The sequence below is a fragment of the Oncorhynchus mykiss genome, chromosome 5 (assembly GCF_013265735.2).
Source record: "Oncorhynchus mykiss isolate Arlee chromosome 5, USDA_OmykA_1.1, whole genome shotgun sequence".
NCBI classification, from domain to species: Eukaryota; Metazoa; Chordata; class Actinopteri; order Salmoniformes; family Salmonidae; genus Oncorhynchus; species Oncorhynchus mykiss.
This window is the reverse complement of record NC_048569.1, coordinates 35,085,964-35,230,142: the sequence shown is the minus strand read 5'-3', so window position 1 is coordinate 35,230,142 and position 144,179 is coordinate 35,085,964. Positions and strand designations below refer to the sequence as shown.

The window sequence follows — 144,179 nt, the reverse complement described above, 5'->3', positions numbered from 1 at the left end:
AAATGTAGTATAGTGATGAGTGGGCCAAGGTTGATACGCTGTACACCGTAAACATAATGTGTTAACCCTTCAACCACACCAAAGGCAACTGAAGTTCAAAAGGCAATTGAGACAAAAACTTTAGAAGCTTTTCTGGCAATATTTGTTTGGAGAGGTCATGACTTCCACTGACAGACATGTTAAAGGTACAGTGCATACTGAAAGTACTCAGACCTCAGACCTCTTTCTTCCACATTTTGTTACACTACAACCTTATTCTAAAACATATAAAAGTATTTTTTCCCTCATCAATCTACACACAATACCCCATAATGACAAAGTGAAAACAAGTTTTCAGTAATGTTTGCTATTTTATTAAAAATTAAAAACATAAATATTTTATAGCCTTTGCTATGAGACTCGAAATTGAGCTCAGATGCATCCTGTTTCCATTGATCATCATTATGTTGTTTCTACAACTTGATTGGAGTCCAACTGTACTAAATGTATTGATTGGACATGATTTGGAAAGGCAGACTGCTGTCTTTATAAGGTCCCACAGTTGACAGTGCATGTCAGAGCAAAAACCAAGCCATAGAGCTCAAAGGAATTGTCCGTAGAGCTCAGAAACAAGATTGTGTTGACACACAGATCTGGGGAAGGGTACCAAAACATTTCTGCAGCATTGAAGGTCCCTAAGAACACAGAGGCCTCCATCATTCTTAAATGGAAGAAGTTTGGAACATCCAAGACTCTTCCTAGAGCTGGCCAAACTGAGCAATCGGTAGAGAAGGGCATTCGTCAGGGAGGTGACCAAGAACCCGAAGGTCACTCCGACAGAGCTCCAGAGTTCTTCTGTGGAGATGGGAGAACCTTTCAGAAGGACAATCATCTCTACAGCGCTCCACCAATCAGGCGGAAGCCACTCCTCAGTAAAAGGCACATGACAGTCCGCTTGCAGTTTGCCAAAAGACTCTCAGACCATGAGAAACAAGATTCTCTGGTCTGATGAAACCAAGATTGAACTCTTTGGCCTGAATGCTAAGCGTCACATCTGGAGAAAACCTAGCACCATCAGCAAAGAGAGATCCTTGATGAAAACCTGCTCCAGAGCGCTCAGAAGTTTCACCTTCCAACAGGACAATGACCTTAATAACACAGCCAAGACATCACAGTAGTGGCTTTGGGACAAGTTTCTGAATGTCCTTGAGTGGCCCAGACAGAGCCCGGACTTGAACCCAATCCAACATATCTGGTAAGACCCGAAAATTGCTGTCCAGCGATGCCCCCATCCAACCTGACAGAGCTTGAGAGGATCTGCAGAGAAAAATGGGAGAAATTCCCCAAATACAGGTGTGCCAAGCTTGTTACATCATACCCAATAAGACTCGAGGCTGTAACAAAGTACTGAGTAAAGGGTCTGAATACTTATGTAAATGTAATATTTCAGTTTTTATTTGTATTAAATTTGAAAAAATGTCTAAAAACCTGTTTTTGGTTTGTTATTAAAGGGTATTTTGGATATTGTGTGTAGATTGATGAGGGAAAAAAACAATTCAATCCATTTTAGAATAATGCTGTAATGAAACAAAATGTGGAAAAATCAAGGGGTCTGAATACTTTCTGAATGCACTGTATATGCCCTATTGGATATGGCCTATCTGTGTCTGCCCTAAACTATTTCCATGGAGTTCGCTCACAACTATTGCAGTTTTAGGCCTTAAATTGTCTTTATCCCTGCAAAAAATAATTCTTGGCTTGATCTAGATTGGTGTGTGTGTGTGTGTGCGTGTGTGCATTCGTGCTTGTGCATAGGTGTACACGTGTCTTTTTGCCTCGTCAACCCTGGGCTATGTTTTGTTCACACAATTGCTTTCTGGGTGATTCATATTAATATTGACATTGGTGATGAAATAATTTTTTCCCCCAAGCAATTTCCATCTGCCCTTCAGCAGGAGAGACAACAAGCAGCCAGCCGAACAATGGTTAATCCTCCCCCACTGCACTGCTGATGCCTACTTGTTAAAGTGATGGCATTATTTAGGGCAGCTGACATGGCTTAAACTGTCTGGAACCACACAGTACATATGGCCCGGTCATACCAAGGTGAGGGAACGTGTACTGGTTAAGATCTTTGGAGTTCTGTTGTATGGATAGGCTCTGAGAGGGATACATCTAATCTTTCCTTTTTTTCTAGCCTCACACACACACTGTTGGCCCACAGTCCTACATGGCATGGTTGGTATTCGAACAGAGCTGCAGTGAAGACATTTCCTCTCAGCCCAGTCCTCTAGTTTGCAGGTGTATATGTATACTGTATTTAAGCTCAGCGGCTGTGGCATGCCTTCGGTGTCGTTGCTCTGTTTGGAATACTGGAGCGATGCTAATGCCGTCTTGGCAAAACCATTTTTACATCCAATGCGGTTCCCTGGTTCCCTCCCCATCTATTTCCTCCCAGTGTTTTAACATGGCTGTGTGGGCACTGAGACGTTCGACGTGCTCTGCTGACTTCTCAGATTATTGCTATCCGTCATTTGTCTATATTCTCATTTAGAAAAGGGAGCTACTTCGCTTATTGCATCATGATTTGCAACAGAGGTTGCAGAGGGCCAGTGCCAACCTTTCTCTCTCTCTCTTTCTCTCTCTTTCTCTCTCTTTCTCTCTCTGTCTCTCTCTCTCTCTCTCTCTCTCTCTCTCTCTCTCTCTCTCTCTCTCGCGCTCCTACCACCACTCTCACATGCCCTCCAGATGCTCACGACCCATAATAATGGCTGTAGTTGGTCTCCCACCTCAAATAGCTCACTTCACATGTCATTTCTCTCTGCTCGGTCCTCTCACTGTTCCCTGGGTGTCGATACAGCAAAAGCTTTGCCGTTGAAGCACACAACGAGGGAGACGAGAGGAGGGCCTTGGAGACGAAGAGTTGGCTGTGAGCTTTTCACACAATGTTGCAAAAACACGGCTTCTCTGTGCTTTACACCGAGTAAAGCAATGCCCTTTGAGTATCTTCAGTCTTTTAACAACTTGAGGAAACAAGGACATCGGAAAGTGATGTTTCATTTTTTTTCACACCCTGAACTGTGTTCATAGAGTATTAATGTGACTTGAGAATACCATTAGACCCCTGCTAGTCTTTCCAAATTGGTTGATATACTGTCTCTACACTACATACTGTAGCTGTTCCGTGAATATTGAGATGGGCTATTTTTATTCAAATAGATATTGCTCCTCCAACTAACTGGCTTTTGTCACCTATGTACAGTATGTGCTATTATGTGGAAAGTACTGAGAAACTCTGTAAACACAAGACGTGCCTCAGCCAGCTCCAGTCATCCCATGACAGGAACACCTACACAAAGCAACTGTTTCTCACCCCGCCTCAGGCCACAGAGTGAGGGGGATATTTCAGATGCCCAACAGACCATAGCTATGCTGGACTTGTAATGTTCTGCTCGGTTTACTCCTGATGCTACATCATCTAAGAGCAACATACACCGTCCTGGACAATCCTGCCATGTGACACAGGTGTTGTCATTATGACACCGATGACAGGAAGGAGGAAGCTACGATGCATCAGTCTGGGAGAGTTCACCCAGCCAGGCACTCAGAACACATGATAGGGCCCAAGCAGAGAGGGGAGTCATGATCTGTTAAGTCTAGCCCACCTGGGCCGAGGTAAACAGCAGTATAACTGATGTGTTGGCGGCTTACACGGAAGCAGCCTGGGGTCAGGACAAGGGCAACAGAAGCCCTGCGGTCTTGTTTACCAGATACGCTCCAGGCAGGTCAGTCAGTTTCTGTGTGAGGTTCTAAAACCAGGGGTCTCTCTCACATCCTTCATGTCAGGTGGAGTGTGTCTCTGTCGGTCTATAAAAACCACTCCAGGGATTAAATCAGGGAATTTGTTCTCCCGGCCGACAATAATGTTGTTGATCCTTCAGGGCTTAGGCTGGAGCAGGGAGTGCTGCAAAATACACTTCATATACTTAGAAAGATCATCATAAAAATATCTGAAATAGCATTATCCAAGCAAGGGGAAAAAAGGGGATGCAGAAGATTATTAAGCCTATCGGAGAGGCTAACATCTGCTTTGTAGACTATCGTATTAGAATTAATGACCACTGATTTATTCCAACTTTGGAGAGACTGCAAAAAAAGTAAATCTTTACTCATATAAAATTCCTCACATATGCGATTCAGCAACTGGACTGTATTCATACATTTCTAAATCTCCACGTGGATTCTATTATGTCATATAAGATGAGTCATACACAGTGGAGTACACACATTGGGGTTATGTAAAGATAGGCCCACTGTTTGATTCCTCCCTTGGTAAATAGTGTGTGTTTAAATAGAAAGGGGTAGATAACATGAGAAGGTTGCTACAGGAGCACTATTTACAGCTTGGAAAGGGAGAAGAAAACTGCATCTCTGAGTGCTGTGTAACTCTGTCTGGAAAACGTGACTGTTAGGGACAAGTGGAGATTGATGGCATCTTTTTTCCCCTGGCTCAGCACTCTTTGATTTCCGCTGCTTATAGAGAGGAGGGAGGGAGGGAGGGAGGGAGGGAGGGAGGGAGGGAGGGAGGGAGGGAGGGAGGGAGGGAGGGAGGGGGGAGAACGGTATAGCGAAATCCATGTCATTTTCATCCTCAGGTCAGCTGAGAGAGAGAGAGATTCTCTATGCCTATAAACAGGGTTGGGGAGTAGTTTTTTTGTAATCCGTTACATGCAAGGGATTGCAAAAAAAATGTAATTGTAATCCGTTACGTTACCAGCAAAAATATTGTAATCAGATTACAGATACTTTTGAAAACTAGATGATTACCTCGAGGATTACATTTAAATTCAGAAAGGAAGTTTGCAAAATAAAAATATTTGACACCTCTGTTTTCTCAATGGCATTCAAATCAACATTTATTTCACCTGAGTGAGTCTGACCATAAATCAGAGACCACTATGTGTGCTTGATGGATCGCGGGAAAAGAGCAGGAATAGGCTTTTGTAGGCTACAGTCCAAGCTATGTCTTCCAATGGCGCGACTGCTGTCGGCATCCAAAGATCCAACTTGAATAAACGCTTGGAGGTAAGGATGACAGCAGTGGTGTAGTCTATTGCGATACCGATATCACTTATTATTGATCAAAGCATGCCATTCCATGAGCGCAGCATTTTATTTTTCAACTCAGATCAATGAGCCCAATCAGTCCCTTATGATAACAAAATCATAAACAATAGAGTAGGGCTGGCTAATAAGTCCTTAGCTTTGATGCTCAGTTAAAACAATTTGGCTAATCTATACTTCCATATTTCCAAGTCCTATTCTTGAAGATCAGTTATTGGAATGACTGGAATTCTGATAGACTTTGGATTTTAATGTAAATATATAATTTAATCGTATATATGTAGTAGAAAGCGATGGGTTAGAAGAAGCCTACATAACCAGCCCATAAAGTACAATTTTACATCTATATATGGCCAGCTATGTAAACTTTAACATTGATTCAACCTGCAATACATGTCGTTCAATTGGTAACATACATTTTTGTCTTCTTCTAATGTCTCTTATTAAGGGGAAAGTAATCTAAAGGTAACGGATTGTAATCAGATTACGTTACTGAGTTTGGGTAATCCAAAAGTTACGTTACTGATTACAATATTTGACAGGTAACTAGGAACTGTAATGGATTACATTGAAAAAGTAATTGACCCAGCACTTGGAATTAAGCCCATGGGACATTATTTTGGGTTCTGAGGATAGTCTCCATTCATATACACTCATATCATATCATTGAAAGGTTTTTTGTGGAGGTTTTTTGTGGAGGGAAATATTGAGTGTTTTGCATCGAGAACATTCCAGCCGAACTCAATTAGATGATTTGTGTGATGTGAGTGGTAGAAATAAGCTCTTTCCTGGTCCTCTGTTATCAAAACTATTCAACAGTACTTTAGGCGTGACAGCATGCTTTTCGATTTCCTCCATTGAATGGTAGCCTTGCTACTTATTATTTCCAAGAACACGATGCATCGTGATGATTTGGTTTTAGAAGTGGATCTTGGCATAATTGTTTCTGCTAAGAAAAATTATTGAAAAAAGCCTTCCGGTTGCCATGACCACTCCGGAAGACGGGTGTCAGAGCATGCATGCTCTGAGACGGGCGCCATCCTAGGTAGAAAGTGCCAATGATCTGAGATGGTGCTTGAATAGCTGCTTAACTTAACCAAAATGGCTTTTGCATTCACTTAAAAACCTCTTAAGGATCGGACCCTTTTTTTCAATTTCCGCCTAAAATGACATACCCAAATGCCTGTAGCTCAGGCCCTGAAGCACAGATATGCATATTCTTGATACCATTTGAACGGAAACACTTTGAAGTTTGTGGAAATGTGAAATTAATGTAGGAGAATATAACATGTTAAATCTGGTAAAAGATAATAAAATGAAAAAACATGCGTTTTTTTGTATTTTTTTTGTACCATCATCTTTGAAGTGCAGGAGAAAGGCCATAATGCATTATTCCAGCCCAGGCATAATTTAGATTTTGGCCACTAGATGGTAGCAGTGTATGTGCAACGCTTTAGACTGATCCAATGAACCATTGCATATCTGGTCAAAATGTTGTATCAAGACAGCCCAAATGTGCCTAATTGGTTTATTAATACATTTTTAAGTTCATAATTGTGCACTCTCCTCAAACAATATCATGGTATTATTTCACTGTAATAGCTACTGTAAATTGGATCGTGCACTTAGATTAACAAGAATGTAAGCTTTCTGTCCATATCAAATATGTCTACATGTATGTCCTGGGAAATGTTTTTGTTATTTTCAACCTCATGCTAATCACATTAGCCTACGTTAACTCAACCGTCCCTGCGGGGGGACACAGATCCCGTAGCCTCCTCAGACTCACAGGCCTTGTTTGAGAGAGAGGGGTCATGATATGGCAAAGCAGTCACATAATAAGCCATCACATAGCAGGGAGTATAGTATGGTGGGACCATAGGGAGTTGCAAATTACTATTTGTTGTCCTATTTGTTTAAAATGCAATTTTGTACTGATACAGTGGTAAGTATGAAAATGAAAGCTTATTCCAAATGAAACGAACACCCCCACCTTTCTGTCATAGTTTAAACTGGTGGCAGTTGGTTCAGGTTCTTTCATCACATTCATATCTCTACTCTGCCTGTCTGCCTCTCTCTCAATCTGTCTTGATCTTTCCCTAGCAACATTGTTTCAACTGGGCCTTTACAGTTTCCTGCGCCTATGACCTCCGGACAGATACAGCTGTATTTGCGTCCCGGATTTCAGCCCTTTTTCAGGTGTCCCGACTTTTCTTTTTGACAAAAGGTGCATTAGTCAGCAAGACACAGCAATTATTTCAGGCTTCAAGACTGTAGGCCTAATGACAATCGTTGAATGTCATTACACCTTTTGGTCCTTTGTAAGAGATGTCTCTTTCCTTTCATTCATTGGCTGGTGCACTGTTTGGATAATTTAATGATTTTGTAGTAGGCAAATGTGCGAAGGTGTCTAACTTTTTGAAGTGATTCGTTTGACAGAGAAGAAAACTTCATGAGTGGTTGTGTTTGTGCCACATTAAAAGGTAATACAGTGCCATGAAAAAACAATTTTCCCCCTTTCTGATTTTCTCTATTTTTGCATACTGATCCGGACCTCAGTGTCCTGTTCATGATTGAAAGTATTTGCTTCAAATATGTAACCGGGAACTTGAGTTGATTTCAAGCTATTTGTTATTTTTTCTCTTCTCTTGTGTAATTTCTTCTCTTTCAACATTCTGCAGTAGTCTTGGCAACCTCTCTCACTGTCACTCTCTCTCTTTCTTTTCCTCTCTCTCTCTGTCTGTCTGCACCCCACGTTCTTTTCAAACCTTCGTCAATCCCTCTCCCTCTCTCTATCACCAGCCTCTCTTGCTTCCTCTTTCTCCTGTTCATTCTCTCTCTCTGGAAATAAAGCTGTCTGATTTTGTCTCATGAGTGACATGTCTCTATATCCGATGGATTTTCCCTCTCTTATCCAACCATGCTTTCTCTTTCTCTCTCTCCCTTCTTCTCTCATCCTCTCTCGTTTCCTTTGTGTCTCAAACGTTGTGATTATGCAGCTGAATATAGCCACATTCTCCATACAGTACAATACATAGTCATTTATTACCCTAGCAGTGCTAAATAGGACATTTGTGTTTCTAGCCCAGTTATTTTGTTCTTTCCTATGTGAATTGTTAGTATAATTTTGCTGTTGAAATGGTGCAGAATCGCACAGAGACTCGTATTTACATAAGCAAACATTGATCACATTACTCCACAGCAAGGCAACAGCTGCTAAATAACCTGTCAACATTTCAGTAATGCCAAATTCTATAATCACAAAGACTTGTTAATTCTGTTTAAACCCATCAATAGGACCTCAATGAGGGGGAAACCATGAGCTCTTTCTGCACTTCTTCCAACACAAGGCACTGAGCATTCACACATTAGCGTTTCAAGGCAAGCATTTCCCAGCAGTGAATGGCTTGTTCATATGCAAATTCTACTCTTTAATCCTCCATTATTCTCCATTTGCACACGATTCAGAGAAATTGCCCTCTCCCTACCTATCCTTCATCACTTACAAAACAAAGGCACTTACATGATTCACTGTTGCAAATGCTGCAGTGAGGAACATGGCCTGAGTCTCTGTAGGGATCAAAATGAGACACAGGTGAAATGCTGTAGCGTCTAATCCATTTCCAGGCCCCGATTCTCATGACGTCGATTTTTTTCTTAAATCACAGTTTAATTTTTAACGTAATGGGCCCTTTGGGATTTTTACATTACAGCCTTAGACTATAGGAAGAATTATGAGAAAGAAATGCTAGAACCATGATGCAGCAGGGATATGTCAAAGCACTGCAGACGATAAAATGTATGTTTAGAATAATAATCATCTTTAGATCTATTTTCATAATAAGCTCCCAAGATGATGCCAAACTTCTATCTCCATAGAGATATATTGGAAATCTTATCCACATCTCAGTGCTGTTCTTGAGCTAAAGTCTGACTGGAATCTATATTCAGGGAAAGAAGCAATGTGCATGTCAGTTTCAACAAATCCAACTCAGTACAAAGGTATGCTATTGCTATTCCCAAGGTCGGGAGAGGGCTTTGATGATTTTCTTCCTTAAAACTCATTTTAATAGGATGCATTGAATTATCTATCAAGGGCAGATGACAAAGTAGACATGCACAACTTTATTAGGCATGTTCCTTTTAAATGCTGTCATAGGAACGATGACAAAAAAAATGCCTGCTCTCAGATATTCCAACCCAGGTGAAGAATGTTTCCGGGCCTCTTTGTCTTTGCTTCCACTTCTTTACCATGGTGCTCCTGTGTCTCTCCAACCGCGAGCTACAGTTGGACAGCTGAAAGAGAAAATGTGTGCAAACCCCCCCTAGCTCTTTATAGATTTGTGGTCTCCCCTGTTCATCCCACCTGATTGGGAAGAGAAAAAGACAGAAAGATTCAGGATATCTTTGGGAGATCTGTTTAACATCCTAATTGGAAATGACAAGCGCTGTGGCGCGTTCAGCCCTGCAGGTAAGATCAAAGAAGCATAGAGCTCCTAGAGACATATGAGGATGGATCAGAACCCAACCAATCCTTGAATCACCCCCTCGCCAGGGCTAATTAACACCTGTCTGCAACTAATTACCCAAATCCACAAGAACCATGTTTAAGAGGGGAAAATGCACGTTGACCCTTATATCTCTAGGGCCTCTGCATGTTTACCTGACCCTGAAGGTAAAGTTTGTTCAGATATTTTCCTCTCTCCACTGTATGACTTAGAATTGTGAAGTCGTGTGGGAGAGGATGGGGAAATGCTTTGCTCATGGGAGAAAGATGGTTTTGTGCAGCATTTACAATGAGACGTTAATTGCTTTTGGTCTAAAAAATTAATTGAAAAATAAGGTAACATTTTTGTTCATCCACTTGCACTTCCTCCCATGATTTTTCAATTTGTAAAATGTATTTATTATTTGGTGCCTGAACATCTATGTTCACAGTAAATTGAACAGTGCTTGGAGCCTAATATATTCTATGTACTTCACCAAGAGAATCACAAGGACACGTCTTCATGCTTTGTGTGCACACATTACTGCTCCCACAGCAATCAAAGACATCAATTTCATGTTTCCAAACTGTAGATTGCAGGGTTTCTTCTTTTCTCCCACTGACAACTAATAGATCGTCAAAAGGACAGCATACTGCGTGTTTTAGAATTGCTGTAATTCATGTTGTGATGGCAGTCAAATGTTGACAAGAAAAGATAAATGTTTGACTGTTTGATTTCTTGATGGAAGTGAAGGAGGATGAATGTTACAGTGACTGAATACAGTTGGTTGGATATTTAATTTAGGTGCCACGGCAAGAAAGAGAGGGTAATTAACCCTTAAATGTGTATGACGTTGGAAAAGGGTAATATTAGTTTGTAGCCCAAGTGGTCCGGACGCTACAGACAGAAGTTGGCACATTGATGGCGCCGTCTTCAGTCTGGTCCTGTGGGACTTGCGGGGTTGTAGAGCAAAACGGAGAACACCATTGTAGTTGTGAGAGTCATTTTTTCATAGAGTGATCATTGTAGTTTGTAGGCCAAACTAATGGCCGTTCGGATACTACAGACGTTTTCACGAGAAGACCGATTATCTGGACGTCTCCTGGTCTGACGAACAACGCTATAGGTCTGCGACTTTCCGCCGCAGATGCGGAAGGCCGACATAGGCGGATGTGGTGGATTGATGGGGATTATTTTATTATGTTGACGGACGGGTGCGTCAATCGACTCTTAAGGGTTAACTGTGTGGCTTGGCACGGCGGCGGAGGTCGCGGTGGCATCATGTCCTGGATGAGTGTTCTCTGTTGTCTCTGTGCAGCGTGGGCGTGGAGATGTTGCTAAGGTGGATAATAGGACCACAGCAACAGGCTGGTCATGACTACAGCACCTTGTAAATGGCTTCTATAGCCTTTGAGGTTGCCTGTGGACAGCAGCCTGTTCTACATCAAGAAACTAGGCATCAGAGGCCACACGTGTGAGGAACAGAAACATGCCCTTAACTGCACACGCCAACCTGTGTTCAGTTCATTCCCTTCATCGCATCACCTCTGGTGATAAGTGTTTGTAGCCTACACATCCCTTTCCTAGCCTCAGGCCCCATCGAGGGAAATTGACTTAACTTTGGAAAGTCTATTGTGACACTAGCATTTCAGGTAATGAGCGAGAAGATCTGTTTTCCGCTGGCTGATTACAGGCAGTAATTAAGACACTGATCCCGCAATTGGGTGGAGGCAGGTATCTCGTGCCTGGAATGCATCCTCTCTATCTCTCCTTCAGAAGACACCTACACCTACATAAAACAGAGATATGCACAACAATTTGATAAACATTGGTTTGAAATTGGAGCCTGGTTTGATGTCCATTTAGCTTTGTGTGTATTATAATACACTGCTCAAAAAAATAAAGGTAACACTTAAACAACACAATGTAACTCCAAATCAATCACACTTCCGTGAAATCAAACTGTCCACTTAGGAAGCAACATGGATTGACAATAAATTTCACATGCTGTTGTGCAAATGGAATAGACAACAGGTGGAAATTATAGGAAATTAGCAAGACACCCCCAATAAAAGAGTGGTTCTGCAGGTGATAACCACAGACCACTTCTCAGTTCCTATGCTTCCTGGCTGATGTTTTGGTCACTTTTGAATGCTGGCGGTGCTTTCACTCTAGTGGTAGCATGAGACAGAGTCTACAACCCACACAAGTGGCTCAGGTAGTGCAGCTCATCCAGGATGGCACATCAATGCGAGCTGTGGCAAGAAGGTTTGCTGTGTCTGTCAGCGTAGTGTCCAGAGCATGGAGGCGCTACCAGGAGACAGGCCAGTACATCAGGAGACGTGGAGGAGGACGTAGGAGGGCAACAACCCAGCAGCAGGACCGCTACCTCCGCCTTTGTGCAAGGAAGAACAGGAGGAGCACTGCCAGAGCCCTGCAAAATGACCTCCAGCAGGCCACAAATGTGCATGTGTCTGCTCAAATGGTGAGAACCAGACTCCATGAGGGTGGTATGAGGGCCCGACGTCCACAGGTGGGGGTTGTGCTTACAGCCCAACACCGTGCAGGACGTTTGGCATTTGCCAGAGAACACCAAGATTGGCAAATTCGCCACTGGCGCCCTGTGCTCTTCACAGATGAAAGCAGGTTCACACTGAGCACATGTGACAGACGTGACAGTCTGGAGATGCCGTTGAGAACGTTCTGCTGCCTGCAACATCCTCCAGCATGACCGGTTTGGCGGTGGGTCAGTCATGGTGTGGGGGGCCCCACAGCCCTCCATGTGCTCGCCAGAGGTAGCCTGACTGCCATTAGGTACCGAGATGAGATCCTCAGACCCCTTGTGAGACCATATGCTGGTGCGGTTGGCCCTGGGTTCCTCCTAATGCAAGACAATGCTAGACCTCATGTGGCTGGAGTGTGTCAGCAGTTCCTGCAAGAGGAAGGCATTAATGCTATGGACTGGCCCGCCCGTTCCCCAGACCTGAATCCAATTGAGCACATCTGGGACATTATGTCTCGCTCCATCCACCATTGCACCACAGACTGTCCAGGAGTTAGCGGATGCTTTAGTCCAGGTCTGGGAGGAGATCCCTCAGGAGACCATCCGCCACCTCATCAGGAGCATGCCCAGGCATTGTAGGGAGGTCATACAGGCACGTGGAGGCCACACACACTACTGAGCCTCAATTTGACTTGTTTTAAGGACATTACATCAAAGTTGGATCAGCCTGTAGTGTGGTTTTCCACTTTAATTTTGAGTGTGACTCCAAATCCAGACCTCCATGGGTTGATAAATATGATTTCCATTGATAATATTTGTGTGATTTTGTTGTCAGCACATTCAACTATGTAAAGATCATTCAGATATAGGATGTGTTATTTTAGTGTTCCCTTTATTTTTTTGAGCAGTGTATATTCACAGTACACATAAAATAAATAAATGTGTATTTTAGTTTTTGGTATAAAAAAAATACTATTTTTTGAATTACTTAAAAAAATATATATACATTTAGGAAATATTTTCACCAATTATTCCTATGAAGATGTGCAGAAAGAGCTCATGGTTTCCCCCTCATTGAGGTCCTATTGATGGGTTTAAACATAATTAACAAGTCTTTGTGATTATAGCATTTGGCATTACTGAAATGTTGACAGGTTATTTAGCAGCTGTTGCCATGTTGTAGAGCAATGTGATCAATGTTTGCTTATGTAAATACGAGTCTCTGTGCGATTCTGCACCATTTCAACAGCAATCTGTGATCGTGTGGCAACGTAATCAAGGTATGAAATTATTGTTATTTTCTAATACAATCTCTTTTTTGGGCTTAGTTGTGGTCCACTTGCAGTGTACAAGTTATTATAATTAAATTCCAGCCACCTAACCATCCACTCCAATAAAAATCATGCCATGGCTGAATCTAGTTGCCTACCCTTGTTCTAAAGACTGATGTTGGAAATCAACGTAAACTAAATGAGCTGTGTGTCTTAGTCTTTCTCCACTCCCTGTCACACAAACACATTGTCTCACTTCTCAGTTGCAGTGGCCAAGGCAACTTTCTGGCTGACGATGACTCATCACAGCACATATTTAAAAGACAGCTATGTGTTTTTGACAAGACCTAATATTCAAACGGTCAGATATCTAATTTCCTCTGTACTCTGTCTGAGTGTTTCTGCTGCTACCCAGAGACAAAAATAAAATAAAATGTAAAACAATATGGACATGCTAGAATAAATGAAGGTTAAATAAAATAAAATGATGTCTGTCGGTACAGGTTCCTTCTACTAATATATTCTGTTTAACAAATAGTGTTTTCTACTTTTGTATTCCGCTTTGAACCAGTTTGTTTGTCGTATTCTTTGTGAGCAAGGCTGTTACAACTTTAAAAAGCTTTTCATTACATGATGACACTGATGTGGATGTCGCTACTGAAGCATCAAGGTTTGCTTGAGACATTTTTTTTCTTCGCTCTTTGTATAGAAGTAGAGAACCCACGTTTTAACACTCACCTTCACAGGCTGTCTCTGCCGCCGTCTTTTCCTTCTGGGAGTTAGTGTTATAGCACTGTGTAGGTACTAGGCAGGCAGATTTCATTGAACACACTTAGGGACGGACACCTTGGGAAAGCCTTGTAAGTAAAAGCTTGATGCCTGCTTGGCTACATCAAAGTAAATACACGATTATGCAAATGAAATGCTATTCACCAGCTATTGGTTGACATCAAATGTGTGAAGGTGTGGCAGAGGTGTGTCTATAGACACGCCCTATTCTGACCTTGACTTAATTCCCTAATATCTCCAGCACCTTTACACGTTAGGAAACTATGAATAAGGTCTAGCCAACCTACCGGTCCTAAGTGGAACATCATCTACTTTATTTTTTCCAATCGAAATAACACCATTCTCCATGCACTATCATGTACTAATTGAAAAGAGCTATTGGTAAGAGCTAGGTAAATGAACAAGCCATTTGGATAAGGAAATTGTAAATATAAATTACACTTGTTTTACATATATTTGACCTTATAATCGCTGGAGACAAATATAAAACCAGTCATAAATCAGCAAACGGAAGCATATCAACATATCAACTTTCCTACAGTAAAGTTTATGAAATTATTTGTCATTATTTAAATTGTATGGCCTTTTAACTTGGAGGGATGGGCACTCTCCAATGTCTTAATGATAGGCTACCCTGACCTTCTCTGTCTCCTTTTTCTATCATGTTAAATATTAGCCTCTATCAGTATCAACCGTCAGTTGGCTTAATAACCACACATATTCAACTGACAATTTACTGTTAGTTCCCCTCAGTTGGTATAGCCTACATTATCATTCCATTTAGTTACATTGTTTCGTTTACCTTCATTTGCTTCCCCTGTAAACGCCGTCACTGCCGTGTGGTTGTTGCTGTGAAGATCATTAATAACAGTTGACAACGTAAAAAAATGACATGTAGGCTAATTATCATTTTATTGCAGTGGGCTAAATCAGGGTCACACAGAGTGATTCTTGGTTGTCTTAAACAAATCTACTTTGAAATGAAAGTATACACCTCACACACATGGTTATGGACATTAACACAAGAATAAACCTGTACACCACATTTTTTTTTTTTTTTTTTAAATGATGAAATGATGAAAAATATTAACATTACACCCATGAGGCCGAAGAGGGCGTTTTTGGTAATTGACTGCAGGAAAGAGCTACATCGTTATGGAACGAAGTGCAGGCCAAACCGTAACAGTTTGAACAGGATGAATAGTGCAGGCAATAGATGAAGATATAGTCTACTATCGTATACTATTCTCCCTATTATAATTATATGTACACTAATCTTCCAAAATTAACATGAATTTAGGAACTGAATATGGTGCCTTTAAGGATGACAAACCACTGTATTATTGATTCTTCTATATATTTAGTATGTAAAGGCTCTCCAAACCTGTTTTTATGATTCATAAATACTTTCCTAAACCTAAATAATCGACAAGATCAGAGTATTTCTTTTCTACATTATAGAATAATAGTGAAGACATCAAAACTATTAAATAATATTTGAAGAATCTCAAATATAAAATACACTTTGATTTGTTTAATACTTTTTGGGTTACTACATGATTCCATATGTGTTATTTCATAGTTTTGATGTCTTCACTATTATTCTACAATGTAGAAAATAGTAAAAATAATGAAAATACCTGGAATGAGTGTGTCCAAACTTTTGACTGGTACTGTATTTATGTATGTGGCGCATCGGTCTAAAGAACTGCATCTCAGTGCAAGAGGTGTCACTACAGTCCCTGGTTTGAATCCAGGTTGAATCACATCTGGCCGTGATTGGGAGTCCCATAGGGTTGCGTACAATTGGCCCAGTGTCGTCCGGGTTTGGCCGAGGTAAGCCGTCTTTGTAAATAAGAATTTGTTCTTAACTGACTTGCCTAGTTAAATAAAGGTTAAATAAATAAAATAGATGGCTTTTTTTCATTGTTCCCTAATATTCTGAACTCGTTCTAGTGAGTTTGTCAGCTAAATTTGAACGACAAAGCACACCGTATTTAAAGAGATGGCTTAAGATAAATGAACTGAAAACCCTATTGAATGACAACTCCACAAGAATAGATATTGGCCAGTAAGTGGGAGGATTTTTAGCAGTTGAATGAAATGTATTACACAACTGAATAAGGTAACTCTGAATATCAAATACTGAGAAGTGCGTAGGAAAGACGTGTAGGAAAGGTGTACATTTCCTAAGTCTGAATAAGTCCCTTAAGGAACAGTGTGCTACCAGCAGAGCATCACATTCTGTGTTCTTTCATGGAGCTACCAGAAGGAGTGTTATCCAAGCGAGGGCATTATGGATTTGTATCTCAGTTCTCTGTTGAGTTCCTCCGTTGCTCCAGTAAGGGAGTTATTGCCTCAGTAAGAATACTAGTATAAATGATTCACAAAATGTATTCAGAGATGCTACTCAAGCTATTCTGTGTTCCACTACATGATATAGTTTCTCTAGGAATACAATAAACCTAGATACAAGTGTAATACCTATTTTCTATGACCAGGCGTAGGTTGCGTTTATGCTATTAAATATTGTTCTAAAACTACTGTATGCGTTTTTGAACAGGACAAATCGATTGGGAGCTCAGTGTAGCCTATGACAAGCCATGCCTCAAGATGATACTCTATTGGGGTCGTTCACATCATTTTAACATTATTTCATAAAGAGAACATGTTCAACTTCATAAAAAACATGTTTTCCCATCTCAAGAGGTTAAATAACAAAATGACTATAGTAAGTGCCTGTTAAGTGCCAAATAAAGTACCAGCGTTGACGATTTCATTTGAAATCAGCCATAAATATCCTTGTGACAGGAGGAATGGAAGCTTGTTGTGTGCAACAGGAAGGTTCAATTGAATGCAAGATTCCCCAAAACATTTCAGTTGTTTAAACATTTCTAGCCTGTCTATCTATGGGCAACAGGATTGCCGTGTTATTCTCGACCCGTACAGTTTTCCACCACAAAACACTAGAAAATGGCCAAAAAGAGTAGAACCAGCTCACCTGGTTTTTGAACTATTATTTTACTATTAGATGTTCAATGTTTCTTTATGTTTTTTTTAATGAATAATTTCACCATATAAAAATGAGAGTTAAGTTCATGTAACAGAGTTATTCTCTATATTATGGCAAATCATTTAATATAACAGGGTTTTAAAATTACATTTTGGTGCACAATTTCTACTTAAAATATCAAAGGGACACAAAATGGAGTAATTTCATGGAACGACCCATCACTGTTGCAAATCCACAAAGGACAGAGTGACAGGTGCTGGTTTATGCTTGTTGCTCTCATCGCTGTGGTGTGATGCATCTCTTTAGGAGACAGCCGCCTTGATGCAAACAAGTGCTAACTAAAAATAACACACCGCACATTTTCAAAGACGAAAGGCAGAACATCATTTTTTTCCTGTTTAATATCTGTTTCTCAAACGGCTTTTTTCCTGTTTTGCTGTTGTTGTTGCCAAGGAGGAGTAATGTTGAGCTCTCTGGCTCAAACAGATTGTGGACTAAAGGGTTTGGACTCCTGACCTTACAGATAGCCACATATAAAGTTAGAGACGGAAGTTGTGTCTGGGAGGAAGGATATCAAAAAAGCAAACATTATTACTTACCGGATAGTTGTCTTTGAAGGAATTTAATGGTCAAAGTATATCTACAGGTTGGTTGAAAATATGCTTCTCTGTAACTCAGGGCTCTATTTTCGTCTGGTGTTGAGTGTCAAATGCAAACTCGTTGACACTTTCGACTTGTAAAAGCCAGCGCTCTTCTTTTTTCCAAGTTTTGCGCCAGGATTGGTAATTTACCTGTCTAACATCAGCTTGCTTGCGCTGAGGTGGGAGAGGTGGAAATATTTGAGGTGTGTCCTTAAAATACGTGTGCCAATATGGCCAGTTTCAGTTAGCAAACACATTGTCATATGATGCAATAGCGTCATAAGATTGTAAATACCAAAATATAGATTTGGGGTGGAGTTTTCCTGAATGTGTTATCGCTGTGTTTCATCTAATAGCAAAACCAGGTCCTAGATTGCAGTTGAGATTACATTAAAAGTAGCGTTGATGTATCCTCTGTAAGATGGTTCCATTAGGTTTATAAACATTATATTTGGGAGCATTATAACGGTGAGTGGACATTCTCTTAATATTGAATCTATTTCCAGCTCATAGGAAAAGCTTGGATATGCGTAAACCCTCCATAGTCTATGTTGTTTTAGGCCTAATATTATATGCCCACGGGGAGCAATTATGGTATCTGTAACTGTATTTAGCGTTTACTGTATTTAACTGTAAATTGTTGTTTTGTTTTATTCTAATTTGATTAGGATTAATCACTGTCTTTTTAGGTATTGTCAATAGTGAGTATAATCTTGCTTTTTGACAACTTTTGGTATGGCTCAGACATAATTCATTTTACAGTAGGTCTATATCAGTGTGAATGCTATGTTTAACAACATATGTCCATATTAAAGTCATGCAATTAATGTGGACTGCAAATATGGGATTGGCCTACATTTTGTTCATTTGTTTCTGTAGACTATTTAACAAATGAGACTATAAATGACTAACATTCAAAATGGAATTGATAACAACACAATACATAAAAGACTGTAAATACACAACTTGAAGTAACCAGGGTTCAACACACCTATAACTTGTTTATTCATCAAAAACACAGCCCTCTGCACCAGCGCCAGTTACTGCAGCCATAATTCCTGCTGTTAATATAGTTCAAATATTTCTGACACACCCTTAGACCAGTGAAGGCAGCTAAGGGGAGAATGGCTCATAATAATGGCTGGAATGGAGTAAATGGAATGCGATCAAAACATGATTTTCATGTGTTTGATACCATTCCATTCACTCCATTCCACTCCATTTCAGTCAGTATTATGAGCTGTCGTCCAATCAGCAGCCACCACTGCCCTAGAAATGTAATGCTACCGCCAGTGCTAAGATTTACCATTGCTTTAGGTTTGTTAAAATGCAGCCCTCAATGACTTATTACATTTGGAATAATTCTATAGCTACCAGTGGTGTAAAGTACTTAAGTAAAAATACTTGAAGGTACTACTTAAGTACTTTTTTCTTTACTTTACTATTTATATTTCTTACAATTTTTTATTTTACTTCACTACATTCCTAAAGAAAAGGATGTACGTTTTACTCCATACATTTCCCCTGACACCCAAAAGTACTCATTTTGAATGATTAGCAGGACAGGAAAATGGTCTAATTCACACATTCACACAAGATAACATCCATGGTCATCCCTACTGTCTCTGATCTGGAGGACTCACTAAACATATGCTTAGTTTATAAATTATGTCTCTAGCTATGGAATTAGAAATTATTTATACTATATTTACAACCAAATACTTTTAGACTTCTACTCAAGTAGGATTTTACAGGGTGACATTCACAATTAATTGAGTAATTTTCTGTTAAGGTATCTTTACTTTTACTCAAGTATGACAATTGGGTTCCTTTTCCACCACTGATAGCTACTTACCATAATGATTTACAGAAAACCCATGGCCCTATATACACTACAATTTATCCATAGGGTTTCAATCCTTTTCCTCAAAGGCAAAGTTCAAACATATATAAATGAATCTTCTAACTGTGCCATCTGCTCTCCTCCCAGGGACCAAAGCCAAATAATACCCGGGTACAAAAGTCTGCTTCCTTGTATCTCCCATAATCCTTCTCTCTCCCAGCTATGCAGTAGCTGGAGGTTGAAGGTTATGTATCCTTCCTCTTCTGTGGTCATCTCTCGCCGCCTTGATAAATATTTCCCCCCCTTCAGCCATTAGACCCCTGCCAGCTCAAATCCATGCCCTGCAGAGACCAATGTGCCTTGATAAATTTGCCCTATTATGCTGATAAATTAGTGGCTTGTCTAAGCTTTCTGCAGTGCTCTGTTGCTGGTGGCAGGGTGCCTGTCATTACCCCAACTAAATGCTTTTTTACATAAAAAACCCCCACATAAAATAGCAAGGTAAGATTAGAAACAAAATAGAGTCAGTTACATGCTGACATGGCGTTTGGACATGTTGATATAAATTGTGGGAAAAAAATGGAAATACACTTGAAAGACTAACGTTACCAAACAGGGTTTCCTTCTGCCTGCTTTCTGTTCATTTAATGCCCACTGCCACTCATGTGTTTTGATTTCATTAGGGGCTAGATGGAATCAGATCTGCCTTAACCCATGATAACCAGCAACTGCATATCATAAACTAGTTTTTGTTTAGGCTATGTTGGAGGTGTAACTGAGCTGGAGCTGTCAAACCGGTGAGCGGCTGCTCTTGTGGTCATTGTCACGAAGCCACACCCGTCTCACCCACATGAGAAGTTTAGAATGAGAAAGTGGCTATATAGAAATAATGACTCTCAAATGTAATATAATGAAACAAAAGAATAAGGATTTCTATCAGCCTAATCAAGGTGTAGACTGCATCTCACATTCCAGTGTTCGATTTCTACTAATGCAACTCTGTGCATCCAATGGCAATGACCCCAATAGGTATAATGTAGGGAGCCGCTCCAACACAGTTACATCTCTAAACAACGCCTAACAGAAACAATTACATGCTACGCAGTTGTTGGTTATCACGGGTAATGGCAGATCTGATTGAATCTAGGCCTTATAATATGCCATGTTTTGCTGTATGTAAAATGTGAATTCCTTGGTGAGTGACTTGTTCTGAACAAAAATAATTGCTATTGACTTTGTGGTTGTTAGTATTAAATCTATTTATATTATTCAGTTCTACACAGTCCATGACATATTATTGGTTTGCATGAGATGTTTTTCTGCCATCTCACCATATTCTCCCTTAACACCATCATGGATGTTTTTAACTCTTACCTCCTGAGTCTGTAATCCATTATGTACTGCAGTAATATTTCATACTGGTAAGCATACCGTAATCCTGTATTATTTACCACTGAGAATCCTCCAAGGCAGTTACGAATTTTTTTTTGCATATGGTAAACATCCGGAGAGAAGCGAGGGAGGAAAAAGCCAGACAATAAAAAAACACTGAACACTCAGTAATATTAAATGTTGACCTGGACGTAAACGGCGCTGGTGGCCAAACTCCTATGTATTAGTTTGTGCGTGTGTGAACATAGGGTCAATGAGAGGACATGGGACGGTGGAGGAATCTGCCAAAAGGAACAGGGAGATGAGCCCGTCTTCTATTGCTCAAGTAGGGTAATACTATGGGGTTGTTCTAGGGAAGTCAGCTCCTAAAACATGAGGTTCAGACTGTACTGAGATGGTAGCCCTCATCAGGTCCTCTGAGAACAATGACATGTAAAATAGATTCCTCTCTCCCTGCACATAAAATCCATTACTTGACCGGATGTTACCATGCTGCAATAGAATAATTGACTGCATTGCCAGCTTTGTAATACTTGGACAACATAATAAATCACAATGTATTCAAGAGAGCATCCCCATCCACTCAACTCCCCGCCCCAGCACTTTTCTCTTTCTCCTCCTCTTGTTGTTTGCCTCTCAGTGAAACCATGGGCAGCATCACACAGCAGTAAAGGTCAGGAGAAAATCACTGTCGGAATACAGAGGAGGCATCTGACCAATCAGCCCCAAGCTGTGTGCCATTTGCTCCAGATTAAAACTAGGGAGCTGTGTGCAGTCAGGTAAGAGAGGCTGACCTGGCGGACAGCTGCACAATACCCTTTTATGTTTTGGGGTTTACAAAGTATGTGCAGTGCTAGGAATTAACTGACTTCTTTCTTTTGGAGGCCATTTCCAGAGCATGGTTTCATTATGATCAGGCATACATCTCAAAACATAACTGGAAATAAATCAGTTTGTATCAAAAGCATTTTGATTAGTTTGTGTGGATATTTGAAGGCCAAACAGACTGGTGCATCACTTGATTAACATCTATGGTGACTTGCTTTTGCGTGGCAAAAAATAAATCGCCACTTCTATGGATGATGTTATTGCTCCATACTTAACATATCCTCTGAGGGTATATAATAATTGGATTGAAAGGCAAAAGATGTCATGCCTCTTGCCATGAAAGCAACTGCAACCTGGACTGTAAACAATTCTGTCGTTTTCTTCCAACATGCTGATATGTTGACGTGTGGACGTATATGAACTGACAGTACTATATTGCCCGAAGGGATTACAGAAATGAGAGACTGTTATAGGATTTTATGAATAATGACTAAATAATGTATACATTTGATGCGGGATTGTAACTAACGTAATTCTACCCTGTCTAACAAAGAATGTTTCTACACAGGCAAAGAGGAAGTGTTAACAGACTAATTGTGACAGACAACTTGTGACCTCGTGACCAAGGTTCGGGAGAAACTGTTAGGCTTGCAGTAGATTATGCAACTTGTGGTAGCATATGATAAGCAATATGTGTGTGTTGGAATGGACTTTTGAAGCAGCTTTGTCCTTGTCGGAGAGGAGGAGGGACGCTATGCTATCATGCTATGAGTGATATATAAACTAATGTACATGTGATTATGATCCGAGCTCTCGGGAATAAACGTTATTGATTAATTTTGAGACTGATCTTTGTCTATTTCATGCAAATAAGAACCTTACAAATTCTTATAAACGGACAAAGTGTTTTGCTTTGTTATAATTGAATTGGTTAATGAACATATAGGAATTAAATTCCTCTAACAGAGACTAAGCTTAGTATTTATGAAAATGTGCTTATTTTCTTCTCACATAATCCGTTTTAATATTTGTAGTTGATATTTCCTAATTGCTTCTCTGAAATTAGGAGTTTTTCTGCTGCCTCAGAATATGTTTAACTACATATACAATACCTGTTGAGCTACTGTACGGCACAATAATATTCAGAGACCATAATTGGTGGTTTAGGGTAAGGTATCAACAACTAGAACAGAGGAACAACGCGGTGAACGTTTTAATCTTTAAATGTATTTATTTTAGATTTCGTCATCAAAATTTTTACAAAACATTTTCTGACAATAATATACTCAACGAAAGAGCCATATTTTGCGTTTGGACCAGGTCTCCACAAAACCGCTTTAGGTCTGAGTACATAAAAATAAAATATAAAAACCCAAACAACAACAAACCAACTACAGAAGAAAACAATGCAGCGTATATTTACATCCCACAGAAATCAATGCCCTCCTTAGGAGATGGATGAGAGGGAAAAGCAGGAATTCCCATGGAAATATCATGGAAAGAATAAGAGGATATTGGTGGGATGGGAGAGTGTGGAGAAGCTTGGAGCAGGCAAGGAGAAACATAATATGATAATATTGTTTTCTGTCAGTTTTACTATGCGTTCACATCTCTACATTGACTGTGGCAGTAAAATGGAGTCTATATGAAAGTAGTGTTCCTTGTTTTCTGTTAACAGAAATCCAATTAGGGGTGTAAACATGCTTGGTCAGACCAAAATATCGCCTGTTTCTCTGACAGAGCTTAATGGGTATTCTTAGATTTTACTCGGCCCTTTGGCATAAGCGATGGTTACAAACCAGGGTCAAGACAATAGGGATTAAGGTTAAAGACTTACAACTAATATGTAACAGCATGGAACAATAGAAATCAATGGGGAGGTAAAAGACTGGCCTGAACATCCGTAATGGGACATTGATTCAGGAGAATTACAGGGATGTAAGAGCTCCTCCTACTGTCCTGTGTGCCTCAGGTCTCCACATGCTCTGGGCCCTATAGAGGCCCTCTACTGTAACTGTATAACACCCCAGTGTTGGTCTCAGAGATGGATGGGAGGGACTAGAAAAGACGACCCAAAACCACATCTGGCTGGGAATACATTTTTCAAATCTATTGATCACTTAGAAGCCATTGAAGCTCTGTGGTTGGCCTCAGGTGAACTGGATGGGGGATGTGTTGTGTTGATGGCAGCGAGGCTGAGGTGCTGCAGAGCCCGGAGCCATGGTGAGATGGGCCAGGTTTAAGACACCACAAACTTGGTGTGCACCAGCAGTGACAGAGCCTGGGCAACAAAAGCCATGGTACATCAGCAGCAGATGTTAGGCCCTGTGGGGAAGTTGCAGAGTACAATGATGAGACCGCTCACTGCATCCTCAGCCATGTGCACCAGGCGTGATAAGACTGCACACAGCCAAGGTGTGGAAGGATTTAAGAGATAGGCAGGTGTCTGTGTGCCGCCTTCTACATGTTTACTATCAATGTGTAGCAAGGTGTTAGGATAGCATCCCCTGGTGTGCATGGGACACGGAACCTTTGTTTTAACCAAATACAGTACAATCCCCTTGTTCTTACCCCTTTCCTTAATTTCTGTTCTCCCCCCCCTCCCCATTCCCCCTAGCGATTTGCATTTTAACCATTCCTCTGAGCATAAACAAGGAAATATGAAAGGCTTCCCTGCAACACTTCAGACCTTCATTCAGCCCCCCTTCAGCAAAATCTGTTCCCAGCAGGGATTTGAGCCCAGACTCAGAGGGTGGGGGTAGAGGGGAAAACAGAACCAAAAGAAACAAAGCAGAGGAAATCTGGGCTAGCACAGATGTTCCTGAAGTTCAGTCCCGGTGCTGATAGCCCCCATACAGTACGGCATAGGAAAAATGGGACAAAAGACTAGTTAGTGCTGATCATGGATGTAGACAATGGTAAACCGATTACTTATTAGTCACTAATTTAATTGTGATCATAATGTGTTAATTTCACCTTCCAATTACATATTGGGGTGAAATCGCTTTGAACGCTGTTGGACTGCTGTTAAGAGATTACTGCTCAAGGAAACATATTGATGAAGAAAACTAAATAATGAAGACTGGTCTAGAAACGTATTACCAGGATAGAAGAGGAAAGCCTCTCTCTGGGGTATAACCTCATCCAACAAAAGCCTCTCTCTGCAATATGCATACAGACTGCATGGAGAATGGAGGGCCCATTGTGCTAGAGCAATCTACTCTGGAGAGGAATGGCTATGGAGGGCTCAGTGAACAGCTTGCTTGAGAGAAACCAAAGTGACCAGTGTGTGTGTGTGTATGTGTGAAAACATGTCTTTGTGGTTCTAGGGCATGTCAAACAGGAAAGATTCTCCATACTTTCTGTTTCTAGTTCAGTGCACACCCTCATATAAGGATGTGGTTTCCCTAATAGTCAGCATGCGGGAAATAATTTGAATGTTATAAAACAGGTTGACCAAAGTCACCAAAGACAGACATGAGATCCAGGCCAGGGAGATGGCAGGGGGCAGGGGAGGTGTCAGATCCAGGCCAGGTTGATGGCAGGGGGCAGGGGAGGTATCAGATCCAGGCCAGGTTGATGACAGGGGGCAGGGTAGGTATCAGATCCAGGCCAGGTTGATGGCAGGGGGCAGGGGAGGTATCAGATCCAGGCCAGGTTGATGGCAGGGGGCAGGGGAGGTATCAGATCCAGGCCAGGGAGATGGCAGGGGGCAGGGGAGGTATCAGATCCAGGCCAGGGAGATGGCAGGGGAGTTAAGAGATCCAGGCCAGGGAGATGGCAGGGGAGGTATCAGATCCAGGCCAGGGAGATGACAGGGGGCAGGGGAGGTATCAGATCCAGGCCAGGGAGATGGCAGGTGGCAGGGGAGGTATCAGATCCAGGCCAGGGAGATGGCAGGGGGCAGGGGAGGTATCAGATCCAGGCCAGGGAGATGGCAGGGAGCAGGGGAGTTAAGAGATCCAGGCCAGGGAGATGGCAGGGGAGTTAAGAGTTCTAGGCCAGGGAGATGGCAGGGGAGTTAAGGGATCCAGGCCAGGGAGATGGCAGGGGAGTTAAGAGATCCAGGCCAGGGAGATGGCAGGGGAGTTAAGAGATACAGGCCAGGGAGATGGCAGGGGAGTTATGAGATCCAGGCCAGGGAGATGGCAGGGGAGTTATGAGATCCAGGCCACGGAGATGGCAGGGGGTAGGGGAGGTATCAGATTCAGGCCAGGGAGATGGTAGGGGGCAGGGGAGTTACGAGATCCAGGCCAGGGAGATGGCAAGAGAGATATCAGATCCAGGCCAGGTTGAAGGCAGGGGAGTTATGAGATCCAGGCCAGGGAGATGGCAGGGGGCAGGGGAGTTATGAGATCCACCCCAGGTTGATGGCAGGGGGCAGGGGAGTTATGAGATCCAGGCCAGGGAGATGGCAGGGGGCAGGGGAGTTATGAGATCCACCCCAGGTTGATGGCAGGGGAGTTATGAGATCCACCCCAGGTTGATGGCAGGGGAGTTATGAGATCCACCCCAGGTTGATGGCAGGGGAGTTATGAGATCCAGGCCAGGGAGATGGCAGGGGGCAGGGGAGTTATGAGATCCAGGCCAGGGAGATGGCAGGGGGCAGGGGAGTTATGAGATCCACCCCAGGTTGATGGCAGGGGGCAGGGGAGTTATGAGATCCACCCCAGGTTGATGGCAGGGGAGTTATGAGATCCACCCCAGGTTGATGGCAGGGGAGTTATGAGAACCAGGCCAGGGAAATGGCAGGGGGCAGGGGAGTTATGAGATCCACACCAGGTTGATGGCAGGGGGCAGGGGAGTTATGAGATCCAGGCCAGGGAGATGGCAGGGGGCAGGGGAGTTATGAGATCCAGGCCAGGGAGATGGCAGGGGGCAGGGGAGTTATGAGATCCAGGCCAGGGAGATGGCAGGGGGCAAGGGAGTTATGAGATCCAGGCCAGGGAGATGGCAGGGGGCAGGGGATGTGTCAGATCCAGGCCAGGTTGATGGCAGGGGGCAGGGGAGGTATCAGATCCAGGCCAGGTTGATGACAGGGGGCAGGGTAGGTATCAGATCCAGGCAGGGTTGATGGCAGGGGGCAGGGGAGGTGTCAGATCCAGGCCAGGTTGATGGCAGGGGGCAGGGGAGTTATGAGATCCAGGCCAGGGAGATGGCAGGGTGCAGGGGAGTTATGAGATCCAGGCCAGGGAGTTGGCAGGGGGCAGGGGAGTTCTGAGATCCAGGCCAGGGAGATGGCAGGGGGCAAGGGAGTTATGAGATCCAGGCCAGGGAGATGGCAGGGGGAATGGGAGGTGTCAGATCCAGGCCAGGTTGATGGCAGGGGGCAGGGGAGGTATCAGATCCAGGCCAGGTTGATGGCAGGGGGCAGGGGAGGTATCAGATCCAGGCCAGGGAGATGGCAGGGGGCAGGGGAGGTATCAGATCCAGGCCAGGGAGATGGCAGGGGAGATATGAGATCCAGGCCAGGTTGAAGGCAGGGGAGTTATGAGATCCAGGCCAGGGAGATGGCAGGGGGCAGGGGAGTTATGAGATCCACCCCAGGTTGATGGCAGGGGGCAGGGGAGTTATGAGATCCAGGCCAGGGAGATGGCAGGGGGCAGGGGAGTTATGAGATCCACCCCAGGTTGATGGCAGGGGAGTTATGAGATCCACCCCAGGTTGATGGCAGGGGAGTTATGAGATCCAGGCCAGGGAGATGGCAGGGGGCAGGGGAGTTATGAGATCCAGGCCAGGGAGATGGCAGGGGGCAGGGGAGTTATGAGATCCAGGCCAGGGAGATGGCAGGGGGCAGGGGAGTTATGAGATCCAGGCCAGGGAGATGGCAGGGGGCAGGGGAGTTATGAGATCCACCCCAGGTTGATGGCAGGGGGCAGGGGAGTTATGAGATCCACCCCAGGTTGATGGCAGGGGAGTTATGAGATCCACCCCAGGTTGATGGCAGGGGAGTTATGAGAACCAGGCCAGGGAAATGGCAGGGGGCAGGGGAGTTATGAGATCCACCCCAGGTTGATGGCAGGGGGCAGGGGAGTTATGAGATCCAGGCCAGGGAGATGGCAGGGGGCAGGGGAGTTATGAGATCCAGGCCAGGGAGATGGCAGGGGGCAGGGGAGTTACGAGATCCAGGCCAGGGAGATGGCAGGGGAGTTATGAGATCCAGGCCAGGTGGATGGCAGGGGGCAGGGGAGTTATGAGATCCACCCCAGGTTGATGGCAGGGGGCAGGGGAGTTACGAGATCCAGGCCAGGGAGATGACAGGGGAGTTATGAGATCCACCCCAGGTTGATGGCAGGGGAGTTATGAGATCCACCCCAGGTCGATTGCAGGGGGCAGGGGAGTTATGAGATCCAGGCCAGGGAGATGGCAGGGGGCAGGGGAGTTACGAGATCCAGGCCAGGGAGATGGCAGGGGAGTTATGAGATCCACCCCAGGTTGATGGCAGGGGAGTTATGAGATCCAGGCCAGGGAGATGGCAGGGGGCAAGGGAGTTATGAGATCCAGGCCAGGGAGATGGCAGGGGGCAGGGGAGTTACGAGATCCAGGCCAGGGAGATGGCAGGGGAGTTATGAGATCCAGGCCAGGTGGATGGCAGGGGGCAGGGGAGTTATGAGATCCACCCCAGGTTGATGGCAGGGGGCAGGGGAGTTACGAGATCCAGGCCAGGGAGATGACAGGGGAGTTATGAGATCCACCCCAGGTTGATGGCAGGGGAGTTATGAGATCCACCCCAGGTCGATTGCAGGGGCAGGGGAGTTATGAGATCCAGGCCAGGGAGATGGCAGGGGGCAGGGGAGTTATGAGAACCAGGCCAGGGAAATGGCAGGGGGCAGGGGAGTTATGAGATCCAGGCCAGGGAGATGGCAGGGGGCAGGGGAGTTATGAGATCCAGGCCAGGGAGATGGCAGGGGGCAGGGGAGTTACGAGATCCAGGCCAGGGAGATGGCAGGGGAGTTATGAGATCCAGGCCAGGTGGATGGCAGGGGGCAGGGGAGTTATGAGATCCACCCCAGGTTGATGGCAGGGGGCAGGGGAGTTACGAGATCCAGGCCAGGGAGATGACAGGGGAGTTATGAGATCCACCCCAGGTTGATGGCAGGGGAGTTATGAGATCCACCCCAGGTCGATTGCAGGGGCAGGGGAGTTATGAGATCCAGGCCAGGGAGATGGCAGGGGGCAGGGGAGTTATGAGAACCAGGCCAGGGAAATGGCAGGGGGCAGGGGAGTTATGAGATCCAGGCCAGGGAGATGGCAGGGGGCAGGGGAGTTATGAGATCCAGGCCAGGTTGATGGCAGGGGGCAGGGGAGTTATGAGATCCAGGCCAGGGAGATGGCAGGGGGCAGGGGAGTTATGAGAACCAGGCCAGGGAAATGGCAGGGGGCAGGGGAGTTTTGAGATCCAGGCCAGGGAGATGGCAGGGGGCAGGGGAGTTATGAGATCCAGGCCAGGGAGATGGCAGGGGGCAGGGGAGTTATAAAGAGTAAGGCAAGATGTTGATAGAACTGAGAGTGAGACATTTGCTCAACATTTATTACAATTTAAACTCAAACCAGTACTGCAGTCAGAAACCATTTTGAGTAAACCGACAGTTTTTATGTAATATGTGGGGCATATCTGAAAAAACTTCTAGATCATGATATCATTATAAGAGCATTATTTCTGTGTTTGCTTAGGGGTTGGTAAATTATTAAATGAAAAAAAAAGTTATCATGGCACAACAATAAATAACTTGTGTCGAAAGAATGATTTGTACAAAGAACATTTGGGTGAGAATGAAGTAATAATAATAGTAACCGCGGCTTATTTGAAGCTTGCTGTGAAAAATACTCTACTACAGGCCAGACACTTCAAATTATTGACACTTCAAATCATTATGTTAGGGCTTCCAATGTCCCTGTCATGTGTGGTTCTGGTAGGGGGTGTGACCATGAGAAATGAGTAATAACCTCAGTGATAGACTATCTCTGCAAGAATGGTGACTTGGTGGAGGGACGTGGTGGAGGGACATGATGGAGGGAGGTGATGGAGGGATGTGATGGAGGGATGTGGTGGAGGGACATGATGGAGGGACGTGATGGAGGGACATGATGGAGGGACGTGATGGAGAGACATGATGGAGGGACATGATGGAGGGACGTGGTGGAGGGACGTGATGGAGGGATGTGATGGAGGGACATGATGGAGGGACGGGATGGAGGGATGTGATGGAGGGATGTGATGGAGGGATGTGATGGAGGGACGTGATGGAGGGACGTGGTGGAGGGACGTGATGGAGGGATGTGATGGAGGGACGTGATGGAGGGACGTGGTGGAGGGACGTGATGGAGGGATGTGATGGAGGGACATGATGGAGGGACGGGATGGAGGGATGTGATGGAGGGACGTGGTGGAGGGACGTGATGGAGGGATGTGATGGAGGGACATGATGGAGGGACGGGATGGAGGGATGTGATGGAGGGATGTGGTGGAGGGACATGATGGAGGGACGTGATGGAGGGACATGATGGAGGGACGTGATGGAGAGACATGATGGAGGGACATGATGGAGGGACGTGGTGGAGGGACGTGATGGAGGGATGTGATGGAGGGACATGATGGAGGGACGGGATGGAGGGACGGGATGGAGGGATGTGATGGAGGGACGTGATGGAGGGACATGATGGAGGGACGGGATGGAGGGATGTGATGGAGGGACGTGGTGGAGGGACGTGATGGAGGGATGTGATGGAGGGACATGATGGAGGGACGGGATGGAGGGATGTGATGGAGGGACATGATGGAGGGACGGGATGGAGGGATGTGATGGAGGGACGTGGTGGAGAGACATGATGGAGGGACATGATGGAGGGACGTGGTGGAGGGACGTGATGGAGGGATGTGATGGAGGGACATGATGGAGGGACGGGATGGAGGGATGTGATGGAGGGATGTGGGAGCAGTTAGAAACATATTCATCATTAAAACAAGGAGAGCAGAGCAAATGGTGGGAATCATCACCTCCCTCCCAAAGCCATCTTCAGGACAGACTCCCTTCCTCACACTGGTTCGTGGATAAGGCTCCTCTTCTGGCCACAAAAGCAGTTTGTGTTTCAGAAGAAGTGAAATATGTAACTTTTTTCTATATTTACAAGACACATAAGTCCAGATGGATGTTGTCCTTTTGATTGAGTATTTTATAGAATTTCTTGACATCTTTGATCATCTCAAAAAGTGTCACTTTTGCTCCCAGGTCAAGAAACATCACAAAAGCATATCCCCCCCCCCCCCCCCCCCCCCCCTTTCCAATCCATATCACGGCCCTTACCTTCTCCTGTGGCAGGCCAGTGATGACCACAGACAATTATCCAGACAGATACAAAAATGACCATAGCATGTTGTTATTTGGACATGGGGAGTATTGGAGGGTGGGGGATGCCGATTGAAAGCAACCACAACAAATGTTCAAGTCCATCATCAACTCCATCAATCAATGGTTAAGGATGTCCAATAGTGGCCATGGGTGACAGAGAGAGTGTCCACATTCATCTGGTTAGAGTCCGAACACTGTCAGGCACACTGGCTGGCAAATGGCTGTGTTGTTAACAGGCAATATCCATCCCCAGTGGCAGTTCACCACAGTCAGTGAGTTCATCTGGAGGTCGAAGGAACATCAACGTGTCAGCCAGTCCAACAAGCCCCCACGAGGCACTGGGCTCTGTGTCTGCACTGTCTCTGAGGGAGTAGTGGGCAGCACAGGAGCAGTACATCACCAACCTATCGGTCACCTCACAAACAGTTACACGAAAATTAAACATTGCTTTGAGAAATCAAATATGTAAAATGGCTTGCTAGGCCTTTACAGGTGGTAAGAGATTCAACCTTCAGTTGACGTCCCTCGAAGGACCTGCAGACATCCTTGTTAACTGCTTTGCCCAATTTGATCAAACTGAGCATCGCAAAGCATTGGCATTTTAAAGAGCTTCATTCTGCCCCAATACTTCACTTCCAGCTATTCCATTTAAAGGATTTAATGAGATAGATATCAACCCACGAATTCCCCGGATCATAGAGAGTATAATACATGGTGGGCCAATTCCAGCCAGCTGCCAAATCTCGACAAGCCATTACACATGCTTGCTATATTTTACCTATAGATCGGACTACATCAAATGATCTTTTTGTAATGACAACTTGGCAAACTGAGTAGGCTCCGCAACCATTTACAGACACAGGCCTCGGCAGCCTGCGTAGACGATATCATGTGGTTTGGTTGTACATGTCTGTATACAGGTGGCGGACGTACATTTATAAAAAGCAAACCATCCAAAGCGTGTATTTAATGTGTACCAGTTTGGATGTTTTCAGAAACAAAAAGTATAAAGAAAACAAATGCTAGTATGTACATCTAAAATAACACATCTTTGGTATGACATGAGCACATGAAAAGAACTTAGCATGAGACTGTGACCTCCATGGAAATCATACACTGCTCAACTTCTTCTCCCTCGCCACGTCATTCTCCTGTTCAGAAAAATTAGCTCATTTTAATGAAATAATGATTCCCATTAGATAGCATTATGGCCGCTGACTGGCAATTTTAATGGGAATAACAGCAAGCCTTTGAGCTCTGGTAAACATGATTTTGTATCATGATGTTTCTCTTTCTTTATATCTCCCTCATTTCATTTTCCTCCAGAAACCTTGTTTATTGCACATTCCTTTTTCACTCCAAACACAGCGTGAAAGAACTGTCATTATCCATTCCCTGGTGCAGGCACCCTACAATGTTGTCGCTGTATGGGCCAGAGCTGTAACCAAAGCGATGTTAACGTGTCATGCATGTTGCATCACGTTTCAAGTTTCCCAAGAGCCAGGAGGAGGGGAGCAGGAGGGCCACTTTGAAGTGTTTGGAAAAATAAAGAGAGATGATAGCAGAACTCCCAGGATGCATCAGCCTTCATAATGGTCACATTCCGGGTGCCAGATGCCGAAGGCATCTAGCCATGTAAATTTATATTTTTTTGTTTTCTTCTCCTCACCTCCGCCCCCTTGTGGCTTCCCATGCCAATGTGCTAAAAAAGGCCCCAAAGAACCACTCCGCTCCATTGCCCTCTATTCAAGAGTCATGGTGGACCTGTGGCATCCCCACCCTGCCTCAACTGACAGCCTGTCGCTCCAGCTGTTAGCGTCCAAAGGTGAGCGTGGTGGTGCGCTCTGGGGGAGGGAAGGGACCACCGGTGCCCTCGGACGGGACTCTGAGGATAGAGGGCGGTGAGCGGGGCCTGGCCCTCACCCCCATGGTGGCAGAGGGCACAGTGGGCAGCGCTACAGTCTGTATGGTGGCCCTCTCGCGTGGCCCCAGCTCCTCCAGGCCCTGTGGGGGGCCCTCGTAGCCCATGTTGAGCCGCAGGGGCTGATGGGCTTGGCAGTAGTCCACGATAGGCTGCTCATACCGGTAGTACGTTAGGGCGCCCATCTGGTGCGGGGCCTGTTTAGAAGAGGGAGGGAGGGAGGGAGGGAGGGAGGGAGGGAGGATGACGCAGGGATTGAGAATGGCAGAGGGAGAGAGAGAGAATGTTGGAGAAATTAGGTGGGAGAGGGAGAGGAGGGGCAGAGAGAAAAAAACATCAGAGATGTCAATCTCAAATGCTTCTATTTTTTGTTGAGAGCTCTGAGCACTCTAGATATCAACAAGCATTTGGGAACAAATATTCATCAATAATTATAGTAATATCTACAATTCAAACAAATATTTTTGTCAAACAGTGAGTCGTTTGTCAGAAAACAATAACAATGTGTATCAATTCCCTAAATGAGTCATTCATTTACATTTGAGTCATTTAGCAGACTCTCTTATCCAGAGTGATTTACAGTTAGTGCATTCATCTTAAGAAAGCCAGCTGGAACAACCACATATCACAGTCACTTATCGTTCTATGTCATTTCAGCAAGCCATGACACCATCTCAGATTATTCTGAAATCTTTTCTGTAGTTAAAAACAGAATAGATGAGCTTTCCCGCAAAATTATTTTGCTGACATTTAATTTGATCTCTGAGAAATTAAGCTAATTGATTGTACCCAAATTGGCCCTTTTAATTAAAAGGATTTACATTAAATTATATTTATTATATATTTACATTACATATCAGTATAGTACCCAACATCTGATTTGGACTATTGAGAAAGACATGAAGAAGATCCGTTTCGGATCAAAACATTGTCAATAAAGAGGTGAATTGGGAAGTTCAACAATATGGACGAACACCCCACACACCATGCCACCCACGAACACCCCACACACCATGCCATCCACGAACACCCCACACACCATGCCACCCACGAACACCCCACACACCATGCCATCCACGAACACCCCACACACCATGCCATCCACGAACACCCTACACACCATGCCACCCACGAACACCCCACACACCATGCCACCCACGAACACCCCACACACCATGCCATCCACGAACACCCCACACAACATGCCACCCACGAACACCCCACACACCGTGCCATCCACGAACACCCTACACACCATGCCACCCACGAACACCCCACACACCATGCCATCCACGAACACCCCACACAACATGCCACCCACGAACACCCCACACACCATGCCACCCACGAACACCCCACACACCATGCCACCCATGAACACCCCACGCCATCCACAAACACCCCACACACCATGCCACCCACGAACACCTCACACACCATGCCACCCACGAACACCCCACACACCATGCCACCCACGAACACCCCACACACCATGCCACTCACAAACACCCCACACACCATGCCACCCATGAACACACTACACACCATGCCACCCACGAACACCCCACACACCATGCCACCCATGAACACCCCACGCCTTCCACAAACACCCCACACACCATGCCACCCACAAACACCTCACACACCATGCCACCCACGAACACCCCAAGCCATCCACGAACACCCCACACCCCATGCCACTCACAAACACCCCACACACCATGCCACCCACGAACACCCCACACACTATGGAGCTGCACTTCGAGTATTGGTTCTTCACCCTATGTAATTTATTTCCGTGCAAATCCGGTGATGTTTTTTTTCCCTGTTCAGAGACATTAGCAATTGAAGTTGCTTGTATTATTTACCATATATTTGTGTGAAAGTACCGGATGCCACTGTTCCTGCTACTGCCACACCCTTATCCATTATCCATTTTGCTGGTCTCTTGTGTTTATTAAATGGATCACAACATTTTCTTTGCAAATGTGGGTAGAAACACAATAGCTTTTGCTCAATGTCTTTTTACCCAATGTGAGGGTAGCATCTGTCTTTTTATACGGTGTACACCATGCTGATTTCTATTTTCAAATAGGCATGCAGCCGTCCACATACATAAATATGTCCTACATAAAAGAGAGGATCAGTGTAAACTGAAGCAGAGATCCATAGAGTCTAGACAACCACAAATGATACAAAATCAGCCACAGACACAGGATGTTCACTGCTGTTACAGCATTCTCCCCTCATTCAAGTACAATGAAATAACTCAAAATTACTATGCTCGCTCCATCACCATGTCACTTGTGTCAGTGCCAGAAGCACTCGTCACATTTGGTGCTGTGTCAAGTCTCCCATTCCCTCCGCAACCAGAGCACAGTGCCAAACAAACAGATGAGGGACTTCCAGCGTTTTCCCCAACTCACTGCCTGAGTTCACTGCCTTAACAAAGACCAATTAGTGGAGGTTGAAAGGTGCCCAGAAACAATAGTGAGAGATGGCAGTCGTCTGGAATTAAACACATGTGCCTGACAGCGATGATCAGATCTTACAATGGCGGCTGTGACAGAAACAAACAAAACAAACAACAACAACAAATAGGAAGCTAAGAAAGAAAGCAGAGAGAGATAAATAATTCCAAGGGTGCTGTCTTGTCTGGGAGGATACTGCATCAATTCAGCCCTATAAGTTCTCTAGTCTGTTGGCTGACAGAGCAAAAACAAAATGAGCCTCCTCTTTGGGTAACATGGATTCAAGGTTTATACAAGAGTAGAAGTCATGGACCCAGTCAGTTGAGCAAGATCAGTCATTCAGATAGTTGAGTTACCACAGGCAGAAGTGTGGAATAACAATCAAAGTAGCCGTGCGCAAAGTTAAAGAGATCAGACAGATACCAAACATATAGTCCCACTGAGCTATATTGACTTGATTTGGTGTCTAATGAGCAGGGTTGGGGGCAATTCCATTTTAATTCCAGTCAATTCAGAAAGTAAACAAAATGCCAATTTCCTCATTGAAAAGCATTGAAGAGAATTGGAATTTCAGACTACTTCCTGAATTGATTGGAATTGAAATGGAATTGACCCCAACCCTGTTAAGGCATAGGTTCCAATTCCTGGCTAATCTGACTGGGAACAGACTGGCCTATGTCAATAAATACAGAAAACAAACAAACTGTACAGACTACAGAGAAAGTATGACCTCTTTTCACAAATCTGTCCCTCCCCCCTCTCTCAAATGGACTCCATTAAGCTAGACCTATACTCATTACATTATGTGCACTCAGCGGATTACTCCCCCCTCTCTCTGAGTCTCTCCCCCTCCTCCCTCCTCCCCCCATACACCCCTCCCCCTTATGATTAATTAATGGATATTAACTCCTAACTGTTTCAGTGGATTCTGTCGAAGTGCCAGGGCATAAATCTTCCCAGAATGCTAGGAATGTGTGTGTGTGTGTGTGTCAGAGAGAGAGACAGAAAGAGAGAGAGAGAGAGAGAGAGAGAGAGAGAGAGAGAGAGAGAGAGAGAGAGAACCTGTTAACACACACCTGGCAGTCTAGCAGCAACTCCACAGCACTCTCTGGCCTCAGCGTTTTGTGATTGAATTGTCTCCTCAGAGAGGAGTGGAATGGAATTAGGTGTAAATCTCAGACTGATGCGCTTGGTGTGATGAACCAGCTTAATTGGCTTACATTGTTCTTTTTGTTTGTCTCCAAAGAGAGAAAAATGTCCCCATTGGTTAATATTTATAACAGTGACAGTGCCTCGGGCAAAGACAATGCAAATGGTTCCCTTGGACCGCTTCGCCAAAACACTTTCACTTTGATCCTCTCAGCTCCGCCTCGTCTGTCTGTCTGGACACTAGGATACTATAGCAAAGGGGAAAGATGGAGAGCGGACCCATACTCATGCATTTGCAATATGACCTTACAGTATGTTTCCAGGTAGTCTCTTAGGAACCAGGATGTGAGAGTGAATCAGAGCCATTGATTCTCTGTGCTGTGGAAGGTCACATTCAGAGAAGTGTATCCATCCCACATGCCTGCTACTCATTACGGATAGCAGTGTGCACAGTGACCGGAAACGTCATTTGCAGCTGCTAAAAACTAGTACAGTGTGGAAAGACATTACCATAATTTATTGCAATGTGATATCTATATTTAATTAAATGTAATTCACTTGTCATGAAAATACTTCACTTACTCTGATTATATGGAATAGAAATAATTGTGTTCCAGAGTGCTGATTTGGTAAGGTACTTATAATGCTATCAGGGGTAAAGCTCTGTTTTCATAATGTGTTTGCAACGTGAGTGATCTCCCTCTCTTTGTGTGTGTGTGTGTGTGTGTGTGTGTGTGTGTGTGTGTGTGTGTGTGTGTGTGTGTGTGTGTCTGCTGAACTGTAGGCCTAAATATATCCAATAAAATAAATAAAAAATTGTCACATGCTTCGTAAACTACAGGTGAAGAGCAACAGTGAAATGCTTACTTACGGGTCCTTTTGCAGAGTTAAAGATTTAAAAAAAAGTGTTATTAAAATATAAATAATGACACAAGGAATAAATACACAGTGAATCACGAATAACAATAACGAGAAAAATAACATGGCTATATGTGTGGCCTATACACTGAGTGTACACAACATTAAGAACACCTTCCTAATATTGAGTTGCACCACCCCCTTTTGCCTTCAAAACAGCCTTAAAGCTTTCACCTGGATTCACCTGGTCTGTCATGGAATGAGAAGGTGTCCTTAATGTTTCGTACACCCAGTGTATGTGTGTGTGTCACTGCGTAGGTGCGTGAGTCTGCAACATTAATGTTGTCCTTTCCTTGCGTGCAGGTTTAGACGGCACAGATATTGCACTGGGGGCATCCATGACATGGAGCCCACCAGACAGGTTTTCAGCCCCAGAAAAACAGACGGTGTCTGAGGGGAAGTTTAGCCAAACATCATTACATTTACAAAAACAAAGCATGACCCCAGAGGAAAGCAGCTGCAATCCATGTACGTACAGTCCATTACTGTGTGGCCATTTGCATCTGTGTGTTTGTGTGTGCATGTGTGTGCGTGTGTGTGTGTGTGTGTGTGTGTGTGTGTGTGTGTGTGTGTGTGTGTGTGTGTGTGTGTGTGTGTGTTTGTGTGTATGTTTGTGTGTATCAAATCATAGCAAATTTTATTAGTCACATGCACCGAATACAACAGGTGTAGGTAGTAGACCTTACAGTGAATTGCTTACTTACGAGCCCCTAACCGACAGTGCAGTTTCAAAAAATACGGATAAGTATAAGCGATAAAAGTAACAAGTAAAAAATAAAAATAACAATACATACAGGGGGGTGCCGGTACAGAGTCAGTGTGTGGGGGCACCGGTTAGTATGTGTGTGTGCCCGTGTATGTGTGTGTGTCCGTGCTAGCTAAGTGAGTGAAGTGAACATTCTGGCATTCCTATTCCATTCCGTAAGCAATCATCATCTGCTGTAAAACAAACCCAACAGTCTAACAAGTCACTAAGCTTGTCGTAAGGACCGGATGTTGGGACAACCTTAAGGGCAGTAATTAGCAGGAGACAGCTGGATCAGGTGCAAAATAGTGTCCAGTGAAGGTAGTTCCAGGTGAATGACAAAATACAATGAATATTTACAAAATGAACAGACTCAAGTCTGAATCGAAAACCTAAGCCTCAATCAGGCCTACCTTGCCAAACCAACTATAGCAGATTGGGGTATACCAGGCTATGGACAGCCTCCCCACACAGCTCACATACCAGAGCTGAACATAACTCCTGCTGACATACCAGAGCTGAACATAACTCCTGCTGACATACCAGAGCTGAACATAACTCCAGCTCACATACCAGAGTTGAACATAACTCCTGCTCACATACCAGAGCTGAACATAACTCCTGCTGACATACCAGAGCTGAACATAACTCCTGCTCACATAGCAGAGCTGAACATAACTCCTGCTCACATACCAGAGCTGAACATAACTCCAGCTCACATACCAGAGCTGAACATAACTCCAGCTCACATACCAGAGCTGAACATAACTCCAGCTCACATACCAGAGCTGAACATAACTCCAGCTCATATACCAGAGCTGAACATAACTCCAGTTCACATACCAGAGCTGAACATAACTCCAGTTCACATACCAGAGCTGAACATAACTCCTGCTCACATACCAGAGCTGAACATAACTCCTGCTCACATACCAGAGCTGAACATAACTCCAGCTCACATACCAGAGCTGAACATACCTCCTGCTGACATACCAGAGCTGAACATAACTCCTGCTCACATACCAGAGCTAGAACATAACTCCTGCTCACATACCAGAGCTGAACATAACTCCAGCTCACATACCAGAGCTAGAACATAACTCCAGCTCACATACCAGAGCTGAACATAACTCCTGCTCACATACCAGAGCTGAACATAACTCCAGCTCACATACCAGAGCTGAACATAACTCCAGCTCACATACCAGAGCTAGAACATAACTCCAGCTCACATACCAGAGCTGAACATAACTCCTGCTGACATACCAGAGCTGAACATAACTCCTGCTCACATACCAGAGCTGAACATAACTCCTGCTCACATACCAGATCTGAACATAACTCCTGCTCACATACCAGAGCTGAACATAACTCCTGCTCACATACCAGAGCTGAACATAACTCCTGCTCACATACCAGAGCTGAACATAACTCCTGCTGACATACCAGAGCTGAACATAACTCCTGCTGACATACCAGAGCTGAACATAACTCCTGCTCACATACCAGAGCTGAACATAACTCCTGCTCACATACCAGAGTTGAACATAACTCCTGCTCACATACCAGCGCTGAACATAACTCCTGCTCACATACCAGAGCTGAACATAACTCCTGCTGACATACCAGAGCTGAACATAACTCCTGCTGACATACCAGAGCTGAACATAACTCCTGCTCACATACCAGAGCTGAACATAACTCCTGCTCACATACCAGAGCTAGAACATAACTCCAGCTCACATACCAGAGCTAGAACATAACTCCAGCTCACATACCAGAGCTGAACATAACTCCTGCTCACATACCAGAGCTAGAACATAACTCCAGCTCACATACCAGAGCTAGAACATAACTCCAGCTCACATACCAGAGCTGAACATAACTCCAGCTCACATACCGGAGCTGAACATAACTCCTGCTCACATACCAGAGCTGAACATAACTCCTGCTCACATACCAGAGCTGAACATAACTCCTGCTCACATACCAGAGCTGAACATAACTCCAGCTCACATACCAGAGCTGAACATACCTCCTGCTGACATACCAGAGCTGAACATAACTCCTGCTCACATACCAGAGCTAGAACATAACTCCTGCTCACATACCAGAGCTGAACATAACTCCAGCTCACATACCAGAGCTAGAACATAACTCCAGCTCACATACCAGAGCTGAACATAACTCCTGCTCACATACCAGAGCTGAACATAACTCCAGCTCACATACCAGAGCTGAACATAACTCCAGCTCACATACCAGAGCTAGAACATAACTCCAGCTCACATACCAGAGCTGAACATAACTCCTGCTGACATACCAGAGCTGAACATAACTCCTGCTCACATACCAGAGCTGAACATAACTCCTGCTCACATACCAGATCTGAACATAACTCCTGCTCACATACCAGAGCTGAACATAACTCCTGCTCACATACCAGAGCTGAACATAACTCCTGCTCACATACCAGAGCTGAACATAACTCCTGCTGACATACCAGAGCTGAACATAACTCCTGCTGACATACCAGAGCTGAACATAACTCCTGCTCACATACCAGAGCTGAACATAACTCCTGCTCACATACCAGAGTTGAACATAACTCCTGCTCACATACCAGCGCTGAACATAACTCCTGCTCACATACCAGAGCTGAACATAACTCCTGCTGACATACCAGAGCTGAACATAACTCCTGCTGACATACCAGAGCTGAACATAACTCCTGCTCACATACCAGAGCTGAACATAACTCCTGCCACATACCAGAGCTAGAACATAACTCCAGCTCACATACCAGAGCTAGAACATAACTCCAGCTCACATACCAGAGCTGAACATAACTCCAGCTCACATACCAGAGCTGAACATAACTCCTGCTCACATACCAGAGCTGAACATAACTCCTGCTCACATACCAGAGCTGAACATAACTCCTGCTCACATACCAGAGCTGAACATAACTCCAGCTCACATACCAGAGCTGAACATAACTCCAGCTCACATACCAGAGCTGAACATAACTCCAGCTCACATACCAGAGCTGAACATAACTCCAGCTCACATACCAGATCTGAACATAACTCCTGCTCACATACCAGAGCTGAACATAACTCCAGCTCACATACCAGAGCTGAACATAACTCCAGCTCACATACCAGAGCTGAACATAACTCCAGCTCACATACCAGAGCTGAACATAACTCCAGCTCACATACCAGAGCTGAACATAACTCCAGCTCACATACCAGAGCTGAACATAACTCCTGCTCACATACCAGAGCTGAACATAACTCCAGCTCACAGGTGAAACAGGTACCTTTATATCTATGGCCCTTCCCTATGGACCAAACCTTTAACCATGGAGCTCTTTACCCAAATATGGCATATCAAATCATGTAACAGACATCATCATTATACCCACATTTACATATTCCATCTAAATAAACATCTTAAACATTCCTAGCTTATCCTCAAAGCGAGAATACTTTCCATGAATGAATACACATTTCATAATAATAGTTCTGCAGGCCAACAGGAGAGAAAACGTACTCCTTATGGAGCCATGCACCCATTTTGCCCGGACATGACAGACAAGACATGAAGCTTCGAGACACGCAAACTTCAAACACAGGACGCATTACAATATTTAAATAAACACACTTTTCTCGTCAGTGTGCCAAAGTGCTCATGTGCACCTAAACATCACATCCACTGGGAGGATTGCAAAGTGGTAAATTACTGCATTTAAATGTGAAACTGAAATACGTCACAATGCAACTTGACCAAACATTTCCACTACACATAAATAGCCTTGCGCACAGTAAATACCCAAAAGTATATATATTTAGGATAAATTAATTACTACATAAAGTATGTGGGGAAACATGAACTCCCTAAACAGTTTATAAGGGGAGTTAATGCGCGTTTGTGACCAGAGCTACCGAGTCAGCTTTGTCACAAAACTCTTCACCCAGGCTTTTGGCCCTGTCTACAGAGCTCTGACACCCTCTGTCCTCAGTCATTTGGCAGATAGCCCTGGAAGTGGGGCAGAGTTTTCCTTTATGGGTGTGTTATCCAGGTGTGTTATCCACATGTGTGTATTTAAATCCAAGTGTTTCTCTAAACAAGCTGTTACCCTCCTGCTAATTCCTTAATGCACGCCACTCCCTTTATGTGCACTGCAGTATTGATTACAGGTCTCTGACACCACACAAATGAACCGGCTTCACTCCACACATAAGCACACACACACGCATTGACATACACACGCACATACAGAGCTAAATAAAATGTTCTCTGCCCCCTTCACGCACCAGCATCTGACCACCGTTGATGCACTGTGTCCTCAGCTGTACAGACACTAGAGGAGGTTCTAAGGACAGATCACAGCAAATGGGCCTTGAAATGTTAGTCAATGCTCAACACGGGTCCCCCTGTACTACATTCCCAAGTTTTTCTCTTGTACTCCATGCCCTAGTCTTTCACATTCAACACAGAGCATTATTACCGCTGCTATTGATTTCTCTGCTGCGTTTCTGCGGCTGCATGGAAAAGTAGTACGGCTAAAATGGCCAACAACTCGAACCTCTCAGAGTTTGACAGGCTCTGTAGCTGCTACTGGGAATATAAAACACTTGCTTCTCCACTCAGAGTGGGAACAAGAGATTCTGTCGTGACATTTCATGTACTGCTCTTTTAGTCCACAGTTCCTTGCATCGCTCAAGGATAAATCTGTGTCTGCACTGTCCTGACACAGGGGTCAACGACCTTAGATTCATTCATTAGGGAATCTGTCCGTAGACTCTTATATGTTGTTGTTGTTTTTTATTCAATAGAAGGGCTTCGTGTGTTTGCTCATTCAAATCATCACAAGTGTCCCCCATGAATAAGGATGGGGCTTATTCAGTTAACTCAAACAAAAGGGATGAGAATTAATGCAAAAAAGACAACAGGGTGTCCTTGTAGGTACTTCACATGGCTTTCATTTAGTCTAAGTCAGCATGGGGCTATAAGTTCTAGAGTGAGTCATCTATAGTTCATCATGGTAATGCCGGGTTGACCGAAAAGACATACTGTAATAATGAGTAAAAAGCTATCCTCTACACAGTCTGACTGATGCAAACACTCAAACAACAACTGATAGAACATTCGCTCTTATTAAGCAAGTGCATTTTTTTCTGTGGAAATGATGTCTGGCAAGATAAACAGAAAAACGGGTATAAAGGAAGTTATGGCGAGGTGTTATTTGTGTCAAAGGGATACCATTAGTTTAATATTTTTCTGTTTTTCTTTGTGAATTTAAACTTTCCAGATTACTTGGCCTGAACCCTGGGTGCTCTGTCCAAGTGATGACCACAGGGCAAAATAAGGACTGTGTGGCCAGTCTTGGCTCCACGCTAGGCTGTGTGTCTGAATTTAATCAGAGATATTGGGAAGGAGTGAGCCTGACGTTGTACAGGCTATTAAAGACCTGACTAATAAGACATGTCAGGACGACCTAGGTGACCACCATCCCAATATACAGAACTTTAACTTACCTAGCTATCTCCGTCCCTGTCTCTTCCTGTCTCTCCCACTCTCTAATATACAGACCTTTAACTTACCTAGCTATCTCCGTCCCTGTCTCTTCCTGTCTCTCCCACTCTCTAATATACAGAACTTTAACTTACCTAGCTATCTCCGTCCCTGTCTCTTCCTGTCTCTCCCACTCTCTAATATACAGAACTTTAACTTACCTAGCTATCTCCGTCCCTGCTTCTCTTCCTGTCTCTCCCACTCTCTAAATATAAACAAGTCTCTCACAGTTGCCGTCTGCTATAGACCACCCTCTGCCCCCAGCTGTGCTCTGGACACCATATGTGAACTGATTGCCCCCCATATATCTTCAAAGCTCGTGCTGCTAGGCAACCTAAACTGGAACATGCTTAACACCCCAGTCATCCTACAATCTAAGCTTGATGCCCTCAATCTCACACAAATTATCAATGAACCTACCAGGTACCACCCCAAAGCCGTAAACACGGGCACCCTCATAGATATAATCCTAACCAACTTGCCCTCTAAATACACCTCTGCTACCAAGATCTCAGCGATCACTGCCTCATTGCCTGCATCCGTAATGGGTCAGCAGTCAAACGACCTCCACTCATCACTGTCAAACGCTCCCTGAAACACTTCAGTGAGCAGGCCTTTCTAATCGACCTGGCCGGGGTATCCTGGAAGGATATTGATCTCATCCTGTCAGTAGAGGATGCCTGGTTATTTAAAAAAAATGCCTTCCTCACCATCTTAAATAAGCATGCCCCATTCAAGAAATTTAGAACCCAGAACAGATATAGCCCTTGGTTCTCTCCAGACCTGACTGCCCATAACTAACACAAAAACAACCTATGGCGTTCTGCATTAGCATCGAACAGCCGCCGTGATATGCAACTTTTCAGGGAAGCTAGAAACCAATATACACAGGCAGTTAGAAAAGCCAAGGCTAGCTTTTTAAAACAGAAATTTGCTTCCTGCAACACAAACTCAAAAAAGTTCTGGGACACTGTAAAGTCCATGGAGAATAAGAACCTCCTCCCAGCTGCCCACTGCACTGAAGATAGGAAACACTGTCACCACCGATTAATCAACTATAATTGAGAATTTCAATAAGCATTTTTCTACGGCTGGCCATGCTTTCCACCTGGCTACCCCTACCCCGGTCAACAGCACTGCACCCCCCACAGCAACTCGCCCAAGCCTTCCCCATTTCTCCTTCTCCCAAATACAGTCAGCTGATGTTCTGAAAGAGCTGCAAAATCTGGAACCCTACAAATCAGCCGGGCTAGACAATCGGGACCCTTTCTTTCAAAAATTATCTGCCGAAATTGTTGCCACCCTTATTACTAGCCTGTTCAACCTCTCTTTCGTGTCGTCTGAGATTCCCAAAGATTGGAAAGCAGCTGCGGTCATCCCCCTCTTCAAAGGGGGGGACACTCTTGACCAAAACTGCTACATACCTATATCTATCCTACCCTGCCTTTCTAAGGTCTTCGAAAGCCAAGTCAACAAACAAATTACCGATCATTTCGAATCCCACCATACCTTCTCCGCTATGCAATCTGGTTTCAGAGCTGGTCATGGGTGCACCTCAGCCACGCTCAAGGTCCTAAACAACATCTTAACCGCCATCGATAAGAAACAATACTGTGCAGCCGTATTCATTGACCTGGCCAAGGCTTTCGACAATCACCACATCCTCATCAGCAGACTCGACAGCCTTGGTTTCTCAAATGATTGCCTCACCTGGTTCACCAACTACTTTTCTGATAGAGTTCAGTGTGTCAAATCGGAGGGTCTGTTGTCTGGGCCTCTGGCAGTCTCTGTCGGGGTGCAACAGGGTTCTCTGTATACATCAATGATGTCGCTCTTGCTGCTGGTGAGTCTTTGATACACCTCTACGCAGATGACACCATTCTGTATACTTCTGGCCCTTCTTTGGACACTGTGTAAACAACCCTCCAGGCGAGCTTCAATGTCATACAACTCTCCTTTTGTGGCCTCCAATTGCTCTTAAATACAAGTAAAACTAAATGCATGCTCTTCAACCGATCGCTGCCTGCACCTGCCCGCCTGTCCAACATCACTACTCTGGACGGCTCTGAATATGTGGACAACTACAAATACCTAGGTGTCTGGTTAGACTGTAAACTCTCCTTCCAGACTCACATCAAACATCTCCAATCCAAAGTTAAATCTAGAATTGGCTTCCTATTTCGCAACAAAGCATCCTTCACTCATGCTGCCAAACATACCCTTGTAAAACTGACCATCCTACCAATCCTCAACTTCGGCGATGTCATTTACAAAATAGCCTCTAATACCCTACTCAATAAATTGGATGCAGTCTATCACAGTGCCATCCGTTTTGTCACCAAAGCCCCATATACTACCCACCACAGCGACCTGTGCGCTCTCGTTGGCTGGCCCTCACTTCATACTCGTCGCCAAACCCACTGGCTCCATGTCATCTACAAGACCCTGCTAGGTAAAGTCCCCCCTTATCTCAGCTCGCTGGTCACCATAGCAGCACCCACCAGTAGCACGCCCTCCAGAAGGTATATCTCTCTGGTCACCTCCAAAACTAATTCTTCCTTTGGCCGCCTCTCCTTCCAGTTCTCTGCTGCCAATGACTGGAACGAACTACAAAAATCTCTGAAACTGGAAACACTTATCTCCCTCACTAGCTTTAAGCACCAGCTGTCAGAGCAGCTCACAGATTACTGCACCTGTACATAGCCCATCTATAATTTAGCCCAAACAACTACCTCTTTCCCTACTGTATTTATTTATTTATTTTGCTCCTTTGCACCCCATTCGATCTTTACTTTGCACATTCTTCTACTGCAAATCAACCATTCCAGTGTTTTACTTGCTATATTGTATTTACTTCGCCACCATGGCCTTTTTTGCCTTTACCTCCCTTATCTCACCTCACTTGCTCACATTGTATATAGACTTATTTTTCTACTGTATTATTGACTGTATGTTTGTTTACTCCACGTGTAACTCTGTCGCCAGGTTGCAATTGTAAATGAGAACTTGTTATCAACTTGCCTACCTGGTTAAATAAAGGTGAAATAAATACAATTATAAAAAATATACAGAGCTATCTCCGTCCCTGTCTCTTCCTGTCTCTCCCACTCTCTAATATACCGAACTTTAACTTACCTAGCTATCTCCGTCCCTGTCTCTTCCTGTCTCTCCCACTCTCTAATATACAGAACTTTAACTTACCTAGCTATCTCCGTCCCTGTCTCTTCCTGTCTCTCCCACTCTCTAATGTACATAACATTTTAACTTATCTAGCTATCTCCGTCACTATCTCTGCCTTTCTCGCCCACTCTCTGACTCACTTGTATTGTCCTTTCTCCAAAGGTATTTGCTTCTAATAGAAATAAACATGATACAGGTAAGAGATGCATCTCTAAATGGTAGGCAGCACTATGAGGTCACTCAATTTCCTCATGATCTCATCCTCCTCGGCCGTATCGCTCTAAGACAGTAAAAGCACTGGAAGTTATTTTTTTGTACTGTAAAGTTGATTTCCCGTTTCAACAGAATTTCATTTAGGGCTTACACAGCTGAAAAGGGGAGTTTGCTGTGAAATGTCAGGCTGTAATTATAGTGTGGTGTAATGCCGCTCCTCTCTCCTCGCCCACCACTCTTTGTGTGATTGCATTAGCGAGAAGGTACGGCAGTGTGAGAAGCAGCCTTGGTGCAATGCTGGGTAGCTTATTTGAGTGTGGCATCGCTTAGTTTGACTGTTTTCTTTATGTGATTAAGTGTGTGTTTATGTGTGTGTTTGAGTGAGTGTGTGTGTGATACTGGGTATTCTAATGAGTGAGCATCACAGCCACTAATTTTAATTAAAGCAACAACCACTTATTTGGTAGTAATTATGATAGATTGTGGACTGCTGAATTAATGAGGGGGTGTACGTTTTAAACTGTAAAAAATAATTAACCATGTGGGCTAAAGTGATGAGGGAAGAAGAATCCAGGTTGTTGGAAACAGCCCCTAAAGAGATATGTTGTTTTCATACACGCAGCGTACATCGTGATCACTCTTCACAATCAAAGAGAACATTTCACTGAGAAACCTTGACCAGGCTGCACCTCTGAGGCTGGTGCATCACAGAGCTGAATATCAATCAGAGGTAATGGATACAGGTTAGGACTGCTAGGCAGGAAGCTAGGCACGATTCAGACAGTGTAGGGCCAGGTAATTAGTGTAACGACTTGGCACATTCCTAGACCTTGATGCAGCACTGCAAGAGACGGAAATGGCACAGCTGCTTCCCCTATAAACTTTTCCTAACAATTTCTCTTTCTCTCTGTCTCTCTGTTTCGCTTGCTCTCAATCACTTGCTTGCTCTTTGAAACGTGCACACAGATAACAACAACACAACATGCACCCAGCAGCACAGGTGCACACAGAGACACATGCAAATACTGAGTGACAAGACCAGTGTTTCTCTACTAAACGTGGTTAGATGCCTGCTTTGCAAATGGTAATTAAAACAGCTTGGATCCTCAAATCCCTGATAAATATTTCATTAGGTGGCTCTTGGTGGATGCTATTGTTGACAGCACAACAATATTTACAATGGCCTTTAGAAATTATCGCACCCACAGGGACATCACCTACTCACACACAAATAACACAAATCCTAGACAAATTAATATACGTAATACTTGCTCATAACAGTAAATTCACATAACATATCAGTAGTTTTGAGTTCTGCAAAGTTGGTGTAAAAGGGGTGAATACATTTTGCTATCTATGAATAAGGACAAGTCATCTGGCACAGACAACCGGAATGGTAAAATGCTGAGGTTAGTAGTGGAATACATTGCGACTCCTGTTTGCCACATCTTCAGTTTAAGCCTAGAAGATGGTGTGTGCCCTCAGGTCTGGGGGGAGGCAAAGGTCATTCCGCTGCCCAAGAATAGTAAAGCACCCCGTTAATGGTTCAAACAGACGACCAATCAGCCTGTTACCGATGCTTAGCAAAAAAATAAAATAAATGGTGTTTGATCAAATACAATGTTATTTTATAGAAAACAAATTGGCAACAGACTTTCAGCATGCTTATAGGGAAGGGCACACAACATGCTTGACACTGACACAAATTACTAATGATTTGCTGAAAGAAATTGATAATAAGAAGATTGTGTGAGCTGTTTTGTTAGACTTCCGTGCTGCTTTTGATATCATTGATCATAACCTATTGCTGAAAAAACTTAGGTGTTATGGATTTACACCCTCTGCCTTATCATGGTTGAGAGTTACCTATCTAATAGAACACAGAGGGTTTTCTTTAATTGAAGCCTATCTAATGCAAATTTGGTTGAGTGTGGTGTACTGCAGGGTAGCCGGCTTGGGTCATTATTGTTTCTGTTTTTACTAGTGACCTTCCACTGACCTTGAAAAAAGCCTGTGTGTCTATACATGCTGACGCCTCAACAGTATACATGCCGGCTACGACAGTAAAATAAATAACTGACCACCTTAACATAGAGCTTCAGTCAGTTTTAGAATGGGTAACTAGCATTAGGCTGGAAATATATATATTTTGGGATAAATCACACACTCAACCCTAAACCTCATCTAGATATATTATTGAATAATGTGGTGATTGAGCAAGTTTAGAAGACTAAACTGCTGGGTGTAACCCAAAATAGCAAGCTGTCATGGTCAAAACATATAGACTGCTAAAATGGGAAGAGGTCTGTCCATGATAAGGCGTTGCTCTGCTTTCTTGACGTCTCAATCAACCAGACAGGTCCTACAGGCCCTAGGTTTGTCACACCTGGACGACTGCCCAGTTGTGCAGTCATGTGTGGCAAAGAAGGACCAAGGCAAATTTCCATTGGTCCAGAACAGAGCTGCACATATTGCACTTAGATGTACACGGAGGGCAAATGTCAATGACATGCATGTCAATTTCTCCTCACTATTGGTCTTTGTGCGAGGTGTTCATGTGTTGAAGGTACCGAACTGTCTGTTCAAGCAGTTCGGACACTAATCGGTACCACACAAGACATGCAACCAGAGGTCTCTTCACAGGTCCCAGGTCCAGAACAGAGGCTGGGAAATGCACAGTATTAAATAGAGCTGTGATTACATGGAACTCTCTGCCACCCCAGGTAACTCAAGCTAGCAATAAAACCAGATTGAAAAAACTGAAAAAAGAACACCTTACTGCACAACAGGGACTGTGAAGAGACACACAGACATTTGTATATATTTGGTATTGTAATTTGCATTGTATTATACACTGCTCAAAAAAATAAAGGGAACACTAAAATAACACATCCTAGATCTGAATGAATGAAATATTCTTATTAAATACTTTTTTCTTTACATTGTTGAATGTGCTGACAACAAAATCACACAAAAATTATCAATGGAAATCAAATGTATCAACCCATGGAGGTCTGGATTTGGAGTCACACTCGAAATTAAAGTGGAAAACCACACTACAGGCTGATCCAACTTTGATGTAATGTTGTTAAAACAAGTCAAAATGAGGCTCAGTAGTGTGTGTGGCCTCCACATGCCTGTATGACCTCCCTACAATGCCTGGGCATGCTCCTGATGAGGTGGCGGATGGTCTCCTGAGGGATCTCCTCACAGACCTGGACTAAAGCATCCGCCAACTCCTGGACAGTCTGTGGTGCTACGTGGCAATGGTGGATTGAGCGAGACATGATGTCCCAGATGTGCTCAATTGGATTCAGGTCTGGGGAACGGGCGGGCCAGTCCATAGCATCAATGCCTTCCTCTTGCAGGAACTGCTGACACACTCCAGCCACATGAGGTCTAGCATTGTCTTGCATTAGGAGGAACTCAGGGCCAACCGCACAAGCATATGGTCTCACAAAGGGACTGACGATCTCATCTCGGTACCTAATGGCAGTCAGGCTACCTCTGGCGAGCACATGGAGGGCTGTGCGTTCCCCCAAAGAAATGTCACCCCACACCATGACTGACCCACCGCCAACATCTGAGAAGTGGTCTGTGGTTATCACCTTCAGAACCACTCCTTTATTGGGGGTGTCTTGCTAATTTCCTATAATTTCCACCTGTTGTCTATTCCATTTGCACAACAGCATGTGAAGTTTATTGTCAATCCGTGTTGGTTCCTAACTGGACAGTTTGATTTCACAGAAGTGTGATTGACTTGGAGTTACATTGTGTTGTTTAAGTGTTCCCTTTATTTTTTTGAGCAGTGTATTATAATACACACAAAGCTAAATGGACATCAAACCAGGCTCCAATTTCAAACCAATGTTTTTATCAAATTGTTGTGCATATCTCTGTTTTATGTAGGTGTAGGTGTCTTCTGAAGGAGAGATAGAGAGGATGCATTCCAGGCACGAGATACCTGCCTCCACCCAATTGCGGGATCAGTGTCTTAATTACTGCCTGTAATCAGCCAGCGGAAAACAGATCTTCTCGCTCATTACCTGAAATGCTAGTGTCACAATAGACTTTCCAAAGTTAAGTCAATTTCCCTCGATGGGGAAAATTCCACTGTAACTTGAAACAGCCCAGCATTGGGGGGAAGAGAGGGAGAGGAGAGGTAGCTAGAGCAAAATAAAACCAATTGCCAAATTGCTTTAAGATGAAGCAGACACAAAAAAATGTAGAAACACTTTGGGTGGATGTGTCCTGTCTGTTTACTTACGTTTCAGGAGTGACAGTTTTGTTTCTCCATCAGTAGAGGCCTGAGGCTAGGAAAGGGATGTGTAGGCTACAAACACTTATCACCAGAGGTGATGCGATGAAGGGAATGAACCGAACACAGGTTGGCGTGTGCGGTTAAGGGCATGTTTCTGTTCCTCACACGTGTGGCCTCTGATGCCTAGTTTCTTGATGTAGAACAGGCTGCTGTCCACAGGCAACCTCAAAGGCTATAGAAGCCATTTACAAGGTGCTGTAGTCATGACCAGCCTGTTGCCGTGGTCCCAAGTGGACAGTTTGATTTCACAGAAGTGTGATTGACTTGGAGTTACATTGTGTTGTTTAAGTGTTCCCTTTATTTTTTTGAGCAGTGTATATTGTATTATGTAGGTTTATGTATATTAAGTATTCTATTTGGTGTGTTTTGTTTCCTGTTTGGACCCCAGGAAGAGTAGCCACTGCCTTGGCAGCAGCTAATTGGGGATCCTAGTAAAATACTACATACTAAACACACACGTGCACACGCAGGCACATACTCAGAAAGATGTTTTCACAAATTGGTAATCAATGGCCTTGTTTCCAACAACAACCTTGCTGGCTGTATAGCAACATGCACACACACAACCCACCCAATCCCTGTGAATACTTGGAATACGATATCAGATGAAGTGAATATTGGAATATGAGGACAAGAACTGGGAATTCTTCAAATGTAAAATATCTGAAGATCTGAATTCTTCTGAAAATTGAGAGTTTGGAATGGAGATTGGATTCCTCTTCTACACATACAGTGCCTTCAGAAAGTATTCATACCCCTTGACTTATTCCACATTAATTGTGTTACAACCTGAATTCGAAATGGATTATATACATTTCTATCTCACCCATTTACACACAATACACCATAATGACAAAGTGAGAACGTGTTTTTTTGAAAATGCTTTGAATATGAAATATGAATATGAAATACAAAAATATGAAATACAGAAATACAGAAATATGTGTTCACACCCCTGAGTCAATACATGCTGTATTTGTATATTGACTCAATAATACTTATTATTATAATACTTATTGACTTCGATGTTTCATTTGTAATTAATTTGCAAAAATGTCAAAAACATTATTCGACTTTGACATTGTGGATATTGTGTATAGGCCAGTGACACAACATCTCAATTCAATCCATTTTAAATTCAGGCTGTAACACAACACAATGTGGAAAAAGTCAAGGGGTGTGAAAACTTTCTGAAGGCACTGTACACATCTGACTGACAGCGTCTCTCACCACGTCCACAGCCTCTACGGTACAGCCCTGTCTGTGTCAGATCACTACCAAGGCAGTTATTGAGGCTAAGGTACATCTGTTTTTCGACCAAGTCCTTACCACAGCCAACAGTACAGCCCTGTTTGATATTCTCTGATGTGATGATCACATGCTTCGTAAATAACAGGTGTAGCCTAACAGTGAAATGCTTAGAGAAAAATAATATAACGATAACTATACATCTTTCTATTAAGATGTATAGTTAAGTAAGACTTCACAACGGGCTGATGTTGATTCAGTCTTACCGGCTATGGATTCTCTCTTCTGGATAAATCACACAAAACTCTTGACATGTCTGAATGCCTCACTGCACAGAGCATTCTCTGGGGAGGAGGAGAAGGAGAGATATACAGGGGTGCTACTCTTATCCTTACTCCTCCCTTTCAATCATGTAGGATTCATTCACTTTCAGTTTAGACTTAAAAGTGGGCCGGTGGTTCTCCCCTGTTGCTGTAATTGCTGTTTCCCGGTGTCTGTGATAGCTCAGATAGACTGTCTGACGTGCTAAATGACTTCCTTGAGGTAACCCGAAGCAGCACTGTCTATATAATAAGAAAAGGCTGATATTAAAGGAAGCCTGGAATCACAGTAATCCGGTGTGCTCCCTGGTATAAGTGATTTGAATATATTATTACACTGTGAACATCACACTACCTGTTACTGGAGAAGTGCTACTGTCAAATCGAAACAGGCCTCAACTGACAATGACTGGTTCAAAACCATCTCACAGAGGGGATGCTTAGTTATGAAACACTTCACTTAAATTATACATCATAACAGTGCCATAATATATTGTTGTAAACAGTACAATAAATGTCATAAGACGTCATGATATTTTAAGTGGCAGGACAGTGAGGCTATAATCAGCAGGCTGCACATGCCTTGTGAAGTTCAGCTGGAGGTAGAATAGAAAATTATTCTATGCGTGTTTTCTCATTATAGCCCTTACAAATTGTCTCGTTGTCCTGCTCCTATCGTGGAGCTAAAGTTGCCTTTTACTTCCATTATGCTAAGTTGATGCACCTCCTTTGTGGCTGTTGTGTCCTATTTGGAGTCAATGAGGAAGGCTCACAGGGGAAGGAGTCATTATCACTGTTTATTCACAGCAAGTCAGATGTCTGAAAGGACACAACTGTTTCTGTGTGTCACACTAGGCCTATTTTAGAACGTCATTTTTTCCTTTAACAAGCACTGTTTGGTAGCAGCCACTGCTGGTACATGTATCAAGGTGAATGCTATGATATTTCCTAGCAGATTAGCTATGGTCAGTCTTATACTGGATAAACACCTATGAGACAGGTTTGATCAAATATAATATCGCCATTAAGATCCTACATCTTATCAAATCAAAAATGTAATCAAATCAAATTTGTATTAGTCACAAGCGCCGAATACAACTGTCACGATCGTCGTAAGAAGCGGACCAAAGTGCAGCGTGGTGTGAATGCATCATTTAATAGATGACGAAAAACACAAAGTAAACTGTACAAAAACAATAAACAAATAACGACCGTGAAGCTATCATAAGAACCGTGCTGACACAAGCAACTAACATAGACAATCAACCACAAACAAACAGTGAAACCCAGGCAACCTAAGTAAGATTCTCAATCAGAGACAACTAATGACACCTGCCTCTGATTGAGAACCATACTACGCCGAAGCATAGAAATCCCAAAATCATAGAAAAACAAACATAGACTGCACACCCCAACTCACGCCCTGACCATACTAAATAACGACAAAACAAAGGAAATAAAGGTCAGAACATGACAACAACAGGTGTAGACCTTACATGGAAATGCTTACTGACGAGCCCCTAACCAACAATTCCAACAATCAACATAAAAATATGAATAATAAATAAATGTAACAAGTAATTAAAGAGCAGTAGTAAAATAACAATAGCGAGACTTTATACAGGGGGATACCGGCACACCGAGTCAATGTGAGTCAATGTGCGGGGGCACCGGTTAGTTGAGGTAATATGTACATGTAGGTAGAGTTATTAAAGTGACTATGCATAGATGATAACAACAGAGAGTAGCAGTGGTGTAAAAAGTGGTGGTGGTGGTGGGGGGGCAATGCAAATAGTCTGGGTAGCCATTTGATTAGTTGTTCAGGAGTCTTATGGCTTGGGGGTAGAAGCTGTTTAGAAGCCTCTTGGACCTTGACTTGGTGCTTTGGTACCGCTTGCCGAGCAGTGTCAGAGAGAACAGTCTATGATTAGGGTGATTGGAGTTTTTGACAATTTTTAGGGCCTTCCTCTGACACCGCCTGGTATAGAAGTCCTGGATGGCAGGAAGCTTGGCCCTAGTGATGTACTGGGCCGTACGCACTACCCTCTGTAGTGCCTTGCGGTTGGAGGCCGAGCGGATGCCATACCAGGCGGTAATACAACCAGTCATGCTCTCGATAGTGCAGCTCTAGAACCTTTTGAGGAAATATTTTCAGTCTCCTGAGGGGGAATAGGTTTTGTCGTGCCCTCTTCATGACTGTATTGGTGTGCTTAGTTTGTTGGTGATGTGGACACCAAGGAACTTGAAGCTCTCAACCTGCTCCACTACATCCCCGTCGATGAGAATGCTCGCTCCTCTTTTTCCTGTAGTCCGCAATCACAATCTTGATCATGTTGTGGGAGTGGTTATTGTCTTGGCACCACATGGCCAGGTCTCTGACCACCTCCCTATAGGCTGTCTTGATGCTGTCGGTGATCAACAACCAACATACAAATGTTGCCGATGACATTGTTGTGTCATCGGCAAACTTAATGATGGTGTTGGAGTCGTGCGTGGCCATGTTGCCATGAGTGAACAGGGAGTACATAAAGGGACTGAGCACGCACCCTGAGGGGCCCCAGTGTTGAGGTTCAGCGAGGCAGATGTGTTTTTACCTACCCTTACCACCATGGGGGTGGCCCGTCAGGAAGTCCAGGATCCAGTTGCAGAGGGAGGGGTTTATTCCCCTCCCTCTTTAGTTGTGGGCACTATGGTGATGAACACAGTTATAGTCAATGAATAGCATTCTCACATAGGTGTTCCTTTTGTCCAGGTGGGAAAGGGCAGTGTGGAGTACAATAGAGAGGGCGTCATCTGTGGATCTGTTAGGGCAGTATGCAAATTGAGTGAGTCTAGGGTTTCTAGGATAATGGTGTTGATGTGAGTCATGACCAGCCTTTCAAAGCACTTCATGGTGTGCTACGGGTCGGTAGTCATTTAGGCAGGTACCTTAGTGTTCTTGGGCAAAGGGACTATGGTGGTCTGCTTAAAACATGTTGGTATTACAGACTCGGACAGGGAGAGGTTGAAAATGTCAGTGAAGACACTTGCCAGTTGGTCAGTGCATGCTCGCCGTACACATCCTGGTAATCCGTCTGGCCCTGCAGAGAGCATGATCACACAGTCTTCCGGAACAGCTGATGCTCTCATGCATGTTTCAGTGTTAATTGCCTCGAAGGGAGCATAGAAGTAGTTTAGCTCATCTGGTAGGCTTGTGTCACTGGGAAACTCTTGACTGTGCTTCCCTTTGTAGTCTGTAATGGTTTGCAAGCCCTGCCACATACAACGAGCGTGAGAGATGGTGTAGTATGATTCAATCTTAGTCCTGTATTGACGCTTTGCCTGTTTGATGGTTCGTCTGAGAGCATAGCAGGATTTCTTATCAGCTTCTGGGTTAGAGTCCCGCTCCTTGAAAGCGGCAGCGCTACTAGCCTTTAGCTCAGTGCGGATGTTGCCTGTAATTCATAGCATCTTAGCATCTGCTTCATCTGACCACTTTTTTATTGATTGAGTCACTGGTGCTTCCTGCTTGAATTTTTGCTTGTAAGCAAGAATCAGGAGGATAGAATTATGATCAGATTTGCCAAATGGAGGTCGAGGGAGAGCTTTGTATGTGCCTCTGTGTGTGGAGTAAAGGTGGTCCTTTGGTTGCACATTTAACATGCTGATAGAAATTTGGTAAGGTGGATTTAAGTTTCCCTGCATTAAAGTCCCTGGCTACTAGGACCACCAACTCTGAGTGAGCATTTTCCTGTTTGCTTATGGCAGAATACAGCTCATTCACTGCAGTCTTAGTGCCAGCATCAGTCTGTGGTGGTATGTTGACAGCTATGAAAAATACAGATGAAAACTCTCTAGGTAGATAGTGTTGTCTACAGCTTATAATGAGATACTCTACCTCAAGCGAGCAAAACCTTGAGACTTCCTTAGATATCATGCACCAGCTGTTATTTACAAAAATACATAACCAGCCAGCTGTATGTTGATAATGTCGTCGTTCAGCCACAACTCCGTGAAACATAAGATATTACAGTTTTGAATGTCCAATTTTCGGTCATAAGAGACGGTAGCAGCAACATTAAGTACAAAATATGTTAAAAAAAAAGTTACAAACAACGCAAAGAAATTATAAGAAAACCACAATTGGTTAGGAATACGTAAAACGTCAGCCTTGTTCTCCAGCGCCATCTTGTCAATCTTCAGAGTAGTTTGCTGTGTTTTTCTGTCCAACCACAATTCAAAATGGCCTTGTACGGTTGTATTGTAAAATGCCCTAAACCCCTCAAACTCAACTCTGGACCTCAGAGCCAGTTCCACTGTGTTTCTTTATTATTCCCCTCTAACCAGGGACTGATTTAGACCTGGGACATCAGGTGGGTGAAATTAAGTATCAGGTAGAACAGAAACCCAGCAGGCTCCGGACCTTGTAGGGTAAGAGTTGAATGCCCTAAACCATCCACACTAACAATAGCAGTGCCAGAGAAGCAGGGAAACTCTTTGTTGGATGAAGGGGGTATGTGTCTACTGGCTTCTATACTTCCTGCTAGTGGGGTAAGGCCCAAATCAGCTTGGCTATAAGCAGGGCTGATTGGTGCATAATTGAATGGCTTCTCCAGACGGTTTTCAAGGCTGACTCTATAATCATTTTAATTGAACTGTGACTCAGGGTGCAGGCCTAATCAGAGAATCTGTGCCCAAGACTGTGTGGTGCCAAGAGTTCCGCGGTTGCAGAACAGAAGTCACTCAGCAGTAAGAGGTGAGCTGAAACTAGTGTTCTGTTACAGGCTAGGGGGAGAACAATAGCAGAACAATATCATTATGCTGCAAGCCGAATGTGCGAACGGTTTCCTTTTTGTATATTGCTTTGATACTGATATCTGTATCGTAAACAAACTACATGAAAAAATACTGAATCAAATAAAATATATATTTTTTTTATTTGTCACATGCTTCGTAAACAACAGGTGTGGAATAACAGTGAAATGCTTACTTACGGGCCCGTCCCAACAATGCAAAGAGAAAGAAAATTGAGAAGTAATAGAAAAGTAAAACACGTAATAATAAAAGTAGTAATAGATACATAATGAGTAATGATAACTTATATATATATATACAAGTGGTACCAGTACCAAGTCAATGTGCAGGGGTACGAGGTAATTGAGGTAGGCATGTACATATAACTAGGAATAAAGTGACAGACAGTAGACCAGTAGCAGCAGTGTATGTGATGAGTCAAACAGTTAGTGCAAAAAGGGGTCTATGCAGATAGTAAATGTAAATAGTTAACCAAATAGCTACGTAGACTAACTATTTAGCAGTCATGTGGCTTGAGGGTAGAAGCTGTTCAGGGTCCTGTTGGTTCCTGACTTGGTGCATTGGTACCGCTTGCAATGCGGTAGCAGAGAGAACATTCCATGACTTGGGTGGCTGGAGTCTTTAACAATTTTTAGGGCATTCCTCTGACACCGCCTGGAATAGAGGTCCTGGATGGCAGGGAGCTTGGCTCTACTTATGTACTGGGCTGACCGCACCACTCTCTGTAACGCAGTGAGGTCGGATGCCAAGCAGTTTCTTATTCTTTATAATACATTTTTTTAACCTTTATTTAACTAGGCAAGTCAGATAAGAACAAATTCTTATTTAAAATGACGGCCTACCCCGGCCCAATTGTGTGCCACCCTATGGCACTCCCAATCACGGCCGGATGTGATACAGCCTGGATTCAAACCAGGGTGTCTGTAGTGACGCCTCTTGCACTGAGATGCAGTGCCTTAGACCACTGCGCCACTCAGGAGTCCAGTTGCCATACAAGCAGTGATGCAGCCAGTCAAGATGCTCTCAATCATGCAGTTGTAGAACTGTTTAAGGATCTGAGGGCCCATGCCAAATCTTTTTAACTTCCTGAGGGGGAAGAGGCATTTTCGTGCCCTTGTCACGACACAACAGTAGTGGGCTTGATTACCAACAACAATGTGGCAGCCTACAGGGAGGAGGTGAAGGCACTCGGAGTGTGGTGTCTGGAAAACAACCTCTCACTCAACATCAACAAAACAAAGGAGATGATCGTGGACTTCAGGAAACAGCAGAGGGAGCAGCCCCCTATCCACATCGACGGGACATCAGTGGAGAAGGTGTAAAGTTTTAAGTTCCTCGGCGTACACATCACGGACAAACTGAACTGTTCCACCCACACAGACAGTATGGTGAAGAAGGTGCAACAGCGCCTCTTCAACCTCAGGAGGCTGAAGAAATGTGGCTTCTCACCTAAAACCCTCACAAACTTTTACAGATGCACAATTGAGAGCATCCTGTGTGGCTGTATCACTGCCTGGTAAGGCACTCCAGAGGGTGGTGCAGTCTGCACAACGCATCAACGGAGGAAAACTACCTGCCCTCCAGGACACATTTGCTCGAACCTTGAGTGGGGGGGTCCGTGAAACTGTACTACGCCACTGTGTAGTACTAAACTGTAGTATCTTTTCATGTAGGAACGCATGCTTTGCCAGCTTGCATGTTGAGCCTATAGAGTAATCGACATACCATAAATTAACTGTCGTTAGGACCAGTGACGTGGGTTGTCAAGTGAGCGTTGATGGGGTTTTTCATCGTGATTTCAATTGGGAGGAACTGAAGTGACTGAATTACTAACCAGCCTTTCCACTCTCTGTGAGGCTAACATACGGTGAGGCTCAGCAGTCTCTCTCTCTCTCTCTCTCGCTCTCTTGCTCTCTGTGTCTGGCAGCCCACAGGCAGTGTCAATCCCAGTCTTTGAAAGCCAGTTACGGTGACGTGCCACTGAGCTTTTGCTGCGACTTCATGAAATCCCCAGCTGCATCTGAGTGTCACGCCGTCACCCCATCCATCGGTCCCCTGGGCCAACCCCCCCACCCCTCCGCGCCTGCCCGACATCACCAATTTCCTTTATTTCCTTAGCAATGTCTACCTGTGCTCATGTTTGTCTCAATCTAAAGCCCGTACAACGAAACACCACAATGCTCAACACTTCACTGCAAACAGGTTCATCAATGGGGAACTAAAGGGGATGTGCAGATATGTGCTTCACTCCTTACTGATATGACACAGTCCCTCAAATGTCTTTGTCACGTCAAACTAAAAGGAAAATAAGGAACAGTGTCTTCTCAATGAACGTTCTGATCATTTTATGCTTCATTTAGCATATACAAAGGATTTTTTAAAATAAGACAGAGGAATGCAGACAAAAGTAAGGAAAGAGGATATTCACCCCCCAAAAAACATTCAGACAGCGAGAGAAAGGGATTGGCAGAAAGAAATAGAGCGAGAGATGAAGAGCGATAGAGGAAATAACATAAAGAGAAAGATAGAGAAAGAACAGACAAAGAAAGAGAGAGTGAGAGTATGGAGCCACGTGAGCAGTGAGCCGTGGCCATCATGGCTGGGCTGAGGTGCTCATTATTGATGTGGCAGAAAATGTGCGCCGACAGGAAACGAAGCTGCCAGCTGTCCCCCCCGTTATGACATTATCTCAGAACAATGGGCGACAGCATCACTGCATCCTCACACCCAGGCAGTCAGCCCATGGCAAGATCAGGAGAGCCTGGGCCCACCGTTGCTACATAGGCTACATGCATGCACGCATGCAAGGACGCACACAAGGACGCGCACACACACAATGCTAAGCTCGGGGCCCTGGGTCTGAACCCCATCATGTGCAACTGGGTCCTGACAGGCCGATACCAGGTGGTGAAGGTAGGCATTAACACCTCCGCCACACTGATCCTCAACATGGGGGCCCCACAAGGGTGGTCACTCTGACAGAGCTCCAGAGTTCCTCTGTGGAGATGGGATAACCTTCCAGAAGTACAACCATCTCTGCAGCACTCAAGCATTCAGGCCTTTATGGTAGAGTGGCCAGAGGGAAGCCACTCTTCAGTAAAAGGCACATGACAGCCCACTTGGAGTTTACCAAAAGGCAGCTAAAGGACTCAGACCATGAGAAACAAGATTCTCTGGTCTGATAAAACCAATATTGAACTCTTTGAGCTGAATACATGACCAGTGTGGAAAATATTTGTGATAAACTTGCGGAGGAGACAAAGACGAACAAGCGGAAAAAGTTTGAGCGTGATACTTTCGGACTACAAGGAGCAGAAGGTATATTTCTGAAGGGATGGTAGGAGACAGCCAATTGGCACTCCCCACACGAGAACGCTGGAAGGGCAAACGCCAGCCCAGCTGTAATCCTAGAGGGCCACTAATGTGGCGCTTAACCAAATCCCTCACATCTGACTCCAGTGACCAATCTAGAGCCGGAGCGTCTATTTTTGGGGGGAATCCCGACGGACGACGTCATTGACTAGGCCATCATCACAACCACCGCCCACCCTGCTTCCCCACAAGAAATGCAGGAGAGGACTATGTAGGAAGACGGCAACACCCAAAGTTCCCGCTACATACACGGACGGATATGGTAATTAACTTGTCTGATACATAATCTGATACATGTTCATCTGGCCTAGGTAAGGGACTATCATTTGTCCCAACATCACAGGCCAATGACTTTGATGCAGTTATAGACTTTCAAAAGTTTTTTTGCAGTTTGAGATTGACTGGGTTTTTTGGTAATGGGCTTGCTGCCTATGCACCTGCACATGTTAATATATTGAACGATATTAGTAACCAGACAGGAAATAGTGCTAATGATTTCCCCATTGATAACCTGAATGACAATGCCCTGAGGACATAACAAGGGAAAATACATATTTTAAGAGGAAAAGCACATTTTTACAACCCAAAGGAAATCCCTTTCTTGAAACATATTGCTGCCTAGTTGAGAAAGATGTGCATAATCTCCTGGCTAAGAAAAAAAGAATACAAGTTATTCCACAAAATGTCCAAAGCAGAGAAAGAATCTCTTATGGAACTGAAAAATGACTCCGGTATCATTATAAAACCTGCCGACAAAGGAGGTGCAATAGTGATACCAAATGCAGCAGACAATGAAAAGGAGATTCTGAGACAAATTAGTGGTGATGAATTTTACAAAAGACTCCCAAAGGACCATACTAATCAATTCAAGTCTCAGATCCATGATAAATTGTAAAAAAAAAAGAAAAAAAAAGTTGAATGAAAGGGAAATTACAAAGACAGAATATGAGTATATGAAAGTTGACTGCCCAACCACACCTGCCATATATGCTCTACATAAAATTCACAAGAGCATGACACCACCGATACCAGGCAGGCCCATTGTGAGTAGTAATGGATCTCTGACAGAATATCTCTACCTTTGTAGACTATTTTGTGAAACCCTGGGCGATCTCCCTCCCCACGTATACTAGAGACTGTATTGATTTTCTTACCTTTGAAATCTGTGGACCATATACCTGAAAATTATATTCTGTGTGCTTTTGATGTTACCAGTCTATATACTAACATCCCCCATCAGGGCGGCCTAGAGTCCTTCAAGTTCTACTTCAATGAACGTCCCCCTAATGCTCTACCCAGCACCAATTGTATTGTGGACTTGATTGAACTGGTACTAACCTAAACTATTTTCTCTTCAGAGAATACTTTTTCCTCCAGACCAAAGGGGCAGCGATGGGGAGCACTGTGGCTCCTAATTATGCTAACCTATATCTAGGAATGTTTGAAAACAGGTGGTGCTGAATCCAGACCTTAACCTTTTCTCTCCAATATCCTCCAAATTCTGAGATATTTGGATTACATTTTCGTGATCTATACAGGGACCCAAGAAGAACTTTTGGAATTCCATGTTTACCAAAACTCTATGAATGAACACCATTTCACCATTAACTATGACCTATCACAAATCAGTTTTCTTGATGTGATGGTTATAAGGACAAAACCTCCCTCTCTACATATCTCTATAGGAAACCTATAGACAGGAATACCCTCCTTAGAGGTGACAGCTTTCATCCACGTCCACTTATTAAAAGTCTTCCTATAAGTCAATTCAGTCACATCAGAAGAATATGCAGCTCTGATGCTTCTTATCAGGAACAGACCACGGACCTCACACAAAGGTTTAAGGAAAGGGGGTACAAAGAAAATTGGGTAAAACATGCCGATGATCGTTTTGAAGGACTAACACAGCGTAATGAACATGATGGGAGACAGAGCTGGTTTCAAGAGCAGGGCGCAGCAGGTGTTTATTGTAAAGGATGACAGGAGGAGGCAGGTAGCGGGGTCCAGGGGCAGGCAGAAGGTCATACACAGGGGGTCCAAAAAGGCAACAGTACAGGCAGGGAAAAGGCTAGTAACGTTGTCCGGGAGATCAGGAAATAGGTTGATAACAGGAAATCCGATAGGCTAAAGTACAGACAGGGAATAGACAAAAGGCGTCGTTAGTGAGGCAGGCAAAAACTATCATACACGGGAGGAGTAAATTATGGGCAAAACAGAGCTCCGAATAGAAGTGTCCCAAAACAAACAATACCTCTCAATGATGGGGTGCAAAGAACTGAACTAAATAGTGCGTGATAATGACATACAGGTGTGTGATCAGAATTCAGGTGATTGTGATCTGGAGAGTGAGCTGCGTTCAGGGGATCTACATGTTTGAGAGTGTGAGTTGGAAGCAGATGTTACACACAGTGTAAAGAAAGCCTTCAACCAAAAGTTAAAGAAAAAGCAGAACATGTCCCTTCATGCTTCACCCAATACTCACCATTGGGGAAGGCATTTAAGGACATTATCAGGAAGCACTGGTACATTGTTGATACTGACCCACAATTGAAACCCATTTTTAAATATCCCCCATGTATGGTCTTTAAAAGACCCCCAAACGTGAGAGACATTGTAGTTAAATCTGATTACCCACCAGAGAAAAGGGAAACTTTCTTGGAAAAGGTTCTGGAGGGTAATTACACATATGGCCAAAGTGCTCAATGCACCTTCACATACAAATGCAATTCATTTACCCACCCCAGGACAGGACAAATATTTAAGATCAAGGGCCTGATTACCTGCATGTCCACCAATGCTATTTACATGTTGAAATTTCCTTGTGGTCTGTCTCACATAGGGAAAACGTTTAGAAGCCTTAAGATACGGATCAGTGAGCACTGCAGCAATATACGGACAGGTGAGACAAAATAATCTGGTTGCTGTTCATTTTGTACAAGCTGGACATCCTATTAGTTCTTTGAGATAAATTGGAATTGAAATGGTCAAGATGTCATGTAGGGGAGGAGACATTAAGAGGAAACGTCTTGAAAGGGAATCTTTCTGGACCTAGCTAGCCAACAAGCTTGTGTGTGCAGAGCGGCACCAGAATTAAAATAAAAACAAATCTTACCTTTTCCTACTTAATAAATCCAATGTAATACGTGATAACTATAGTATCCTTAACTGGCATTGTAAAGGTTAATCCATTCTTTTCTAAGTAGAAATCTCTCTCCATAATTTCTGAATCATGCTTGTAACGTCAGTAAACTCCTATACTATGCTTCAGAGTGGAAGGGGCAGGTAGCCTACGCACACACTGGCAAAGATTTGCAGCTGGCAGGCAGGCAGGCACTGGAATAGGTTTCTGAGTGACAGAGTGAGGGCTTTGCATAGCAGCTTTGTTGAGTCCTTTTGTGTGACTGGAAAAAAATGCCCGGAACGTAAAAGAACATTAATAATCGGTTCCATTCTGGAACAGTACTTTCGCTCTTGGTTCTGATTCTGTTCCTCGGTTTTCTGTTCTGTTCCCTGAACCGGTTCAAACCCCTGGTATAAAAAAAGTTTACAATATTACAGGGTGAGAGATGAAGAGAATACATCAGTATCACTTCTTAGTGAATGATATGCACATAATAATGTTGTCTTAGTTGTAGGGACAGCATAACATTTGTACTTAGTGATGCCACCTTATGTTTTATTGGCATAGGGATGAAGCTCGGCGTGCTGAGTTGGTGCAGGTAGGTGATGTGGCTTTCATTAGACTGAAGAGAATAGGCTGCCTGCTATAAGCCCTGGCAGCTGCCGCCATAGCTGCTCTCCAACACAAGCCAGCCATGGCTGTAATCATGCTGAGGACAGAGCCCAAAACGCAGTGCAACAACACAGACAGAAATAGACTTGAACTCTGTCCGGCAACCAGCCGTATAGCCTACAAGCCACTGATGCAGTCCTTTGGAACATCTACATTTTAAAAAGTCTAATAAATCAATTTAATATAGTCTACACTGTCACAATAAATCCATTATTTATTTTAGACAGGTCTAAAGAAACACGATATGAAGAAAATGTAGCCTATTTCAGAATAACAGAATAGCTCACTCTGAGTTGTCCTTATGTTAGGTCCTGATCTGGCTACGTCATATGGCTGTGGGCTACACTTGTTCATTTAGCAGACAAGATTAGCTTAGAATTCCGTGGAATTATATATATATTTTTTATAGTATGAAGAATACAATTGAACATAGCTTAATAAAATATAAATAACTTTCAAAAGAAGTGCGTTCATGTGGATATTTTGTGTTGAGCGGTTAACAAAGAAACTGGTCCTCCTATATGTTTAATTTAAAGTTATTTATTCAACTTCAGTTATGATACAAACGTTGGGCTATATATTCCATTTTTAATACATTCTAAGGCTGCATGAAGGGACTCATGAAGGGATTTGAAAAAAGTCACAAGCTGCACACACTTCATGTCTCTCATTCATAATTTGACAATCACTTGATAATATTCACACCAGGCCTCAAATCCACCTTGTGTGGCCGTAATGACCCCTAAAAAATTCCATGCCTTTTGCAGCCAAAGTGGCCGTTGTGCCCTTGGGCTGAATATAATAATTATAATTCCCTTCTCCAAGCTGCCCTGTTCCGAAGCACTTCTCACTCACATGTCTCTCTCAGCCACTTCCCATCACGTGATCAGGTCCATCTCACAGTCATTTCAGATAAGAAGTAAGATACCTCTTGCGCACTATGTGCGTCCCTCTTATGGAATTCCAAGGCACATATTGAAGAGGTTAGAAATGTCCACATTTAGCCTACATTTCGTCTGCCAACAAGATCAGTAGGCCTAGCGAACAGCATAAGCATTAGCCTATGCCAATCTACTATCCCCCATAGTACAAAAGTTGACCTATGCTATTGGTCAACTTGTCTTTCCGTGCAATAAATACATATTCCAAACCTACTCTGGGACTGTTGTAGGATGTGATAGATCCAAATTAATACAACCACTCACATCAAATAACCTTTTAAAAGCAATGAGGCTGATGCAACAGATCAGAACGTTTAGCTTAAAATGTTCATCAACTATTAGGCTATTTCTTAACATTATAAGCGCAGCAATGCGGACACGGCAGTATAAGCCGAATGTTCCAAAATGCAATCAATTAGTGGAAAAACAATGTTCTCGAAAGTGAAGGCAAATGCGATTATGCATGTAATGCTTTATTAAAAATGTGCGTTTTTATGGTGAAAATGATCTTTCCCAAACTTGAAACTCACTCGCTGCTTATGTATAGGCTCTACACCCCTTGTAAAGCGGATGAATATGCTTAATTTTAAGGAAGTATTTGGCCACTTTAGTTGTGATACAGACCTTATCATAACATATAGGCCTATTGCTAGGCTACATGAGGTGTGTGACTATGATTTGAAAAAGTCACAACAGAAAGGCATGTGCTGTTCCTTGCCTTACTGCACAAGCTGAGCATCATTCACAAGTGATAATACATAATCCACAAGTGATAGGATAATATTGTCACCATCAGCTACTCTTAATTGAATGTTGTCTTTACACATATTAAATAATATGTGTGAAATTTGTTTTGATGTAGAATGGACCATTATCATGCACCTGTCTCTGAACAGGAGCAAGGGGAAAAGATATGTGTCATCTATGCACTTAAAAAGCGAATGGAGGACGCTTTTCCCATAGTTCATTTTCATGCCAGCCAGGTGGCCTATACTCCTGTGGTAAAGTGAAGCAATGTGCTTAATATTAGGAAAGTTAATAAATAGTAGGCCTAGCCTTTAGAAATCTCCTCTTTTTAATAGAGGCCATCAAAACTATTTTCTCACGCAACTGCATAGCCTGAGCTCATGGGCTCTTATGAAGTGTTTGATTAGATTTCTGATAACATTTGCATTGATGTCAGAGTGATTAAAGGGAACATAGAGTGCTGAGTACCAGGCAGTTAGCAAGTTTGGTAAGCTACTAATGACCATCAGCAGCATCAAAGCTTGGAGAAGCCTAATTACCCTGACAAAACGGTCAAGTGGAATTTAACTGCCGTCATGACTCGTGACCGCCCGTGTGGCGGTAATACGGTCACCATAACAGACCTATCTACAACACATGGACCTCTGAACTTTGAACCTCTGTCATAAAGCTGCGTCTTAAGTCCCATGCATACTTTTAAAATGAAACAAAATGTCATACAGTATATACAGTATGTATACTGATTTAACATTTCATTTAACTTATACAAAGACTGTTTGCACGCTAAGTATCACAGCTTCCATCCACTGCCTACAAGTAATCAGAATAGGGGTCAGCTAGCAATGAAACAAGTAGTTAATCCCTCCTTCCAGTGAGAACCCCTCAGGTATAAATACAAGCAAAGAAATGACAAGGCTTTAAATGCTGTCTAACAGCACTGCACCTCCCAATTACACACACAAATGCACGCACACAAGCACGCACTCATGCAAGAACGCACGCACGCACGCACACACTCACGCACGCACGCACGCACGCACACACACACACACACACACACACACACACACACACACACACACACACACACACACACACACACACACACACACACACACACACACACACACAGGGAGAGAGACAGCAGACATGGATAAGTGTGTGAGGCAGTCTAGATGTGGAGGCTCTCTGAGGTCTTCCTCTCCTGCTCAGCAGTAATTGCTTGTGTTGGATTTCAGGTCCTGTGAAGGGCGTTAATGGCTTAATTTGGCATTAAGAGAAACATCAATAGGTGACACATGCGCTGGATCCCATATGCTCTGTGCCTGGCTACATTACCTGCCTACATCACCATGCCTTTTAGGGGTATATAAAAGGAGAGGTGCTTAATGTAAGCATCTGATATGAACAGGCGCTTGATTGCCTGAATGATTATGTTTTTAAAAAGATGTGTTTTTTACATCCTTGGGTCATTTTAGTACTCGTCAACAATAGCTTCCTAGTGCCTACGGAGCTGGTATTACAGCGTAAGAACATGACGTACTGGGTGACTTGATGGCTTGTACAGCAACTGGTGCATTGATTTCAGTGACTAACAGTAAAGCAGCAACCTTGACCATCACTACTAATTTGCTAGCCTCTGTGCCGTTGGCCCTCAGTGTCTCCATACCTCCTGATTGGTTATGGTAAATGTCACTCTGTATGCTGCAGATGTGTGTAATGGAAGAGGGGTGTGCCGGGTCGAGTGTTTGTTTAGCAAACAGGTAATGCAGCTTTCTGTTGCAGCCGCTCACAGGAGTATTTACAGCTGCCCTTTAATAGAATCCTGCCTCAAAACGCAGCGAGCTGATGAGCAGACCTCTGAGCTGGGTTGTAAAATGTTACATTTGACTCTTTTCCAAAGGATTTTCTCACGGGCTGGTTTGTTTCCTGTCTTTTCCCCCTGATTCGGTGCATCCTCCAAGGCCAGTGAATAAAAATGTCATGTCAAGGAGGTATGAAAGAAAATCTCCACGTAGACCTGCCAGTGATTTTCCATTCCCCTTTGCTATCGAGAGCAAGTGTATTGTTCACCTTCCTCACAAAAGAGAGGGACAAATTATTTTCCCCCTGACATTTCCTCTTGAGATGTCACCAGGCCCCTAGGCTGTCTGCTCTTTTCAGGGAGGTGACAGGACTATTGTTGGGTGCCCATCGACAGTGCCTCTCTGGCCCCTTTGTACCTTTTTGCTCTTTGTTATTTGCATGAAGACAGCCAGCTAAAGACAGGTGTCACTTTCTCTCAAGTGCCGAGTCAAAGCGACCCCTTGCTATTCCTGCTATCCAGGCCATGGATAAAGCTGCAAGGAACACACTGTTTCTCTTTTCACCTTTCCTAATAGTATAATTGCAATAGCCAAACTTCCCCCACATCTCACAAGCTAATATGAGACAAGCATGGTGGTGCGGATGGCAGGTGTGAATGTGAATTTTGTCAGATATTAAGGATGACAAATCTGTTAGGCTCTAAAGTATGCGTCCCTGGAATACAGAATTCTTAATTCCCCCCACATATACACAACTCTTCTCTTTCCACCCGCATATCCTCATTCCGCTGCTTATAATGAGCCCGGCAACATTTTGGTACCTCATTGCACCCCCACACACCTCCCACACTGTAAAATAAACTCATTATCTGGGGAAATAGATAGCATGATCCTCTACAAATGAAGAGTATAAGTGAAAAATCCAGGTGCATATTTCTGGGGCCTTATAAAAACGCACTGTCTTTAACACCGGTGCTCATTTACATATGAAAGAGTAGGCATTTCCCAGGAGATTGACATCAAGTGTAAATACATCAATTCAAACCTCAGAGGCCTTATTGTGTATAGCAAGGCTCAAACCATGCCCACCTGCGAATACATCTCTCTTTAGCTTTCATTTGGAGTGTTGAAGTGAATAATCCCTTTCTCAGCTAATTGTCACTTCACTGATTTCTTTCAAAATAGAAATGTACAATATTCATACTGTTACCTGTGAAAACCACCTTTACTCATGGATTTTTACTATTGGGTAAAAGTGTGAAACAATGTCTCACGAGGATGAGGGTATCGTCAAAAATCGTAGACATGGGACTAAAAGGATTTGACCTAGGTGTTTATAAAAGTTGATATATCGATGGGGATTAAACGCACTGACATGGCAACTACATGGCAAGAGAGAAGAGAAAACGGTATATTGAGTACTGAGAGTAAGTGTTCAATATCGTGGGATATACCGTTTTTGATGTTTGATTAGATGATAAAGTAAACATAGTTGCCACTCAGAAAAGAAACCCGACACGAAGAATCCACATATCTAATTCAATTGTGCAACTTTTTTTTTTTGCTTCCCCTACTGCCAGATAAATAGTGTCTTCAGGAAGTATTCATACCCCTTAACTTATTCAAATGTTGTTGTGTTACAGCCTGAAATCAAAATGAATTTTTTAAAATCCAGAACAATACTCCATAATGACAAAGTGAAAACATATTTTCAGAAATATTTTTAAATGTATTGAACATGAAATACAGAAATAGCTCATTTACATACGAATTCACACCTCTGAGTCAATGCATGTTAGAATCACCTTTGGCAGCGATTACAGAGTCTTTCTGGGTAAATCTCTAAGAGCTTTGCACACCTGGATTGTACAATTATTCTTTAGTCCCAGTATTCTTTTCAAAATTCTTCAAGCTTTGTCAAATTGGTTGTTGATCATTGCTAGACAACCATTTTCATGTCTTGCCATAGATTTTCAAGCAGATTTAAGTAAAAACTGTAACTCGGCCACTCGTGATCATTCACTGTCTTCTTGGTAAGCAACTCCAGTGTAGATTTGGCCTTGGGTTTTAGGTTATTGTCCTGCTGAAAAGTGAATTATTCCAGTGTCTGGTGGAAAGAAGACTGAACCAGGTTATCATCTAGTATTTAACTTGTGCTTAGCTCCATTCTGTACATTTTTTTTATCCTGAAAAACTCCCCAGTCCTTAACGATTACAAGCATAGCCATAACATGATGCAGCCACCACTATGCTTCAAAATATGAAAAGTGGTACTCAGTTATGTGTTGTATTGGATTTGCCCCAAAACATAACAGTTTGTATTCAGGACAAAAAGTGTGTTGCTTTCCCACATTATTTGCAGTATTACTTTATTTAGTGCCTTGATGCAAACATGTTTTGGAATATTTGGATTCTGTACAGGCATCCTTCTTTTCACTTAATCAATTACAGTAGGTTAGTTTTGTGGAGTAACTACAATGTTCTTGATCCATCCTCAGTTTTCTCCTATCACAGCCATTAAACTGTAACTGTTTTAAAGCCATCATTGGCCTCATGGTGAAATCCCTGAGCGGTATCCTTCCTCTCCGGCAACTGAGTTAGCCTCTATCTTTGTAGTGACTGGATGTACTGATACACCATCCAAAGTGTAATGAATAACTCCACCATGCTCAAATGGATATTCATTGTCTGTTTTTTGTTTTTGTTTCTTTTATCTACCAATACTGTAGGTCTCCTTCTTTGCGAGGCATTGGAAAACCTCCCTGGTCTTTGTGGTTGAATATGTGTTTGAATTTCCCTGCTCGAATGAGGTTTCTTACAGATAATTGTATGTGTGGGGTACAGAGATGAGGTGGCTATTAAAAAAAGCATATTATTAAAAAACTATTATTGCACTCAGAGTAACTCCGTGCAACTTATCATGTGACTTGTTAAGCAAATTTGCACTCCTGAACTTATTTAGGCTTGCCAAAACAATGGGGTTGAATACTTACTGACTTTCCCCTTTTTATTTTTCATTAATAAAAAATATATACTGTATATATTTCACTTTGACATAGTGGGGTATTGTGTGTAGGCCAGTGACACAATCTCAATTCAATCCATCTTAAATTCAGGCTATAACACAACAACATGTAGAAAAAGTCAAGGTGTGTGAAAACTTTCTGAAGGCACTGTATGTAATAAAACATTACCTTTGGGGTGGTACCTTAGAAAGAGCTGTTTGGATAGGGAGTAATTTCATGCTATTTTCCTTCATTATGCCCATGTGTACAGCATATGCAAATTAGTTGTTATATGATAGAAAAACATAGATATTTTCAGCTTAATCTCAAGTTGTAAAATGTATCAAAACAAATCAGCCCTACTGCCTCTCCAGACCCTGATGGACTACTTTTTACTTGCTAGCCTCTGTGCCGTTGGCCCTCGGTATCTCCATACCTCCTGATTGGTTGTGATAAATGTCACTCTGTATGCTGCAGATGTGTGTAATGGAAGAGGGGTGTGCTGGGTCGGGTGTTTGTTCAGCAAATAGGTAATGCAGCATTCCATTCCAGCCAACCGTTTCCCATTTTAAATACCTGTATTTGGGAGTAGATACAGTATATTTCCTTCCTTCCTTAAAACCATTGCCAGAAACTTTAACAGAATTCTCAAATCAATTCAATCTGACCTCAGTAAATTGAATAATATCCCAGTTGCTTTAACCGTCAGAATAACTATTGTCAAAATGAATAAATCTGAAGATCAATGCTTCCCATGGCTCCCCCTTCTGGCTACTAGGATACAAATCATAGTGTGGTTTCAAAATGTATATGGCAAGGTAAACGATCCCGGATAAAATGAAAACATTTACAAAGAGGGAAAGACATAGGAGGACTATCCGCACCAACTTAAAATTGTATTTCCAGGCACTAGCACTTCGCCCGATCCTAAAATTGGTATAGACTTTTTTATTCTGCCCCCTTGCTAAGTATAGAGATACATATGGTGTCTCCTATTTCCCTGGAAGAGGTGGTCTTCACTGATATATCCCTTAAACAATATAAACTACACTCTGGTCCTATTATTGCTCACACAATTTCTATTTGAAGCAATATTGTCAAACAATGTAATTGGGAATCAAAACGGCATGCCCATACTCCAATATCTCACAATAATGACTTGCAATCTGGAGGGCGGCCTTTTGCATCCCCCAATGGTCCAAATGTGGAAACCGTACCCCTACCGATATCATGGACACTAACAGTTTGAAAACATTCCAAGATTTGAAAGATACATACACATTACTAGACAGAGATAGGAGGCATGGTTTCAGAGCGGGAAGGGAGGATGCGGGTGGGTGGATGGGTTGGGGTTCTCTTTGAACAATTGTTTTTTGTACCTGTAACCTGTACCCCCCCCCCCCAAAAAAAAAGACTAAACTAAATAAAAAGTTGGTCCCCAAAACTGTTTATATAATAACAAAACACATACTAATCAAGTCAAATCACACCAGATTAAATCAAAGTTTATTTGTCACGTGCGCCGAATACAACAGCTGTAGACATTACAGTGAAATGCTTACTTACAGGCTCTAACCAATGGTGCGGGGAAAAAAGGTATGTGTGTGTGTGTGTGTGTGTAGGTAAGTAAAGAAATAAAACGGTAAAAATACATTTGAAAAAAGAGTAGCAAGGCTATATACAGACACCTGTTAGTCAGGCTTATTGAGGTAGTATGTACATGTAGGTATCATTAAAGTGACTATGTTGAGGGATAGGTTGTTATTCTGGCACCACCCGGCCAGGTCTCTAGGCTGTCTCGTCGTTGTCGGTGATCAGGCCTACCACTGTTGTGTCATCAGCAAACGTAATGATGGCGTTGGAGTCGTGCCATGCAGTCGTGGGTGAACAGGGAGTACAGGAGGGGACTGAGCACGAACCCCTGGGGAGCTCCAGTGTTGAGGATCCGCGTGGCAGATGTGTTGCTACTTACCTTCACCACCTGGGTCAGGAAGTCGGCAGCCTGTCAGGAAGAGTGCCATATATGGTTTAAAAACGCTGGCGCGTATCATTTTGAAGAAGAAAAATGTAATATTTGACATTCAATCAAATACCTGAAGTCCCACCAAAATGTCGGGATTCCATAGATTTTCTGTCTCTCATTATACAATTGTTTATGTGCTATAATAGTCAATATTTGATGGCTTTATTAAAATACAGAAATGGTTGAGTATCTTACTCCATTATGCAGCTGTTTTATCTAAACTGTATTTTTGACCTTTTATCAGTTTTGACGAACATTGCTATTATATTAACATCGGCACATGGCTGGCTGAGATAAATGCTCTAGACTGAGATGCTCTGTGACAGTTGGTAGCTTGTGGCCCTCCACTGTAGTGGGACATGGTTGACTGGGTCAAACTGCCACTGATTCTCGTCAGGGGGCAGCAGGCCTGCTGGGAGGGCGGCGTGGGCGGCTATACCGGGTTGGGGCAGGGGCTCCTCATGTAGACATCATCCCATCCCGGCAGATTAAGGGAGTATGACATGGCAAACCTCTAATCCTTTATCTGACTGAGAGATTAGAGGAACATGACACAGCGCACCAAATCCCTTTAATCATCCAAATGTTTCCTCTTCTGCCAATGGCTCTGCTGCGCTGGGAATGGGAGTCCGCTCCCTGGAACAATAAAGACTCGGGGGAGGAATTGTCTGGGAACATTGTTACATCCCGAGGTCTCACGGGCGCACTCATGACACTGACAAGCAGCTTTGGTCGCAGAAACACAGAAGAGTTATTCCGGTTGGGGCCAAGTCAATTAAGCAGCAACACTGATCTAATAGGGTGTTTGAGGGATTGGAGACCGAACAGGGTCGTACTAACTATGTGTCTCTTATCACTGATGCTCTGTGAGGCTGACGTCTCTTTCGCGATTCATTTAAGACTGGGAGCAATTGGTCTGACTCTGATGATGACAGCGGGTTGTTGATAGTTCGATGCTTATTAATGTCTATGGGACAGATGTCTTATTAATTTCAACCTCAATCATTAAATAAAGCATATTTTTTAAAAAGCATACTAATCTTATTAAATTGTTAGGGGTCAAAAATGGTCATTGTGATGTTTCTATTCTACTTCCTGAACTGAAGGTGCAGTTCTGAGATCTATGCAGCATGACTTTGTTGTACTGTATGTGACAAAGGGGAAAGGTGCCCTCTTCAGGTTGCTGACCACCCAACAGCTCCTTGTATACCCATGTACAATTGCAGTGTGGTGAGTCAGGAGGGAGGTTAATGAAATGCAGGGGATGGAGACCTGTGACCCTGTGCCTGAGCGCTGTGCCATGCGGCAGCAGGAGAAGCATCAGCTGGACGTCTGCTGTGTTCTGGACAGCTGGGGTGACATCAGACCAGACTGATGCCAAGGCATATCCCAATCACTGGCCCTCACTACTATCCACTCCACTCTCAAGTGATGGCTCTGAGAGTGTGTGGTTTACAGAATCTGTGTGTGTGTGTTTACAAGTCTTTGACTGATGGTAGCCAATTGCGACAAGTCTCAGTGCCTGGGAGGCAGCGTGTCGCACCATGCCCTATATGCCGAAGAGCTGAACATGACTCACATAAGGACAGTGAACACACATATGTATCTATGCATGTGTGAGTGTCCATGTGAATCTGTTTGTATGGCCTGACTGTCAATGAGCTCATGATGACTGGCGTGTGTGTGGGCCTTGCAGCTTGACTCGACAGGGGACACACTCCACACCTGTGCTGTCATCTGCCAGGCCATGGGAGGACTGATATTAAGTAATTACTGCAGGAGCTGCCGATGCTGTAGGATTCCTCACGCCTGCCAGGGCGACTACTATACTGTCAGCTTTCTCTGCCTCAGTCTTCCTATTCCCCACCATACACTGATACATAGTTGACACAGTGCACAGACAAATGCTCTCACGCGGTCTTTCCTACTCTCACTTTCACTATCCCTTTTACAGACAAACACGGTGTTATGTCTAACATGTTTGGGCATGCTGCCAGCAGGATAAGACACATCCTCCACTGCCACTTCACACTTTCTTTGGAGAGGTGTGCTGTACCTTGAGTTTACGGTAATTGTGTTTCCTGTTCAGAAGATTCAACCTCCAGCCATTCTGTTGGTTGAATCATAAAGAAAGGGACGATGGGGGGAGGAGGAGTAGAATGAAAGAGAGGACAAGAGAAAAACCTGCAAAGAATGCGAGACAGGATGAAAGAGCATATCCAACATGACTATCAATCACTTCAGCATGTCTTTGGAAGAGAGGCCCTAATTACAGTCCAAATGAACATCGACCATTTTCTAATGGAATAATTCAGACGGCCTGTGTTTGTATATGCCAGTCCCTCGTTCTCTATTCCCATTCATTAGGCTGCATTACATTTTTGTGATTTTTTGGCAGCTGATATTTGCTCAGCGAGTTCAGAAGCTAGTTCACTCTCAAAGAGAATTACTTTCTCTTGTCGTCCTTTTTTCCCCCCTCCTCTTTTTCCCCCCCTTCTGGGCTGTTTGGCAGGAGTGTCAGCACTCGCAGTGCCCTGGTGAGGAAGGCATGGGATTATGTCTCAGCGGCTCGGCAGAAACCATGTGGAAAAGGATACACTGTGGATGAGCGCACCATGGGTTTTCACGCCCACCGCCGGACATGGAGCGGGGTAACCGTGGGTAACGTGGCACAGTGTGAGACATCACCCTGAACACAGAGGGTGGGAGTGTTGGAGATTGGCATTTAGCCAGAGTGAACCAGACACTGGTGGGTATGTGTGAGATACTAGAGGGCTTTGCTGTTTTGAAGGAGACTGAGTTTGAATATCAATGAGCTGATTTAAAAGACGAAAAATTAAACATGTTAGGTTTAGTCACCCTATGCCTGTATCAGATATAAGACCTAAATATCTATGACGGAGCACTACAGACACAACCTACCACAGTGGAATAACAACTAGCTGGACGAAGATGAGAGAGAGAGAGAAGGAGAAGTTGGGGTAGCAAGGTTTATTGTAAGATCTAACATCACTAGCTTCATTTATTATAAGCCAGGTCCTCAGGCTCTTAGAGCAGACAACATACATCTTCTCTGCTTAACTTCCCCCTGTGAGATGACCTCCATTTGAATCTTATTTGAGGAGCACTGCCATGCCTTTCTGTTCCCAGGTGGCTCCGGGGTCTGCTCTAATAGCTCTTCCGGATGGGATGTTCCTTTAGTTCCAGACCTGCATCTTTTGCTCAGCATGGAAGGGATGTTGTATCTGTTTTGGAGAGACATTGTGGTAGAGCGAGCGACATTGGGTTTCATGAAGCCTGACGGAAACATCATTAAAGATGCATAACATCTCACAACTGCCGACAATGATGACTTATGACATCTGTCACAACGCGTCATGTTGCCTGTCACTGGCAGTGAAAACACTGTGGTGGTTAGAGCAATCACTGAGAGGATTTATTACTGTACCTACTGTTGATTTCACCATCTAGCTCCTCCTTCTAATATGTCACATGGCATTTTTGTGAAGAGGTCACAGGGAGGAGGATATAAACAAACACACTTGGCTTGCTAGGGAGGGACACAAGATGTTATGTACTGTAGACCCGGCAAGATGGGTTGTTTTAGCTTGTAGATGGCCTGTAGCACGGGACAAAACAGATATTCTCTAGAGCAGCTAGTTGTAATATTCTGCCCAAGGACACATTTAACATTGATTTATGTACTGTCTTTTCTATAAGATGAAGACCGAGCAATTGACTAGGGACAAAGAAAACAATATGCCTTATGCAGGCTGATTTGGGAAGAATAAAAGAATGAAGCTAGCTTATTGGCGACACCATGGAAATGGCAGTGGGGGATTATTAACATTACACCTTGAATCAATCCGTCCCATCAGCAGAGTTGACATTGGGGTGTGAAGAGAGAGAGCTAAAGTCCCGGATGAAAGGGTGGATTGTGGAGGGGGAAAAGACGCAGGAAGGACTTTGCAACTGGGAAAGGTAAAGCTATTTACAGCCGCAATGTCTGGGGAAATAGGAGGTGAGAAAAAAAGAGAAAGCTCCAGGAAACATCTCACCAAAGACGCTGACAAAAACAAGGCAAACAAACAAACAAAGCACACGAAATGGAGGGAGGAGAGTGTCAAAGCCTGCAGGTTGATTTGCAAAATGAACTTCATTAGCATATGGTCGACTGAAGGACATCTTTTGAAAAAGCAGAGCCACGGGTCCAGAAGAGAATGACATTAACAACACTAATAACACAGGTATAACAACGAGCCACTTTTTATAACAACGATAATGTCAAGTGAATTTAAGAGAAGAGTTTAATCACACTGTGATTAGTGAGTACAGTACTGCGTGTAGGAGAACATAGTTGAATCATTTACACGCAAGTCATGCACGCGAGAGGTACTTAGTTGAATCATTAACACTTGATGAAGAAGAGAAGCCCGTAGCTCATTGACTCATGCCCAAATCATGCAACACTCATGCACACTTTTTTTGTAAATGGCCTTTAGCTCCAACACTAGACACTATTATTAATGTTTGTTTTTCCTGAATAAAGGAATATTTCATTAACCTCTAGCCTTTGTGACTTTATAACCTGAACAACAGAGTTTGAGTCCTTTACTTATGACTTCATCCTATGTATATAGAACCAAACCTGCCAGAGTGCTTTTCCCCTAGCCCCTTAACCCCAGTTGCCTCTGTGAATGACTTAATCGTACAACTGTAACCCATTTCACTACAATGCTCTGATAAGAGCATGACAACAGTAACTTCCTAACCGTACCAATCTAGGCATCAAATAGCTTCCAATCTCCTGTGAAGTACCAGAGAGAGAAGTGACTCTCTAAGCAGTTTGGCAGACGTCTTATTCTGTCTGAATCTATGAGAGGGTAATACTCCAATGCGTTCAACTACATCTGATAACCGCTCTCATCCTGCTCCATAGGAGAGGACGCATTCAGAATGGCAACCTGGTCTCAGAGCATTTTGTATTATTCTGTATGTAAATCCATAACACTCCATTTAGTATGATATGTTACATTTTGTATGGTATTAATATGTGATGTCCATCACCCATTTCATATGATATGTTACAAATTACAATTCGTGTTACAAATGTTACAAATGTTATGACATGTTACAAATTTAGCAAAATGGATGATATATTACAAATTCCAATTTGTTGTGGCTAACATTAGCTAGGTTAGGGATATGGTTAGGGGAAGGGTTAGCTAACATGCTAAGTAGTTTCAAAGTAGCTAAAAAGTAGTAAGTAGTTTCAAAGTTGCTAATTAGCTAAAATGCCAAAGTTGTCTGTGATGAGATTCAAACACGGAATCTTTGGTTTGCTCGATGTTCACGTTATACCCAACCACCCCAACCTACTACCCTCCTTTTGCTTTTGTAACCTTCTGTCTTATATAACCATATCAAACGTAACATATCATACTAATTTGGATGTCCCGGATCAACGTTTACTATGTTATGTCTAGTCTATGAGACCAGGCTGAGAACAGGCTCTACGTGTTGTGCTGTCCATAGCAACAGCAGACAGAGTCGGCAGACAACAGAGTCGGAGCATGGACATATACCACAGCCACTCTCGACAGTATCTTCTTATAACAGACACATAAAATGATACAATTAAAATCCAAATGTTTACTAACAGTTTAAAATATTGCTTAAGCAAAGTGACATTGTATATGAGACAACTTACTTATTTTCATAATGACAAATGTCCTTCCACACCTAAGAATAGAGTGGGATCCATTTATGAGGCACACAGAGAATAATAGGCCAATATGCTACCCTGCTGTTGCGGCAATTTCACAGGCAGACACACCTGGTCAAGTCACCGAAGAGTAAAACATACAAAGACAGTTAAATGTGTCGATGGAAATGGATGACAAGTGATGTGAATAAATGATGTGTCATGTATGTAGTGCATGCATGTACTGTGTGTGGCCATGGGTGTGTCTCAGAGGCTCTGCTCATATAGGCTTAAAATGCTAGAATATGTACACACCTGAGTGGACAATGCAGGTGTCTGCTAATAACTACCCCCTGAGAGAACAGAGAAAGGTCATAGTGCTGTCAATGTCAATCATCCAGCATTCTACAAAAAAACAACGCTATTCCAGTTGAAAACCCAAAGAGGCCGAGGAGTTTCCTTATTTTCCATTCGCTACATTTCCTTTTGACATCTTAAAAGCTCTTAGTTCAGCAAGGCACACCAATGCTTTACTCAATATAACTGGTGAGAGTTCCTTTTTGGACTAGATGTGAGGACGAACGACAACAAAAATATAGACTAGAAATAAGTAAGTGAAAGGAATGGGGAGCCAGAAAGATGACAGATGGTAAAGGGAAGAAGGAACAACTAAAATGTCTAGAGTAGAAAAGAGAAAATGATTTGAAACAGAAACCTTAGAGATTCATCTGGCCAAGCCAAACCCATTAAGTTTAAATTAAGGACCATTGTAAGGCTAGTAAACTTGGCATGGACTCCATATATATTGACAAAATGGTCTCTAGTTTTATTATCAAACAAAGGGCATAAAGCTAGCTTCCAGGCACTCTGTAGAGGCAAAGTTATCTGAACGGATAATCATATGTATCAAATATTGATTTTGTTTCTCAATGCAACTTTGGCTCTCTCTGGAAGCTGAGGCAACTCAGAGGCCATTGAACTAATGCTCCCCTATGCACAGAGACCATTACTCAACATACAACCTCACAGCTACTGTCCATATGGAAAGATTCTTCAGATCATTTTGTCTATGTATTCAACATGTTCACAAGAGGCATTCCTGTGTCACAAGTGTATGATTACATTCGAAGTCGAAAGGGGCAGTAATGCTGTCCAGAAAAGCACTGTGTAGCCCTACTGTCTAGCCTAGCGTTGTGGCCACAGCATTGACTGGTGTCGTCCATCATGTCGTATAACTCTGGTGAGGTTGCTGGCGTGGGCAATTTGTCAACTTTGAGTCCTGTGACTCCACATCCCCTCCCCCTACTTCCTTTGATTCCTATCGTTACGGGGCTCCTGAGCCGACTATCAAGAGTGCTCTGTAAAGTTCGAAGTGTTCTCTATGAGGCTAACGAATGCTCTTTTAAGGTAAGTCCGATCTCTATGTTTGCTCTCTCTGACCTAGTTAAGGAACATGCTATCAGTCTTCTTAACTATCCTGCGCCACGCTTTCAATTCACCTCCCTCTCAAGGCTCTTTTATGTCCTTTTTCTGACTTTAAAAATAATCATTTAAATTTTTCTCTCTCTCTTTCCTCTCCCTCCATTTTGTCTGTAGGTAAATGGATGCCCTAGTTAACAAGGAGAAAAGCCACTAGAGCTAATGCTGCTGCATCTGCAGATACGGACTTACAAAGCTAACGCAACTTTATAACAAGTTTTCCATTTAAGGAGTAATTCAGATAAACAGATATAATGTGTTATGTAGAACCTGACATGTTATATGTCCAAATCATGCACAAAGTGTTTAATACAACATTAATCCTCTTCATCGGCTTACATTGTGCAATAAAATAAATTATTAAACAACAAATGGATCCCGCTTTAAATTCTGTGCAGCTTAAAAAGGCTTCATAAAGCCTTCATAAACACTACATAAATGTGTTACAAATCATATATAACCGTATGTCATGCTTTATAAAGGGATCATAAATGTGACATAACCACCGATGTCAAATGTGACATAACCCACTAAGTCAAATATGATATAAACCTGTTCTTTATAAAGGGTGACATAAGCACTGCTTAATTAAAGGCCTTATAAATCATATTAAATGGAGTCTTCACAAAGCATTTACAACCATGTCATGCATCTTGGTAGCGCATTGCATACGTGGAAATGTATTCATGCATGACTGAAAGTTGCTTTGGCTAAAAGCCTCTGCTAAATTTTATATACTGTATTATATTATATTTTACTAAAACATTTCCAGGATGGCCCAACCGCTTTCCCTCTTGGGTGCATAGTCAATATTGGACTTGACCTCAACCTTCCCCAAAATACTGTGCTGCAGGATGACACAAACTCTAAAGTGTAGTCATGCACAACTAACACATGGTAGGGCCTTTTAAAATCAGTTTACATTTTTGCTTACTTCTGTTTTGTTTTAGATTTTTAATTCCATTTTCTTGGTTTTGTTTTTCCACTTTTCAGCTGTCCCAATCATTTATTCACACTTTTTTTATAAGAAAAATAAATACATTGGAATTTCTGTGTTAATAGCAATGCTTAAACCACATCAGGAGATGACTTTTGAGGTCTGGAAAAAATCTAAGAAACATTGATTTTGAGTGTAGTTGCCCTTTTATTCGGTGAGCATGCCCTGTTGTTTGGTTAGCGTGTTTTCTGTAATGCAGTAAGCGCACATGGGATGTGATTCGGCCGGCAATGTAATGGGTGGAGTAAAATGCCAGCAGCACTTCGTATTATTCAGAGCCCCATGAAATGACACCATATATACATTCTACAGATCATACTGAGTATTCCATACAATACCTGGGACCCACTGGGGAGTCAGGCCTAGCCATTCAGAATGAGTTTTTCAACCACAAAATGGCTTTATTACAGACAGAAATACTCCTCAGTTGATCAGCTGCCCAGGGGGCTGGTCTCAGACGATCCCGCATGTGAAGAAGCCGGATGTGGAGGCCCTGGGCTGGTGTGGTTACATGGTCTGCGGTTGTGTGGACGGTTGGATATACTGCTAAATTCTCTAAAACAACATCCCATGTGCGCTTACTGCACTACAGAAAACAGGCGGCTTATGGTAAATTCTCTGGCAACAGACCTGTTGGACATTCCTAAAGTCAGCATGCCAATTGCACACTGTGGCATTGTGTCATGTGACAAAACTGCACATTTTAGTGGCCTTTCATTGTCCCCAGCAAAAGGTGCACCTGTGTAATGAACATGCTGTTTAATCAGCTTCTTGATTTGCCACACCCATCAGGTGGATCTTGACAAAAGAGAAATGCTCACTAACAGGGATGTAAACAAATTTGTGCACACAATGAGATAAATTTGCTTTTTGTGCACATGGAAGATTTCTGGGATCTTTTATTTCAGATCATGAAACATGGGACCAATACTTTACACGTTGTGTTTATATTTTTGTTCAGTACAGTATGGTAGAAAAATTACAAGATTATGTTATAATACTGTTTATGCATCGAATAGCTTTGATGAGTACTCTGTCATCTGTGTCTGTGGGACTGAGTTGGGCCTCTGGGGCTTGGGGCTGACAATTGATTTATGATGGCTTGGTGATAGAACCTACAACCTACATTCCATTGAATGACTAGCATCTGTGTGTTAAGGGGTGCGAAACTGAGAAGCTAACCCTGTATAAACAAGCAGTAAATGACCTAGAGACAGAAACCTTGCACAATGTACACCTTGCTGTCTGTTGCTTGATATCACAATGTACTTTTGTATAATTCTACATATCTTTTCTTTGTCACAGAAACGCAGGAGGACTATAAAGAGTGGTAACCTAACCCTGCTTATTTGAGCTCTTGGCATCACACTTCAGTGTGGGATTGACCAGCTTCATTATTGCAATAATTAATCGATATTAAAGAATGATTGTTTGAAGAAATAAAAAAAGTCTCTCTCCTTTGAATCAGAAATATTCCATGACAACAGTTTGTAGTAGTTACAGTAAGTGTTGAGTTAGATGACATACTGTTGCTACCTCAATTGTTATTTCAAATAATTTCAGTGACTTCACAGCAATTTCTAGCTATCCAAAGTTTAGCAAGGTAGCAGGCTCAGCTAAAATGTACAAAATCCCTCTAGACACAGCCATGTCTCATAGTCAAATCATGTACATTTGTAAATTAATTAAAGAGGAACATAATAATACGAATTGAATGGAGTCTTCTTCCCATTTAGAGTTTCTGGCGCAGGACAGAAATGCCTTTATCCAGATGGTGTGACAAAGGCATTTTCTAACAGGGCCTCCTGAGAACCAACAGGGCCTCCTGAGTGGCGCAGTGGTCTAAGGTACAGTTGCTAGTGTCATCTGGGTTAGGGGAGTGTTTGGCCGGCAGGGATGTTCTTGTCCCATCGTGCTCTAGTGACTCCTGTGGTGGGCTGGGCGCATGCACGTTGACACAGTCGCCAGGTGTACAGTGTTTCCTCCGACGAATTGGTGTGGCTGGCTTCTGGGTTAAGTGGGCATTGTGTCAAGAAGCAGTGGAGCTTGGTTGGGTCGGGCTTTGGAGGGCGCATGGCTCTTGACCTTCGCCTCTCCTGAGTCCGTACGGGAGTTGCAGCGATGAGACAAGACTGTAACTACCAATTTGATACCATGAAAAAGGGGGTAAAAAAAAGCAAAAAAAGGTTGGAACCAACATGCAGTACCTCCAGCAACAAGAGAGGCAAGAACCACTAGTCCACCAGGTCAGGGACAAGCTACTCTATTCAATGTAACTGCATTGCCATTACATTTGTGTTTACATCATTAAGTCTTTATGTATGTGTTATGAATGACCAAAGGCTACAGCGTCATGGGATATAAGAGTCTTTATGGATGTGTTATGAATGTCCGAAGGTCTCTCACTTCAAACGACGTAGTACAGGACACTACACAAAGAGTCAATAAATAAGTTATTAACGTTCTGCTGATTTATGAAGGTTCTCTCGTGAGAACCACAGGTTTCTGTAGGGTGTGAAAGGTATTTAAATGCGTTTGTGTGTGTGTGTGACAGAACCAAGATGACTTGGAGTCCAACCTGAGACTACTGCACCAGGTATTCCTCTTCTGTTCCCATGCTTGAGACCAGGGCTTGATTACAGCCTGTTACAATGATGACAACCATTCTGTATACATATGGCCCTTCTTTGGACACTGTGTTAACAAAGCTACAGACGAGCTTCAATGCCATACAACACTCCTTCCGTGGCCTCCAACTGCTCTTAAATGCAAGTAAAACTAAATGCATGCTCTTCAACCGATCGCTGCCCATACTCACTACTCTGGACTGTTCTGACTATGTGAATATGTGGACAACTACAATTACCTAGGTAGTCTATCACAGTGCCATCCGTTTTGTCACCAAAGCCCCATATACCACCAACCACTGCGACCTGTATGCTCTCGTTGGCTGGGCCTCGCTTCATAGTCGTCACCAAACCCACTGGCTCCAGATCATCTATAAGTCTTTGCTAGGTAAAGCCCCACCTTATCTCAACTCACTAGTCACCACAGCAGCACCCACCCGTAGCACGCGCTCCAGCAGGTATATTTCACTGGTCATCCCCAAAGCCAACTCCTCCTTTGGCCGCCTTTCCTTCCAGTTCTCTGCTGCCAATGACTGGAACGAATTGCAAAAATCACTTAAGCTTATAGCTCCCTCACTAACTTTAAGCATCAGCTATCAGAGCAGCTTACCGATCATTGCACCTGTAAACAGCCCATCTGTAAATAGCTCACCCAACTACCTCATCCCCATTTATTATTTTTTCTCTCCTTTGCACTCCAGTATCTCTACTTGCACATTCATCTTCTGCACATCTATCACTCCAGTGTTAATGCTAAATTGTAATTATTTCGCCACTATGGCCTATTTATTGCCTTACCTCCCTAATCTTTCTACATTTGCACACACTGTATATAGAATTTTATATTGTGTTATTGACTGTACGTTTGTTTATCCCATGTGTAACTCTGTGTTGTTTGTGTCGCTCTGCTCTGCTTTATGGCCAGGGTGCAGTTGTAAATGAGAACTTGTTCTCAACTGGCCTACCTGGTTAAATAAAGGTGGAGAAAATAAATACAAATAATAATAAATATAAAACACATGTTTATTTCATATTCGACATAGTGGGTTATGTCACATTTGACATTGGTGATTATGACACATAGTTATGCCACATTTATGAACCCTTTACAAAGCATGAAATAGTTATAGATGTTTTGTAATACATTTACGTAGTGCTTATGAAGGCATTATAAGCTGAACATAATTTAAAGCGGGACCGATAAGTGCAACAGCCAGTTGGATTTGATAGTGGAAGACAGAAGTCGAAAAAAGAAAAAGGTCAAAAAGACAGGCGGTCGTTGGATTCTGCTGGTGGATGATGGGTAATGGGATGGTGTGTGTGTTGTTTGTGGATGTATTACCATTCAGGGCACACACTCCTAGAGCAGTCAGTGGCGTTTACCGCCATTGACCAGCCAGCATCGTTTGATCAGTACTTAATGTCACTTAACGCAATCGCTTCAAGCCAACCCTGCCTGTTTAGAGTGGAACAGATGTTTTGCCAAAGCGATCTCGCAGTTCTAATTAGCCACTGATAGTAAATGCATTAGCACTGGGAAGCAACACAGTTTAAAATATAGCTGCCTGCGATAGGAGGTGAAAGTGAGTGGGATATGGAATTAGGGGGTGGAGAGAGAGGGGAAGGGGAATAATCAATGTGGCTTGTTAAGATAGCGAAATCGTGGGGTACCATTACAAAGTGCTATTTGACTGTGCTCTCATGCTAGCCTCCTCTGTTGTTGTTGCTTTTAAGAAGATGTGTCTCTGTTTTTTACGATGATGAAACGTCAGGAGCTTTACCTGAAAAACAGACTGCGTGCTGGGAGTGTGTAGGAGTACATCTCTAGGTGAAACCATCACTTTTTCCTTTTACTCATATATTATACTCCGAAACAGCATGAAAAATAGACTCACACTCCTTATTCATCGAGTTGGACAGCTAAACCAGTATCTATTCTCTCCAGTTGGTTTTGCTGAAGGCAATGAAAGAGAAGTATACTGTGGTCTTGGATTGGAAACCATTTTCTACAAACTCATTTCCCCTCAACCATGGGCGTATGATATTGCAAAGATTACCTGGATTTCAAAGTCGTCAATTCTCAGGACGGAATTATTTAAAAAAAGGCTCTCAACTCAAAACTAAAGCCCTATTCTAACACAGTGGGGGCTTTTCAAATCATTTCTGCAAAGCCCATTGTACAATACCATCCAATCCAAACCAGCAGGACTCCAACCCTCTAGAAAGCGTCACTCCAAATTCCATCCTCCAACTGATTCCCTTCCACCAACTATAAATACACACGTTCACACAAAGCCACAGAGCTGATTGCCTTTGAGCCACTTGTGAATGGCCAGCCACCAGCCACCTGCCTCCCTTCCTGCACACCTTCAATAGAATTTATCAGAGTGGCAGTGCCCCAGCTGCTTCCCTCTTCAAACTTAAAGACATGGAGCTGGATGTCTCCTTTGCCCTCAGTGCCATGTCCCCTGCTATCCTACAGGCCTAACCACCTGGCCTCTTTTTGTGTTCTGCTGATACTACTACAACCTGGGCTACTGCTAACATTAACCACTGCCATGTATTCTGCCTACATTTCTAAGCAGCCTCAGTCTGGTTGCCTCTGTGCCTCTGACTCTTCCCCCTTCAGGCCACAGCCTCCACAAACACCACTACAATGGATCCAAGGGCTCTGAAAACTATATAGGGCTGATGTAAACCTTTTGCCTTTAATGGCACAGGAAATGAATCTCCTGTTAGGGATTACTGTGGCGTGTAACAGCCCTTGAACGGCCCGCTTTAAAGGGTTTAACAAGGTTAAATGGGTGTGAAGCGGCGGTGGTGGGATGGGGTCGTGGGCGTAGGGGGGGTTTCATACCTGGATTTCTAAAAGTGTGATGATGCGTTATGAGTCTTTATAAACTCGTAAACACCCCCACTAGCACATTGAGCAGTAAAAAGAAGGCTGGAATGAGGTGAATGGTGGCAATAAACGCAGAACAAACGCAAGCTGGAACACTGGCTGTCTGCATGTAAAACACACGTAATAGAAGTGTTTTAATGGAAAATGTCCCCTCTTAGACCTTAATCTATCCTAGCATCCTATTACCCAGGCCTGGTAATGATCGCGAGGACAGAAGACATGTGGTATAGAGGAAGAAGGTGGTGTGGTGTTGAGCTTGGCCAATGGCAGTGCTGTTGGTGGCTACTGGTTCATTTGGGATAAGATTCATTGTGTGGATGCTGTCCCCTTTCTCCAGGCCAGGGTTAGACTAATCTCCTGAGGAAACAAAGAGTGCTTCCACCTCAACACATACACTCACGTGTGCGGACATGCCCACCCACCCAGACACATATGCATGCACCTGTATGTTCTGTGCTATAATTAAGCAATAAGGCCTGAGGGGGTGTGGTATATGGCCAATGAACCACGGCTAAGGGCCGTTCTTATGCACAACGCATATAGCCATTCGGTGTGGTAATTTGGCTCAAGGTGCCTTATTGCTATTATAAACGGGTTACCAACATAATTAGAACAGCAAAAGGTAATCTTTGGTCATTCCAGTGGTATATGGTCTGATATACCAAGGCTTTCAGCCAATCAGCATTCAGGGCTCGAACCACCTGGTTTATAATTGCACCTATACACTCTGGCCGGTTATGCAGCCTCTCACTGTGCTTCGCACAATAAATCTGAATTCACATGGACTCTAAGTGTACGGAAGCTTTCTTCCGCAAAGTGAATAAAACCAGTCTTGACTCACGAGCTTGAGGTTCACTGCCAAAAAAGCAGCATTCAGTTATTTCCTACGCTGAGGCATTCAATTGCACATGCCCTTTGTTGAATTTCCATAATAGGTGCTTTGGACATCATGTAACACGGCAGATTAAAGCCAGATGGAGGCAGCGGTAAAATAGCAGGTACAAATGCTGCGGCAGAGTGTGTACGTGTGTGTGCATGTTTTTCTTTCTTCACTGATGTGAGGTGCAAAATGGAGAGCCTGAATGTGTGTCTGTGTGCATGAGCGCATGTGTGTGTGCATGTGTGTGTGTGTGTGTGTGTGGATGAGAGAGAGAGTGTGTTTGATGGAGAGTGATTGTATTTTCCTTTTCTCCTGTCCCCTGAGGAGGTGACGGGGTTGGTATTGTAATTCCACTCTCATTTCCCAAGTCGCTGCGGCGACTGTGGACTTGTCACTCAGAGGAGGCAGAGAACGAGCCTGTCAATCAATCAATGGCCCATTACGGAAACTTTTCCAAAAATGACTGCTTTTTCCTTCCTCTTCCTTTTTAGCATAACACAATTTCAACACTTTGTCATTGGCACAGAGTGTGATTAGTCTGCTAAGTGAAAGGGGGCTGCAGGGAGAAAGAGAATGAGGAGGAGGGAGAGTAGTAGCATCATTACATTACAACGCCCTTGTCTAAATGCAAAGATGCAGTAAGGTATGGAAGGAAGTGAATGGCATGTTAAAAGCAAAGGCCCCCACTACTATATCATTTCAGAAATTCTACAAAGTACACTTTATATAGAAAGCCTAAATCATGTCATTCATGCTTTATTTTCTCACATGCAGTGAACACAACATTTCAAGTTGTTATTGGTTGCATGACTTAAACGGAGGGGTGAGAGAAGTACGAAAAGAGGACAATATAAAGGAGAGTACAGAGAGATAGAGGGAAATAAAGTGAAAAGAAAGAGGGCAAGGAAGCAAAACATGGGGAGGTGGACGAGGAGGACGAGATAAAAAGAGGGAGGAATAGACTTGGTAATGCAGGCAGACGTAAACACGGTGATCGTGAGACGCGTGACAGGCAGGGGGGGGCGACGACGAGACAGAGCCATGCCGTGCGCCTTAAACAAAAGCGAATGTAAACCTGCATATAGTAACATCCATCACACACGCAGACACTAGTGTGACACGACAGCTAAAACAGATCTCCTCGCCTCGGCAAAAAGACGGAGACGAGGTAGTGGGTTGGGTGGGCTAGAAGGGGTAAAGAGAGAGAGAGAGAGAGAGAGAGTCGGATAGAGGGATAAACCAGAGAGAACAGCATTACATGACAACCATCGCCACGATGAACCCTCGCTCCACTGCAGACTTGCGTCAAATGGAGCAGGGAGTTGTAACCTTGACCAGGCTCACCAGCCCCCACTGGATGGAAGCTTCGGCCTCAGCATATCTCAGCAATAAACTGACCTCATGTTTCTACACCATGGCTCGCTCTGTGGTCAACGTTTAGTAAAGCTAAAAATCATGAGGAAAATGTGGCTCATAGGATTGACTTTCTGTTGACCATCGTTTGATATACATCTAGACAATTTGATTCAAACCGCCAAGGGATGTATATCGCATCAGTGGAAGGATCCCTGTTTCCCACAACAACACTGCATTTAGAGAAAGGGAATGCATTTAGGGCATGGAGCCTTGAGATGCTGATCTTCCTCAGTATTTTCCATAAACTCTAGCCCCGGTTCTCTTCAAACCATTTACTGTGTTTCTGGGGGAATAAGAAACAAATAATGCTCTTCAGAGTACTGTGAGAATGCATGTTTGGATTCAAGCAATCAATTAAAACAGGGTTTATGGTTTAAGACAACATTATAACTCACAAATGACCCCTTGGAGTATTATTTATAACCGGGTTAGATTGAATAGGGCCATGTGTCTTGAAAGCCTTATTGTTTATGGCACTAAGTTGAAATAAGATCTTATTTTCCAGGCAAATAGGATCCTGTGTTATCTGTGAGGATCCCCCGGGATCTATAGAACATCCCCAGAGTATAACCGCCATCAGTCATAGGGGTGGTTAACTACTACTCCTCTCCTCGTCTCTCCTCGTCACCCTTTTATTTCCTTGGTCTCATTTCCCCACTTGTTTTCTTCTTCAAACCCCTCTTTTCATTCATCTCCTCTCAGCTGCCTCTCCCTTTACCCCTCTCTCTTCTCATCTCTCTCTCCTGCTCCTGCAGGCACGGTGAGTAGAGGGCTCCGCGGGGGGACCAAGTATCGATCTCACTGAGTCAGCTATGAATTCATTAAATTAATTCATTAAATCCCCTCTGTCAATGCCCGTTTGTTTTATTTTCAATTTTTTATTGAACCTTTATTTAACTAGGCAAGTTAGTTAAGAACAAATTCTGATTTACAATGACGGCCTACCCCGGCCAAACCCGGATGACGCTGGGGCAATTGTGCTCCACCCTATGGGACTCCCAATCACGATACGGTTGCGAACCAGGGTCTGTAGTGACGCCTCTAGCACTGAGAGCAGTGGTTTAGAACACCGAGCCACCTGGGAGCCCAATAATGTAAGGGGACGAGTCAGAGTTTATACATAAAGTGGTTTAATGTATAGGTGTGTCCTGAGACATGAATATAGTATACTGTATTGTATCAGTGGTTAAATGTACAGTGAATAGGGATAGCTAGGTACTCCTCAGAGATCTTTCTGGAACAAATTAATCCATTAATTCTGTTTTGAACAAGGTCAATAATTATTTGGGACTCAGAACAGTTACAGTTTGGTGTAAGCATATAATGCCTTTTTGATAATGACTATGAATAATGATATAACTGTACTAGGGCCTTTTGATAATGACTATGTATAATGATATAACTGTACTAGGGCTTTTCTAAACCTTATGTTTTTTGATAATGACTATGTTTAATGATATAACTGTACTAGGGCTTTTCTAAACCTTATGTTTTTTGATAATGACTATGTTTAATGATATAACTGTACTAGGGCTTTTTGATAATGACTATGTTTAATGATATAACTGTACTAGGGCTTTTCTAAACCTTATGCTTTTTGATAATGACTATGTATAATGATATAACTGTACTAGGGCTTTTTGATAATGACTATGTATAATGATATAACTGTACTAGGGCTTTTTGATAATGACTATGTATAATGATATAACTGTACTAGGGCTTTTTGATAATGACTATGTATAATGATATAACTGTACTAGGGCTTTTCTAAACCTTATGCTTGTCAAATGCCAATGGTGACGACGGACTAGGCGATGATAAATAAATGGTGTGTTTCTGTGTGTGTGTGTGTGGTTGAATGTTTATGTGTGTGTGTGTGTGTGTGTGTGTGTGTGTGTGTGTGTGTGTGTGTGTGTGCATCCGTAAGCTCTTGTGGAGGTGTATGATGAGATGACGCACTAAATTAATACATAGAGGCTAATCACATTTCCTTTGGTGAGACGAGGGTAGAAGCTTTTAAATCAAAGGTGCAGTTGAAGCACATACAACCATGGCAGTGGTGGGAAAAGTACCCAATTGTCATACTTGAGGAAAAGAATAGATACCTTAATAGAAAGTTACTCACATAAAAGTGAAAGTCAGCCAGTAACATACTACTAAGTATCAAAAGTAAAAGTATGAATCATTTAAAATGTATTATATTAAGCAAAGCAGACAGCACCAGTTGCTTGTTTTTTAAATATATGGATAGCCAGGGGCACACTCCAACACTCACACAGTATTTACAAAAGATGCATGTGTTTAGTGAATCCGCCAGGCCAGAGGCAGTAGGGATGACCACGTGTTCTCTTGAGTGCTTGAATTTGCCCATTTTCCTGTCCTGCTAAACATTCAAAATTAAACTTTTGTTTAATACTTTTGTACTTTTGGTGGTCAAGGAAAATTAATAGAGTAAAAAGCACAATATTTTTCCCGAAAATGAATTAAGTAGTACTTTAAAGTATTTTTACTTAAGTACTTTACACCACTGAACCACGGTAAATCATAAGTAAATCAATTCCACACACCGTCTCAACCAAACAACCGGCAAACTATTATTACATACACTGCAGAGAGGATGGCAACAGAGATCCTAAAACAGAAACAGGAAATACGTGAAAATCTGCCACAGACAGCAAAGCTAATCAGAACAGATGTATCTGCAATCTGACATTGGACTGTTCAATCTCCGGCCTGCTTAAAGGGCGAGAGATATCCAAATCGTCATGATCCCCCTCTCAAGGCTCAAGACCTTATCCTGCAGTGTGAAGAAAGAATCTCTAGAAAACGACGGGCCTCTGTGTATGCAATCACATTACACACTTGTCAGCTTAAAAGGTCAACATATTAGGTTAGTCCCCTCTCCAACTGCTGTTTCTATACTTGCCTCATCTGCAAACACATTATTTATTTTGTTATTACAGAATGGAGAAAAAATAACTTAACATTTCTCTGAAGAGGAAAGAGGACCAATGGAGAGGAGAAAAGTTTCAGTGTATTCTATAATCTAGTGGATGACATTTTACTTCCTCTCTTTATCCCCTGTGGTCTCAGTGAAAATGAGTAGAGGATGATATTATAATAGGGATATATGCATCCGAGCGGAGAGCCGCAGACCAATGTGACAAACCAAAACACAGAGAGTGGGTGAGAATGAGGAATTGGGACTTCAACCAGCCAACACAGCGAGGAAGGAGGACACTTGACTGCAACCACACTGATCTACTCCACTGCATCCACCCAGAGAGATTGGGTTAATAACTTAAGCCTGCACTGTGTGTGCCTGTGTGCATTGTAAGTCCACCTCCATCTGCATTGGTCAAAATTAGTTGCTAGCAGTCCCATCTATCTAAATCAGTTCACTCCTCAGATTCTCTCCAGTCTCTGCGGCACTAGCTAGCTCTGCATGACACATCACTATGCATCACTATGGCTTATAGGCAGAGAATAATTCATATTCGAATGCAGTGTTTTGCAATCACTGCAATCCCACGATTCCCTCCTACTTGTCATTGTCACCCGCCTGTGTGGCTGCTTGGCTTGATGGGATGTGACGCCTCTCCTCTTTAGTAGTCTCCCCTCCTCTCCCCTGCTGTACGCTCCTCTCCCCTGCTGTACGCTCCTCTCCTCTCTACTCTCCTCTCCTGTACGCTCCTCTCTACTCTCCTCTCCTCTCCTGTACGCTCCTCTCTACTCTCCTCTCCTCTCTACTCCTGTATGCTACTCTCCCCTGCTGTACGCTCCTCTCCCCTGCTGTACGCTCCTCTCCTCTCTCCTCTCCTGTACGCTCCTCTCTACTCTCCTCTCCTCTCCTGTACGCTCCTCTCTACTCTCCTCTCCTCTCTACTCCTGTATGCTACTCTCCCCTGCTGTTTGCTCCTCTCCTCTCTACTCCTGTACGCTCCTCTTTGCCCTCTGGTGCTGCTCCTGCTTGGGCCTGGACAGGAATGGCATTAGGATGCTGGAGAGGGCCTTCCTTTGTGGCAGCCTCTGCCAGCCACTTAATTTGCCGTTTATAGTTTCACCGCAGCAGTAATTTAATCTTCAGCCCACAGAAACATCTCTGTCAGGCCTCTACATATGTGTGTCCCTGCCTATGTGACTATACAGTATGTGTATAAAACAGAGATATGGGTGGGTACATCTCCTGCCATTTTGTGTGCGTGCATGTGAGTGTGTGAGTGTGTTTGTTTGTCTGTATGTGTGTGTGTTTGAGTGTCTGCGTGTGTGTGCGTGTGTGTGCGTGGTTGTATGGCCTTTCCCTGTGGGATGAAGCAGTGGTATTCACAAGGCCTTATTAAAATGCCAGTCCTGACCTGGTTGCACAGAGTCATGGAGAGAAGGCGGAGATAGCTGTCCTTGATTCTCGTCTACCCCCTTGAGCTGCTGCCCAAGGCCTGCTGAACTCTCCCTCTCTCTCCCTGCATCTCTCTTTCTTGCTCTTTCACACCCCTGATTCTCTCGCCGTCCATGTCTCTCTGTCTCTCATCTCTCCCCCCGTACCCATCCTTTGTGTAGGCTGTTTAAAGACAGGATGGGTAGACTAGAAGGATGGACTTTATATAATTACACAGCCACCACGGTCAGATGCAGCAGTCCACTGTGTCATTTTAAATGCACTGACTGTACAAAACATTAGGAACACCTCCTAATATTGAGTTGCACCGGCCTTTTGCCCTCAGAACAGCCTCAATTCGTCAGGGCATGGACTCTACAAGGTGTCAAAAGCATTCCACAGGGATGCTGGCCCATGTGGACTCCATATGAGGGGGTGCAACTCAACAGTGTACACAGTGTTCTTAATGTTTTGTACACTCAGTGTACACAATCCATGTCTCAATTGTCTCAAGGCTTAACAATCCTTATTTAACCTGTCTCCTCCCCTTCATCTACACTGATCGAAGTGGATTTAACAGGTGACGTCAATAAAATATCATAGTTTTCACTTTGCTTCACCTGGTTCGTCTGTTATTGTGAAGTGGAAACGTCTAGGAGAAACAACAGCTCAGCCACGAAGTGGTAGGCCACACAAGCTCACAGAACTTGACCACAGAGTGCTGAAATGCGTAGCGAGTAACAATCGTCTGTCCTCAGTTGCAACACTCACTACTGAGTTCCTAACTGCCTCTGGAAGCAACGTCAGCACAAGAACTGTTCGTTGGGAGCTTCATGAAATGGGTTTCCATGGCCGAGCAGCCGCACACAAGCCTAAGATCACCATGCGCAATGCCAAGCGTTGGCTGGAGTGGTGTAAAGCTCGACACCATTGGACTCTGGGGCAGTGGAAACGCTTTCTCTGGAGTGATGAATTACGATTCACCATCTGGCAGTCCGACTGATGAATCTGGGTTTGGCGGATGCCAGGAGAATGCTAACTGCCCGAATGCATAGTGCCAACTGTAAAGTTTGGTGGGGGAGGAAAAATGGTTTGGGGCTGTTTTTCATGGTTTGGGCTAGGCCCCTTAGATCCAGTGAAGGGAAATCTTAACGCTACAGCATACAATGACATTCTAGACGATTCTGTACATCCAACTTTGGGGCAACAGTTTGGGAAAGGCCCTTTGCTGTTTCAGCATGACATTGCTCCCGTGCACAAAGCGAGGTCCATACAGAAATGGTTTGTAAAGATCAGTGTGGAAGAACTTGACTGGCCTGCACAGATCCCAGACCTCAACCCCATCGAACACCTTTGGGATGAATTGGAATGTGGACTGCAAACCAGGCCTAATTACCCAACATCACTGCCCAATCTCACTAATGCTCGTGGCTGATTGGAAGCAAGTCCCTGCAGCAATGTCCCAACATCTAGTGGAAAGCCTTCCATGAAGAGTGGAGGCTGTTATAGCAGCAAAGGGGAATCAACTCCATATTAATGCCCATGATGTTGGAATGAGATGTTCGACAAGCAGGTATCCACATACTTTGCTCATATAGTACAGTTTATCAGGCTTTAAAGTGTCAATTTAACAGTAGGCACACAGGCTATTCCACCACACAACACAGTGACAGGCTAATTGGAGGGCTTAAAGTGTTGACTGACGTGTCCATGACACTGCATGACGGTTTCCTGACTAGTGTTTTCCGACAGAGCCCTCCACACCGAGGAGACTGCTATTTACTCATCCCTCTGAGCCTCTGCTATTTATTTGTTGGCTCCGGGATGCGGTCTGGGTTGTGCCCCCTTGTTTGTACTCTATGTCTCTGGGTAGAGACGATTCCCTCTCCTGCTGACAAATCCATTTGTACCATGAAGTTCACCACTGCAATTCCTTCTTCCCCGAGCACCACTGAATTGTCTCTTCCCATTCTTTAAATCCCCTCCCTTGAGTGTGTATGTGCGTCTGTGGTTATTTGTGTACTGTTGTCGGCCTTTGTGATATATCATACAGATATCTTGAAATTTGCTGAGTTCCTCCATTTCTAAGTAGAAAAACAAAGCCTCACATCTCTTCCCCACATAGAACAAAGACATTATGGCTCATATCGAACTTTTTATCTCTTACTCTGTATCTAATAAACACTCTGAAGATCACACTGTCTTTTGTATGTTACGCTCTATTCATTCACATGAAACAGAAACATTCTAAATATATTTCACAAGGCACAGAGCACAGCTGAAATTTCTTAAAATGAAAATCTTCAACCTAGGGGATATTCACCTAACTATCCAGATATGCCTTTTATCTTTCTCACTCTCTTCCTCTGTTCTCTCTCTCTCTCGTTCTCTCTCTCATTCTCTCTCTCCCATTCTCTCTCTCTCTCTCTTACTCTCTCGCTCTCTTACTCTCTCGCTCTCTCTCCTGCTCTCTCTCTATTTCTGTCTCGCGCTTTCTCTCTCTCTGTCTATTTCATTCCACTTCTCTCTCTCCTCATCTTTTTTTTCTGTCTCTCTCCCTTTCTTCTAATTTTCCATTATATTGGAATGAGGAGAAAAAAGGAAAATTGAACTGCCCTGCTTGATTTCCTGCACATGCTCCATGAAAAAAAAAAAGCAATTAGCTTTGTAGCTTTAATGGTAGTAGAGAAAGGTGTTAAAGACTTGTATGTTCTGGGGCCCCAGTGTTCTCTGCTCCCTGAGGAGAAAGGCATTAAGCTAAAAACTCATATCATTCTATTGTTCTATTCTATATGCCCATATGTTCTCTGTGTGTGAGCTTATGCTATGAGTCAGAGTGTGGGTGTGAATAATATCAGAGTGCAGAATGTATATGGTTTGACCGAAGGTATGAGGTGCAGCACAGTAGTACTCCACTTCAGATAAAGCTGGTGGATTAGAGTGCAGCTCTGACTAGGAATGATTCTGAGAGGCTCATACAGACTCACACAGACGCCCTGACGTTCTCCATGCACTTCATTAACAGCTGGCCCAGCAGCAGCAACACATCTCTTCTGTCTTCTCACACCCTGCCAGGAGCTCCCCTCCACCAACCAAGAATGAAATGGAATGAACCCATGGGCCAACCCACATAGGGAAGAGGCATTTCAGATTCTTCCCACTCATCAAGCAGTTATACTTTTGAGTTGTGTGGTGACAGTGGTGGTGGGAAAGTGGTAGTGTGACGTAGATGGCTGAGTACAGCAGCATCTCTAGTGGAGGACTTGAGGTTGACGGCTCTGTGTAGGAAACAGGACTGTGTCACTGGAGCTGTCATTGTGAATTCAAATAAAAATGCGCCGAATACAACAGGTGTAGACTTTGCTGTGAAATGCTTGCTTATGAGCCATTACCAACGCTGCAGAGTTAAAAAAAAGTATAATAAAAGTTAAAATAGCAACACAATAGGAATAAATACACAAGAATGAAGCTATATGCAGGGAGTACCAGGACCAAATCAATGTGCAGGTAGGTGTACAAGGTACTTGAGCTAGATACTGTATGTAAATAAAGGCAGGATAAAGTGACAAGGCATCAGAATAGATAATAATAAGAGTAAGAATAAAGAACAGAGTAGCAGCAGCATATGATGGGAAAGACAAAATATTTCAGTGCCTTTGAACGGGGTATGGTAGTAGGTGCCAGGCGCACCGGTTTGAGTTCGTGAAGAACTGCAATGCTACTGGGTTTTTCGCCCTCAAAAGTGTTCCATGTGTATCAAGAATGGTCCGCCACCCAAAAGACATCCAGCCAACAATTGTGGGAAGCATTGGAGGCAACATGGGCCAGCATCCCTGTGGAACGCTTTCGAAACCTTGTAGAGTCCATGTCCTGACGTGGAACTATCAACCGTTTCCAGTATCTCAACTCTCCAGCTATATTCATGTTCATTGGTTCATCCAAGGGGTATCTACAGCCTCAGTTCATCATAACCAGATAGGTGAAGCTGAGGGACTACATAGCCAATAGGGTTACCCAGCAATACTGAACTTTCACTCTCCTGACTCAGTTTGTTGCCTGGGTTTGCATGTCTTCTGACATAATGTTAGGTGTGTCATGACAACTCATGGCAAGTCATGACAGTGTTTACTCTTCCGTCAAATCCATTGTGTGGAAATATGTGTCCACCACCTGGAAATTGAAGTTGTGATTGCTTACTGGGATGCTTTTGTGATGCTCACTTATAACAACCTATACATGAGTCACGCTATCTAAACTATATCCTAGCTTTATGTTGCTTCCCCGTGTGTCCCAGTCTAATTTCACTGGAACAGATTGACGGGATGAAATACAGTGGTACTGTTTCAGTTGGATTTGCACGTACAGTACTAGGCCGACCCTGATAACCGCTCTGAACTACACCCCCGTTGGATCACATCAACTAAAACTAAGTCAAGACAGACCACAGTTGACTACAACTAATTTTGCAATCCCCAAATGGTGCCTCTCCATCAAAGCAGAACTTTGAACCTTTTAAAGGCACATCTGTACTGTAGTAGCAGGCTAAAATGGCTTTAAACATTTTTTTTATTCCTGAAAGCAGATTATAGCACAAGAAAAAAATGGATGATGTGGGCTGAGGGTTGAGATTAAGCCTCAATTTGTTTAAAATTTGAAACCCCCACCTAAAAGAAGGCCATTAAACGCTAGTGCTGAAAAATATGTTCTTTAACCTTTATTTTACTTTCTGAGATCAGCCTCAGCTCATAAGATTCCATAAACTCCTCCTCCGGAAGCATAGATTAAGGCGTTTGTGAAAATCCAATCTTTTTTAGAAGCCAGAAGCCAGAGCGATAACGCTTTAATGTGTTATGAAGTCTTCATTGATCTTTGGAGTTCAGAAAAGACTGCTTCTTAAGAGTATTAATTAAGACAAATGTTGATATGGCCCTCAATAAAAAATGCAAAGCTATAAATCATCAGTTGAATTGAAAATGATTTAAATGCATACATGACTTCAAGAGTAATTATCCTCACCCTTTCCATTCCACTTTGAGAAGGCAAATTGCTAATGTATGGCTATTAGGTATTAAAAGGGTTATCTATTATATATTCTGAACTTCTAATTGCTCTACTGAATGAAGAATTAGTGGGTTGTAAAGTTTCCTCGTCACTATTTGTTAGAGAAATGGCACTCTGCCTTTAACTGAGGCAAGCCTGCGTGCTGCAAGCCTGCGTGCTGCAAGCTGTTACTGTAGAGACAGAGGTTGTGTAACTGTAATGCTATGAAACGAGTGGACTGGTGACATTTACCTTTAGAAGTGATTGACAGGGTTTGTACTATAGTAGATACAGAACATGATGCAAACATGCAATCCAATTACACACAATAAATCTCTCTCTCTCTCTCTCTCTCTCTCTCTCTCTCTCTCACACACACATACACACACATACACACACACACACAAACCTCACTCTAACAAACCTCACTCCCTTCTTTAATTTATATAAAAGGGGTGGTGACTAGCTGACACTGAACTAAACCTCAATATATCTTCCCCCTCTGCGGTCTCCATCCCTCCATCCCTGCTCTTGGGGGAGTGAGGCAGCCTGCTTACCTGTCCTCCACCAGTGACAAGCTCTCCATCACTCTTCAAGGAGACACATAAAACACAGGCAGGCCAAAGGTGATGATGCTCAGGGCCCTTCATCACAGAGGTTGATCAAAGCAAAATATATGTATTGAAAAACATCTTCACAACTAATTCTCAGTTGAATGTATTTAAGGGTGGGATGGTGGGAGAGAGGGGGGGGGGGGGGGGGGGGGTGAGAGAGAGAGAGGGATAGCTGTTGGAATGTGGATTTTCCTGTTGCCTAGAAACCATGCAGGGACGGTCAGTCAGCTAAACAGACCTTATTGTTTGAATTCAAATGGATGATTTCAGATGCAGTGAAAAGATGGACTTGGTGCTGTAGATGAAGTCAAGGTCATAAAAGAGCATGATTGCTATTGAGAAGCTTTTTCATTGCAGTTGTCATGGATTCTTATCAAATCCTAGATGCCATTGCCTGCCGCTGTGTCCTTGAACAAGGCAGTTAAGTTAACCACGGGCACCCAGTGTGGCAGCCCCCTGCTCCAACCTCTCCAACCTGTATGTACAGTATGTGTGTCTTTTGGAGGGGTTGGGGTAGAGCAAAAATCAAATTTTGGTTGGACTTGTGTGTACAATTGACTAATACATGTATCTTAATCTTCTGCATCCCTCTGACATGGCTTTTCGTGACTGACTGTGGCAGAATAAAAATTATCGAAACGATTTCATGGGACTGAAAAAAACATTATCAACTCCAATTTCAAAGGAAATAATATATAGAATCTATTCCTTAATTTGCGCATGAAACAAGGGGACTATGATGCACACATGGATTAACAAAACTCTACCAAACAAACCCTCCAATTCTCTCCATGGCACCTCATTTGAGTCAGCGACTGCGTGGATCCAGCGCTCTCTCGTGCTTTAAACGCACTGATTTTTGCTTCCCAAGCCCAGAGGAGAAAGTAGCTAATTACGAGCTTTGAAAGCTTTACATGCTATTACATAATGACTCCAACCATTCATTTACTTAGATGTGTTTTATTTGTTTACTTTTATATTAGAGGGGGAATTAAGTAATTAAAACCCAACTTAATGAAGGCTGTTGTGTCTATCAGAGTGGGTAGAGAGTTCTTCTTTGATTTAAGTGGAGGCAGGAAGTGAACTCAAAGTGACAGGTTTATGGGAAGAGGACGGCTCCAGTCGAAAAGGGAAATCATGAGCCAAGCCGTTAAATTAGCATCTAAAGCAGGCAGTCTTAATTTCCCCAAATTGGAGGGAAATAACTACATTGATGAGGTAAAAGACCCTCCTCTAGAGATATCGCCTTGCCTTTGGTACGGTGAGCACTCTTCGGCTATTTTTGAGATTTTAGCCTCTTTCTAAAGCCCAATCACTAGCATCTGTTGTGCGAGGGGGCCAGGATCACGGTGTAATTTGGCTCTGCAAAATTGGATGGGCGATAAACTACTTTTTGAATGTCCACAGGGATGGCCTATTTCATTGGCTGTAATTGTTTCTCACTCATGTATAGAGGAACAAACTGGTAACCACTCTACTGGGACATCAGATCAAGTACTGGCTCTGATTGGATACACCCTCTTTGTTATAAACAGACTAAGCCACTCTTATTTGAGGATATGGTGGGTTGCAATCAAATCATATACAAGTCACAACAAAAACAAATAATACAGTACAGTACATCTGTTGAACATAATAATATAGACTCCCTCTAATAAATACACAGCTACACTACATGACAAAGTATGTGGACACCTGCTCGTTCAACATCTCATTCCAAAATCATGGAGTTGGACCCTTTTTGCTGCTATAACAACCTCCCACTCTTCTGGGAAGGCTTTCCACTTGATGTTGGAACATTGCTGCGGGGACTTTCTTCCATTCAGCCACAAGAGCTTTAGTTTGGTCGGGCACTAATTTTGGGCGATTAGGCCTGGCTCGCAGTCGGTGTTCCAAATCATCCCAAAGATGTTTGATGGGGTTGAGGTCAGGGCTCTGTGCAGGCCAATCAAGTTCTATAGCGTATATGGCTCCATACTGTACAGATCAGAGCAGGTTCTCTGAGGCTATATCCTGTGTGCCTTAGTGCTGTGACAGGCTAGGCCTCCGTGCTCTGTGTGTCTGTGGCCGGCCTCCCTAAAGGCCCCACTGTAGGCTGCTCCTAGCTAGGGAGCCATGGGCCATATAGAGGGGTAATATAGGCAAGGGGTGAGTCATGATCAGTCTGAATGAGAGGGAGAGAGAGGGAGATTGGGAGTGGGGAGGGAGGGCAGGAGACGGGAAATAGCTGGAGAGATGGCAAAAAAATTGAATGGGTGAGAGAATGAGAGAGAGAAGGGAACATACTGTAAGGGATGAGGGGGAATGGGTAAGCAGAAAATCTGAGAGCGGCAGAGGAAGAAAAGGTAGAGGGTGTGATGGAGTGAGTGGGTGGGTGGGGGAGGAAAGAGGGAGGTTGGTGAGAGTAAGGGATGGGAGAGTGAAGGAAGGAGGGAAAGAAATGTTATAACTCCTGCTCTGTGGGGGGAGGTCTCTAAATTACAGTGCAATGCGGACAGCTTGTCAATGCCGAGGCCGGGGGCCCTTGCTCTGGAGAAACACCACACTCCTTTCATTAGGTTCCCCACGTCAGTGCCTGACTCTAAATCTCAGGACCACTATTTATTTATTTATTTCTGTATTTACCCTACTCGCTCAGAGCTCTGGGTTTCTCCAGTCCAGTGTAACCACTCAACCCCCCCCCCCCATCAACCTTACCTCCTAAACAGACATGAACACCCACACATCTACTAAAATGGAATAGCCCATCTACATTTCACACTGGCCACTTTCCCGTATGCAAAGCCTACAGTAAAGTTCCTGCCACTCTTGACTTGATAATTACAATGACAAGTGACACTCATAAGAGCTGATGAGGACCATTCTATTGTTGGTCAGCTGTTCACCTCATCCCATAACCTTTCATAGCAACAGTTAATTCATGTGTAGGGACATTTCAAGTGTAGGGACGTTTTTACTGATAAAAACAATAGATGTGTATTGCCAGTTTTATTGCTTCTTTAAACAGGACAACAGTTTTCAGCTGTGCTAATGTAACAGTATAACTTTAGACCGTCCCCTCGCCCATACCCGGGCGCAAACCAGGGACCCTCTGCACACATCAACAACAGTCACCCACGAAGCATCGTTACCCATCGCTCCACAAAAGCCGCGGCCCTTGCAGAGCAAGGGGAACCACTACTTCAAGGTCTCAGAGCGAGTGACGTCACCGATTGAAACGCTATTTAGCGCGCACCGCTAACTAAGCTAGCCGTTTCACATCCGTTACACTAACATAATTGCAAAAGGGTTTTCTAATAATCAATTAGCCTTTTAAAATGTTAAACTTGGATTAGCTAACACAACATGCCATTGGAACACAGGAGTGATGGTTGCTGATAATGGACTTCTGTACGCCTATGTAGATATTCCATTAAAAAAACATAAAAAAAACAGCCGTTTCCAGCTACAATAGTCATTTACAACATTAACAATGTCTACACAATATTTCTGATCATTTTGATGTTATTTTCTTTCAAAAACAAGAACATTTCTAAGTGACCCCAAACTTTTGAACGTTAGTGTATGGAAAAACAGTATATGGAAAAGAAAAAAATATAATCTACAGAGTAAATAACCTCAATGTCCATGGCGATAAATTAGGCTGTATATGTGCATTATAGATAAACGTAAATATGTGGATTTTAGCTTGCACCCACACCCAAAATATTATTGTTAAAAACAACCCAATTTGGGTTTATTTGGTAACCCATCACTAGGTAAATATTGCACAGAACACACGCTGGGTTATTTTGACACAGCCAGTTGGGTTGTATGAATAACCCAACATGTTGGTTTATTTGGATTACGCAAACATGGTTTCATTTAACCATCAGTTGGGTTTTTATTCACTTTCATGTGGGTTGACCCAGCAGCTGGGTCTTTTTTAATGCAATCCATAGGTTATTTCCAGGAGACGTGGCTAATTAGGTGTATGGTTTTTCAGGTAGTTGTTTTTGGCCACCCATGAGAGTAAATGTCATTTCTGTGAACTTTGCTCGAATATTTTTTGAGCATTACATATAAAAAAGAATAACATTATTATTTACATGTGGTAACAAAGTGGTGACTATCCCAACATTTGGATATGCATACACTTGATTAACTCATACACTTGTGTAAGCTAGCGGAGGCTGCTGAGGGGAGGACGGCTCATAATAATGGCCGCAACGGCAAATGGAAAAATTGAAAGACATCAAACACATGGTTTCCATATTTGATACCATTCCACTTTTTCCGCTCCATCCATTACCACGAGCCGATCCTCCCCAATTAAGGTGCCAACAACTTGCTGTGGTATAAGCATAATTTAAGATCCAAAAGCGGTCAACATGAACATACGATAATAATACAACAGAATAAATTAACTGAAATAACATTTACTCTCAAGGGTGGACAAAAGTAACTGTCGGAAAGCTAACCCCCTTCTAAACCATAACTCCAGTCTTCTGATCTGACCCGCTGGGTCATATCTCAATAACCCAGCATCAATAACCCAGCATCAACAACCAAACCTTGCTCTTTTTTAAAGACAACAACCCAACTAAGTGACCCAATGCATGCAACCCAGCAGTTGGATCATCCAAACAACCCACCATTTTTTAGAGTGCATAGTTAAATAACTGAGCGTGTGTGTGCATGTTTATTTATGAGTATTAAATCATACATTACAGTAGATGTTGTTGCCCCTCCATGAGTTCATGTGGAACTGGCCTACTTTCACCATCACAGCGGACTCTCCAGTCAACTCTCCAGTCTATCGGTTGGGGCTTTAAGGCAGCTTCTGTTTTAGGTAGCTAGATAAGTCATATCCATTATTTACAAATCACAGCTTTGTTCAGAAAAATCTAACACGTCAGTGCAGTGGGGAAGGTTGGAGCACAGCATTGGAACACACAATTTAATACATGGCTGCCTCTGCTGCTGTGCCCAGAAAGACCATAAGGCAATGCTGTTTTGCTGCAGGTATACATCTCTGTTTGTTCAATAATTCAACTGCCCAAAATGCCTTATTTAGTAGACCCCCTGGCCCTGTCTAATTCAAATTTCTGCCTATGGAGCGTCACAATGACAGTATTTATAACGGCTAACAAAAATCCCTAAACCTTGGGACCGATGAGTCACTACTACATATTCACACGTATGATATTGAAACAGACAAAGTGAGAATAGACTGCCACAGTTCATGGGTGTGTAGTGCAACAATCAACATTCATTTTACATTGCGTCGTCGGTCGCTCCCTGGTCTGCAGTTTCATATGAATGCAGCCATCCATCGTCCAGCCAGAGGACAGTCAATTAGCCCCTATACCTTACCCTCTCTCCACACTGTCAACAGGGTCTGAGGCAAAACATCAATCAATGCAGATACCTGTCAATCATAGAGGGAATCAATGAAACAGGAAGAGAAGTACGCTGGGTTCAACCAGCGTGACCGATCTGAAATGGAGTGGCGGCATGTCTGGACCCGGGGTGTGATGCCTGGTTGCCCCCCTGGCTCAACACACAGCTCACAATAGCCCACAGCTCAGCTGATTTACAGTTAGCTCCCGTATATTATATTTGGTTACCCTGTCATCCATTATCTCCGACCGCGCTGCAGGCGTCCCTGCCTTAGGCTGCCTCAGCCTGCCCACTGTCCAGCCTTCGCAGAGAGAGGGTTGGGAGATGACCCCCAGCTGAGCCCACTCAAGCTGCCCCATCATTCGCCTGATCCACCGTGCAGGACCGTGAAGAACCACAGAGAACACACAGGAACTGGCACACAGAGACTTGCTCGGGCTAAGATTACTGATCAATAAAATAATTCAAAGAATGTGAGTTTATAGTGATTTTGAAATTATGTGAGTATGACATTATGAAAACCTATTTGAAAGTTGACTTTAAACGTTTCACAAACATGGATTGTATTTAACAAAAAAGGATAAACAAACAAATGTCTGCTTTGGGTAAATAAAATGGCAAAACTAAGGGTTTTAAATGAAAATTATTGTAGACAGTACACACACACACACACACACACACACACACACACACACACACACACACACACACACACACACACACACACACACACACACACACACTCTCTCTGTCTCTCAACAGCTCCCCTGCTGAGCCAACAGGACCGCAAGTCCTACAGATCTGGGCTGTGTGAGAAACACTCCATGTAGATAAAGGTAAACAAACACATTAATACACCATTTTAACTTCCCATTCCTCTATAGTGGTCTCCTCCTCTGCAACAACGTCCTTTTTAAATAAGAAGCTGATTCGCCACCCCTACTTCCACTAGGCAATTTCCAGGGAAATATTGGGGGATTTGTTTAGCTTAGTCGTGATGGAACATGGCGGTGAATCTAAACCAGCTTAGAGTGGGAGAGAAAAGAAGAGAAACAGAGGGGGTGGGGGGTGGGGGGCTCAAATCCCCAGACTCTGGTCTCCCCTTTCCCCAGGAGAGGGGCTTAGTGGCTTTTCCTCCAGTCAAACAGAGACAGAGCTAGCGCTGAAGGAATTAGAGCTCTGCCGAAGGAGGTCCCGTCGTGCCGGAGTGGCGCAGTGAACCTCTCCAAGCATAACGGCAGGTAGTGTGGAGGAGGAGGGAGAGGAGGGTGGAGAGGGGAATGACAGGGAGAGGGAAATGCTGCTTGATATACAAATGGATTACAGATGATGATGAGAGAGAGAGAGAGAGAGAGAGAGAGAGAGAGAGAGAGAGAGAGAGAGAGTAGACAGAGAAATGAATAGGAAGAGAGGCCGGGGGTATAACTGATGGATTGAAACCACAGGTAGACCCAAGACTGTCTCGTCTGCAATTACAGTGCAGTATGTGTTTGAAATAAATAAACTGCCAGAAACTGCAGCGTCTTCCTACAAGTGTTACCTTACATGTCTTTATGGTAAAATACAGCGTAAACTCTATTCCAAAGTGAGTTTGCAGCCCTTCACATCACAGAGTATTGCTATACCATGCCCGTGTACTGGGGAAGGAGCTGAGTACCTGAGAAGAGGAAGCTGATTGGGGATATCTGAAATCTGGATTTGTGAGACCACCTATGAAGGTTATTGTCATGTGTATATGCTGGGGGGTTTTCTACAGCAGCCATTTTCCTCCTACCTCCTACAGACATGGAGGTGAGGATACAGCAGCAACATTTACCAGGGGGCTCATTAGATGAACATCAGGTTTGAACCTGTCAAAACTGGGCAGTGGACACCTCCACAATGCTGGGAGCCCAGGGCCCTCACAGCTTACCAAAGCTCACCTCACACCTTGCTAATGGGCGTCAGTGGTTATTATGTTCTTCCAATGACTCACTCACATGCTCTTGAACGCAGTCTCCTCATCTCTACTGGGACCACTGCTGGGGTTTTATGTACAAGCAGAAGGCTGTTGTTATTGTTACTACTACTGATGTTATTGATATTTGTTCACACTTTCTCTTAACACAACAAGCTAGATACCTGCCAGGCAAACCACACATACAGCACAACACAACACCACACACACAGCACACTCCAGTGCCCCACCACGCCACATAAGCCTTCCTGTGGTCAGTGTCTATACCTGCAAGCTGGGGGATCTAGATATACTCACACACCCATGCAAACACACACAGCACACATCCCTCTAATGGAGATCCCTTTCTCTCTGTCACTCCTATCGCTCTCTCTCTGTCACTCTGTCTCTCCTATATCTCTCTCACTGTCACTCTGTCTCTCCTATATCTCTCTCTGTCACTCTGTCACCCCTATATATATATATCTGTCACTCTGTCACCCCTATATATCTCTCTCTCTCTCCTATCTCTGTCTCTTCTATCTCTGTCTGTCTCTCCTATATCTCTCTCACTGTCACTCTGTCTCTCCTATATCTCTCTCAGTGTCACTCTGTCTCTCCTATATCTCTCTCTTTGTCACTCTGTCACCCCTATATATATCTCTCTGTCACTCTGTCACCCCTATATATATATATCTCTCTCTCCTATCTCTGTCTCTTCTATCTCTCTGTCTGTCTCTCCTATATCTCTCTCTGTCTCTCCTATATATGTCTATGTCTCTCCTATGTCTCTGTCTGTCTCTGTCTCTCCTATATCTCTCTCTGTCTCTCCTATATATCTCTCTGTCTCTCCTATATCTCTGTCTGTCTCTGTCTCTCCTATATCTCTGTCTGTATCTCCTATGTCTCTCCTAATTGTGTCAGTGTGTCTAAATACCCTGCAGTGTGAGGATGAATATATGTGTTTCCTAGTATCTGTATTGTGTGTGTCTGCGTTGATGCATTGAAGCATGTGTCCATGCACATGCATGCCTTGTCTTTACATGGAGGTGTCAGATATCTGATGTGCTCTCTGTACTATGGGTAGCAAGGGTGTTAGGTTAGTGTACTTGCCTGCCTCACCACTAGTGGGCATTGGCCAACGGGCCCTCAAGCCCATGCCAACCATCCTGGCCTGTCCGTGGATTAGTACAGTAATTACACCACCCATCAGGACAAAGCCTGACAGAGGAATACCAATGAGAAAGGCAGGGAGGGAGGACAACAAAGCAGCCATTACAGCATAGAATCTCATTCATCCATGCATGGACTCAGCCTCCTCAGGAGCACGGGCCCACTACTACGGATGGATGACGCCACTCATTCGGGATGGCATATAACAGTTATCCCTTACAAATTAAATTACAAAGGAAAGAATGGAAAAATGAGTGGATGCGAACCTCAGAAGGAGAAAACTGGATGTCAAATGAAATGTGACATCTACTGACTATGGATTTCTCACTCTGTTTTTCTCAGTTGACATTACTGGCTTTTCTGGGCTATTTGAGTTATGTATAAGGGCTATATTCATACAGGGTTAGAGTAGAAAGGATAAGCTGTGATTGAGAGGGGCCTATCTCATCTAGCCAAAAACATAGGCCAAGTACATCATAGCTCATATAGAGGGGGAATAGGGGGAGAAGGGACTGGGAAGAAAACACAGCGATCATACACACAGTCCATCTGGCTCTGGCTGGTCGAGACGACAAGGCCTTCTGGGATTCTGGAGGACTAGGATGGATCCCTTCAGTGAAGAGCCTTATCTGGCCTGGGATCTCTCACCTCCAGGGCACTGTGGTGATATCACAGCCCAAAGGAGAGACACGCACAAATACAAACTCATAGAGAGAGGCTAAAATCTGCACCCCAAATACAAACTCAGAGAGAGAGAGAGAGAGAGAGAGAGAGAGGTAAAAAAAAAAAAAAAAAAAAAAAAAAAATCTGCATACCCATTGGCAGAGTGGGTATGGAAACAAAGCACTGTGTTTTCATTGATAAACGGTTACAGGGAGGCCATCCACTTCCACCCCCCCCCCCCCCCCCCCCTCTACTGGCCCTTCTCTGCCAAGTCTGTCAGCCATAGAGCCAAACAGAGACTTATCCCTCACTCCCTCTTTCTATCTCTTCCATCGGTCCCCTTCTTTTAGTGAAGTGAAGACCACTGATAGGCAGATGAGCAGATGGGGATGGACAGAGCACCCCGGGCCAAAAGCTAATAGGGGGAGACTGGGGAGGACTTTGGCGGTGCTGAAACTTCTCACATGATGGGAAAATCAATGTACACTTCTAATGCGCTTCCATCACGCTGAACCGAGGGACTCACTGCGCTAATGTTCCCTCATTTAGAGTAATGTTTCACCCCAACCCCAATTCTGAAGGCCTATGTCGGATCCCATGTCTTCTATGTGGTTCACCTATACTCAGAGGTAAAGCCATGTGTCTCCACAATTGTAACTTGACACATGAAACGTACATGGACATGTTGCCATTTAATAGGCCCATTGAGGGGTTCAATTCATGATGATGACAAACTCCCATGGTAGTGCATCTAAGACACTAGGGTCCATTACTACAGAGATAAACTCAACACACTAAATTATGTTCACTCAGGGTACTTTGAAAATAGTAACTCATATGTTGTGACCACTCTGAGGATGTCTCCGTTGTCTGGAGCATTTTGGACAGTCAGTCAGTCAGCCAAGAATGCCGCCCACCTGCTCCTATCATAATGAAGAGACGGTCACATCAAACATCACCCCAATGTCCTGCCTACAGATCAGTCAGCATTAGACACTCTCAACAGTCATGGGAGAGAGTGGCTCATTATGTCACTGCTTAGAAGTGCTCGACACTCTTATTCAGTATAATATGCAACTTTTCTAAATACCAATCTGCTTTAGTGGATATTGTCAATGTGTTGATTGTCAAGTGACCTATAGCGACATGGCAACATTTAGGTGTTTATTACACAACACATATAATGCCTTCCACTAGACAATAACGTACACATTCTCTGTAGGATGATGCAATACACATAGGTCATTTCAATGTTCACACAGTATCCAATAATGCCTGTGGATAAAGAGTATCACTAAGGAGATCCAGCATAAGCACCTTGCCAAAGGGTACAGCCGCCTTGGGATCTAAATCTGTGAACTCTTTGTTATTTTTTATCTGCCATCCGTCTCCTGGCACAGTGGGCAGCTCGCAAAGCCTGGCCATTCAGAGGTGATGTCTTGATTGTTTTGACTTTGGTAAGGATGAAAACCATTACATTAGATGGGCGGAGCTCGCCTGATTATAAATTGACACCCTCCGGCATTATGTGATGTTGGATAAAATTGGAAGGCAATCAAGGGGCGCGGCTTCATTAGACAAAGATATAACGCAAACCAAAAAAAGAAAGAGCTGAAGGGGGGACAAGAAGAATGAAAAAATAAAAAAAATAATCATCCTCAAAGCATGGGGTGAACGAGGAGGCCATATTCCACTTTTCAGTCGAGTTGGCTCAGCGAGGGCCAGCAAGGACCTCAAGACCCTATAGGAACAGCAGAACGTGACAAGGGAAAGGACTCCATGTTGTCATGGCAACACCCGGGTCGTGGTGAAATTGCCCTCTTTGTAACAGGCACTCCGGCACCATTGACAGGTGAAACAAGAACTGTCTCTTGGCTTGCTTTTTCAGTCTGCCGTTAAGTCGCAAGCACCATCTCTCTACTCTTTATTTTCTTTTGGGGGTTTCACTATGTGTATTTCCTCCCCTATCTAGACCAAGTTCAGTGTCTCCTCTGACCTCTAAAACAAAGTCAGACACAAAACTTGGAGAAGGTGTTTATAGCGCAGTCGTTTCATAGCGCAGCTCCCATCCCCGAATGTCTTGCAACATGCGAGAGGGATATTAACTTTCCAACATTCTTTGATCGTGATGAGCACACAAGCATACACACAATTCCTCCCTAAATAATGTAGTGTGTAGAGAAAGATAATGGAAGACTGACATAAAACGAACTTTTCAGAAATGGGAGAGTGCACTGTAACTGTTTGTGATTAGAATTATATCAAAGCAATGGGTGGAAAAAGTGTTGAGAGTTGTGTGTGAGAGGGAGAGAGAGAGAGAGAGCGAGAGAGACAGAGAGAGACCCTATAGCCAGGGTTGGGGTCAATTCCAATTCAATTCTTGAATATACTCATGAAGAGGAGAATTTACATTGAATTCAATTATGGAATTGGAATTGAATTAGAATCATACTGCTTGGACTGTCTGAATGGCAATTGAATTGGACTTTTAGAAACATATCATCTTTGGAATTGAATTGAATTGCAATTCAATATTTGTACATGTCCCAGTTAATGGAATTAATCCACTTAGTATCAAACATTGACTGTAGGATTTAAAAATATATATATTTGAACTTGTATCTCGGAATTCAAAGACTGACTTAGAATTTGAATTTAATTTCATTTCATTTACAGGGAGAGGGAATTGAATAAGAAATGAATTTGTGGAATTAATATGCTATAATGTATATCGAGGACCTAGGTACTATACAGGATTGGCTCTAAACAACACTGGTGAATTCATTATAGTCTCACACTGATGATTGACTTGCTCACATCGTTAGAGCCAAGCGTTATCTGGACACACAGGGGTGTGTGATTTGCCCAGAGAGATACGGGTGAGAGTATTTTGGCCCCTGAGGATGCGGAGGGCACAGGCAAAATGGGCCTTAAGTTGATCATTTCATTGGGGAGGGCCCGCTGGCACTCACGACAAGTGAAGGCTTTACTACTCAGAAGCCCCTCGAAGGGGGTATTAATCGAATCCCACACAGAACAGACGGTAGGCCATGCAAATCATGCCGAGCACAGACTGAGAAGGAGTGGAGAGGATTGGGGAGAGGGAGAGCAGACAGAACCACATGGAGGAAATTGTTCACCAGAGCAGAGGAAGGGAGGCTGAGAGCTTAATCCAACCTAACAACACAATACAAGGAACATGCAAGAACAGGAACTAACACATTGAGTTCATGAGTTTCAGAGAAGGGAGCAAGAGGAGCGAGAGGAAATTGCACAATACAGTGATACAAAGTAAAATGCAAGTCATCAAAAAGTAAATAGGTGAGAGAACCGAGAGAGAGAGAGAGAGAGAGAAAGAGAGAGAGAGAGAGAGAGAGAGAGAGAGAGAGAGAGAGAGAGAGAGAGAGAGAGAGAGAGAGAGAGAGAGAGATAGCGAGAGAGAGATGGAAGGAGAGAGAGCGAGAGAGAGAGAGAGAGAGAGATAACGAGAGTGAAATACAGAAGAAATAGAGAAAGAAAGAGAAAAGGAACGAGACAGTTCTCCAACTAGAGACTTACGGTGGTGCCTGAGGGTTACGGTCGTTAAGTCTACAGCCGCTTCACGGTGAGTCACCACCGTTGACACCAGCTTGACCGCAGAGCCAAAGAGCCTCACATAGAGCCTCCATAGGGGCAGAGCTCAGCCCCACACAGCCTGGGAACAGGCCTGGATTACAGGCTGGCGTAGGAGAGGGAGATGCAAACTCACAAGGCTTTTACAGACCACCCAGAGCGAACCAACTCAACTAAGTAACACTGGAACACCTCTGAAAGCAAAAGCTCTATTTCTGCCATGACATGTTGTTCTCTAGCGTACAGGTGCAGTGTTTCAATATGTTCCATCCTGACCTGTCTTAGCTCCAGGTGAGCCCGGAGGAGGATATTTGAAGGACCATGCTTCACCACAGGACATCTCTGCTTGACGAGGCAACACTTCACAAAGCCTGAATAGTAGCGGGGATGACATTACACTGTTCAATCCAATATTAAGGGTGGTCCAAGGTTGTACCTGAAACGTATTCACAACAGAAATATCCCCAGTATGAACATAGACATAACTACTACGGTATACATGTTGAATTACTAGCTAATAAGCATTTCAGTGGTACCTGTACTTAGATTAGATTCTGACTTGACATGCGAGAGACCAAACACATAGGAGACCTGGATCTCATTAGCCAAGGGCAGTCAGAAAGTAGATGTTCACATTTCAGGACTCAAAGAGAGAGCTTCACTTCTAACCCTCCCTTGACCCTTACCTCCACTCCTCCATCACCCATAACCCAACCCAATGTGGCCGTCCCCAGGGAGAAGACAGGTCACAGATGAGAAAAGAGAAAGAGAGTGTCCTGTTGGAATGCAGCGGGAGTGGACGATGATGACCTTGATACGCAAATAGACCATCTTCATTAAAAAGAGGATACATCTTCCCTGAAGATATTTATCATATCAGGGTCCATTGCCAGTGAGGTAGATCGCCTCTGCTTCATTTAATTATCATCATCTATTCAGCACTATTTTTCATCTAGGCTTTTTTATATATCAAATGGGGCAGAGGTGGGCTGTGAGCTGTCTTTTAGATGCATGTAGGCAATTAAACACCAAGAAATAGCCAAGATTTACATTCGTAACCTTTTCCTAATGCCTGATCTTTCAATGAGAACCATGAAGAACTGGCTATTGATTTAGCACGTGTAATAATACATTGACATGCAAGTTAATATCATAATGCTGTGTTACCATGAATATTATCAAGTGCTATGCTGATACATTAGTTCATATTGATATCGTTCAAGTTAAAATGGGCATAAAGTGGGCACTATACCTGTATATCGTGTTTTTATTTTAGCTTTAAATATCCAAGTCTTATATCAACACCTGTATCATTTCCACCTACCCCATCCTTAATAGGGCATCAAACTCCACTGAAGACATTTAACAAGGAGAAAACCAGCTCATGATCAGAATTAATCATGAAGTTCATAAAAAATGCAGAATGTCGCTAGACAATGTCAACAGTTAGTCATGATCAGCAGTCAACGTACACTCAGGCTGATTGGTCCGGGAGGGCTGCTGTGGAATAACAGACTAAAGCCATCATTATGCTCGGCACAGACAGAACGCCTGGGCCTGGGAGAGGGAAATGTCATTCATGCCGACATCTTCCCTCCCAGCATAGCTGGCGTGGTCCAGCAGCAGCAGCTAGAGCCACAGCCACAGCCTGCTGTTCCAGCCTAGCTGGAGGCCACTCTCTGTGTTCACCAATGGAATGGGCTGTGGACCACCGAAGTGACGCGTTAGTAATCGTCACGAACATGCGGGGAGGTGCAGTGTTCGGGCCTCGGTGCCATCACGCCACACAATGACCACAATGACACGCCGAAGATCTCCCCCAAAACAATGCAAGGCCAAAACACCCATAGCTCTACAGCTGGGCTTTTGTCTCATTCTCTCGTGGCAACACAGGCGACAGCTCATACACCTACACCCTCTGCTTAAGCTGCCCTCCACAGCGAAAAGAGCTTGTTTATCACCTCGTAGCATATTGTCACCATCCTCACAGGGAAAAAGTTGGCAAAACAGACAGACAGAGAGAGAGAGAGAGAGAGAGAGAGAGAGAGAGAGAGAGAGAGAGAGAGAGAGAGAGAGAGAGAGGGGGGGGAGAGAGAGAGAGAGAGAGAGAGAGAGAGGGGTAATGGGAGAGAAAGAACATAATAGAGGGGACATAGGCTAATTAAGGGAGGCTAGATTAATTAGGCTTAGAGTCTGCCTGCCTCTCATACTCCCACTGTGCTCAGCACCAGACCCCCCCATCAGGTCCCCTTGGCCCAAACACAGCTGTGTTCATATAGATGATTCCGCCATAGTCTGGGACTGATAGGAACTTCAACTAAATAATCTGCTTTCTACTATTTAGAGAGAGGCAGGACCAATTGGAATGTGCATGTTTGTCGCAATGCCTTGGCCTGCACCAGGGGCCATGGGAGCTTTACACCAGGTAGACACATACATTGTAGGCCAATAATCGGAGGAGAAAAACAAGCTAACACTAAATGCACGGCTGTCTGAGCCTACGGGAGACTCAGAGGAGAATTGAGGAGAAAAACGTCTAGTGCAATACTCTCTCCTCACCAGTTGCACTGCCAGAACCCATCATAGGGGCAGGAAATAGATGAAGTCATGACCTCACACACTAAGCACTGAGGGGGTATCACAGGAGGCTGCTGAGGGGAGGACAGCTCATAGTAATTGCTGGAATGGCGTGAATGGAATGGCATCAACCACATGGAAACCATAAAGCAACCAACTTCAAGTGTTCCAAGGACACTTCAGGTCTCTTGGGAAGTTCTTCTTGGGTCACAAAGCTTCTTCAACAATCCTGCCCCCTCTGTTCCCCCTCTAATGCCAACCCTTAGTAAATTCATTTATTATCAATTCATCAAAACACAGTTTATGCAAGTGGGAAAAGGGGATACCTAGTCAGCTGCGCAGCTGAATGCATTCAACCGAAATGTGTCTTCTGTATTTAACCCAACACCTCTGAATCAGAGAGGTGCGGGGGGGCTGCCTTAATCCATGTCATCAGCGCCTGGGGAGCAGTTGTTGTTGGGGGTTAACTGCCTTGCTCAAGGGCAGAACAGCACATTTTTCCACCTTTCTGGCTCAGGGATTCGAATCAGCGACCTTTCGGTTACTGTCCCAAAGCTCTTAACCGCTAGTCTACCTGCAGCTAAGTGCCAGGGAGAGGAAAATGGCCTACTTGGAAAGACTGAATAAAGCCTCCCACTGCATTCAAGATGACACTTTCAATGGCTCTTGGATCACCCTGCATGTTCAAAACAGAGGGAGAAGGCTTTTGAGATGCTGAGTGTTCCATAGGTTAATTTTACTGGCCACAAAGACACAGAGAACAGCCAAGCCCCCTCAGCCCTTCCCCATCTAACATTCTTGGTCCACTCCATACTCTCCATGGTGGAGTATGATGGAATGAATATTTATCACATTCCTGGCCAAGATGCTGGGAAAGGTTTAGGAAAAACAAAGTGGAAAAAAGCTGGAGTCTGCTATTTCTGGCCTGATTGACGGCCGGGCTGGTAGCGAGTAATTCCTTTTGAGGGGGAGGCACAAGTGCCCTTGCACCAGATCCCAGCACAAGTTTATGATAATCCCAATAAATGATGATGCACCGCGCAGTCATTAAAAACTGTGATTGGCACTAAATCAAACAGGCTGCGCCTTTCAGGTCAGTGAGAACTATGTACAGCCTGTCCCTCTCCTCTCTCTCCCTCCGACTATCCATCCATCTCTCTCTCTCTCTGTCTCCCTTTCTACCTCTGCATCTCTCTGCTCCTCTCTCTGCTCCTCTCCCCTCTCCTGTCTCCTTTCCAACTTTTGTTTCAATTGTTGAGTCTTTCAGCTCATGTATTTCCACCCAACGCCACTTCTCCTATATCGCCTCTTTGAAGTAGAATGAATGAGCAGGTAAACATAATCACTTTGAAACTGTTCTTACTTTTTTATTTTTTGCGTACGTGCAGATATAACAGCCTGAACATTTCTATAAGTGTCTGCTGGTGTTTTTGTGAAACTGGTGATCTAATTCACGCTTCAACTGACAAACAGGTTCAAGCCAACAGTTATAATCTCTACCGTCTACCGCATGGATTAATCCACTTTCATCATCTAGAGCGGTCAAAGGTACAAAACATCAATTTGTTAACCTAAATCTGGATAGTCCACTGACGGTTGATTACTGCCCTTAGCATGCCCATTATTATGTGCAAATGGAAATAGTGAGCCTTGATTTTTAAACATCAGAAGAAGGAAAAAAATGGTATTATCAGGCGAATCCTTTAACGTGAAGGTGGATGGTTTATCTCTCTGCTCCGACATGGAAATGCCAGCGTAGCTTCCACTAGGCCACGTCCGTGGGTCAAAACCACAAAGACACCCACACTAGTCACAGTTTCCATTAGCAAATAGACCTTGTTACCCTCTTGAGTGTGCAAAGACACAACTCAAGGTATTATGACCATAGAGACCTCACTACCCTGTCAAGTGGGAGCCCATCCAGCTCAATTGTGTCAGTGTTGAGAAGGTACGGTAGCAAATCAGAAATGCATTAGATGCATGGGACTGCAAGAGAGAGAGAGAGCGAGAGAGACAGAGAGAGAGAGAGACAGAGAGAGAGAGAGACAGAGAGAGACAGAGAGAGACAGAGAGAGAGAGAGAGAGAGAGAGAGAGACAGAGAGAGAGAGAGACAGAGAGAGAGACAGAGAGACACAGAGAGAGAGAGAGACAGAGAGAGAGAGAGAGAGAGACAGATAGAGAGAGAGAGAGAGAGAGAGAGAGAGAGACACACAGAGAGAGAGAGAGAGAGAGAGAGAGAGAGAGAGAAAAAAAGAGAGAGATGAAGGTGTGTGTGGTGTGGAGTGATTAAAAACGCAGCTCCCTTTGCACTGATTGCGCTGAATTTTGGAAAGCATCCCAATTTAGATAGGAACGTCCCAGAGCAAAAAGGAACATGTCCACTCATCTTAATAAGACATATAGTAAAGTGAATGGCCTGATGAATGGTCTGAAAAGAGAAAGCAGAAGCCTCATCCTTTCAGAGTCAGACTCTACAAACTCAATACCCTCTACAGACGCTGCCATCAAAGGCTAAACAGCTGCTGGTATTATATCTCAATCACTGGAAATGAAGCAAGATTGAGAGGCCATTGCTGCAAAAACAATCAGAATGTACCAAATGACACTGTGAGAGGGGCATTGTGGGATAGTTTCCCCCCCTATTGAGGTTGGTGGGTATGGAGCCTTATTGTGAAAATATCCACATACACCCACACAAGTTGGTTACAGATAGCTGCTTCTAACCAGTTGTTGATGTACCATTATTGTAATTTCCGGCCCCTAATGATATACAGTACATGATTAAATACAAGTAAAAAAGGCCTGAGTGGAATTCTGCATTATGTATCCCTTCTTTAATTATCAGCATTATCTATGATCTTCCTCACATTTCAAGAGACGATCAATGAGTTGGATGGTGGGGCTCTGATCCCTAAGTGTACTTGCTGGCTTCATGGCACAATCAATCCCAAATGAATCCATTGTCGGTTTTGCAAAAAAAAAAAAAACTTTTATTACCTTGCTAATCCAATTGATAAAAGGCACCATTATTTTTCATGGTGAAAGACAGCCTTTGAATATATGACATGTATGCAAGGAGCACCCTCAGGGTCGCTTCATAGGAGACATACTGTATCTCTAGAGAATGTGTGTGTGTGAGCGTGTCTCTCTCTCTCTCTCTCCCCCCTCTCTTTCTCCCCCTCTCCCTTTATCTCTCTCGCCACCCTTCTGTTGCTCTCTCTCCCTTCTCTTCCGCTCTCTCTCTTCCTCCTTCTCCCACCCCATCTCTCTCTCTTGCACACATCCATGCTAGTCAATGCCTGGGGATGCATGACATTGATGAAAACACCGTTTTTTGCGATGGTAAGAGACTTCAAACGTGTGTCTGAATCTATCCCGTTCCTATGATGTGAAAAAGCTACACACTGGACATGTGAGGATAGAATACTATATATACCCTTGCAGGGAGAATAGAACTCATCAATTGTGAGTGGCATGCATTTTCCTGCAGTGGAAGGCAGCCAAATGGCATTAGAGTCTATGCAGCAGCAGCAGCAGCAGTACTTGCCATAGAGCAGGAGCCTGACTGGGGCGAAGGATAGATAGGTAATTCACTAAAAATAATGTGTGCTTGAAGAAGCATAGGAAAAGGGTGGAAAAAACAAAGATATGAGACCTCTAAGAATAGCCTAGCAGGAGAGCGAAAGGTTTCTTGTATGTGCCCACGTGTGCATATCCTGCACAGGCACTCAAGCAGAGACACACACCTACACACAGGAGGAAGGTATTTGAACTCTGAAACTGGCTGTATTTACACAGGCAGCCTAATTCTGATGTTTTTTTCACAAATTGGTCTTTTGACCAATCAGATCAGCTCTGAAAAATATCTAATGTGAAAAGATCTGATGTGATTGGTCAAAAGACCAATTAGTAGTGGAAAAAATATCAGAATTTGGCTGCCTGTGCAAACGCAGCCACTGTGTGTCTTTCGCCATAAGCAGGAAACCATGGATTTATCTACTGTTTATATTCATCAAAAGTGAATCTATGAATAGTAACGTTAGCCTGCGCTAACACAGGCAGCCCATTTCAAAGACCAATTAGTGGAAAAATTGGGCTGTCTGTGTAAATGCCTATGTAAACGCAGCCCAATTGTGTAAAAGCGGCCAAAGTGTGTCAGATCATGATAAATTCAGCACAGCTGGCCTCAATAAGTTACAGACATACTTACTGATCTGAATTGGGCAAAAGGATTTGACATTGGTTTGATAGGATCTGTCCTTTAATTCTGTCTGTTGTTTCCTCTTTTGCCTTGCAGTTTGATCCAGCCACAGAGGAAAACATGCCAATCTGCTGGACTTTGCTTAAAGACCTCTGATCTGGCAAAAAAAGAGGCTTTGCACTGGCGGTGATCACAGGATGGACAGCTGTCTGTGGAGAGCTGTCTTTGTGTATGTGTGGACCCAGCACTGCCAATCTATCTGTCTAGTCTGGATGGCTGCTGATTTTTCGGCCTGCCTAACTGCCTTTCCTGTCTGTGAGTCAAGTTTCCTACCTTCTATGTATCCTGCCCTTCCAGCTTACCTGGTTTCACCTGTCTCTCTGCCTGTCTTGCTGCCAGTCTACTGTTCTACCTGTCTCTCAGCCTGTCTCGCTGCCAGTCTACTGTTCTACCTGTCTCTCAGCCAGTCTACTGTTCTACCTGTCTCTCTGCCTGTCTCGCTGCCAGTCCACTGTTCTACCCGTCTCTCAGCCTGTCTACTGTTCTACCTGTCTTTCTGCCTGTCTCGCTGCCAGTCTACTGTTCTACCTGTCTCTCTGCCTGTCTCGCTGCCAGTCTACTGTTCTACCTGTCTCGCTGCCAGTCTACTGTTCTACCTGTTTCTCTGCCTGTCTACTGTTCTACCTGTCTCTCTGCCAGTCTACTGTTCTACCTGTCTCTCAGCCTGTCTCGCTGCCAGTCTACTGTTCTACCTGTCTCTCTGCCTGTCTACTGTTCTACCTGTCTCTCTGCCAGTCTACTGTTCTACCTGTCTCTCTGCCTGTCTCACTGCCAGTCTACTGTTCTACCTGTCTCTCTGCCTCTCTACTGTTCTACCTGTCTCTCTGCCTGTCTCGCTGCCAGCCAACTGCCTGTCTGCCTGTCTCACAACTCTTCAGGCTGCCGTGCCTCCAGCCCAGGATGACTCTAATGGCACTGTCAGCCACAATAACCTGACAAGGTTATTTTTGTCCGGAGGAGAAAAAGTCCTGCACTACTAGTGTAAGCAAACAGCTACATAACTGCATAAACAATTAAAACACATGCAATGAATGCAAAATCCCAGTGGCTCATCATGTTGTAAAATAAGTCTAGAAGCTTCAATAAAATAAGTTTAAGGCTTTGAAAAGTGGATTTTAAAAGGAAATAAGGGAGAAAATGGCGACCACCAAGCCAGACGGGGAGAAGAGAACAAGAATGGATGTTGTAGAGATAATAAAATGAGGAAGAGGGACAAGGAGAGAAAGCAAATTAGGTAGGGAATATATAAGTGGAGAGTACCAATAAAGATGCACTTGGGTTGCCTTGGGGAAATTTTTAAGGAAGAGAGCAGTCTTTGCTTCTTTTCCAGGTAATCCGATTGCTATATTGGTGATCTAACACCCTCATTAAGCAAGGATCAAAAGGCATTGTGAAAAGCGACGGCACAGAACCGCAGTGTGTAAGAGACAGGATTAGGAGGATGAGAGAGATATTCTCTCACTAACGGTGAGTGTTTGAAATCCCCCGCATGCCTAATTGTCAACTAAAGACACTACCATCTAAGTTCAGCTTGCTTGCTGAATTGCAGACCAATTCTTTTGGTGTTTGTGGTGTGATGCTGTTCAAGCAATTAACAATCTGACTTAATGATCTTGCTTTTTATGGGAAATAAACATACATTTATCTCAGGAACACTGTGATGTCATAAGACAAATTTACGTTTTTTTTGTATCCTGTTAGCAAACACGGTTTTGCTTGTCACATTTTCAGGCCTGAATAAATATGAGAGTTGTCCAAAAGAAGAAAGGAAAAATTACCTGAAATTGCAGATGAATATTAGTGTATCCTTTTCCTTTGAACTTGTTGAAGACCCATTTGAGCAATTCCCTACCTTGTAAGAGTAATACATATTGCGTAACACAGCATATAAAAAAGCATATGAGTGGGCCAAATCACCAAAGTCATAAAATCCACAGCTAGACAGACAAACAAACACACTGTCTTCAAAGGCAAACGTCAGAATACATAAAGACACTTTAACAGCATCAGAGCTAAACGGTCACAGTGAACACATAGAATAAGCCTTGAAACACTGATCCAAGACCAGTTTAACCAGACCTGATTGAAGACCACTTACAAGTAATCTGAAGAAAACAACACTTTATAAAATACAGTTCTGAAAATAAACAAACCTTTTTTTGGGGGTGACGCAACATAGAGGACAAAACAAACAGTAGGAGCAAATGTAAACGTTTAAATGATGTGAAATGTATGCTTAGCTTCTATCCGTTGAGATTCTACTATGTTGTCAAAAACAAGGTGATTCCAAAAGAAAGAGAAGCACTGGACTTTGTCCCACAGTGACACACGCTCCACAAAATGTGTTTTATCTTTTTGTTTGTCTAATTATTCATTTGTCCAGTGAATTCAAACATTCCCAGTGGCACTCCTTATGGAAGTTTTAGACAATGAATATTTGTAGAAGTACATGTATTGTGATGTATGTGTGTTGTGTGTGTTTGTTTGTATATGTGTGTGTGTGTGTGTGTGTGTCTGTTGTACCCCTGTAGGTATATGAATGTAAGATGAAGACAGAGAGGCATAGATGGTAAGCTAGTAAGAGGAAGCTGTGTATGAAGTCTTTACCGGCATCCATTGTGAGTCTGTGCTATAATAGGTGTAGGATAAAGTCATCAGTGGAGAGGGACTCTTCTTGCTGTCACAACAGTGTCCATTATCATTCCAAGTGTCTAGGGATGAATCTCCCCACAAACAAAGTGGCTAATTGAAAATAGAACTGAGATATGATAACCACAAACAAAAAATGCCTTTGGCATTTTGGTGGGTAAAAACTGCACCTAAATAAGCAATAGAATCCACCTCTCAGAATGCATGGGAAAAAACTGTAACTTATCACAAACAAGCTAGTGAAATTATTCAGGATAGGAAATCTAATCGGTTGTACTTATTGCATTTCAACACAATTTTACATCAAACAATGTTTTTCCTCTTATTAACAGAGACAAGGGTGTAAGTGAATAGCATAACTCTTCTTTGATCACAATGAAAACTACTCAAGGCAAGGATAGCGACATCCCACAAAGAGCACACCATTCCTTACCAAAACAAAGCTACAGCCAATCCAAGAGGGGAGATACGGAAATAAAGCCACTGATGTAATATCAATCAAAAGCAGTAAACATTTACCTCAGGTTGCCTCGCTGTGGAAGAGATTTGATTAGGAGGGGTGGCGGATGGTGTGGGTCATACCTCGCATTCCCTGGAGCCTGAGATGGTGTAGGTGCAGGAGCCAGTCCCATTGACAAGCACGTCCATGGCCTCCGAATTGGTGGGCTTGTAGTCCACATAGTACTCCTGCAGTGGGGAACTCAGCGTGCGCTCCGTCTCTCTGGCTTTTTTCCGGCGCTTACGAGCTGCAGCCGAGTGCTCCTGCAGCTGCTTGACACTGCTGGGATAGCGCTTCCACGAAACGTAGATCACCAACAGGATCATCACCACAGACAAGAACAGGGCAACGCTCCCCGCCACTATCTTGTGAAAGGACACAGGCTCAAACTGTTCAGGTGGTGGCGCCACAACCGAGGTAACAGCTGGAGAGGTAGGGCCTCCTTTGGATCCCTCCCCGCTCTTCCCACCTTGCGTGGGTGGTGTGGGGTAGACTGGGCGGCGCTCTGTCTGGTCTGGGTCATTAGATGGTGTGGGTGGGGCGCTGGCCGTGAGGGTTGTGATTGCGTTATCCCGACACACACTGTGGGTGTCAACAGCATCCATGACCTTCTCTCCCTGCGCTTCCTTGGGGGCAGCGCAGATCATGTTGTTCTCCTTGTTCCCCTTGAAGTTCCTCAGCCAGACCACCAGGGGGCAGACCACAGGACCACAGTCCCACACGTTCCCCGCCAGGCTGATGGTGATCAGAGAGATCCAAGCAGACACGGTCTCCTGGGACACGTTGGTCAGCTTGTTGGAATCCAGATTGAGTGTTTGAAGGTTGGGCAAGCATTGGTAGACTGTAGCATCCACCTCTTGCAGATCATTGCCAGACAGGTCCAGCTTCTGCAGGGAGGTCCAGGTCCAGGTCAGGCCCTGGCTCATGGAGCGGATGCGGTTCCACTGCAGGTACAGCGCCCTCAGGTTATAGAGGCGTGGGAAGTGGGAAAAGTTTATCTTGGAAAACTGGTTGTGCTCCAGGTGCAGCTCGGTCAGCTTCAGCAGGCCTGAGAAAGCGTTGCGTGTGATGCTGCGCAGGCGGTTGTAGCCCAGGTCCAGGAACTCCAGGTTTCTGCAGTCCTGGAACAGACGCACAGGAATGCTTTTCAAGGAGTTGGAGCGCATGTGCAGGCTGAGGAGCTTGCGGAGGCCCTGGAACTGGCCCGGCTGCAGAGACGCCAGTTTGTTGTAAGACAGGTCCAGGTTGCGGAGGTTGGGTACAGGATGGAAAGTGGTGTTGTGGAGCATTGTGATCTTGTTTGAGCTCAGTATCAGCTCCTTGAGCCTTCGGACGCCTTGGAAGGCCAGTACGTCTACAGAGGCAATGTAGTTGTGGTCTAAGTAGAGCCAGATGAGCTGGTTGAGGCCCACAAACTGTCCAGCTCTGAGACTGACCAGACTGTTGTAGCGTAAGGACAGGCCTTGGCAGCCCCCTGAGAGGTTCTTGGGCACATCGCGAAAACCGCTGGACTCACAGTAGACAATTTTCCCATCGCAGCGACAGCTCTTGGGGCATGGACGCTCGCTGAGGGACGGAGATGCTGCCAGCCACACCTGCATGAGCAGAGGCACCATAAGCCAGCGGCGCCGCATGGCAGAGGCTGCAGAGAGGGACAGAGAGAGAGAGAGAGAGAGAGAGAGAGAGAGAGAGAGAGAGAAAGAGGAAAAAAATATTTTTACTGAAAGTGTCTGACAACAACCCATCTGGTTGGAAATGGTGTAGAAAATGGTGGTTTTAATTTGGTTTTAACTGCAATCGACCAGAATTGAGTCTTCCCACAAGCCGCCACAGTGCTTGAGCCAAAACTAGAGATGTCATAAAAGCAAGCTGAAACACAGCAAATTAACATTCAGGAGCTGGCGGTTGTGTATACAAATCCAGAGGCGTATCTATTTAGAATCTAGCCACTTCACATTGACCCATAACAGAGCGGTTAAGGGTCTGAGTAAATCATGGCGTTCACTTCCAAAAAGTTTGAACAAAGGAGTCAGCTCTCTAGAAACCCTATGGAATTAAACAGCTCTGTGTCTAAACAAAATACATACATGTATACTAACCCTTTGAACACACGTCATTAAATAAGCAAACACACAGACAAAAAAGGGAATCCGTGCCGTCTCTTTGGATATCCTGCTACTGCTACTTCGGGTTATAAAACATGTAGAAGAAATACTGCAGATACAGACGGTTGAATCAGTGATGGTGATCATGACAATCGGTCAGTATGAAGATGCAGGATCTTATTTTGAGCCAGCTTTCTACAGCAGGAAATGAATCCTGCAGCAACAGCAAATGTGAATTGTTATGTGGATTATAATTCATAGACATTTTTGCAGGGGTTGATAAATTGTTCTTAAGGGGAAAATCAAGTCTGAAATACAAACTTCAGAAGCCTTTTTTAAACCTCAAATACACTACAAGTTTAACATTTCCAGAAAGTTCTCCTGTAACAGGGTGATAAAATGAAGATCCAATATCTGTACATGTAGCCTGGTGTGATATCGGTCTTCATCCTTAGGTGAGAGTGAGCTGTTTACATTAAAAGCGCTCCCCTTACAGAGTCACTAACGATCTGTTATTAAGGGTGCATTGATTTTCTCCTGAGGAGTGCATCCATTTCTTATGTGTGCTCTTTTCTCTGGGCTAAACCTCCGTAATGTGATAGCCTGTAAACATCCTCTAATCAAAAGATAGGATGAATGTCTGGTTTAACATAGTCCATAGCTGTGTTTCATTGGTTATCACATGTGTATGTCGTGGTGACAGTCCAATCATCCTAGGTTTTGCTCTATGAAAGAAAATATGACCGTGATGTTGTCTGCATGATAAAGTTTCGAATGTGTCGCAAAACTGAACAAATTATGAGATAGAATGAGACCAAGAAATACAATGCATTTGATGGTACTTGGGCTTCAGTGCAACAAAATGTATGTTCTAAAATTCAGATTTAAATTTTATCATCTCGGGGCGACAGTTTATCAGAATTAATTATTTGACCAATGGAGGCCGAGAAGCATCCTACAGCACATGAAGAGTTCCATTACCTTACGCTATATTTCCATTTTCAGAAATGTTGGTAAATTTGCTTTTATTATTTAATTTAAAAAATGATATTTTCATAGCATGGGGTTGTTTGATGACAGACATGTATTTGTTAAAAATCGATCACTCGATGGTTTCATTTCAGAGACAAATAATAATGTTTTTTTTGCAAAATGCTATATATCCACCTCACTCTCAGAGAAACAGGTGGTACTACTAGGTTTTACACACATTCAAATGTAACAAATAACTACATTTTTATTAACAGCAGGCTAAACTGCATCTTCTGTTGAATTTCTACATTTAAAAACATTATTTTTCATTGTATGTATATTGAATTATTATTTGCAGTTGTCACTATGACAATGAACACACCCTGAAAGCACTGAATGGCATTGTGCTACCACCTTATTAATAGCCCTACAGCATGCAGTAGGATGTGGCGATCAGTTGATTGACAGGTGCACTGTAGAACGATAAACTTTCCTCTAGTGTGGATGCTCGCCAATCTGGGTTTGAGTCCGGACTCGCAAAAAACTTCTTTAATATAACTAAAAAAAAACGCTACTGCAATGCTGCCATCTGTAGGATGCTAACGAGAGTGCTTTGTTAAGGACGATGTTATGGAAAAGTGTTTGTTCACATCCATCTGGCGTCAACATTTATAATTGGCTGATGCCATAATCAAGGTCTGGTGAGGTCAGCATAATGCCAGGTTATCTGATAGGAGCCGCTACAATGCGTTCTAAGTAAATTGACTGGTCTTAATTGCATCTTGAGATTGAGAAAAGGTTTACATTTAAAGTGTGGCCCCACACTCTTAACAAAAAAAAGATCTAATTAGGCAAACCAACATTATGGAAACACAACAATGTTTATTAATTGTAAAATACATTTAATTGCATATTTTTCCGTGTTTTCTGTGTGATACATTATGTGTGGGCAGCTCAAACGAAGTGTGTTCATCAGATTCAGTGTGAATTTACACATTCTCCTAAAAGAATCGAGTGAGAAGCATTCGACTCTCAAATGTTTTCATGTGCAGCTTTATTAAAATAGATTGTGAGATACATAATTTAGCTTGTACCCTCTTCACTAGGCACCTTCATGCCCTGATTAACACTATGTGTGGTTTAATGAGCGGCCCATGCACTAATGCTTCACTAAGTCATCTTCTTCTCCTCAGCTTCTTATCTAATTCAGAGATGAACAGAAGTTGCCCTCAGAGGTGTCACTCTTAAGCTGTGTCTCTATTACCACCTCTCTACCATGCTTCCCTTGTCCTTACCATTTGGTTACAATATCATATTGGTTAACTATCACCTATTAATTCCTAGCACTCCCCCATTATCACTTCAGTTGTTTATACTACTTTCCCCTTGAACTGCATAGGCTGTTTTTGCCTGTTCCAACCCATTCAAGTCAGTCATTCACACCTCTGCACACCCTTGATACACCGTAGCTTTTTATTGTGACTACCATTATCACACTGTGCTAGGACAGACTGTATAAATCCATTTCTGTAACAGAATCACTCAGCTGCTACTACTACAACAGCTACTACTAATACTACTACAACAGCTACTACTACTACTATAACTACAACAGCTACTACTACTACTGCTACTGATCCTACTACTACAACAACTACTACTACTACTACTGCTACTCCTACTACTACAATAGCTACTACTACTACTACTAATATTACTTCTGCTACTGATCCTACTACTACAACAGCTACTACTACTACTACTGCTACTGCTCTTCCTCCTACTACTAATACTACAACAGCTACTACTACTACTACTACTACTACTGCTACTGATCCTACTACTACAACAGCTACTACTACTACTACTGCTACTGCTCCTCCTCCTACTACTACTACAACAGCTACTACTAATACTACTACTGCTACTGATCCTACTACTACAACAGCTACTACTTCTACTACTGCTACTGCTCCTCCTCCTACTACTACTACTACAACAGCTACTACTACTACTGCTACTGATCCTACTACTACAACAGCTACTACTACTACTACTGCTACTGATCCTCCTCCTCCTCCTACTACTACTACAACAGCTACTACTACTACTGCTACTGATCCTACTACTACAACAGCTACTACTACTACTACTACTACTACTGCTACTGCTCCTCCTCCTCCTACTACTACTACTGCTGCTACTGCTCCTCCTGCTACTACTACTACTCCTACTACTGCTACTGCTCCTCCTCTTACTACTACAACAGCTACTACTACTACTACTACTACTACTACTACCACTACTACTACTACTACAGCAGTTACTACTACTACTACTAATACAACAGCTACTACTACTACAACAGCTACTACTACTACTACTACTACTACTGCTACTGCTACTGCTCCTACTACTACAACCACAACTACAACAGCTACTACTACTACCACTACTTTTAGTATTTTGCATTTATTAGGATACCCATTAGCCAAGGCAGCAGCTTCTACTCTTGGGTTCCAAACTGGAATAAAACAATTACATCACAACAAAACAAAACAACAGCCTACATCACAAACAAAATAATACATCATATAAGACATTTTTACTTAATTTTTTACACATGTAAAATCTAAAATGTACAATACAACGTGTGTGTGCGTATGCATGTGTCTCTTCATAGTCCGACTTGTGCCGTGAGGTGCTGTTTTATCCGTTTTTTTATCAGATTTTATTTCTCGCTTGAGTTACTTGATGTGGAAGAGAGTTCCATGTAGACATGGCTCTATGTAGTACTGTGAGCTTCCCAGTTTGTTCTGGACTGTCTTGTGGAGTATGTATGGGTGTCTGAGCAGTGTAGTAGCTGTTTGAACAGACAGTTTGTGCGTTCAACATGTCAATACCCCTCACAAAAGCAAGCAGTGATGCAGACAATCTCTCCTCTATTTTGAGCCAGTAGAGATTGACATGCATGTTATTGATATTAGCTCTCCGTGTACAATTAAAGGCCAGGAGGGCTGCTCTTTCTGGGCTAACTGTAAATTGCCTATGTCCTTCTTTGTGCCACTTGACCATATAACTGGGCAGTAGTCCAGGTGTGATAAAACTAGGGCCTATCGGACTTGTTTAGTTGATTGTGATGTCAAGAAATCAGAGCAGCGTTTTATTACGAACAGACTTCTCCCCATCTTAGCTACCATTGCATCAATATGTTTTGACCATGACAGTTTACAATCTAGGATTACACCCAGCAGTTTAGTCTCCTCAACTTGCTCAATTGCCACATTATTCATTACAAGACTTAGATGAGGTTTATGGTTTAGTGAATGATTTGTCTCAAATTCAAAGCTTTACGTTTTTGATATATTTCTGCCTAGCTTATTACTAGCCACTGACTCTAAAACTGAGTCAGTGGCTAGTAATGACGTTAAAACGGACTAAAACTGCTCTTTTTTAAATGTTGCAGTGATTTCACATGCTGTGGTAGCTGACGTGTATAATGTTGAGTCATCAGCATAGAGAGCCTTCAGAAAGTTTTCACAACCCTCAACTTGTTCAAAATGTTGTTGTGTTACGGCCTGAATTTAAGACCTATTGGTAGATGGGTAAAAAAAAGAAGCAGACATTGAATATCCCTTTGAGCATGGTGAAGTTATTAATTACACTTTTGATGGTGTATCAATACACCCAGTCACTACAAAGATATATGCGTCCTTCCTAACTCAGTTGCCAGAGAGGAATGAAACTGTTCAGGGATTTCACCATGAGGCCAATGGTGACTATAAAACAATTACGAGTTTAATGGCTGTGAAGGGAGAAAACTGGATGGATCAACAACATTGTAGTTATAATACTAATTTAATTGACAGAGTCAAAAGAAGGAAGACTGTACAGAATAAAAATATTTAAAAACATGCATCCTGTTTGCAACAAGGAACTAAAGTAATACTGCAAAAGAAAATTGGCAAAGCAATTCAATTTTGTCCTGAATATGTGTTAAGTTTGGGTCAAATCCAATAGAACACATAACTGAGTAACATTCTTCATATTTTCAAGAATGGTGGTGGCTCCATAATGTTATGGGTATGCCTGCTTTCAGTAAACACTGGGAGACAAATTCACCTTTCAGTAGGACAATAACTTTAAACACAAGGCCAAATACACACTGGAGTTGCTTACCACAACAACAATGAATGTTCTTGAGTGGCCAAGTTATAGTTTTGACTTAAATCGGCTTGGGAATCTTTGGCAAGACTTGAAAATGGCTGTCTAGCAATGATCAACAACCAACTTGACACAATTTGACAGAATTTTTAAAATAAAAATGCAAATATTCTACAATCCAGGTGTGCAAAGCTCTTAGAGACTTACCCAGAAAGACTGGTGACGTGAAGTCAAGGGGTATGAATCCTTATTGAAGGCACTGTACATAGAACCACTGACTCAAGGCTAGTGGTCAGTCATTATAGTGCATTCAGAAAGTATTCATACTTTGACTTATTCCACGTGGTCGTGTTACAGCCTGAATTCACAATGGATTAAATGTTTTCTCTCACCCATCTACACACAATACCCCATAATGACAGTGAAACAGGTTTTTAGACATTTTTGCAAATGTATTGAAAATGAAAGACAGAAATATCTAATTTACATAAGTATTCACACCCTGAGTCAATACTTTGTAGAAGCATTTTTAGCGGTGTCACGGTCGTTGTATGGAGGGGACCAAATCGCAGCGTGGTGTGAATACATTCTTTATTGAATGAAGAACAAGAAGAACACTTAAAGAAAAAACAACAAAACGATTAAGACTAGCGTGACCGCTATATAAACACTGTGATAACATGCAACATAACATAGACAATAACCCACCAAATACCCAAAGTAGATGGCTGCCTAAATATGGTTCCCAATCAGAGACAACGATAAACACCTGCCTCTAATTGAAAACCAATCTAGGAAACCATAGACCTACATAAACACCTAGATGGAAACAACCCCATAAATCTACAGAACCCCTAGCCAGTACAAAAACCCTAGATGAGACAAAACACACATACCACCCTCGTCACACCCTGACCTAACCAAAATATATAAATAAAACAAAGAATACTCAGGTCAGGGCGTGACAAGCGGCGATTAAAGGTTTGAGTCGTGTTGGGTATGTCTGTATAAGCTTTGAACTGGATTTGTGGATTTTCTCTTATTCTATCTTGCAAAAATTCCCAAGCTCTGTTAAGCTAGATGGGGAGCTGTGGAAATAGCAATCTTCAAGACTTTCCACAGATTTTCAATGGGATTTACGTCTGGGCATTGGTTGGGCCAATCAAGGACTTTCACATTCTTGTTCTGAAGCCATTAGACCATTGCTTTGGCAAAAACAAAAAATAAAATAGTACTCTGAAGCAGGTTCTCATTAAGGATTTTCTTGTATTTGGCTACATTAATTGTTCCCTCTATCCTTACTAGTCTCCCAGCATCCCTATAGCATGATGCTGCTACCCCAATGCTTTACGTTAGGGATGTTAGACAGCTGATGAGCTGTACCTGTTTTTTTTTCCAGACATAGCACTTTGCATTCAGGCCAAATTAAATGTTTGTCTCATCAGAACACATCATCTTTTTCCTTATGCTCTCAGAGTCTTTCATGTGCCTTTTTGCAAACTCCAGGCGTGCTATCATGTGACTTTTTCTCAGAAGTGGCTTCCCTCTTTCCACTCTCCCATAAAGCCCAGATTGGTGAAGTGCTGTAGAGACTGTTGTCCTTCTGGCAGGTTCTCCCATCTCAGCCAAGAAACAATGTAGTTCTGTCAGAGAGGTCATTGGGTTCTTGGTCACCTCCCTGACCAAGGTCCTTCTTGCCCGGTTGGTTAGTGTGGTCAGACCGCCAGCTTTAGGCAATCTAGGTAGTTCCGTATTGTTTTCCATTTCCCAATAATGGAGACCACTGTGCTCAAAGAATCTTTCAACACTCTCAAAATTGTTTTATACCCTTCCCCAGATATATTCCTCATCATAATTATATTTCGGAGATCTACGGACAGTTCCTTAAACTTCATGGTACAGTTTCTGCTCTGACATGCACTGTCAACTGTGGGACCTTATGTAGACATTATGTCCAAACAACTGAATTGGCAACAGGTGGACTCCAAACAGGTTGTTGTGACATCTCAAGGATGATCAAAGAAAATTGGATGCACCTGAGCTCAATTTGCAGTGTCACAGCAAAGGGGTGGGAATTCTTACGTAGATAAAAATATTTCTATATTTCATTTTCAATTCATTTGCAAACATTTTGAAAAACATGTTTTCACTTTGTTATTGTGTGTAGATGGATACGGGACAAAAGTCATTTAATAAATTTTGAACTCAGGCTGTAACACAACAAAATGTGTCAAGGGGTATGAATAGTTTCTGAAGACAGTAAAAATATACAAAAAGTAAGGGGGCAAGACAGCTAGCTTGTGGTATGCCTAACTCTAATTGGTTTACGTTAGAGAGGCATCCATTAAAGAACACCCTCTGTGTTATGTTAGATAAGTAACACTTGATCCACGATATGGCAGAGGATGTAAAGTCAAAACACATATGTTTTTTAAGCAGCAGACTATGATGGATAATGTCAAAAGTTGCACTGAAGTCTAACAAAACAGCTCCCACAATCTTCTTATTATCAATTTCTTTCAGGCAATCATTTGTGTCAGTGCCTTAATACTACTACAACTACTACTACTGCTACTACTATTACTACTACTACCACTATTACAACAACTACTACTACTGCGGCGAGGATGATGGCAGGGATATGGATCCTTCTGTTATTAAACAAAGAATGGGAGGAAAAGCACACCGCTGACTTAATGTACAGACAAATAAACAATAACTTGGCAAATAGCCACTATGCTATGATCTTTGAACACACAAGTGGCTCATTGTTGAGTTGTCTGCCATTGACAAAACTAGTATCAGGCGCAGCCATGCACACATTGTGGCTGGACAGGAGCCTAACGCACAGGGAAGGCCATCCCATCAGACTAGCCTATGCCGTCCTATTAGTCTCCAATTATCTCTGAGATGACTGCCAGCCTTACTTTCCTGGTCCTTGGGAACCAACGCTTCATGTCCTGTGTTCATATTGCCTCAATGCTCTGAGGAAACGCAGATGTCTTTGTGTAATTACAAAAATGCTCTGCAGATTGCATTGGTATTTGCAGTTTGGTATTTGCAGTTACTGAAGTAGGCGGTCTACAGTACAAACAAGGTCAACTCGATGAGAGAGAGAATGTGGTGGATTCTCCTCAATACACCAATATCCAAATGTGCGTGCACTCATGCAAGCTCGTGCACACACACACGCAGGAACAGACTGTGTGTTAGTATAGATTTGTTTCTGCCTTGCATCTGTTTTCTGATTTCCCCTGGCGGAACAGTTCCGCCAGGGCGGAGTGACAGAGAATAACCAATCAACCCACAGCCCTCACAACACTATAGATGAGGCTGTCACATCCTCTCTCAGAGCCACCCACTGCCCTCTCCAAGTCTTTCTCAAATATACATTCACTAAAGGCAGGTGCTAGACCTCAGCACATTGGCCAATTAAGTCTCCATGGATAAACTGTCATAATTGTAATGTAAATATAACCTGATTGTGGCGGTATCACATTTATTGATCTTTTATTTCATTTTATTTCACCTTTATGTAACCAGGTAGGATAGTTGAGAACAAGTTCTAATTTGCAACTGCGACCTGGCTAAGATAAAGCAAAGCAGTTCGACACATACAACAACACAGAGTCAAACATGGAATAAACAAACATACAATCAAAAATACAGTAGAAAAATATACAGCATGTGCAAATGAGGTAGGATAAGAGAGGTAAGGCAATAAATAGGCCATGGTGGTGAAATAATTACAATACAGCAATTAAACACTGGAATGGTAGGATGTACAGAAGATGAATGTGCATACTAGGGTGCAAAGGAGCAAGATCATGAATAAATACAGTATGGGGATGAGGTAGATTGGATGGGCTAATTACAGATGAGCTATGTACAGGTGCAGTGATCTGTGAGCTGCTCTGACAGCTGGTGCTTAAAGCTAGTGAGGGAGGTAAGCGTCTCCAGCTTCAGAGATTTTTGCAGTTCGTTCCAGTCATTGGCAGCAGAGAACTGGAAGGAGAGGCGGCCAAAGGAGGAATTGGCTTTGGAGGTGACCAGTGAGATATACCTGCTGGAGCACGTGCTACGGGTGGGTGCTGCTATGGTGACCAGTGAGCTGAGATAAGGCGGATGCTTTACCTAGCAGAGACTTGTAGATGACCTGGAGCCAGTGGGTTTGGCGACGAGTATGAAGCGATGGGCAGCAAATGAGAGCGTACAGGTCGCAGTGGTGGATAATATATGGGGCTTTGGTGAAAAAACGGATGGCACTATGATAAACTGCATCCAATTTGTTGAGGAGAGTGTGGGTGTCATTTTATAAATGACATCGCCGAAGTCAAGGATCGGTAGGATGGTCAGTTTTACGAGGGTATGTTTGGCTACATGAGTGTAGGATGCTTTGTTGCGAAATAGGAAGCGCATTCTAGATTTAATTTTGGATTGGAGATGCTTAATGTGAGTCTGGAAGGAGAGTTTACAGTCTAGCCAGACACCTAGGTATTTGTAGATGTCCACATATACAAGTCAGAACCGTCCAGAGAAGTGATGCTGGACGGGCGGGCTGGTGCAGGCAGTGATCGGTTGAAGAGCATGCACACAGTTTTACTTGCATTTAAGAGCAGTTAGAGGCCATGGAAGGAGAGTTGTACGGCATTGAAGCTCGTCTGGAGGTTAGTTAACACAGTGTCCAAAGAAGGGCCAGAAGTATACAGAATGGTGTCGTCTGCGTAGAGGTGGATCAGAGAATCACCAGCAGCGAGAGCGACATCATTGATGTATACAGAGAAGAGAGTCAGTCCGAGAATTGAACCCTGTGGCACCCCCATAGAGACCGCAAGACGTCCAGACAACAGGCCCTTCGATTTGACACACTGAACTCTATCAGAGAAGTAGTTGGTGAATCAGGCGAGGCAATCATTTGAGAAACCAAGGCTGTTGAGTCTGCCAATAAGAATGTGGTGATTGACAGAATCGAAAGCCTTGGCCAGGTCGATTAATATGGCTGCGCAGTAATGTCTCTTATCGATGTAGGTTATGATACCGTTTAGGACCTTGAGCATGGCTGAGGTGCACCAATGACCAGCTCTGAAACCAGATTGCATAGCAGAGAAGGTACGGTGGGATTCAAAGTGGTCGGTAATCTGTTTGTTGACTTGGCTTTCGAAGACCTTAGAAAGGCAGGGTAGGATAGATATAGGTCTGGAGCAATTTGGGTCTAGAGTGTCTCTCCCTTTGAAGAAGGGGACGACCGAGGCAGCTTTCAAATCTTTGGGAATCTCAGACGATACGAGGGATTGAACAGGCTAATAATAGGGGTTGCGACAATTTCAGCAGATAATTTGAAAAAGAAAGCGTCCAGATTGTCTAGCCCAGCTGATTTGTATGGGTCCAGGTTTTGCAGTACTTTAAGAACATCAGCTATCTGGATTTGGGTGAAGGAGAAATAGGGAGGCTTGGACGAGTTGCTGTGGGGAGTGCCAGGCTGTTGACCGGGATGGGGTAGCCAGGTGGAAAGCATGGCCAGCCGTTGAAATATGCTTATTGAAATTCTCAATTATAGTGGATTTATCGGTGGTGACAGTGTTTCCTAGCCTCAGTGCAGTGGGCAGCTGGGAGGAGGGGTTCTTATTCTCCATGGACTTTACAGTGTCCCAGAACTTTTTTGAGTTTGTGCTACAGGATGCAAATTTCTGCTTGAAAAAGCTAGCCTTAGCTTTCCTAACTGTCTGTGCATATTTGTTTCTGACTTCCCTGAAAAGTTGCACATCACGGGGGCTATTCGATGCTAATGCAGAACGACACAGGATGTATTTGTGCTGGTCAAGGGCAGTCAGGTCTGGAGAGAACCAAGGGCTATATCTGTTCCTGGTTCTACATTTTTTGAAAGGGGCATGCTTATTTAAGATGGTGAGGAAGGCATTTTTAAAGAATGAATAGGCATCCTCTACTGACGGGATGAGGTCAATATCCTTCCAGGATACCCGTGCCAGGTCCATTAGGAAGGCCTGCTTGCTGAAGTGTTTTAGGGAGCGTTTGATAGTGATGAGGGGTGGTCGTTTGACCGCAGACCCGTTACGGATGCAGGCAATGAGGCAGTGATTGCTGAGATCTTGGTTAAAAGCAGGTGTATTTGGAGGGCAAGTTGGTTAGGATGATATCTATGAGGGTGCCCGTGTTTACGGATTTGGGGTTTTACCTGGTGGGTTCATTGATCATTTGTGAGAGATTGAGGGCATCAAGCTTAGATTGTAGGATGGCCGGGGTGTTAGGTCACCTAGCAGCACTAGCTCTGAAGATAGATGGGGGGGGGGGGCGATCAGTTAACATATGGTGTCCAGGGCACAGCTGGGGGCAGAGGGTGGTCAATAGCAAGCGGCAACGGTGAGAGACTTGTTTCTGGAAAGGTGGATTTTTAAAAGTAGAAGCTTGAATTGTTTGGGTACAGACCTGGATAGTAAGACAGAACTCTGCAGGCTATCTCTGCAGTAGATTGCAACACTGCCCCCTTTGGCAGTTCTATCTTGTCGGAAAATGTTTAGATAGGGATGGACATTTCAGGGGTTTTGGTGGTCTTCCTGAGTCAGGATTCAGACACAGCTAGGACATTCGGGTTGGCAGAGTGTGCTAGAGCAGTGAATAAAACAAACTAATGCTAAAACAAAGGATGCTTCTAATGATAACATGTATGAATCCAAGGCTTTTAAGGTTACAGAAGTCAGCAAATAATAGCGCCTGGGGAATGGGAGTGGAGCTAGGCACTGCAGGGCCTGGATTAACCTCCACATCACTGGAGGAACAAAGGAGGAGTAGGATAAGGGTACGGCTAAAGGCTAAAATAACTGGTCGTCTAGTACTTTCAGAACAGAGAGTAAAAGGAGCAGATTTCTGGGCACGTTAAAATAGATTTAAGGCATAATGTACAGACAAAGGTATGGTAGGATGTGGATACCGTGATGGTAAACCTGTGCCTAGAGTGACGATGAAAGAGATATGGTCCCTAGAAATATAATTTCAACCAGGTGATGTCACCGCAGTGTTGAGCAGGGCTAGAGGCTCTACAGTGAAATAAGGCAATACATACTAACCAAAACAGCAATGGACAAGGCATATTGACGTTAGCGAGAGGCATGCGTAGCCAAGTGATCATAGGAGTCCAGAGAGTGGCTTCAGGCAGCTTGCAGGCCGGGGAGAGCAAGCTAACAGAGGGGCCTTGGAGGGAGGTTGCGACAGAAGAAAGTCTGGTCGGCAGACAAATCAGCAGGGCTCCGTGTGGTAAACCAGGCCATTTGGCAGAATAGGTATAGTGGCCAAAGAATTTGTCCGGTGGGCCTCTTAAGCTAACAGTCCGATGTGCTCTGGACAGCTAGCAGGCCACAGCTAGCATGCTAGCGGATGGGATTTCAGGGGATGAAGCGACGGCGGAGCAAGTTGAGAAAAAACCCATCTGGAGAATCACGTCGGTGATCCAGTCGTAATGAGTGGCGGGGGTCCAAGCCAGTTGGCAAAAAGAGGTATTGTAGCCCAAGTAGTGGCTGATGGACCTCTTTGGCTAGCCGGGAGATGGGCCTAGCAATTGGTTATTGCTTCGAGACAGTGATGTTAGCCAGGAGTGGCCACTCGAATAGCAGCTAGCTAGCTGCGGTGATCAAGGTGAAAAAATCTAATTAAAAATAAATAAATAAATAAATAAAGGTTCAGAGCTTGTAGTAGGAATCCGGAGATATGGAGAAAAATACATTTGAAATGCTCTGGTTTGAGTCGCGCTATGCAGACTGGCGAGAGTTGTCCGTGCTAGAGGTGGCTGATGACCGCTAGCTGACTACTAGCTAGTAATTAGCTTGCTGGCTAGCATTTGTTGGGGTTCCGGTTCAGGCGAAAGTTCAGACAACGGATCAGCAGGGCTCCCGTATGGTGGGTATAGTGGCCAAAGAATTTGTCCGATGGGCCTCTTAAGCTAACAGTCTGATGCACTAGTAGCCAGTTAGCTGGTAGCCAGTTAGCTGGCTAGCTTTTGATGAGTTGATGAGTTCTTAAGTATAAGTATACAAATAGAAGATCCGTACCACATTGGCTGAGGCGGGTTGCAGGAGAGTATATTCAGTCCGTAGATAGAAAGTGATATTAATAGCCTCCCGGGTGGCGCAGTGGTTAAGGGCGCTGTACTGCAGCGCCAGCTGCGCCACCAGAGACTCTTGGTTCGCGCCCAGGCTCTGTCGTAACCGGCCGCTACCGGGAGGTCCGTGGGGCGACGCACAATTGGCCTAGTGTCGTCCAGGTTAGGGAGGGTTTGGCCGGTAGGGAAATCCTTGTCTCATCGCACACCAGCGACTCCTGTGGCGGGCCGGGCGCAGTGCGCGCTAACCAAGTTTGCCGACACATTGGTGCGGCTGGCTTCTGGGTTGGATGCGTGCTGTGTGGCTGGTTGGGTTGTGTATCGGAGGACGCATGACTTTCAACCTTCGTCTCTCCCGAGCCCGTACGGGAGTTGTAGCGAGTTGTAGCAATGAGACAAGATAGTATCTATGTGTCTAACGCAGCAATTGGATACCATGAAATTGGGGAGAAAAAGGGGTAAAAATTCAACAACAAAAAAGAAGGTGTGTGTACGATGCTGAATGGATGTACAGTAGACAAAGAAGAGCTCTCCTGTAGGTACCAAAACATTAAAATACAATTTTCTCAAAAGTGAGGTTAACAGTTAATCAACTTTCAAAGCAGAATTACTTTCCAATTGTTCATCAAATGCAGGGTATGATATACCATTTTGAAGCTGTATCTCTGCTTTTATCCAACATAAAAAACACAATTTCAAATTTTGCTGCATAAGACCAAATTATTGCGGTCGGTCACATTTGTGGAATTTCTTTCCTTCTTAATGCTTCTGAGCCAATCAGTTGTGTTGTGACAAGGTAGGGATGGTATACAGAAGATATCCCTATTTGGTAAAATACCAAGTCCATATTATGGCAAGAAAAGCTCAAATAAGCAAAGAGAAACGACAGCCCATCATTACTTTAAGACATGAAGATCATTCAGTCTGGAAGATTGCAGTCACAAAAACCATCAAGCGCTATGACAAAACTGGCTCTCATGAGCACCACCATAGGAAAGGAAGACCCAGAGTTATCTCTGCTGCAGAGGATAAGTCATTATTAGAGTTAACTGAACCTCAGAAATTGCAGCCCAAATAAATGCTTTACAGAGTTCAAGTAATGGACACATCTCAACATCAACTGTTCAAAGGAGAATGTGAATCAGGCTTTCATAGTCAAATTGCTGCAAAGAAACCACTACTAAAGGACACCAATAAGAAGAAGAGACCTGATTGGGCCAAGAAACATGAGCAATGGATATTAGACCAGTGGAAATCTGTCCTTTGGTGTGATGAGTCCAAATTTGAGATTTTTGGTTCCAACCGCCGTGTCTTTGTGAGACACAGAGTAGGTGAACGAATGCTCTCTGCATGTGTGGTTCACACCGTGAAGCATGGAAGAGGAGGTGTGATGGTGTGGGGGTTCTTTGCTGGTGACAGTGTCTGTGATTTATTTAGAATTAAAGGTACACTTAACTAGCATGGCTACCACAGCAATCTGCAGCGATACGAAATTCCATCTTGTTTGCGCTTAGTGGGACTATCAATTGTTTTTCAACAGGACAATGACCCAAAACACACCCCCAGGCAGCGTGAGGGCTATTTGACTAAGGAGAGTGATGGAGTGCTGCATCAGATGACCTGGCCTCCACAATCACCTGACCTCAACCCAATTGAGATGGTATGGGATGAATTGGACAGCAGGGCAAAGGAAAAGCAGCAAACAAGTGCTCAGCATATGTGGGAACTCCTTCAAGAATGTTGGAAAAGCATTCCTCATGAAGCTGGTTGAAAGAATGCATAGAGTGTGCAAAGCTGTCGTCAAGGCAAAGGGTGGCTACTTTTAAGAATCTCAAATATAAAATATATTTGGATTTGTTTAACAGTTCTTAGGTTACTACATGATTCCATATGTGTTATTTCACAGTTTTGAGGTCCTCACTATTATTCTACAAGTTAGAAAATAGTCTAAATAAAGTCTCCAAACTTTTGTGTCCAAACTTTTGACTGCTATGTAAATGAGATATTTCTGTATTTCATTTTCAATACATATGCAAAAATTTCAAAAAACATGTTTTCACTTTGTCATTATGGGGTAGATAGGTGAGAACAAAATCTATTTAATAAATGTTGAATTCAGGATGTAACAAACTATGGAATAAATCAATGGGTATGAATACTTTCTGAAGGCACTGTAAATCACTGTTACAAAAAATATATATATAATTTGGTGCTGAGGCAATGATGACTAATGTGGATTAACACTATTTTGGGCACATTCCCTATGCATAAAAAGGTGCAAAACGTATTTTCTATTCAACCTGTTGGCACAGAAGCTCATATTGCTATTTGGCTTGTGGGCTTTGTATTTGCAGAAACAAGACCACATTGCAGTGCATGGCAGTGCGTGTACCTCATCAGTTTATGGGCCATGAAGCCCTGCGTCATGCACCACATGATGCAGCTAACAAATGGCATCAGAGGAGTCAGGGGTTTAACTGCCAATGGTCAGTGAGATGACTGAGGGAGCAATGTTTAAGTAATCAACAACGGTAATGTGATTACAAGACCAAAGTTTATGGATGACAAAGGTGCTTTTGTGTAATGGAAATGATGCGTTAGAATACAAGTGAGTAGTGTTGCTTGTTACCTAAGGAAGAGAGAAAAAGCACAATTAATGCAATCCACCCTGCATGATGGTCATAAGCAATTCAAGTGCTCAAGCACTTGAAGGCTGTTGCAAAATTATTACTAAATAATAAATAGTCATATTTATCCTTATTCATGTGTGATTTTTTTGGGTTGCAGATTTAGTTATTTCAGACCAATTTTGCATTAAACAACAGAGACGTCATGTCCATAGCGGGCACGTGCCCCTCAGATTTGTTCTTGGGTTTTTTAATAGTACTAGCCACCTAGCAATTTCATGAAGTTGGCTTTAGCTTGCCCAGATAAGTTCCCAATATCCCAATCTCATATCTAGCTACCAAGAAGTCATTTCAGGCTATCAATCAAGTAAGAGAAGCTAGTTTGTCTAACTATCTTAGCTGGCATGCCTGCTGGCAAGGTTGGTATACTTTAGAAAAGCAAGCAATAACTAAATGTAGGCCTACTGAATAAGACTCACATTCCTTTAAATCTTCTACCAAGATTTTAGCAGGGATGCAGAGAAGCCTATTTAGTTGATTTTGAAAAGGAACCACCAGTCAGGTGGTTCCATACAGACAAATCAAGAGGTATGATTAGATATGCAGAAAAATACACATATTTTTTTACATCGATTTAAACATAATGAATATGGCTCTAGATAGCAGGAAAAATCTGTTTAAGGTTTTGGCAAAATGCTCAAATGTAGCCCTTCTCCAGACCACCCCCCAGTCATCCTAACATAATTTGTGCCCCCTCAGATTTTTGTGGTGCATAACGCCCCTGGTAAACAATGTATCGATGCAGTGCAGTAGCCTGATAAATCATACCACCTTCAAAAATAATGGCACAGCATAGCCAGTGCATTTGACCATCCGTGTAAGAGTTCAATAATGGCTGTGGATAAATGAACTGCTAACAAAAACATACTGATGATTTCAAACACCAGGGGGGAAGCTATTAAAAAATCTAACCACATCCGTAGGTTTGCCCCTCATCACACACGCACGCGAGCACGCACGCAAACGCACCTACACACACACACACAGACACACTTGAGCGAACATGCTCACACTATTTAATGCTGAAATTTGCAGGCTATTCGTGCTCCAAATGGCATTCATCAAGCCTCTTGTAGATGCTAGGTCAAATAACAAAAATGATCCACAATCATCTCTCAATGACCAAACAGCAAGAGAGCGCATAACAGACTGTCTTCAAGGCTAAACAAGGAGCAGGTGCACTAGCCTACTGATTTATGATATAGCAAAGCAAAATAAAATATGAATCGATTTTATTAGCACAATTTATCTGCGTACTTCATCTGGATGTAATCCACTCATGAAACTCAAATGGTCTGTTCCCAGTTAATGTTGGACATACCACTGACACTTCTAGATCACGAAATGAAGAAAACATAACCATGAATGGGCTTTCGAAAATTATGCAGGACCACGCTTTGTAAAGTTGACTTGCATCCAACATATGCCATAATTAGCATTCCAGTCCCAGTCAATGATCCGAATTTTCTTCATAAACCAGGTAAAAAGAAATAGGATGCTCCAAACCATATAGCTAACGAACGGATGCATTACTACACTATAGAGCTTTTTGTAAACCGAACAGTTATTCAGATGCAATCTCTGGCAAAGCTTGAACGGCATATTGGCGTATTTGACATGTGTCCAATTGTTAATCGCACACAGGCATTCATCGTCTGTAGTACAACAATAAAATAAATAAAATAACCACATTGCAGCTCTGCGACTCTGTTTGGCATATCCAGACTAAATTCATAGGGACAATAGCGTGCTGAACGTGTTTAATAACAGATCAAAAATAACAATGCTTTGGTAAATATCATAGTTGAAATACACAATTTTTATGTGAACATACTAGATCTTTATGCACTCAGACACAGCAAGTCTGCTGGCATGTTGGGAGCGAATTTGAGGGAAAAGACGCAGCTTACCTTACTCTCGTTTCCTACATGGAGCAGATATGATACATTTACAGGCACATATACTTACACATATCAGCTTATCTGTCAGCTCCTGTCCACAGGTTTTAAAGCCTTACAGCGCGCGACAGCTGAGTCCGCATGACACGCGCTCTCATCAGACGGTACGGTTCTAGTCCAGGACCCCAGTCGCTTCGCGCAGCCGCCGATTCCAACGCGCACCTGCCCGTCGCTGCCCCCGGAATATAAGCGAGTCAGAGGGGTATCCGTGTGTCAAGCATGTAGTTTCACCATGGAACATTTCTCCCGATCTAGTTTTCTACCATATCCATGCACATAATTCCCGCGTAAAATCGTGGTGTCCAATTTTAACAGCGCGTCTGAGAACAAACGATGCCACATCCAAGTCATATATCACAATCCAAAATAAGCGTGATAGCAAAGTTTAAAGATTCCAGTCGAAACGTTCTCATCACCCTCCATCCATCCATTATGGCATGATGCTCAAACAACGATTTTCCCAAGAGGCTGAGTGAATATCAGCAGATCTCCCCAGTAAAAAGCGACCCAAAATGTTTACAGTAAGACTGACAGGGAATTCACATTCCCCCCGAAAGAAGCTTACCCTGAGCACAGGAGAATTCGAAGGGTATGTGGTAGTTTTACTCGGTAAGCAAACCAAAATCATGCAGGATGAGCATTCCCCCTTTCACCCCTATTCTCTCCTCAATTCCAGAAGCGCATAAGTGTAAGCGTTTGAGTAGTTAACATCACGTCTGCATGTATCACGGCAACTTTGTCAGGAAGAATCGGAATGCCCTCTTCTGGCGAGAGAGCGCCCCCCGAATAAACATATTTTCCTTGGCTCTCCCTCAGCATACAGTGCACGTCTTTGTAGGTTGTGTGTTGAAAGTAGGAAAAAATAATGACAGAGAGAAAGGGATATTATATGATGCTGACCATTCACACGCTATTTCACGATAGGCTATTGCAATTTGCAAACTATAAGCTTACCTGTTGCAGTTTTCATTTGGTTTGATTGTGCCATTTAAGATTTTTTTATGGTAGCCTAATGCACCAGAGAGAAAATGCAATCAGGGGCGTCATGCATCCCAAAAATCTGAGGGGCACAAAGAACATGAGGATGACTGGAAGGTGGTCCAGAATAAAACAAAACAAAATTCAAACACCTGAAACAGTGTTTTCCTGCAATCTAGATCCATAATAATTATGCTTTCTACGTTTAAAAAAAATATGTAAATTTTTCTGCACATTTACGCATACCTCCTGAGCTGTCTGTATCCTCCTGACTAGCGGTTCTTTTTGAAGGAACAAAATATGCTTCTATATATCTCTGCTAAAATCTGGGTAAAATATTGAAAGGAATGTGATTCTTATTCAGTACATTGAGTTATTGATTTATTGATTTAGTCTACCAACCTAAAGCCTACCAAGATAGCTGCAAGTAGTATTTAGTATTACAAAAAAAATAAAAAGAGAAAAAAGAAAGTTGTATTAAAGGAAACCATCTGAGGGGGCATGTGCCCCTGTGTACCCCATGGGAATGATGCCTCTGAAGGCAATAAATAGCCTACACAGAGTACCCAGTCCTCAATTTCATCTGCAATGAAAAAATAACCTCTGAACTTCGGTTGCTTGGGGAATAAAGTTAATTTGAACGTGT

At 43.4% G+C, this 144,179-nt stretch overlaps 1 protein-coding gene across 1 annotated transcript; it reads right to left on the bottom strand.

The window, feature by feature from the left end:
* Positions 1–31,151: 31,151 nt before the first annotated feature.
* LOC110523660 (leucine-rich repeat transmembrane neuronal protein 4) lies at positions 31,152–143,317 on the bottom strand. Its single transcript, XM_036977338.1, has 3 exons — positions 142,566–143,317; positions 122,643–124,201; positions 31,152–33,338 (listed from the first exon to the last, which is right to left on the bottom strand). The coding sequence occupies exons 1-3, from the start codon at positions 142,567–142,569 to the stop codon at positions 33,033–33,035; spliced, it is 1,869 nt and encodes a 622-aa protein (XP_036833233.1). The 5' UTR covers positions 142,570–143,317; the 3' UTR covers positions 31,152–33,032.
* Positions 143,318–144,179: the final 862 nt, after the last annotated feature.

Bases quoted from the DNA above. Each gene is read 5' to 3' on its own strand.
- LOC110523660 (XM_036977338.1), bottom strand. The intron at 33,339-122,642 runs GTATGACCCACA...TCTTCTAAACAG, and splicing joins CAGGCTCCAGGGAATGCGAG to GCCCCGCACCAGATGGGCGC.